The 135047-nt window shown below is 43.3% G+C and overlaps 1 protein-coding gene and 1 long non-coding RNA gene across 3 annotated transcripts; one reads left to right on the forward strand and one right to left on the reverse strand.

The window, feature by feature from the left end:
- The first annotated feature begins 24443 nt into the window (after positions 1–24443).
- LOC115398722 (NMDA receptor synaptonuclear signaling and neuronal migration factor-like) lies at positions 24444–82786 on the forward strand. Its single transcript, XM_030105646.1, is given in 18 exon segments — positions 24444–24544; positions 44022–44083; positions 46325–47098; positions 47954–48026; positions 49372–49377; positions 52347–52415; positions 57922–57952; positions 57955–57979; positions 59584–59673; positions 60670–60797; positions 60886–60969; positions 63449–63482; positions 63742–63812; positions 64581–64660; positions 65621–65723; positions 79977–80014; positions 80016–80050; positions 82631–82786. Coding segments are annotated over 18 exon segments (1872 nt in total). The 5' UTR covers positions 24444–24473; the 3' UTR covers positions 82729–82786.
- A 31508-nt stretch (positions 82787–114294) lies between these two features.
- Positions 114295–115021, reverse strand: LOC115398526 (uncharacterized). Of its 2 annotated transcripts, none has more exons than XR_003932581.1 (3): positions 114722–115021; positions 114482–114615; positions 114295–114388 (listed from the first exon to the last, which is right to left on the reverse strand). It is a non-coding gene; the product is annotated as an uncharacterized LOC115398526 (long non-coding RNA). The 2 variants fall into 2 exon arrangements; XR_003932580.1 differs by having other exon boundaries at positions 114304–114388; positions 114461–114615; positions 114722–115020.
- Positions 115022–135047: the final 20026 nt, after the last annotated feature.

The following is a 135047-nucleotide window of genomic DNA, read 5'->3' on the forward strand; positions in this document are numbered from 1 at the left end:
CCAAGGTCAGCGATAACCAGTGGTTTCTTAATGAAAAAGGTCGGGTGTTGGAGGGTAAACTCATCAGAGACTCATCGTTAGAGGCGACTTGTCGTGTTCGTGTCTTGATTCTCTTGATCCTGTAAAACCTGAGAAGAAATCAAAGACGTGAGCATTGAAGTGATTGAGTCCCAGCAGCAGAAGTCCTCCAGGAGAGGCGGTAGGAGTTCACTGCAGGAATAATGAAATGAACAGGAAGAACTGCAGGGAAGTCTCTGCTTTTGTTGAATTTCCCTCTGATTTCTGATGATCAGCCGGCTTCACGCAGAGAGGAAACATTAGTATGACAGCTCCAATCTTTCTAATTCTAATCTGCAGCTCACTGTACAGACGTGCAGACATTGTACAGTGATTTTCTGTTCTTCTTTGGTTTCCCACCTGGGGTTGAGGGAGCTCCAGATCACAGGTTCAACCCAAAGAGTCTCCTTTTGTCACAACTGGATTTGCACATATCAAGGACATCACAAGAAGACACAGTGTTTCAGAGGTGACAGTCGCCATAGTAACGATCCAGCTTGGTGGTCCGGCCATACGAATGTCTGTGTTCTCCTGTTCCTAATGTTTACAGCGTGTTGTTCTTTGTACTCAAAGTTTACATCTAAATACGAGGCCTTGCAGAGTCCACCTCCCCTTTGGGAAAAAGAAATTGATTAATCTGTGTTAGTGGCCTGATTTCCTGTTTTCCCACTCCATCATACCCCCTCTACTCCGCCTGTTTCTCTGGGCTTCTGCATCATCCATTTTTAACGTAAAACAAAGCGGGTCACGCAGGTAAGTAGGTCAGCGCAGCTGAAGTTGTGAACCTCCCCCCGACTCCGGCACATGGCCGCCGTACTGTTCTCGCCGCCACTCTGCCAAGATCTCCCCTGAGACATCCGACATGTGGAGACGAGGCACGTTTCTCGGCTGGAGACTGGATCGATGTGCCAAGTGACCCGCTCCTCCTCCCACACCCTCAGCTCTCTGCTTCATTGGATTGATGCTTAGAAAACATAATTCATACTTATTCACCTTTTTTTCCTTAAAATCTCAAAATTTGTCTCAGTGAGGTTTAATAATCTCATGACACGGCCTGCATCGCTTCACCCTGTCATTTACCCTCACGGCCATGATGGATTCATCACTTTAGCAGTGTGTGGACGTGCATATATAAACCTGACAGTTATCAAGACTGTGAGAGAATCTAGGCCAGTTTGCTTCAAAGGGTGAATGATTCCACTTCCAGATGGAAGAAACCCACAGGTCTGTCCCTCAGAATGATGATCTTTGTACTTCTCTTGATTGTACACAGGCATGTTTAAAGTTTTCCACCTCACTGTGACACTCTCTAAGCCCTCCATCATGATCAGCAGCTCAGGCCTTCAGACTGTCCCAGATGTTGCACTTATCTAGAATTCCAGGTAAATTGGTCCGAGAGCTGTCCCTTTGGTCAACTTGGATTTGTTGGCCAGTAAAGAGAGTTTTGTACAAAAAACTTGTGGGGTTGATCAACTCATCTGAGATGCTGTTTCATAATGGGGCGTTGAGGAACCTTGGGAGTGATTTATGGTGAATCCTTTACTAAATGAAATCTGATGAGAAAAAAGAGGTCAATTCATCAGCTTGACCTACTTTGTTGCCATCCATGTGATCTTCTGGGATAAATAAACTAGACAGTGACAAGTTTGGAGTCAAGACGGTTTGTTTTGTACCTGGAAAAGTGTCACTTCTTCATAATGTATCGAGGATGAGGATGTATGTTTGTATTTCAGATCCTCAGCCACTGGATACAGACTGATGCTCTTGTTACAGTTTTCATGTTGCTGTCAGGGAGAATTGAGGCTTTCAAGTGAAAACAACAAACTGTCAATTGATGGTGCTCGGACCTGCTGACAGCACCACTTTCTGAAAATGGTTCCCAGGATGGAATTTTTTGGAAAACTCGAGAGCACCATCTCTGTAGAAATGTTGGAAAAAAGCACATTTTGAGAAGACTCCAACTCCAGTGAATGGAAGTTTAGTTATATAGTTACTACTTTGACTCATACTCTGTTTTGAGGAGCGAGACAGCAGCTCTGCAGCTCTTCAGCAGAAATAAGTCAGTAACTCCGAATGGCAGAAAACTTATGGTTTTATAAAATGAGATTTCCAACAATAGTCGAGACAAATCCAGATGGCACCAATGGTCAGCGTGGTTCAGTTCATGTAACATGATGACGCAGACACATAATGCCACCAAATGTAACTTACTTCTAATTAACAGAGGTGTGAAAGGTCAAACTGGACTCTATTTCAAATACACAGTATGCAAGAAAGCCAGAAAGAGTCATTTCTTTGCATGCAGCGAACACGCAGAAGCAGATAACACAGTGCAGAGGCAGCAGTGGAGCATCATGGTCCGTCATTGGTGCGGCGGAGGGTTCCAGCTGGTCAGCCCTGATGGAAAAGGATGCTAATTTGGCAGGATTTACATAGTAATAGACCGACACGCTCTCCAGACTGCTGGCCAACTTATCTTTTGATTGACAGCTGGGTCGAGAAGACGTAAACAGACCCCAAGTTTTCTGTGTGTGTGTGTGTGTGTGTGTGTGTGTGTGTGCGTGCGTGTGTGTGTGTGTGTGTGTGTGTGTGTGTGTGTGTGTGTGTGTGTGTGTGTGTGTGTGTGTGTGTGTGTGTGTGTGTGTGTGTGTGTGTGATCGCCCCCACCCCCCAAGTGAGCAGCCAAATCAGATCAAATGCGGAGATGCTTTGAAATCCGACAATATTTGGAACAGAGCTCAAGTTTCTTTATTCTCATCTGGGGAAATACGAGTTGGTTTTACATAACGAAGCCCGGAGCTAATTACAGATAAACTTTGGTTCATTAATGTGCAGGGCTCTGCAAATCGACATCTGTCTGTGAAGTCGACCCAAATGCTGTCACTTTAACCACCACCTGAAGTTTTGTCTGGTTGTTTCCACCAGCAGATTCATCCACCTCCAGTCAAAGTGCATTTCTATGTTTACAAACCCCTCCGGTGTCTGTTTCTCGCAGCGAGGGAAATAGCTTCACCTGCGAGCAGCCATGGAGCCGGGGTGGAGCAGGCCAGAAGGAAATCACAACCTCACCTGCTTTAGAAGGAATGTTCGGTGCTCAGCACGAAGCGAGAATGAATCAGGCTCTTCTCTGGGCACCAGAGCAGCTCCTGGACAGTTTCTCCCCGGTGGGTTTTTCCTGGAGTGGGTCTTTCTTCTGGTTTATGATCTGGAAGAGTTCAACTTTTTCTCTCTTTTTCTGTCCTCGGCTCTGCTGATGAACAAAAACAAACACCGAAACCTTGAAATGTCACTTTTTGAGCTTTAAACTCTGTTTACACAAGGTCTCAAGTGTATTTTTGCCTTTTTTACTGACATCGTCTAAATGGGACCTTAGTCGAAATTAAAAGGACATCATGTAAAATATCAATAAATATATTGTAATAAATAATATCAGTAGAAAAGCTGTTAATTTCTTAGTTACCACATTTATTGAAAATAAATGTATCATGACTAATAACACTTTTCTTTCACGTTGTCTTTTTCAGTCTCTGTTAATAATCAAAGGGAACCACTCCCAGTGTGGGTCAACAGAGTCCAAATGAAAGTAGCTTTCGTTAAGTTATCTAAAGAGTGTTTCACTCCGGAGGAAAATGTTTTGACAACAGCAAACAAGTGTTTATTTTAGTCGATTTAAATGTGATCAAATGGTTGGTTGATAACCTTTAGCTTGCTAATTTACACAAGTTCCAAACTGTATGTGACCTGTCCGCTGAGTCAATATCAATGTTAAAAATACATTGAATCTGCATTTGTGTTGTGAAACTGGTCGACTTGGTTTGTTTATGAAATGTTTCAGCCTGTCACACATCATATTTCCTACCTATACCTGACCATCCATTTCATTTTCTCGATGACTGGTTAATTTATTTCCCGTCTCCAGTCACGTTTCCGTGGATGAATCTCATCTGGTTCAAATTCTCACTTAGACACACATGATTACATGTGCACGTTACAAATGTGATTAACTGTCTCACACGCTACACCCTTTAACCCTTTAATAATTCATACCAGCGGATTTTGATTACACTACTGCAAATTTGGTAAAGAAAGGAAAAAACTGATTTTAGTAGATAAATGGTTCTTCATCCATAATACTGAGAAGCTCATGTTGAAGATGTGACAGTGTGGTGAATCTAAAGAAATCCACCCTAATGACAAGTCTATGTAAGGAAAGCTCATTTTCTTCGCTTTCTGTGAGTTTTAGATTTGTAGAAATATCACAAAAAATCAATCCAAGTCAATTAAAAACACCTGTAAAATGAGCTCTGTTTGCAAAGAAAAGTAGGCCGTCTGCTGCCAACTGGAAGCTTCCAAAAAGCAAGAAAAAAAAAATAGAACAAAATCAGAGTCATTGGTATAAAAAAAGGAGGCACTCAGATGTGTGTGTGTGTCTATTTCAGTGCTCACAGGCTGATTTTGGAAGTGGGGGCGGGGGAGAATCACTTCGTGTGCATCAGCCACTCGTCAGACGTCTAAAAACAGCAACGCAAACACGTGTGACACCCTCATGACGACGGACGCCCAGTTTTCTCACCTAGCAGACCGTGAAGGCAGGAAAAAAACCCAACCTGAAGCCAGCAGTGGAGATAATTATGACTTTATCTGACAGGGAGAAGTGAGGAAGAAAGACCGAGAGACAGATGACAGGAAGCAGCTGCTGTTTTGGACCAGGATGTTCAAAAACAGTACATGACACTTGGATTAGATCAGAGATCAGATCACAAAGAACTTTATTGGTCCATCACTGATTTATCAGCTTTACACTCTGTCACATTCACCAACAAACACACACGCTCACCAGTGATGATGGTTGTCCTTTGTGGTTTAGTGTCTTGCTCATAGGCACTTTGACAGACGTCCGATGTTGGATTGAAGCTGTAACCTTCCAACTGAGAAACAGCTCGTTCTACCAACTGAACTCCATCCTGAAAATAAAGCGTTTCATTGATTTTCTGTAATTTTCACTCTGGTTCACCAAGACATCCTGCTCTGAGCTGTAATTGAAATGCAACCAGTTTCATTAGTGTCAGGTAGCGAGAACCAATTAAAAGACATTTGCCTGAAGAACTCTGAATTTGTTTATAAGATTTATCTGAATGCTTAAAAGTTTCTCATGTAGAACCACCAGACTTGTTTGGTGCAATAAAACCATTGAAAATGTGCTTTTCACAGACTTACAAGACGACTGGAGAAGGCCTTTACATGGTGATGTTGATGGTTGTTCAGGTCTTCTGACGTCTAATCAGCATCTAGTCCGATGGATGGATGGATGGATGGATGGATGGATGATGACAGATGGATTGATGTATGGAGGATGGAGGATGGTGGATGGATGGATGGATGGATGGATGATGATGATGATAATGGATAGACGGATGGATGGATGATGATAATGATGAATAGATGGATGGATGGACGGATGGGCGGATGGATTGATGATGAATGAATGGTTGATGGATGGATGGGTGGATGTATGCGTATGTCTTCCGACAATGAAGGTAAAAGTACTTTGTAAGAGTCCGAGGTAAACTAATACATGGTTCTTTTCTTAACTTTAATTAAATGTTTTTCCCTTTTTTCTCAACATTTCTCTTGTTCACTGTGTTCATGGTTCTCCGCTGGTGAAATTCACAGTTTATCTCCCATAACCAAAATGGAATGGCCTTCAACGTTTTTTTACTTGAGTAGAAATGCAGAAACTCATGTAAACGAAGAAAGAAACTGACTTTAGTAAAAGAGCTGATTCAACTTCCTCGCTGAAATGCTCTCCAGAAAAAAATCTTTTTAACCAAACTGATGTCCGATCAAGGCATTCTGTGTCATGGTTCAAATGTAGTTTCCTGTGCTGCTTTGAGATCTGGGCTCTGTCTCTGGTTTTAGGCTTCTTCATGATACTGGACGATACCGTATCTTTCTTGTGTGTCTTGTTTTCCAGCTCGTCTGTGTTTCAGTGTTTGTTACTTGTGGTTTCTTGGTTCCTTGAGCTCTGGGCTTTTCTCTCTGTTTGGATTTTTATCTCCACAGCATGGCTTTGTTGGCTGATTGCTTATCCTCCACTTTTCCCCAGGGCTTCTAGTAAATGAAGCTCCTGGAACTTAAATGGCAGCGTCTGGTTTAATGAGTCCCTAATCAGTGATCCCTGACTCAAACTTTTTTCAAGTCGTGGTGATATGCAATATATATGTTATAACAATTCTTATTATATACAATGTGAAGGAGTCAGTTCTAATCATAGCCTTTGTAAAATTTAGCAATGAAGTACAAATGCTTTGTTACTCTCCATTTCTGACCATAGCTTACAGATGGATCTCAGATCTTTCATCAGATTTACCAAATGAAGCACTGAGTAAAATAATTCCTCACATTTTGAGATGACTGTTTATTTCAGTTGTCAGTCTGCTCTCATGTGGAACCAGCTCGCAATTTTTCATTTAGAACTGGCTTAAGGCTTATTTATGATCAACATATGCACAAAACATATCTCACAATAAATGTCACTGTGTTTTATTTCCAGGTGTCCAATTTGTTGGAATGAGAGTCTGGCATATAATCTACCAGACAGCGCTGCTCTAAATCAAACATACTGGCCAAATACCAAGAATACAAGTAGAGATAATCTTAGAGAGGAAGAGAGAAGTCAATAATAACTGCGATTTGCAGATGTTGATATTGAGAATGAAATCGCAGCACTGCGTGTGATGTGGTCTGAGAGGCTGTAAAACCCTGGGAGGTGTCTCACAGCTGGACGGAAGGCTTTGTGTTTATCGGTATGTGTGTCTAACAGTGAGCATGAATGAAGATTGTGCTGCAGACTACAGAGAAGTCAAGGACAAGTTAACCACAAACATGATTGAAGTTTGGGAGAAACTTTTTTTTCGTGAAGACGATCATCCTTCACCTTCATAGTTGGTTGGACTTTCCAAGAAGTCTGACGGGTATGACTTCTGAGAGGCGCAAACAAGCCAACACTTCCACTGACCCTCGAGTTTCCCAGACTGTGAGCACTGCCAGAAAGCGGAAGGCAGGAGGAGGCAGAAATCTGCAGAGCTTCAGTGGATAGTGTCCCAACAACCATAAATCACAACGCCAAGGGCATTCAAAGGCGTTCAGAAAGTAGTGAGAACTGAGGATGAGGAGTTTTTTGTAAACCAGACTGGATGCTGCAGAAGCAAGATACATGAAGTCGATGGGAACGAGTGACTTGGAGCTGTGGAGGGGAACCTTCCAGTATCACGATCCTCATCTAATCAGAGTACGATGATCTACCTGATCCATCTAACAGGAACAGCTGTGCCAAACTCTTGGAGACGTACTGTAGATGTATGTTTGTTGAGTTTTGGGGACAAGGCTTTGCTGCGAAGCCCCTCCTTCAGGTTTAACAGTCTCCTGGGAATCACAGGGTCACAGAAAAGTCAAACCGTCAACAGAGTTTCCAAAACTGCTGAATGAACTTCTCAGTGACTGAGCATCACAAGGGACGAGCAGTGAATTAACGCTGCTGGGACGGAGATTCGTTCATCGAGTCATCCAGGGCAAGATGGGGTGAAGCTGAGCAACCCAAACTGTCCTTTGACGCCCTATTGATGTGTCCAGGTGGAACCCTTTAGGCTCAAAAGACCAACAGCATAAAACATGACTCATGTAAAAATACAGTGATGTTTCAGTACAAAAGCCATTTTTATATGATATAAACACAACTCTAACACCAACCAAGTGAATGGCTGACTGATTACAAAAACATTGGATGAGCGTCACATTGGTCATATTTCAGAAGCTAGCACTTTAATTAAAACAGACTCCTCAGATTGTCCGAATATATATATTTATATTTTCAAGCAGGAGTCAAAAAAACAGGCTTTAAAAGATTTAAGTCCTTATCATTTTAAAGCTCTTAAGCCCTTAATTCTGTCTCTATTTCTGCTCTCTACAATAGCAACATGTCATTCCACTAATAAAGTGTTTATTGCAGTCAAAAAAGTCAACTTTCACGCAAGCACAACTCCCCTGTTCTCTCCCCGAACCTCTCCTCCACCAGACATGCTGCATGCTGAGCAGCAGAGGCCGAGGCCCATCACCTTGTAATCACTTTCTACCCTCTTTGCAGCAGGTCTGGGTCAGATCACTGTGAGCGGGCATAAGTGCAAATGGAAATGGAAATTATTCCTCCGCTCGGCTGTTATTTGCTGTAAAATGATGATATTCTCCAGGCCAGCTTGTTCTAAAGTACAAAGCTTTTCCATTTCCCGACCTGCTATCTCTGATGAAAATGTGGCAGCGCTGATGACTGAAGAAGTTCATGTGCTTGTTATTCCATGATACGTATGATCAGACCTGGAAGCATCACATCAGCGGTTAAAAAAAACAGTCAGAACTTTGGACCTCTTCGGGAGAATGGGAAGCTTCAGGCACTATATTTAATGCATAGAATATAGAGGGGGTTTGATTAAAGTGCTGGGATTTCTGGTTTCACAACGCGTCTGTCATTGTGTGGTGGTGTTGAAGGGATGAGAGAGAAGCTGTTGAACTGAATGTGTCATCGACAGTTGTTGATCTAGCATTAAAATCCACTGACAATGATTACAAAGAAAAACTGACAAGAAAACCGCCTACGAGCCATCAAGGAATATATAGACTCTTTGCATTTCTCCATACAATAAAAAAAAGCTGTGGGTGCGCATAGACATGTAAACACACCTATAACATGACTTTAGGGTTATATTTTTGGTTTAATTATGAATGTCTTACCAGTTTCCAGGCAGATAATTGTGGGTAAAATGTAAGAAAAACCAGCCCTAACCACTGAATTGGAAAGACCTCACCATGGAGTCATGAAAAGACACTATCAAAAGTTGAGATTTTATCACAAATTAAAGACCTATTAGCCTCCATGTCTTGCCCAATAACCTGATTAAACTATGTACAATCATAATGTGGAAAACTGTCTTCAAAAAGGAAGTGAATATGTTTTTAAAAAACGGCATTACTGACAGGGATATTTAATTTCACCTGCCTTCAGGCTTTAATAATGCTATTCCCAATGATTTAGGTACTCAAACCTATTTGCCTCTCTTTGATTTAAAAGGGAAATTGTAACCTTCTATCCTTCTGTGCTAATGCATTTATATATCATCAATCTAATGCTGAAAGCTTGCCAGGAACGACTCCGAGCTCAAGCTTTAGTAATTTATGCTTTGAAGGTGTATCCTTGAACTGGCGCTCAGATTTTCCACTTTCCTCTGAGTGAATTTAAACAACCTCGGCAGAGCAGGCGTAAAGATGTTCACTTCTGTTTAGAAGGACAGTCTGTATGTTTGAAGTAATTCCACTCCGGTGCACCGAGAGGCAGTAGTGAGTAGCTGGGAATTCTGGCTCTTTGAAGGGAGCCGGTTCCTGAGGAGCCCTTCATTTGAAAGAGCCATTCAAAAGACTGGCTCCCTGATGAACATCACGTGACTCTATTAGAGACATCAGCCTCATTAATGTAGAGTCAATCCGTTATTTTCTGACAACTGGCACAGTTACTGTCAGTTATGAGTTGTTATCTGGTGCTTTAATGACACAGATTTAAGATTTAGGATAAACTAAACTAGATTCACAGATAAGCGCAATGGTAAAGTCCAGCTTCTTCCACCTCAGGAAGTTGGCCAGAGTGAAAAGTATTCTTTCACGTGAGCACCTTGAAACAGTAATCCATGCCTTTATTACATCTCGGCTGGATTACTGTAATGCACTTTATGTTGGAGTCAGCCAGTCGTCCCTCGCACGTCTCCAGTTGGTCCAAAATGCTGCAGCGTGACTCCTAACTGGAGGATGTAAGAGGGACACATCACTCCCATCCTGGCCTCCCTCCACTGGCTACCTGTGCATTTTAGAGTCCATTTTAAGGTTCTTTTATTTGTTTTTAAATCTCTGAATGGTCTCGCCCCGCCTTACCTCTCTGAAATGCTTCACCTCTACACTCCTGCTCTGAGCCTCAGATCAGCTGATCAGCTGCTCCTGGAGGTGCCGAGGTCCAAGCGTAGGCTCAGAGGGGACAGAGCTTTCTCTGTTGTGGCCCCCAGCTGTGGAACGAGCTGCCACTGCGCATCAGGCGGGCCCCTCACTGTCCATTTTTAAGAAAGATCTTAAAACACATTTTTATTCACTGGCTTTTAACTCAGCCTGAGACTCCGCCCTTGGTTTGTTTAATGTTTATTTAAGTGTCTCTTTTTTGTTGTTGTTTTGTTTTCTTTGTTCTTAATGTGTTTTACTCTTGCACTTGCACTTATACATATTTGTGTCTCTGTACAGCACTTTGTGCTAGCTTTAGTTGTTTTTAAAGTGCTATATAAATAAAGTTGAGCAGAGTTGAGTTGAGTTGAGTTGAGTATGTTCTTCTGATACACATTACATTGGCTTACCTTGTATGTTGTCCCCAGAAAAGAGCTTCAAAATGCTGCTACATGTCCTTTAACCGAACATTTTATGGTGTGTGTGTGTGTGTGTGTGTGTGTGTGTGTGTGTGTGTGTGTTCCATTGCTAAAACCTCTGGTAAAGCGATCCATACGGTGTTTCAAATTAACTGGTTTCCTTGTTAACTGGTGACTGACTTCCTTTAGCATTTCCTGCTGCTGCTACTAGCAGCAAATGTTGAAATTACACTCATAAAAGGTCGGACACGGCTTTTTGTCTGGTTGTTAACATCGATCAGCAACAAGGCACGTGAAGAAACCCAGTCACCAATTAAGGAAAACTAGTTATTCCAAAACACCGGCTCCGCTCCGGGTTCTACACACTTCTCCTCTGCTAGTTAGCTGCTGCGTTCAGGTGACTGGAGCGAGCGGTGGAAAACTGATACTCGGTCGTTCACATGAAGGCAGCTGGACTCAGGAGTCATTCAGGAGACACATGAAGGAAGCGTGGACAATTTGCACAAAGGAACGGCTCTCAGACAGCTGTGAACCGGCTCTCGTTGTTCACTTAAAAGAGCCGTTCAAACGAACGACTCGTTCATTGAACGTCACAGTGCGAGTAGTGAGTCGCCATTCCCCAGAGAATGGGAGACACGGCCAAACAACCCCAAATACTTATGCTTTGTTTTTGGTCTACAGCTAAAGGAAAAGCCACTGAATAAATAACTTTTTGGGCTCTTGTTCGGAGTGTAAAACAAGACAGGACGACCACTAAACATAGCTGATTAACGTAAAACTTTTTACAAATAAATGCATGAATGATGTGTTTTCATTTCAAGAGTCTAACCCAGGCCTTAGCCTTTACAGAAAAGGTGAAAAAGTCAAATGTCCTCAGGAAAATCAAATCTCAAATAGATCACAAACTGTTTTTTACTTGCCACCAAGTGGCTGAACACATTCAAATATAAATCTCATCTGCTGTGGTGGAGAACACACAAACACTCCAGCCTTTGTGTTCTGGCAGTGTTGGCGGGATATTTAGGTGGAGACGATACGGCATTCGCCTCTCGAGACGAGCGGCAGGAGTGTCAGCACTCGCCGACGGGAAATCTGCCCAATCCTCCTGGCAAACGTCAGTCCTGGGGGAACATTGGCTCTCAAACTGCAGGAACACGACCAGAAATAGCCAGAGAAAGTCAGAAAGTTCACAGCAAAATTGAAATCACCCAATCCAGAGCAAAAAAGCATCGGTAATGACACAGCTTGAAAGTTAGATTTGAGTCCTGAGAAGGACCTGATGGCAAGAAGTTGCTCAGATAGGCTGTTTTAAGAGGGAGATTACTTTTTGTGCCAAAGAGTACTCTCAGTCTGTATGAATGGCTGCAATAGTTGGCGAGAAGAACGTTACTGTTATAAATCCACAGGTGGAGTCTTCAGGGTGGGACAGAGTTGTGGTTGGATGTAAAAAATATCAACAGTTTTAAACCCCAATTTGAAAGTAATTTACACATAATATGTTGGACTTTAGTTCAATATCTACCACTGCAGGTGTCTAGTTTGGGGTTCTCATTAAAAAAAAAAAAAATCATATAAATGGTAAATTAATTCGGACAATGTATTGTCCTTTTTTTAACAGCTCATTTAATACAGTTACAGAGCAGATGTTCAGGAGGAAAATGAAACCAAGGAACTCTTGGTCTGAATTCATTTTAGAGTTGTCAGTCAAACCGGAATAGCAATGCGACTTGGCGGTCTGTCCATACAGAGGCTGTTAGTGTGGTTTGATCCTCCATCTCTGCCCTTCATGCAGTGTAATCCACTGAATCCTAACTTGCTCCCACCTTTGCTTTCAGCGTGTGAATGTGTGAATGTGACTCCAAGTGTAAAGTGCTCTGAGGCTGCTGCAGCCGGAGATGTGCTCCATGCATGAGCTCCGTTTACCTTGACCGGGTTGTGCTCATGTCAGATTGGAAAAACGTCCTCTACCATCCAGTGCCAGATCTCTTCATCTGATGTTGACTCTTGGTGGACGGACGACTGGATGACGGATGAACACGGTTAATTTGAGCCAATCAATAGGAAGATCCTAATGGTCTATATGTAAGATTCAACAGAGATAACGTCACTGCTGAACAGCATTTCTGGATTCAAATGTCTCCAATTTGCCTGATACAGCCTGAGGCATGAGTGTGTGTGTGTGTGTGTGTGTGTGGGTGTGTGTGTGTGTGTGTGTGTGTGTGTGTGTGTATGTGTGTATTGGCTTGAAAGTATAGAGTGAGGAAGAGGAGAAAAATGCAAGGGGAGCAGGAGCCCGGGAGGAGATAGTGTTGGGGTCTGAGTGAGCGGGACGCTCCGACTCGCTGGGCGACTGGTGCTTTGACAGTGATTGCTCGCCGGCCCCCGGGCCCGCCATGAGGTTTATCCAATTATCCAAACTACGCTAAGCATGATCAGGTAGAGTCCTGCGTCCCTGCTCTGTCAGTCCGTGCACGTGCCACGCTTGCCGTTCCTCCCCCGCCGTCTGTCCCCCGATGATCCCGCCCCCTCCCCTTCCCCATCTCGCCATCCCGTCCTCCAATCCCGTCGCTCGCCTCGACTATTAAATGGCAACAAACTGTCAGGGCGTCGGGTGCGTCGTGGAAGTCAGCGGGGCCCAATCCATCACCTGGAGATGGGCCTCCACTCGGGGAGGGGGGACTGGAGAGGTTCCACCAGTGAAGGGGGGAGGGGATGGAGGGGAGATGGAGGTAGGGGTAAGATGGAGGTTGGGGGTATTTAAATGGCTGCTCACAACGTTCACCTGCGAGCGGCTGACTTATGGAGATTGAATTGGACGGTGTATCCTTGAGCAAGGTCAGAATCATGGAGTCCCTTTTTCACAGGCAGACGGAAACTAAGCAAGGCAGTGGAAGAATGACGCTTAGGCATGAGCCACTGACACATTTTCTTCTCACAATAAATAGTCTGGCCTTGAGGAAACACTGTGTGAATCTAATGTGGAGCTCTTATTTGTGAACGTCCAAATCGAATCGGATCCAGCAGCTTGTTGGCGATGAATCCAAATGGAGGACAGAGACTGCTTTTTAATGATGAGGTTAGCATGTTCTGGGACAGGAAACAACTCAAAGTCGAAAGTATTTCTTCCAAAAGTTTAAATTATTATTCTGGAAAAACCACGAGTTGAATGCATTTGAATAAATGAGACTTTTCACACAGTGGCATTAAAATTTATGACTGGTATTTAGCAGAATTTGAAACAGGTTTTGTTTTTCTCCAGCTAGAGATACAGTATTGGTGTGGTTAGACCTCCCCACTCACAAAAGGGATAACTGTGTCCGATTCTGTAGCTTCTCTACAGTTTAAATCCCCGTTTATGACATTTCAAATGAAAAATCATCATTTTTTTGTGTTTTCGTTTTTGAAAAGTCTCACCTTTGCACAACAACATTCTAGAAAAGATGTCTGTTTACACAGAAAAATCAGAAACGCTGACAATGTTAAAGCATGCCAGGCCATAACTTGCTTTACAGTATGCAATAAACAATAACAAAGGGAGTACATGAGCATTAGAATGGACTGACAACCAAGTTGGATTAGACTGGGAGTCACACTCCACCTCATTGTTGATGAGTGGATCAGTCAAACTATGATGGTGTGTAGCATGTAGCATCACTGGTGTGTGAGCCTCAAGCGATTTAGCATGTAGCATGTAGCACTACTGTTACTGATACTGGTATTGGTATTGGAATCGGTACATCGATACTATCCAACTATGTGAAGTGACAAATGCAAATGTGGAGCCAATAGATCTGCTCATCTCCTCACGGCTCATGTGACAAATCTGCCTCAATTGACAAAACACACAGTGTGTTTGTACCTCAGTGTTAAGCTGCTTTCTGTGGGAGATGCCGGATTACTCGGGGTCATTTACCCCGTCACCTTCACTCATTCTCACACAAACGGCGTTTCTGTCTTTTATCCTTCGCGACGCACCTATCTGCGTGTTGCGGACGTGCAGCTCTTCCCCTGAGCCCTCCTTCTGAATCCCTGTCCAGCCGACATGATATCAGGTTGACAGAAAGTCCGTCTCCCTCGACTCTTGCTGCGCTCTCACCCCCACCTGACAAGGATGTGGCTGCCAGGCAGCAGGCGGTGCTACGTCAGGACATCGGGTCAGTCGGTACACCTTACAGGAATGGCTGGAGACTATTAAAAACACATGTTTGAGACACTTGGGGAACTGGACAGGTTGCTTATGAATCACTGCTCATGCTAACTGAAGGTCAGAGCAGGTTTGGATATTTACAGCTCCGCTTCATGAATAGAAATTCCATGTTGCGATGCTGCAGTAATGGAACTTTGTGCATTTATTCATGTGAAAGACTTCAGCAGTGGGTGGTAATTACCCCACTGCTTACTGAAGGTTGCAAAGAGTGCAGAACAGGCATGAGGGCCTGGTTTTCAAGTGAAAACAGAAAACTTTGGCAGGAGTCTGTTTACACGACAACAGTGTTCAGAGACACTGAAAACACAACTTTTGGAAAACGCTTCCTGAATTAGAATCAGAGCGTTTTCCCAAAGTTCCCGCGAGAGTGCAATTTTCAAAGAGCTGCAGTGGCTCTGTGCACTGTTGTCATGTAAACAGACGCCCAAACCACAGTGAAAGTTTTCCATTTTCTCTAGAAATCGTCCCGTGAACTGAGCCTATCATGACTAAAGGGCTGTTATTGAAACTCTTGCACATTTGTTCTGTTTTTGGGGACAGAATGTCCGCTTGCTGCCTAATAAACTCCACCTACTAACAGGTGCATTGATGAGATTAAACTTATGTGCCTCTCATTGGTCACACTGTTATAGCTGATCGGTGGAAGTTTACTGTTCCTTTGAATAATTTCTATTTCCAGAGACAATGCTTCACTGATTTTACTCCTGCACATTGTGCTCTCATTACCCGTGCACACAGCCTACACATCCACTCCCATTACCGCCCTCCACCCTGAGAGCGCGGCTCTTTACAGCCCTGGACCCCCCTCCGCAGCCTGCAGCAGCCGCTATATCACTGCTATAAACTTGTCTTGTCACAGGAGGTAGAGGTTCATGATTACACAGCACAGGCATGTTATTGCTGGCTCCCCCGTGTTGCACACACACTCCCATTTGTATGTATATTGTTGTTCTGCCTGGGTTAATCTGCACCCTTATGGCCTCTCCGGGGTCTCAGACTGCAGATGAAAGGAGATGAAAAAGGAAAGGTTCCATCAGTTTCTTGGGATTATGGTGTGAATTGTGTGGTGGTGAAGTGGTATATCATCAGACTACAGTCTGATCCAGAGGGTGCAAAACGCAGCAAGTTGACATCAGGACACACAGATCTCCTTTTAAATAAGACACCAGGTGAAACAGAAAGTGTCTGTAAAGCATTCCCAGTTTACATGGAAATGGCAGATACTCTGAAAACAATGTAGTTACCATGCCAGGCCACCAGGTGACTCTGGGTGTTTTTGTAACCAAGACCAGGAGAATCTGGACCAAGACTAGACTCTAAAGGAAATGATATTATCTTTCCACTGAGGATGGGCAGCAGAATTATTTACTCCGACTGTAGTGTGTGTGTGTGTGTGTGTGCGTGTGTGTGTGTGTGTGTGTGTGTGTGTGTGTGTGTGTGTGTGTGTGTGTTTGTGTGTGCATGCAGTACTGGTTTCAGAAAAGTTCCCCTTTGAGAGGTTTTTTCAAAAAGTTACATTGCCAGTTGGCCCGAGCACAATTGTCGTGTAAACAGACCCCCAAAATACAAGAAAAGTCTTCTGCTTTCATTTGAAAAAGTTACCCTTAATGCTGTCAATTCATTAAATTTTTAAAAACAAATTAATCACAACTCTGATCACAATTAATTGCGATTAATCACATCATTTGTAAACTTACAATAAACACACAAAATCACCAATTTAATGCACAAAATTGTCTTTATCTAAATCTTTTAACTTACAGGGCAACTCCGGTTTTTTGACACCTGGACCTTATTTCTAGGTGTGTGCATGCTCATATACTCACTCAGACAAACATCGTGCAGCTCGGAGTCCTTCAGAAGTTATTTAGATCCAACAGATTGAGCGGGGGCCGCGGCAAGGGAGCTTCAGCGTGGGACATAATCTCTGCAAAATCGCTCATTTCAGCTATATTTTTTCATCCATCGCCAGTGTTATCATAAAGTCAGCTCGTCTACCGTCTTCAGGTGGGTCAGCTGACAGTTTTCGCTAACTTAGCCACAATTAGCTCGGATGGGAACGTTGCGGAGCTCCTCTCCCCAGCAGAGAGGCACTTTGGCTCAGCCTCGGCTGTCACGGTGCCTGGGTGCCTGACTTCCAGGGGCCGAGTTGGGGCCGATTGGGTAAACGGCATGGAGCTGCTCCACGGAGGCGAAGAGAGAGCTCCAGCAGGTACGTCGCGGCCTGCTCCGCGCGTCTCCATGGAGCAGCTCCGGGCCGTTTACCCAATCAGACCCAACTCGGCCCCTGGAAGTCAGGCACCCAGGCGCCGTGACAGCTGAGGCTGAGCCAAAGTGCCTCTCTGCTGGTGAGAGGAGCTCCGCAACGTTCCCATCCGAGCTAATTGTGGCTAAGTTAGCGAAGTGTCAGAGAAGAATGAAGCGGAGCAGATCCCATCAGAGCAGAGCAGAGCAGAGCTTTGAGCATCCAACCCCGGACCGAAAGGCAACCCGGGGCCGCCATGGGGGCCCCCCGTCCGGCACGGCGCCCAGCGCCGCCGCTGACGCGGACAGTTCCCCCGACCCAGCGGCCCAGCCTCCAGGCCCGGTCGGGCTCCACAGGCGGGCGACCGGACCCACGTGCTGGCCACACCTGTCTGTCTGACCGTCTTCAGACAGTAGACTTGTGACGGCAGACTTGTGACTTTATGCAGCCTCCCGGCGAGTCAGACGCCCGGGCGCCGTGACGGCCGAGGCCGACTCAAAGTGCCTTTCTGCTGGGGAGAGGAGCTCCGCAACGTTCCCATCCAAGCTAATTGTGGTTTAGTTAACAAAAACTGTCAGCTGACCCACCTGAAGACGGTAGATGAGCTGACTTTATGATAACACTGGCGATGGATGAAAAAATATAGTCGAAATGAGCGATTTTGCAGAGATTATGTCCCTTAAGCTCCCTTGCCTTGGCCCCCGCTAAATTGGTTGGATCTAAATAACTTCTGAAGGACTCCGAGCTGCACAATGTTTGTCTGAGTGAGTATATGAGCATGCACACACCTATAAATAAGGTCCAGGTATCAAAAAACCGGAGTTGCCCTTTAAGTGGAGCAGAAAGCGCACACTCACGTGGAATGTGAACCTCCATCTTGAGGTGTTGAACAGTCCAGAACACTGACGGTCACAGGAGGATGTTTGTAACATTTTCAAGCTTCCAATGAAGAATCTAATCCTCATAATGCACCTGGACTGAACAGGGATGAAAAACAAAAGCATTTCCCACTGACAGTAAAATGAGTTTTCTCTCCTCTTTCTTTTCTTTGAGCCAATGGCTAACACACCCTAATTCTACATTTATTGTTTGCAGCCCTCCGTTAATTAATCACGATTAATGTGATTAAAACGGACAGCCCTAGTTACCTAAACGAGGAATGACGTCTGTTTTGTTGCCATCTTTCATTGAACTATAAGTTCTAATATGGTTTTATGATAGTTTTCAGAGAAGTGTTTCATTTTCTTAAATACCCATGAGAGCCTCCTCCTGGGGAGAGGCCACCTGAAGGAACTGTTTGAACCGAGAGTCTGTAGAATCAACCGTCCACGAGGCTGCAGACTGCAATGATTCCTGCGATGAGGAGAAGCGCGGCCTCTTGCTTTCTGCTGCGTTGGACAAAGGTTCCACCTGAGATATTGCAGCTGCATCGTCTGAAACCTGTCAGGCTGATTAGCTTCCCGTCTCACTGCCCCTCTGCAGGGCATCAGCCTCAACCCTCTGCTGAACAGTCTCCATCACAGTGGCTGGATTAAAGCAACTTTCTATATTTCTTTTTTTTTTTTTTTCTTAATTTGATTAAGATTCACAAAATGTATGAATTTGTGAAAACTAAAGCAAAGAAAAGGCTTTTAGGGACTGTCTTACAGAACAACTGCTTTTATCTACTTGGGTTTGGCAGCGAGGAAATGATATGACGTTGGCTGAATTGCTGTCAGCAGGCTCCCGCTGAGCGCTGGATACTTGTAATAAAGAGACGTATCAGGTATGCACACACACCACTGCCTCAGACATAGAAGCCCCCTCCTGCTGCTCACCGCTGAGAAGAAAAGGCTATCAGGTGAGTTCGGTGCATCTCTGATGGAACAAATAGAGAAATGGTCTCTTAACTGTTGAACATGCAAAATGGAAAGCAGAAGAACAACTTGTTCTCTTCCCTGTCCGATTCAGTGAGGATATCTGGTCGATTAAATGGAAACTTTAATCCTCTAATGGGTGGAAAATTGAATTGCTGACATCACTAAAGACGCCAACCTGATCCCAGGTGTGTAACCTGAACCGCAGCCTGCGGTCCTGATGTTAGCATCACACCTGTATGAAGCTATTCTGGTCTCTCCCTGCTGACAGATGCTAAGTTAATTCTTATTTTATTATTGAGTCTGCTCAAAGAGTAGCAGCCAGATGAGAACGGAGGCTGAACGACGTGAAGGGAGTGTTTGACCGCTCAGTAACTCCATAATCTAGTGGGAGGAAGACGCTGGACAGTCTAGATAATCTGTAATCTGGATGTCTCTGCTTTTATGTTTGTATGTGCATCAAATAGATAATTGTTGGACTGACAGATCTGGACTATTGACACTGGACTGGACTGTTCTGGTCATTTGGGAGTTGCTGTCCGTTTATCCGTCTTATCATGGTGGTTGGATGTTTATTGGTCGTCTTCTGGTTGCGTGTTCCTCCTCTACGGTGGGCTCATGTCCAGAATGTACAGTACATGGATGGACACACACACACACACACACACACACACACACACACACACACACACACACACACAGCAGAGGAGTCATTTCCTTTATAGATCAAAGAAGTGGAAACCAAGATCAGCCGTATTGATATCAGAACATTAGATCCAGTTTTAGATTGTTTTTTAATTCACTCTCCTCTTTGTACACATTTTATTTGCGTTTTGCTACAGCTGAACATTTTACATCCTTAGTTTGACCTTTTCTACATGTGAATAAATCACATGTCGCGTTAATACATATTGATCCACATTACGCTTCTCAGACGTTCACTGCAGAGCTCCTGTCTGAACCCATCAGGGACCAAACAGAGTTGCTCTCAAATTCCATCTAAAATGTTTAATTAGTGAAATAATTGATGTTGATGATTGGTGCTTGCGTCAAAAAGAGAATCAGACTAAAGGTTGGAAGAAAAAAAATGCCTTAGCTCAATAATCTCTCCAGATAAACAGACATTTGAAGAAAGAATGGATTGAATGATGAATTCAGGAGACGGTGTGATTTATTTATTTGCGTGAGAGGAACTTGTATGACTTGCATGGCTCAAGGGAGAGGAGGCACATGAAGACATCAGTGTCTCTGATGAAAGATTTCCCCTGAGCTGTTTACTGCCCCGGACACACTTCAGAGTGAAGGAGGATCCACTGAGGTCCATGAGCTGGAGTGAAGGTATGAGGTTCAACCTGAGGCCAGTCCGCCCCTCCGCCCATCAGGACCCTCTTCCCTCCACCAGTCACAGCTGATCAGCAGCACCACGCCGTCGTCCATCACACTGGAAGTGCTCTGCTGCTGAATTGGCATCATGTCTCGTTAGCATCGTCCCCAACGAGGAGCGGCGTCCACCTTCAGATGGAGACTTTGAAAGGACGAGCTGCTTACTGCTGTGGATGACACACACCAGCCACACATCATCCAGCTGTTTCTGCATCTACAGTATGTGTCTGTGGCACGCACACACACACACACACACACACACACACACACACACACACACACACACACACACACACACACACACACACACACAGAACCTTCATCCACAAATGTCTCGCTGTGTGATTGTTCCTCAGCCAGTGAAGATCTGTCGCTGAGTAAATAAATAAATAAATAAATGCCCGCTCAAATATTCATACAGTCGATTTGTTAACGTGCTCCATGATCATCCTCACGTGCTGCAGCAGGAGGACGATGAGGAGGAGGAGGAGGAGGGGGAGGAGGAAGATGGGGGAGGAGTGATGGATGAGGCAAGGCAAGGCAAGTTTATTTGTGTCACACCGTTCATACACAGGGCTTCACAAAGGCAAAGAAATACACAAGACCACATTTAAATCATAGGATATTAAGAAAATAAAAGTACATTTAAAATACACAAGGCAATTAAAACAGGGCGATCAATAAAGGAAGTTAAGATGATGTTAATAAAAATGCTTTTAGAATAATAGACTTTGAGATTTTGCCATATTGTTATTTAGTGTCCCAAAACACCAACGGACATTATGTCTGGTCAGAGAATCCACACGTCACACTGTTCACAGACAGTAGACTCGCTCTGCTCAGCCAACAGATGATAATCCATGTCTACATGAGAAGAGATGGGCGGAATGAGGGGATATGAGGATGAGGAGGATTCAGGGTCTGCTGCGTCCCTCCTCCTCCTCCTCCTCCTCCTCCTCCTGGACTGCTCCCACTGGCCTCATGAGGAAGCAAAGCTCTCATATTTCTGTTTTCACTCCTAAAGCAGCTCTGCTGACTTCGTGCAGCGTTTCATCTCTGACATACAGCCTCGTACAGGCGCTGACTTCCTGCATCCTTCAGCCACTGTTATTTATACAGAGGTGCAGACTCCGGTGCAGCGATTTCTCCACTTGAATGTACCCTCAGGTGTAAATGTGTGTGTGTGAGTGATCGTCTGTCTCTGTGTGTTGTGAGTCATCAGCAGCGGTCTTCTACATCTGGACCCTGAATCGAGTCAAACGGAATTGATAAAGGATGGATGGAGTTTGAATTTGGTAGACGTTTACATTAGAACCTTTCCAGTGAAACGACATCATTTATGAGTGTTTCCTTGGCGCTCCATCTTCTCGTGAGGGACTGAAGAGTCGCAGGTCACAGAAACCTGAGTTCCAGCTGTGGCTTCTTCATTTTCTCACTGTCAACATCGACCTTTCTAGAGGTTTGGTCGCATTGTTTTCTTCAGCGTGGCGAGTAAAGCGTTCAGCCGAGTCCTCGGCAGCTTCGGTGGTGCAGAACATCCATCCATCTTCTTCTGCTTCGGGGAGCTGATCCCAGACGGCTGAGGACACACTCCAGTCCAACACAGAGGCAGAGGACCGTGCACGATCGCACCGACGCTCAGTTTTTCCTCACATGCATGTTTCTGGCCTGTGGAAGGAAAATGGAACGTATGGAGGAAACTCATGCATGCACAGGTAAACTCTATGTGGATCTGAAATGTTTCCGTTTTGCTGGAGCAGGAACCGGATCCATGAAAGTGTTGCTGCGTCTCTGCAGCTCCAGTTTCCCTGAACCACATCAGAAGAACCGAACCATCTGCTGTGCAGCAATGAAGCTCTAAATCATTGTCATTCTTCATCTTGTTCCTGCAATAAGGCCGAACTGGAAAGTCACAGGCTACATTTCATGTTGCATATAGAATAAATTTGAATGCATGAGGCCATTTGGAGGCCTTTTATTGCATTCAGGGTTTTTTTTTTCCCTCTCCCTCCTCATGTCACGGCGCCCTGGGTGACCCTGCCATTGTGTGCTGAGTCCCTGCAGGAGCAGCGCAATCACACGGTGGATTTTTCACACTGCCAGTCTGGCCCCGGCCCGCCGTGCCCACGCTCTTTATTAGCACTGGCACTCTGCGCTCTGCCTTCATATTGAAGTTGGGGACGGTGGACTGGGAAGTGTCGACGCTGGGCCGGGTGTCGTGGCGGAGCTCCTCGCTGTCCGTCAGCGCTCTGACGGGCTGTCGGATGCTCCTGAAATGAGCACTTTGAATCCGTGCAGTACATAACGGCCCCTCCACCATGCTCCAGCAGCTCTCTGAACCATAACGAGGCAATGAGCTGCGCTTCCCGCCCATTCAGCCTGATTGACTATTGATGTGGAATTGATTTAGTTCCTCCAGAGGGGTAAAAAAAAACAGTCTTCATACATTTCTAGTCAATACGCATCTTTATGGAAGAGAGAATGGAAGTGAAATGAGTTGCTATTGTTTAGCACTCTCTGCTTGGAGGAAATCACCGAGGAAGACCTGAAGCTCTCACAGTTCAAACTAATCCCGCTCTAATGCCCCGTTTACACGTTTTCATGTGAAAAAGGAAGATTGCTGTTAAGGTTTGGGAGTCCATTTACACCAAAACAGCGCCCAAAGCCACTGAAAACGTAAGTTTTAAAAATACTGCAAATTTATTTCCATGGAAACCAGGAAACATGCAACGATTTGAAAACAATCCGAAACAATTCTGAAACGCTGCTGCGCATAAAGGAAACAGACGTCCTGCACCTGTTGAGGGTTTTTCACTTTGTTAGAGCCGTGATAAAAAAAACCCTGAATCATGTCAGGTGCTTTCAGGTGATGGACGCAATTAATAGATCCTTAATTAGTGCACGTATTGGCGGATCGTGCAAGCGCTGGCCGATAGCGCTGCGATTTTGGGTGATGGATATAAGCTACCGATTGCAATGCGCATAATGGATCAACTTCAATGTCAACACAACATGCCAGAGGTGTCTGATGATTTCAAATGTGTTTCCAGTCTTTAGAATGTTTCAACATTTGCATTCCATCCATGTAAATGTAAGAAAATGCCCCTGATTGCTCGATTCTGAGGTATTGTGAGGCTAGAAATTGAAACAAATTTGGATCGAATTGAATCGGTGGAATGAAAAATACATAGCGATGCAAACAGCAGAGGGTGAAGTGTAGTTTTTGAAGCTTCTCTTCACTGATGAACATCTCAACTATCTACATGTTCACACCACTGTAGAGTGGAGCCAGACTATCAGTGCAGAGCTTCGTACATTTTCCCTTCATTCTCAGCTCCAGCATGGCTGTTGTTGAACTTGAGGTACTTCTAATCGTGTAACTAAAGTAATGCAGAGGAAGTTCTGGCTGTGGCCTCAGGAGATTTCAGAGTGATGCTGTGGCGACATTTTGAACTTCTGAAGCCAGAAAATAAAAATGGTGAGAAAATTAAGATCCAAACAATCTGCAAATATTGCAATTAGCCTTTGATTGTTCATGAAGAGATTTTCCTTAAAATATAAAATGATGTACCTATTCAATTTTTTTTAAAAAGACAATAGATGTCTGAAGTGATTCTTTTACAAATAAAAGTAAATATGCCATATTGGTGCCTTGCACTTACCTCAAGAACAAAAAATAACAAAAAGGTAAGACAGCATATAACCAGATTTGGCACGAATGATCAAAAGATTTTTAGCTACTATAATTTGTAAATTTTTGTTGTAAAATATTGTATCGTGGACAAATTGATGATAGTGAGCTCAGTGAATGATTATATTTGCGTTGGTAAAATGCGCAGCGCGATAATCAGATCTATTATTTGCGCCAATAGTAATTATGACAGTGATGATGATGAGGAGGAGGAGGAGGAGGAGGAACCTGGGTGTTTTCTCTCCTCGTGCTGTCACCTGTCCGGCTCGCGCTCCTCTCCCTTTTATGGTCAGACTTCCTTCCTGCGCGGCTCCAGTCGGGCGAGGAGCGCAGAGCGCAGCGCAGCGCGCCTCACTTCTCCTCCTGCATCTCCTCCTCTTCATCCTCCTCCAGCTGCTGAACCGAGCCGGCACTTCTCCCTGGATCATCCGACCCTCCACCGTGTGAATCATGAGCTAACCAAAGCGCAGAGTCGCCCGATGCGGATGATTTCCAGCACTCCGCCGTTTCTCTCCTGCCCGCCGCCGCCGCCGATCACTGTGTGGGATGATCCGCGCTGCCTCCCGTGGGTCGTTTCCACTCCAGCATGGGAACTGCGGTGTCCAAAAGGAAGAATCTGAGGAGTGATGCGATATCTTCCGTGGCCGCAAAAGTTAGGTGAGTGTCCCGGGGACACGGGGGCGCAGCCGGCGGGGAGGTACGGCGGTGGTCCGTGCGCAGCGGAGCGCGCGGCGGAGCCGGTTGAAGAACGATTTCAAACCCGCTGATCGGATCCAAACACAGCCTCAAACCCGAAAAACTGCATCTACTACGCATCTGGATCGTGTTTCACGTGTTATCCAACTTCTTTTAAACGCGATAACAAAAAATACACCAATCTTCTCGGTATATGAACGTTGCAAACCCACATTTCCATGGAATATGAAATAGTTTGAAGGATGAAAATACCTCCTGGTATTCTTACATTATGGATATTGGCACGTATTTTCTCGGGCTGAATACATCATCAGCTTCATAATCACACATTTAAATAACATTATTGGCAAAAAAACAAAACAAAAAAACAACAGTTTTCTGTCTCACTAGATTATTGTAAAGCTTGAGTAAAACTTTAATAAGTGATAATAACTTCCAGATTTGCTTGGTAATTGTGAGCACACTGTAACATATTCACTGTGCAGTGCACTTTATGAAACTCACAGGCATCTGTGGTTCCTTTTCTTTTCTTTATTAACAGAATCCTAGTTTTAGCGCATGGTTTCCTAGAATAGAGCAATTTCTACTGGAAGTTTTATGGTAAAATGTTGAATACATGAGTTTTGGACCTATTTTACAACAATACCCGTAGAGCTATCAGGCAGGAACACACTGTACAAGAACCTTAATCCTCTTTGACAGTTCAGCTCTTTGTCTGTAACCACATATATTTGATTTGACCAACTTACAGGAACACAGAGATGGAAACCTTCATGTTATCTAAAGATTTGCACAATGTTTAACTTTTTTATAAGGCTGATAATTTCATGATTAATGTATAAGTTACAATATGCTAATAACACCATGAAAGATTAGCATGAAAAACTGATTTAAAGCCCAATATCTTCATCATATATTTAGCCTGATTTGACCAGTTAACCTCAAACGCATATTTTTCAACTGTATTAGTACTTGGAGTGAACCCACACACACACACACACACACACACACACACACACACACACACACACACACATGCACACACACATGCACACACACATGCACACACAAGGAGAACCTGCAAACCTAGTCAACGCCCGCTGTGAGGCGAGAGTGCAAACCACTGCACCACAGACTGTCAGTCAGAGCAGACAGACGCATTGAAGAGGCCACCTGGGACTTTATTAAACTGTGAGGGAAATTTTAATGTCGAGCCAGACCTGCTAAAAAATAAAAAAATTTAAAAAAATAAAAAAATCCAATAAGTGAATAAACAGAGAGAATAAATGGTGACTTAATTGACGTGGAATACTCCGGGGTTTCTGCTCCAGGAAAGCTTTTTCCATTTGTTGAAGATTAAGTGCTTCTGAAAAGCTGTTTTTTCTTGTAGAGATGCATCGATACCGATACCAGTATTGAGTATCGGCTCTGATACCGAAGAGTAGCCACACTCAGAACAACCCGGCGAGGGTTATGTCACGTGTCAGCAGCGTTGCAGCAGGTAGACAAGAGAGGACGAGCGACGTCCGTAATTCTCTAATATTTAGAGAAAAACAAAAGAGAGTTGGTTCAATACCAGCAGCTTGATCAGCAGAGACATTTGGAGCAGCAGACCTGGCCTGATGTCGCTCAGTAGTTCAGCTGCTCCACTGATCCAGGAGGGTTTCACTCCGATGCTACATGCTACATGCTACATGCTAAGGAGTTTCAGGGCTCACACACCGAGGATGCTACAAGCTAAAAGATGACGAGCAGCGAGCTCGGTCCCTCGGTCTGCAGTCTGCAGGATGGAAAGCTACCAGATCGTGAGGCTGGTGGAGCTGTAGGTGATATAAAGTTAGGCGATAACTCCATCAGTTATGCTATGAGGGCAACGATACGGAGTATGGATCAGGCTGAAAGCCATTGAATAAGTCGTTAACGATACCCGGCACTTCGATAAAGCGGTCAGTGTCTCGCTGCTTCATTCTGAACACGTTTCTTTGAACCACAGTGTTTTGCTTCGTCTTCTGTTGCTCGCTGTAAATAAAATGTTCAACCTTTTGGCTCTAATGATGCATGAACCTCCAGCTGGAGTCGCCGTACTTGTGAGTCTAATGACATTTAACTTTTCGATGTGTGAGTCATGCGATGAAAGGTCTCGGGTGTCACGGGTGTCAGATCACTGTGTTCTTGATCCGAAGGCTGCAGGATGACTAATGTACATTATACGGTGGGAGATCCGCTCCGTGTCGCCCACTTTCTGAACTCCCGGGAGGAACGGAGCGGCGGCTGCTGCTGCTGGTCAGGCCTGCGCTGGGCTTGCAGCTCTATCCGTCTCTGTCTTGCTCCGGCCGTTTATCGGCTTACGGCGTCCCGCTCTGCCTCGCCTGCTCTCACTTCGCTCCCCATAAATCACGCCGTTCGCAGCCAAAGTCTCCGGCGCACGTGTGGAGCGCGGCCAAAGCGCTCCGTGCGCCGCACTCCAGTTGACGAGGAGATTAATGGCTCTTCGGTGAACAATAGCACCCACCACCACCTTCATCATCATCCTCATCATCATCTTCCTCATCCTCACCACCCGCTGAAGCCAGACTGGGATCTGTGGCGTCTCCAGTCTGTCTCACCCTTTTTTTTTGCCTCCTTGAGAAATCCAAGCCAGTTCTTTGTGTGTGAACAGCAGTGCAGCGGAGGGATCAGTGAAAATAGCATCTTCTTCTCTCCAGCGACCGGCCATAACATTAAAACCACCCACAGCTCCAGTGAGCAACGCTGGTCTCTTTGTTCCTGCGAGTGAACATTTTGTCCTCGAAGTTGAGGACAGTGGGTGAAACATGTTGTGTAAGGAAAAGAGGTGAACGATGACAGGGTCATGCACATGTAAGGCCCCTTTGCACAGTGTTTGCATTTTTGTTTGAGAGAAATGTTGTGTTTCCACGGCAACATGGAAGTCCGAGGAATCGGATGCAATGACAGGTGACACTAAACTATGAAACTGGTGTACGGGTATCGATAAATCCAGTTGTCCACTGAACTCTTGGTGAATATCCGGAAACGATAAAATATCAGCAGAAACAAACCAGTGGCTGACATGAAGTACAGTTCCACCTGAGTTTTCTACAGCATGTGATAACCATTTGTGGCCAGGTGGACCCAGACGTGGTTCCAGATGTTAGCCTGGAGGTGTTACCGAGCAGAGCTCCACAACCTTTTCTGCACCGCTGACCAGTTTTAAAGTTCCCCACAGAGTGGCAGGACGCTGTGTGGAAAAACCTGAACGGTGTTTGAAGCGCAGAAAAGAAGTGCTGAGAGAAGAGAGGTTTTTCAAATAACACTCAATACAGACTAATGGAAATTAAGATTTACATTTTGAATGCCGGTTAATGTGCGATCCAACAGCTGCCGTCCCTCAGACTGCTGCAGAACTTCTTTTTGGGTCTAATAGAGAACTGTGAGTAAAGAAACAAAACAAAACACTGCAATACAGTTTAGGTTTGAGGCTGCAGAGCTGTCCACTGCACACAGCTCCCACTGGCAGTGGAAGATCTGATGGATCCTGTTTTCTTTTGACATTGCTGGTCTGGGAATACACGGCAGCAGGATGCATTCTGGGAAGAGGTTGATCCTGTGGAGGCATGCTGCTGAAACTCCTCTGTGTTTAATGCATTCTTCCTGCTTCTGCACGACTCCACAAACACGAAGCTCCTGAGAAACCCCAACAGTTTTGCGGTGTGTTGGAGCAGGCAGATATCTGAAACAGGACAGGAGATGCTGAAATTACAATCAGATTTACACAAGCCTTTTTCAGAGTATTTGGCACATAAGTGGTAGATTTTCAGAGATTACTCATCTCACTCTCTTCAACCAGCAAACCGATCAGTGATAGCTTTAAAAAGTCCTGTTAATATGCGCCGTGGGTGTTCTGGCTCAAAATACCAGAAAAACAAGCAGTTTACCAAGAAAACCAGCCAAGAAGTGACGGGTCAAGCCTCATCGTCAGGTGTGTTGCTGCAACCTGCCAGAAACGACTCCTGGCGCTGCTTTAAGCGGCTCGTCGTCTTTGAGTTCCAGCCAGCGCGGCTTGTTAACCCCTCAGCATTTATTCACTTTCTCACTCGGGAACTTGAAGAGTTTTGTTTTCTGGCTCTTGGAGGGACAGAAGTTCACCGAACATGGAATCAACGGGCACATGTGACCATAGGAGGCACATCCCAGAGTCTTTATCGTTAAGTTAAGGTGATTCTATTTGGTAGCTGGAGATACATCTCTTTGGATTAGCCGTTGACCCATCATGATGAATCCAGATTGGATTTCTTCTGCAGCGAGCTCTCCGCCATTAGAAAGTCGGGATGGTATTTGTGTTTGCTTCAGGTGTCTGAGCTGTTTTTCTCTTCACGCTGAGTCAGACACCGGCCAGCGTTTGCAAACACCAGAGTGCCGTGAAGAGTTTCACAAATAACACCTTGCAGGATTACTGTGGGGAGGAGATATTCCTCCAGATATTTGGTTTTGGAGCTTTCAGATAATACCTGTGGGCCGGCGACAATCTGTGATGGGAGCAGGTGGAGAGCAGCCCGCTGCCTCGCTGCCCTCGGGCTGAGCGTTAACCTAGAATTAAACCGCTATTCCACTTCTATTAGGCGTGATGCTTTGACTGCGAGTGGCGTCTCGCTGGCAGAGCCCAGTTCATCAGGGGGGGTGGAAAGCAAGGAGCACGGGAGCCAAAGAAGGACCACGCCAGAATGAATCTGCATTTGAGAATTGGCTGATCTGAAACTCTGGTTTGCATTTCACGCCTGTGCACGACTTTGCAGAAAGGGCGAGGCTGAAAAAGTGGAGTAAAAACAATTCTGAAATCAGCTGTGATTCAGTCGGTTTCTGCACCGTGACTCATATTTCACATTTACTATCAAGTTAACCAAAGTTTTAATGGAACATTTAAAATGATAGCTTCACTAATGTGAGTAACACGGAAAGAAATCACATAAAATCTCACTGAAAATAACGTTTTGTGTTTGAATTGAAATATAAACAAAATCAAAAAGACTTTGAAAAGTCACCATACTGTTAAAAAAAAACACTAAAGATCATGACACCCCTAAAAAATGCTGCACACGTTCTTAAGCCAACTCTTAAAACCACACAGTGTAGAAAAAATGGATCAAATCTCTCTAACAGTGTAATTATGGTACGGTGCAAAATTACAGCAAAAAGACAATTAATGATACATTATACTGTAGAAAATATGTCACTCTTAAAATTTCTCAAGAATTCACAATATTAAGTCTTCCACTGTAAAAAAAAAAAACATCACTGTAAAATTTAGAGAAAACTAAGAAGTCACTGTTGAAATCACAAAATACTTATTTGTCATGAAATTTGTTATTGAAAAATTCAAGATATCATAAGTACTATAGAAACAATAATTTAAAAATAACTACATACAGAAAAATACAATTACAACAAAAATTCATTCTTCCATTTAAAGAAATCGGAAAATTTGAAACTACTGGATATAAAAAAAACCATCAAAATGTAAATAAATATATGGTGATAAAACAAAAACTGATTAAATATAACAAAATTGTGGGAGGTCACAGAATTTATTTCACTCTCAAAAAAACAAGTTAAATCATGAAATATTGTAAAATACAGATGCAAGCATCCAATGCAGATAACAAAAAAACATTCTATGCCACTGCAAAATTAATCCTAGTTTTTTGAAGATGACTGATGTAAAACATCCTACTGTTGTGTTTAAATGTATTTCCCTCTCCGGACTCTACAGGAACAGTGTTTTACAGTACATCACAGTGAAACAGTTGTGTTTTTCTTAATTGTGTGTTTACTGTCTGTTTGCGGTGGAATGAGTTTTGCTTGCTTTGTTTTTCGATGCCCGAGGCGTTCGGAGACGGGCCGCCTCGCCTCCCCGGTCCCGTCCATGACAGATCTTTGGAGAACGGCACGCCGGAAGCGGGCCGTCTGCTCCGATCAGCTGCTCGATGGGGAAGATTACGAGCACTTTGGAGCTAATGTCGCTTTTAATATTTCAGCAGCGTCGGAGTCGCTCCTGAAAGGAATCGCAGAGCACAACAGTTTTCAGGCTTTAATAGTTTTCACTTTGGAGGGGGGGAAATGTGATTTCACGGCCACGTTCCCTCGAGGCCGAGTGACCAGCAGCCGCCACCTCCTCCTCCTCGCTTCAGCGATTAGCTCCAGCAGTGCAGTGTGGATATTGGTGATAACACATCTGGTGCCCCTCATTGGAGAAGAAAAGCACAAGACTTTCATACCACACTGAAAATTAAAAAACAGACGTGAGCGGACCGTTTTAAAACACTGAAACCTGCAAAAGACAGTCTGAATATCGCAGTGACGGTCATACAATCCACATAAATGCTCAAGAACTGCACTCAGCTCGCATCTGATTTAATCAGGATGTGGACACTCTTGTTGGAATCAGCGTTAGGACATTTCCTCAGTCATTCCAGGAACAATTAGAAAACATGAAAAACATTGTCTCCATTTCAGCATCAACATTCGGTTCGGGCTGTTCGGGGCGTTTCCAGGAAGCATTGGGCACATCTGTGAAAAAGCATGAAAACTGACACACTGGTAGTTTTCGATATGCCGAAATCAAATATCCTGTGTGCCAAATCCTAATTTGAATGTGGTCGCCATATTTGGCAAAACAAAATATTTGCCACCGAGAAGTTGATTTTTTTCATTTTTAGTGAACAGAAAGATATTCCTATGGGTTTTCACACCACAAAGTTTAAAACTGATTTCAAATTGACTGAAAAATTGACAAAAATCATCATATTTGAAATATCCAAGATGGCTGCCAAGCCAAAAATGTAAGTTTAATAGAGAAAAAAAAATCATAAGGGTTTGATATGAAGAATTTCATGTATTTTGTATGTAGCTTACAATTAGAGTATAAGTGTGCCTGTTTTCATGCTTTTGCACAAATTTGCAGATTCCTCCTCAAAAAGACCGGACTAAAGGAACAGAGCCCAACAATGAACCCAGGAAAATCAAATGTTTGGTCCTGTTTGCACAAAGTCTTCAAGTGAAAACGGAAAACCTTGTTGCTGTTTTCGGTAGGGATTCCCAGATACCGATACTGGTATCGGGTACCAAGCAAAAATGCAACTTTTCCGAAACGATGAGGCAGGACTGAGAAAACTGAGACGTTTCAGTCACATTTTGGGAGAGTTCCTCGAACAGCTTCAGGTTTACATTAATCCAATCACCTGGAATGCCTCGGTTCAGTAATCTCTGGGAGATTTCAGTGTTTACTGAAGAAGCTGGAGGTGCTTTGTCTCTCAGCCCATCCAGCTGCTGCTCTGCACCACCTTTAACAGTGACATTAAAGAGATGGTCGGACATTTCGGTAGAGACAGAGAAAGGGAACAGTTTGTAAACTCATTGCATGGGCCACCGGGTCGTTGTAGTCTGATGGAGACGGTTTGAAGCCCTCAGGCTACCTCCTCCTCCTCCTCCTCCTATATTTGGTATTACTCAGACGGGTGACGACAGTTTGTCTCCCTTCAGCTCCTCGGGAGCCGAGCGCTTGACAGGACTGTTGTTTTTTTAAAGACCCAGATGGTTCGGCACAAAGCAGAGTTACCATTAGCTCTGACAAGCTGCAGAAAGCTCTCAAGAAATCCCAGTGAGGGAGTTCGCTTTTGGCGGATCGACATGCGACCCGTCTCTTTTCTGAAGCAAGTCTCGGAGAAAAGAAGTTCTTCGCATTGTTTCAAAAACAATGAGAAATATTTCAGTCGCTTCAGTTCCTGTGCAATAATAATAATAATAATGATAATCAACAACATAGAACCATTTTTTTATGTTCAAATAAAGGAGAAGGAGGTTTAAACTTTCTATTTGGTCCCTTAACTTATTGTTTTGCATTATCGTTTTTAGAAAAGTAGTTTTCATGCCAGGCCACAAGTTGGCTCTGTTGGTTGTTTTTGTGATGAAACCACACACACACACACACACACACACACACACACACACACACACACACACACACACACACACACACACACCAGCAGTGGTGAGCTGAGCAGCGGACTCAGAGAAAGTTGCCATTAGCCTCCCAGCCTCATCATGAAGCCGTTTACGTTCTCACATATTGCGTTGTAACATATTCCTTTAACGGCCGCGGCGTCCCGCCATAAATTACATGCAGGTACTGAATTCTCCAAAAGATTTATGTGTTTGCTGAAGTACAGAAAGCTTTCCAATTACATCTGTACCGCTGGAACAGGAGGACTGAGTCTCCTGGGTTTTCACACTTCAATTCAGTTTATTTCTTTTCTTTCTTTAGTTCATGTAGAGTCAATAATAACTCTGTCAAGAGGCTTCACTGAGCTCCCAGCCGGGATCATGATTGAATTCTTTTGACTTTCTGTATGGTTTAGCTCATTTTGCTTTGAGTCCGTTCTGAAGTATTTTCTTTTCTTCTTCTTTTAGCGTGTCAACAAAGCAGGTTTTTGAAACTTGGCAAAAATTTGAAAATACATTGACAAAGTTTTATAGCTTCAAATCTGTGAAAAAGACGACATTCTCTCAAATCAGACTTATTCATAGCAGACCCTGGAGTCAGTAGAAGCCCTACCCCACCTAATTTGGCACTTTTATAGGTACCGACTGAATTCCATCGGTACTCCCAAGTACCGATTAACATAAAATCAAATGGAACCATATTTTGGTACTGGAACGCATCCTTGTGACTGAGGAAGTGGAAGAGGAGGGAATTTTCCATGCCGGACCTGAGCGCAGCATTGCAGCATAAGAGCATCATGACGTCAGTAGCTAGCGTGTCAACAAAGCAAGCGTGACTAGAAAACACTGGAAAGTACAGCTCCACTTTTTAAAACACGATGCAAATTACGCTCACTGGTGGGAATAATTCTAATCTTAGGAAGCTCCTGGTTAAGAACAAGATGTTTCTCAAGGCTGAGGAGTGACCAGCCTCAGATCTACAGCTACAACTCCTGCATTTGGCACCGTCAGCACGCTAGCATCCATTAGTGACTCGTCGTTTGCAGCCAGCAACAAATGAACATTCATTACCACATAAAAACACACACAAGTACTGTAAACTGGTACCGTTGAGTACCGGTACCGATTTCCAGTGACGTCAACTCACAGCTATGAAATTACTGAATCAAAGATATCAGAACCGTGACTGAACTAGAACTTGTTTTTGCACATTTCTCAACTTAAATCAACTGTAACACACACACGACGGTAACTAAGTGAAATTAAATACCAACTGTCAATATAAAACCAGTTTTACTTATCCGAGACAGAAATGTTACAAAAATGACAGATATCGGCTGTTACCAACATCAACGCGGATATATTGTGCATCTCGCACCAGAAAGACTGATGTAACGGAGATAAATAACCATCATAGAGTCAGTTCTATTGCAGTATATCAGGAGATCCGGTACAGACACTCATGCCTCGTCTGCAACTTTAAAGCGACAGTGTCGTCCGTTTGCCGAGCAGTGAAGCAGATAAGTGTGTCAGTGATATTGTTTGCTGGAGCTCCGGTGAAATCGGCCGGCACACTGTGTGCACATGAGCCGGATCACAAACAGAACAGGTATTGTTCACAGCGGGCTGGTGGGAATCGGCAGCTGTGAGGCGGCAGACGGCCCAGAGTACGAGGAGACTCATGTAATTACAGGTTCTACTGATGACGAGCAGCAGTGTTATCGCAGACATCACAGGTTCCAGGCAAAGATTCCACTGCCACCGAAAGAACACAGACCTGATAGTAAACAGAGAGTCAGTCGCCGTTGTGAACAATGCCTTGCTTAATCACTCAAAACATTGACGTCATTACACTGTTGAAAAAGGCGGCTGTAATGGTCACTGTGCTTCTCTGACAGCTGGATGTCAGTAAATAGGAAGTACAAGCCTAAATTTAACTGAATTTACTTCAGTTAGTGGGGGGGAAGATGCTCTATCTATAGTGTAGATGTTTGCAACTGGCACTCACATAGACCCTAAACACCTCAGTCATGCTCTTATGAAGACGATTATAACTGTGAGACTGATTTTCACTATCAGTTCTTTGCTGATCTCGCAGCTGTTACCTGTTATTTTGTAGCCTGTTATTCTCAACAGGATGAATAATGAGGATAATGAGCTGTTCTGCAGGATAGAGACGTCACAGACGGACGCCAGTCATCGTCCACTTTGTAAGAAAGGTCATGAAATCATCATTACCATTTGCTGACCTTCAGCAGACTGAAGGAGCTGTAACATCAGTGAAGGCCCCACCCCCCCACCAGACGCCACCTATGTTCCAGAGACGCCGTCTGACCTGTAATTGACAGCGAGCTTCTGGTTACTTTTAATGAGAGCCTAATTAAATATGGCGAAGGTCACACAGAAGCCTACAACCAAGTCTGGGACTGTCGTGTGTGCAGTCGTACTGTACGGCGTGCGTTCCGCTGAGGCGTTTTGGGAACGTCTCTGAAATTGCGTTGCTGACGAGGCCGGGGACAACGGGACGGAAAGTGGCAAAACTCATAACCCGACCACCCTCCGGAGGAACATGTTACCATCATTTAAATGCTTACGGGCAATAAAGCTCAAGCTTTAATGAACTCTACCAACAGGAGGGCCTGGTTACGTCCCAATCTGCTGTCTGCGCCGCCTCCTTTAGGTGCTTCACATTCTGTGATTTTTTTTTTTTTTTTTCCCCCTCCTCCTGCTTCAGGACCTACTGATGAACCTGCCGCAGCCTCTGGGGACCTGTGGGTAATTGCTTGACTCATGGCCTTTGTTATCAGTGGAGTGTAGTCAAGCAAGTGTCTCATAATGAAGTCATCAGCCATTTACAGGCGGTGTGTGTTGGGGCAGATAGACGGGCGGGGTAACAGAATACAAGCCTGAGAGGTGCTGCGTTAAACTGAAAGGAGGGGGTGAGCAATGAATCTCTGCTGCTGCGCTGGTTTTTACTTTGCTTCTCTTTTCTCTGGATTGACCGATTAAACAGTCGTCTGTGAGGCTGCTGCATGGCAGTCAAAGCTTAAAACGCACATCATATTCTGGGTGTCTGTTTGCACGACAACCACCGATAATGCAGCTTTGTGAAAACGGCTCCCGAGGTGGAGATTTTTGAAAATGCTCCGACTCCATGTAAATAGTCGAAAACGCAGCTTCTCTGAAACTTTGTGCACCGCTGTAGTAAAAATTTTTCTACACATGCATGACTCCCAGTCCACAGCCTCTGTTCCTAGAGATGTCCACGTTCTCCCATTGTTGATGTTTGCAGTGTATTGTTCTCTCATGTGTTTGTGGTTTCATTACAAAAACAAACAGCACCCACTAGAGGCACATCCTGAGAACTACTTTGCTTTCAGTGTTTCCTTCATGGTCATGTCGGATCGTTTTCAGAGCGTTACCAATGTGATAAATGTGATACTGTAAACAGTGTGCTTCCACTTCACATAACGTTCCTCTTTCTGTTTGCATGTGTTCCCTGAACCTTCTTGGGTTGTTCTTTCCTCACAGGAGCCATTGTCTTCTTCTTCTTTTATGTTGAGATGTCTGTAGCTGATGTAAATTTATGTAAATATGTTTAATGTGTTATAGTAGGTCTGGCTTGCAAACTTCAACATGTGTCTCAAGGGGATTGCTGTTATGAACAGATGTTGTGATAGACGTTGTTGAGGTTGTTTCACCTGAACTGACTGTAAACAACTCGAGACAAAATGCTTCATGCTGGAAAACTTACCAAGCTAAATATCAAGAAGACGAGCTGAGGTCTTTTCTAGATAATCTGTATTTTGTGAGACTGTTAAAGACCCCAAGGTTTCACACAGCTGCTTTCTGAAAATGTACATATTTGTGTTTCTTAATCCAACACTGCCCCTGGCGGCTCCCTGTGGTATTGCAGCTTTTGGTTCAAGAGCGCTTCCATTAGAATGAGAAAGCTATGAATATAGAGTTTGGATGGATTGTATGCAGCCGTCTACATGTCTTATGAAGAGACTAAATGAGCCTTAAAGACTTCTTATAACTACATACTAACTAAAAAATGTGCAGTTTCAGCTTTTGCCACCTTCATATCTAATTATAAAACACAGTCAGAACTCTTGGATACTTTACATGTTTGAGGGAGATGCAATATTACCATAAACCCAGTGAAAAACATTATATACAGTATTTTCTACATAAAAAAAGATAATGAAGATAAATAAATAACAAAAAACGGGCCAGAGGCATCCATCAATGTTTGTTGAAAAACAGTCAAAACTTTAAAAAATACGTAAAACCCAGCTTTCATTGTTTTGGAGGATCTTCTGCTGACATTTTGACCCAAACTCCAAAGACTTCCTTCAGTTATTTTGAATCATGGTGAGGGATCGATATGTGTGGATCATCAATATCAAATTCAGTGTAGTTCAGTCGTCATTTACAACTGAGAATGGCAACAATATCAATGTCTGTCATTATTTTTAGTGTAAAGTCTTCAAGAAAACTGGAAAACATTACTGAGCTCGCTTTTGCGTCCAAACGCAGACGAACACTACGTCGCAAATCGCCGACGATGCTTGGACGACTTTGATTGGGAAAGTGATAAATGAAGGCTGAAGGTCATGTTGCGAGCCAGACCGGCTCCACTTGAGGGCCATGATGCATGCTGGCGTCGATGTTTCGTAACCGACTGGCCCTGTGATGCTAATTTCTCTTTTCATCTGTACACTACTGTTCATTAATCAGGAGTCTTGAAGGCACACTCTTGTTTCCTAAAATAACGAGGACATAATGATGGCCTTCTAATGACAGGAGCCGGCAGGTGAACAGTAAGATGGCCGGCAGTCCTCTCATTGATCTGACTCATTATGATCTGATCGCCTCCCAGCGAGCGGATGGAACATGGAGGGCACAGCAGGGTCACAACTTACACAAACGCCCTCCGTCACATCGAGCTGGCCTCCATAGCGACACCGCTCTTTCTTCCTGCCACGTACAGGCGCTCACTATATGATGACGAAAGCTCACTTCCAAGAAGAATAGCTGCAGCGGCGGTGATGGCGGTGTACTCCTTCGGTTGACGCATTGTGGCTGATATTGTCTTTTTATTGAATATCAGTCTATCGATGTCAACTGCTCCAGAAAATGATTAATGTTTGTGCCTGAATGCAGCCACAAAAACAGTGGAGGAAACCTATAATCGAGTTCTCGCTGTGCATCTCAGCTGCTTGTTCACCTGCTGAATAATGGTTTTTTTCTTTGGAGCAATCATTTACCACAAAATGGAAGCGTGAGCTCTGGTCCTTGTCCTTTGAAATGCACGAATCTCGGCGCATCACAAGTTTAGTTTCAGTGCACCATTTAATACAAGCTCAAGGGAGAGCCGGGGAGCAGCATTAATGATGCGAAATGCAAATGGACATGCATTGTGTGCGCGCTGTGCGGCCTCAATAGCTCCATTACGCGCAAACAAACAGCCCAGTATGCATAATTTTATTACCAAGAGGTCAAATGAGTTCATGCAGCGTGGAGGAGGGTTTCTGTCAGCCAGGAGCCCACAGAGTGGCAGTTCTGCACAGCTCGGCATTAACTGCTGTTTCAGTTCATTTCCACTGCTATGGGGGGGGGGATGTAAGAACTGCAGACATAACCCTGCTATTCCTTCATCCTCTGTACCAAATTCGATACACAAACAGAGTTTAATTTTTTCATGTTTTGGGAATGGTCTGGTTAGATATCTTCCACGCAAGGCAGAGTGGACTGGATGGAGTTGAGTATCAGGTGTGACTGATATGGATCATTCACTGTCGACTGGGTGGATATTTTAGTCATGGATAGAAGAGTGTTTGGTCTCATTGTATTTACAACCACTGGTCCAAGTGGACTAATCTTTATTTGCTGGAATATTAGTTACACCTGAACATAGTGGGTCACATCTGTGAAAAAATGCATCACGAAGAGAGCTTTTGTTCTAGAACCATCTGTTTGTTACTCAGCTGTGGGCACGGTTAACCTTCTTACTTTTCTTTGTCACAATAGCAGTTCTTCAAAGTAGAACCTGTGTGTAGTTATATTCGAAGTACATTGGATACAGACTTGGTAATATATCTTAAACGAACATCAGTTTTCCTGTAGAGGTTTTGATTCTGGAGAAATCCACCAGGTGTTGAGTTGCTGTATTTATAACTGAAAAAATACCCAAATAAAAGTGAGCGTTTGAATGAGACACGCGACCATTAAGTGGCTCTGCTGCTGGACTTGTTGCCCTGCCATCAGATTACTTAATGAGGCTTCCTGCCGCCTTATCGGTATCAAAGAGGCATTAAATCAGCTTGTGAATGAGGGATTGTGTGGTTGTGGAACTGAGGCACGCCGCCAAACCCAAATCTTTTTCCTGTTATGACTCCCCTGATGAGTCCACTGAAAGAAGAGACAATGGCTGGATGTTTATAATACTGAAAAACCAGAAGGAGCAAAAAAGGAAAAGTTACTGAAAATTAATCCATGATCACTATTATTCAGGGACGCATCAATACTAGCAACAACATGAGGAACAAAGAAAAAAGCAGCAGTGGTTAATTGTTGTGTTTTCCCCTTTGACAACATTCTTTTCACTTGAAAAGTTAAGTAATTGAAAGATCCATTCATTGATCCACTCTTGGTCTGTTGTAGCAAAGGGTTTCGGGGCCTGGAGCTGATCCCAGGTGGAAGTTAGGATGCATTGTGGGGAAGGTCACCACTCCATTACAGGGCAAACAGAATGAAACTGAGACACGTGAAGCCCACCTTGGGCAATTTAGAGTCACCAGTGACCCTCATAGGTTTGTTTTTGTGGGTGTATTCAGAGAAAACCCACATACATACAGGTAGAACGAGATTCATCAACATCTTCTTCTTCAAACTGTAACAGTGTGACTAATTTCATGAGCGTTAACTGTTCCGTCACAGTCTGGATAATTGCTACCAGGACGAACGAGCAGTAGGAACAGAGAAGTGAAGGAGAAGTAAGAGGATCGCCATGCGAGGGTCCGTTACCAGAGGAAAAGCAAAGCTACAGCTTCTTTTTGTCTTCACTCCTGCCGTTATTTACCGTGGCACACACCTTTTTCAGCGGTGGGAACACACTCCATCACACGAGCACAAAGCCAAAGCTCTTAGACCAGCAGATTTTATTCATGTACCCGGACTCTCTGAGGCTCTCAGGCTTTCACCTCTGTGCCCTCGCATGTAAATGCTGCCTGCGGCATCTATAAGCGTTACCATCCCTCACATTTCCATACAGCCATACATCCTCTTTGTCTGCCATGCGACCAGCTCCTGACAGCATCATATCTCAGTTCTGCATCAGATGTCCTCTCCCTTCTTTACCTACTACACCTCCATTCTTCATCCTGCTGCTTATTCCATCCTGAATTTCTATTTTGGGCTCATAAACACGTCTCTCTCTTGTCGCTGCCCCCCCTCCCCCCTTCCTCCCCCCTTCCCTCATGTCACATGGCTGAAAACATGAGTAGGAGAAAGAAGAAAAAAAAAAAAACTCCGAAAGCACGAAGTAAAGCTGCTTGTGCAGCGGCAGCAGAGTCGGAGTCCGACTGCTTTCTATAATTCATGTTCTAAAACTCCCTGACACGCCGGTCTGTGTTTCAGAGACCTTTCAGACAAATGTATAAATGAATGCATGTAAAAAGCGGCGTTAAACAAAGCTTATTGGCCCGAGGAGTACATCGAGTCTTCACTGCTGCGGTGAGGAAACAGTAAAGCCGCAGGAAGAACGAACACATTTCTGTGTTTTAGTCTTGTGAGGGCTGAATGTCATCTCACTGAGTTTGTGCAATTCTTTGCCCTGAAGAGGTGCAGAAAAAGTGAGATATAACACGAATACAGTGGAGGTTCTCTGCTCTGACCCGACCGTGTGCAGCGGTGTCTAGAACTGAGATATGAGCAGCAGATCCTTTATGTAGTTTGGGGGTTTTTAATGGGAGTACATACATCAGTTCATCTTAGACATGGCACTGCCTTCTCACCCTTCCTCCACTACTTTTGAAAATGTTGACCATTAGAGTGGGAACAGAAAGATGAGATAGTTTTATCATCGACAAACTCACTTGACCATTACACCCATCTGTTTTTTTTTTGGTTTTTTTCTGCTTCTAGCTCATCACTTTCAGAGGGTAAAGTGTTCACTTGCTGTAATATATTCCAATAACTAAAAAGTGCCTTAAAAAAATAAACCCATGTATCCATCTATACAGCTTCATCCAGCGTAAGGCCACAGAGCACTAAGATGACTCCAGCAGGGTTTGGACTGGTCTCCAGTCCATCACAGGACAAACACCTTATTCCTTTAGCGTTGCTCTCCATCAGATGTGTTTACTCCATGAGAGGAAACTGAAGCAGGTGGAAAAGAACATAACCATAAACATAAAGGCCACCAAGAGGTCTTAAGTGTTCTGTCCGTGGCTATAATCTTCTGGCTGATTGGTGTCTGTCAGTAAAATTTACAAACTAAACATAAAAGTAGTAAAAACACCCTTAAATGCATCCTAACTCCCAGAAAATATAAGAGAACTTACAGCTGCTTACAGTATGAGAAAGAGATGCACGAGTTTACTCAGTGGAAACAAAGCACAAGTTTGACTGTTGACTCGACTTGAAGCTTAAATACAATTTATATCAGGCCACTTATGTAGTTTTACCATTCATGCATTAATAATGACATGAGGCTGCTAATAAGTTCGACTGATACGACTTCAGTCTGATAGTTGGTGATGCTGCAGTGGTTTTCTTCCCGCTAAGCTGAAGTGCATTGTCACATTGTTCTTCCCTCAGTGTAGCATGTGCAGTTTTTAACAGGGGTGCACGGAGTCAAGCAGATAGATCACAGATGATTGCATTTTCTTCTTGGTGCCCTCCTCCTCCTCCTCCTCTTTTACTCATCATCCCGACTGGGAGGGGGGAGTTTTTTTCACGAGGCGCGACACCGCTGCACGTGCCGCCTCATATTTAATTACTTAGAGTGTCGTAGCAGGAAGGCATGCAGGCTGCAGCAAGAACACAGCAATTCCATCTCACGGCAACCCCCAAGAGGTTTTTGCTCAAAACATGCTGTGTGTGTGTGTGTGTGTGTGTGTGTGTGTGTGTGTGTGTGTTGCCTGTTTGCTTTCATGCATGCTGTTGCACACACACAGTCTGCGGATGTGGGAGAGTGAGTGAGTGCATGCAGATGGCAGGAGTGCCCGGTCGGAGTGAGTGGGAGGAGAGTGATTATAGGTTGAACTGCTTCACTGCGAGGTGTGTTTGTGTGTGGCCTATATCTTTTAGAACCGGCGTGTTGTGAGTGTGTGGGTGTTTCAGCAGGAGAGATGTGTATCTGACACAATAGTACAAACTGTCTCTGCACTACAAACTGCTGATTTTACTTATCCGGGGCCACTTACGCCGAACAATGGGCAGTGTTTGTCGGCTACTTGTGACAGGCTATCAGTAATATTTTTTCCAGTCCAGTTAAAATTGCAGCACGCGCTTTGTTTGCCCTGCAATGTTTCAAAAGAATTAGGTCCTGCTCATGTTTGCTGTTCCTGTTTCATGGGTTCAGTTGTAGTGATTTTAGAAAATGCATAAATAAATGCTGTTTGTTGTTCTTTGTTGTATATTCTCTGTTTTTGTAATTGTCTTACTGTCTTACTTGTGGTGTATGTGATGGTGTCCATAACATCTTGAACTGACATGAAAGGCTGTTGAAACACATTTCCCTTCACGGATAATAAAGACCTATCTATCTATCTATCTATCTATTCATCTATCTATCTATCTATCTATCTATCTATAGCATAGCATTGTATGATCTGTTTTTGTCAGAAAACAGGATTTCACTCTTGAATTAAAAAAAAGACATCATCAGCGTAGAGATTAACCATTCAGTGCTGAACCTCTGTTGAATATTATCACTATTAAATCCATGTTTCATCCCAGTATTTTACACAAAATGATACAAGTATTTGTAGTTTTATCTTACAGTAACTTTAGTAGGTTTTTAACCTTTCAATGTGGTCTCATTTCAGTAGTCAATTTTCATATATCCTTTACGATTGCTGGTGAAAGACTTAAAGAAGAGATTTGTATGTTATGTATATTGCGGTGCATATTCAGAATTAATGCTTCCACAAAAGTTTACTGAGTCTTCTTGTTTGTGTTTCCGGGTGCTGCTAAAAATGTAAACATCATAATCCCAAAAATAACCTTACAAAATTAATTACTGTAAGTTTGGCAATCCAGGGCTGAAACCCAGGTGCAACAGAAAAAAATATCTGGCATAGAAATTAGTCTTAGTAGCAAATCCTGGTAAAAAACAAAAGAAAAAAAGCAGCAGCCAAATATACATCTGAATTAAATATACAGTAATGTGTGTACAGAGCAAATGCTGACACCAGCGTTTAATAGAACAACTGAACCAATGCGACAGATTGTTTAATTCCTGATGCTTTAATTTGTTATCCAAGTCGATAATTACAGTGTATAAAACTTTGGATGCTATTGCTTTAATCCTAATATGCAAAGGTCCTATTGAAAGACCTCATGTTAAATAAAGTATGAATGATGCATCAGTGTTGACTGACCCCGATACGACCCCGTTACGCTCTGTAAAGACCCCGCAATGCCTTCATTGAACTACTGTTCCTTTTTATTCGGGCATCACTCTGGACTAGATTTGTATCCTGTAATGCTGCAGATTGTGGGGCACGACATTTTGTGTCCACTTATGCTGCAAATGAATACACAGTTGTGTAACGTGCTTTGGACCAAAAAAAAAAAAAAAAACACCATTAAGTCTCTTCTGTTTTAATGGGAAAAAAAAATGAATATTTTTTTTGTTCCAGAATTGTGAAGAAATGGCTGATTAAAAGCCAGAGCTTTCAGAAGAAGTGCTTGGAGAATTGTCCTGAAGAGAACCCGATGTAAGAGAGGACACTTTGTTTTATAAACTACAGGCAGGCTGCCACCTCCATGCTGCACACACTCTGCCAGTTCCTTTGCTGATTCCTGCCAGTATGTGTACATTTATAACATGTGTACGTGACTGCATAAATCTCCTGCCTTCTATTCTGGCACATGCAGTGTCACAGTCCCCTATGGGACTTATCAGCTGTGCAGCCGAGGCAAGCTGTGGCTTCCAAGCTGTTTCCCAGTCCTCCTGCCACTGTATAAGATCAGACTCTTACACGGAGTGTAAATGCTCTCTGAGCAGCATGAATCTCGCCTCGCAGACCGCTACGGTGCTGTAATCCATGATGAGTGTAGAGGTCTTGCAGAGGAAAGGCTGAGACAGGCTGTTGATGTGGTGAAAATCCCGTGAAGCCCTTTTTGTGAGTCACTTCTCTGTGGTTGATAGCAGCTGTTGCGCGATAGGGCTGTGGGTTAACTGTTGCATTTGTTGTGTCTCTTACAGAGCAGCCCGAGCTTTTGGAGAATACCTGTCCAACGCCAACCCAGAGAACCGCAACGGAGCAGGTAGGTGGTAAACAAACACCGGGGAGCGCCGCTCGTTCAGTCACACATTATTAGAAAGATCAAACTGCCCCCCTCTGAGGACGGTCTGAACCCAGCTCACTTATTAGTAGATGAACAATCCAACTGCTTCATAATGATCAGATGAACTGGCATCAAAGAAGACTCATGTATGACTAAAACACTATTAATTCATTTTGAGAGACCTTTGTTGATTCCGATCAGTCCCATACATATAAGGCTATGATTTTCACTTGAAATACTGGACAGTGAACAGTTACGCTGACTCCTTGTGGCTTTAGTAGGAAACTGCAGTAGCAATGTAGCTGCGTAGTTATATTAATTATGTGTAGTTCTGTTCTGGCTCGGTTGGTGGAATTGTTGACTCCACCAATCCATGTGTCGAAGTGCTCTTGAGCAAAACACTGAAGCCCAAATTGCTCCCATTGGATGAATTCAGTGCCTTGCATGGCAGCTGCCTCCACTGGTGTGTTTATGTGTGTGTGAATGGGCGAATATGATTAACACTGTAAATCACTTTGAGGACAGCTCAAGCGGTGGAAAACTGCTATTTAAGTGAAAGCCATTAACCATTCAGCTTTGTTTTGTGGTTCTTGTCAATTCTCATCAGTACTATACATGTGGGATCATATATGATCCATCTTTGCCATCTGGTCAGGTCAGTCATGGAAGAGACAAAGAAAGAGAGAAAAATAACAGTGACATGTGACGAGACTGACCAAATCAAAGTGAAGAGTTTCAGTGGGAGTTTTAGATTCTGTAATTGTGTAAGGGCATTTCTGACTGCTACAATGTACAGTCCATATCGATTTAGAGTGAGGACAAGTAAATGAACATGATCCACCCTTATCCAACTTCTGGTGATGGGATGATCCTGGCTGACTGCCTAGAGTCAGGATACACATCAGCAAATCATCAGACCATCACAAAAGAATTTACACCGAAATTTCACCAAGTTTTCCCAACACATGTTCTGCACGGCAACAGTTTGACTATTCCCACAGTCCTTTTTATATGGTGCTTAGATGGGGAAGACTGGAACAGAATAACCTCGAAGTTGGACTAAAATCGGGTATTTACACTGTGAGGCAAGTATGCCAACCACCAGGATGCATTAAAAAGAAAAAGAAAAAAAAATAGATCCTATATGATAACATTTAGAAATACCACCCTGCGCCGGTAACTATGGTAACTCTCTTGATTTCCCGTTCTGTGACTTTACACCCATGCAGACATACCATTTGGTTTTATGTTGAACTTGAATACAATCCTCCTGGGTGTGAGTCTTTGCTTCACTCCCCATAAAAATGAAATAACATGGACTTTCTCCTTTTAATGTCTTGGGCGCACTTGAGAATGCAAGGCTTCCTCTCGAGCAGCTGCTATTAATAACCTTCATCTTTAACTGTGTGACTACCTACGCAGCTGCTGTTGTCATTAATATGACCACTAGCGGTCCTCACGAAACCCGCCTTGCGACTCTCATCGGAACAGTCAAGTCAGGCTAACCTACTTCTAAATGATTGATGACGAGTAACTATTGGATATCAGTGGGTCTGACAACATTTTAATTTGTTCATCAAATCTCTAATTCAGAAAATGTCTACATCTGAAAAGATATGAATAGATGTTAGCTATTGCTACTTGTCACAGAGGTGACATGTCAAACAAGCAATGAAACCTCACCCTACCAAAGCAAAATGCAGCCGGTAAAGGTTGGTAAATCACACTTTCTACTCAATTTTTATCTCTCTGCACCAAGCATGTCCCTGACTTGTTTATCCACAGCACACACAATATGATAAAAAACAGAGATTCCCACGAGCTAACACTTATTTACAAGCCTGGAGCGATGCAGCTGCTTTCTCTGAGAAGGAGTAACCATTCTCCTCGACCCTCAAGGATGACTGGGCCTTTGTATCTGCCAGAGTACTTTCTGTACTTCCAAATCTTCCATCATTCCTCCATTTGCTCTTTTCCATCACTCAGTCACATCTTGCTGTTCTCCTCATCCTCCCAAAAGCTTTGCTGGCTTGTAAATGTTTACTGCTCCAATGCCAGAGAACAAATCCCAGTGAGGGACAGACGTCGATCTGCATTTCAATTTCAGACATTTATTCCTTGCTCATTTGGAGAACTTGTTTTAAACACAGAAAATATTATGTCAACCTCCACTTGCTGCTGTCCTGAACTCTTTCTCCTTCTCTTTCTGTTTCTCTCCAGATCATCTTTTGTCTGACACTTTCCCCGGCCAAGACTGTGACTCTCCAGACGTCAGCCGCTTGCATAACAACAATCTGCCGGCACAGAGCCGCTGTTTGCCTGTAGCTAAACCCGACCAGCCCCCTCAGCCCAGTCGCAGTGCCCTCTCTCAGTCTCAGCCTCAGGTTAAGCCCCTCCAGGCACAGGCATCGCTCGGACCCTCCAAACGGCGACTCTCCGGTGAACGCAGCCTCTCCGCAGAGGACCCGCGAGGCGTCAGGGGCCACGAAGGAGGCATTGGTCTGAAGCCATCCAGAGTGTACACCATCACCAGAGAGGGGGGCATGACCCTGGGGGGCCGCAGCAGTGAGGAGAGCCTGGAGCTGGAGGTGCTGAAGGGCTCCAGGGAGCACCCCATGGCCCAGACCTCCGCCGGGGCCAACAGCAGCCTGTCCTGCACCAGCCAGCCATCCGCCACCGCCAATCGCGGCAGCCACCACCGCAGCGGCCACCACCGCAGCAACCACCACCACACCAGCACACATCACGGCGGTCCGTCGTCGTCATCGTCGCAGCCGCTGCAGAGCTCAGGGAGCGCCAGCAACATCCGGGACTGGGGGATGAGGAGAGGGGGGTCGCGGGACGACTACACCCCCGACTGCGTGGCCTGCATACGAGCTCCCTGTCAAAGCCAGCGCTCCCTGGACCTGGACACCTCGCCACGGGACGGAGGGAAACCTCGCAAGAAGCTGGAGAGGATGTACAGCGAGGACCGAACCTCTACCGACGACCGGGGTAAAGAGAGAATGGGTGGGATGAATGGTGGGAGGATCCAACTACACTGTATATTTATTTTTAATGTCACACTGAAATAAATGAATATCGCATTGATAAATGTCATTTTCCCCACTTTAATTGAAATTACGATCCTTCCTGCACCCACAAGGGGGCGTATATATGGCATCAATTTTAAGCCACAAATATTTAGCAGTTTTCCTGCCCTATATTAAAGGGAGAATCACCCATGGCTAAAACCGCTCCTGGGGTTCAGGGTAGACCTGATAGAGCAGGTCGACCTTCACGTCCCTAAGTTGACAGTATATTAAACTGAGGAGACAATGAGATCCAAGTTTGAGTATGTTGGAATACCTTGCATTTCTCGCCATCTGTGTGTGTGTGAATGCAATTTGTCATGTAAAGTGCATTCATAATGCTGAATTGGTATCATGAAGCGTATTCACCATTTACCAATAACAAATAATTAACATTTTATTTTGATAGATGCATACAGTTATCGAGAAATGTTCAGAAAGATCTTTTAAATAGGAAAATCAATGATTAACTATAAATGAGTTTATGTGATGTGACGTCTATGGCCAAAGCAGTATGTGGTGATTTGCTATTTCTAGACCATGCTTCCTGAATCCTGAACCCACACGTTCAAATAGGCACAACTCTACCAAGTTGCCTGATTAAAGCGCCTCAGATTAGTCATAATGTAAATTCTACGTGGGGAAGTTGATGCATTTAACCAGAGATGACTCCGCTCTGTGCTGGTGCGTTCTCCAGCTTCCTCCGCTAATTGTTAGTGCTGCGAGTGAATCTTCTTCTGGCTGACGCCACGCCATCCTTCTCTTCCTGTGTTTACAGAGGACAATCCTAATAGCTGGTTCCCCAAAGAGAATATGTTCAGCTTTCAGACAGCCACCACCACCATGCAGGCGTGAGTATGTCACGGAGGTTCGCCTCCGACTCTTCTTCTGTGGATCGCTGTGTCGTACTGCACCTCCGCCGTGTTGGCAGGACGTCGCCAGAGCTGTTCCGTCCAAGACTTACACATATCACACTTTAATCAGCACACTCAGACTCTTTTAGGATTTTATAAAGTGTCTGTCATCATATTGGCTTCATACCATAAGAATCCCAGTTGCTACTTTGAGTGGACTTAGTATTGTTGCTAATATATGTACATTAGTATTATTAGACACAACAGACCTTCATTACAATCCCATATTAGTTAAGGCACCAAAACACCTGGTGAGGGTATAAAAAGAGTTAAGATACATGAATGTCTTCAATTTCACACAATTGTTGGTGTTCAGCAATATGATTTAAAATTGTATGAAATAATGCAAGGTGTGATGAAATACATCATATATGTGATATCAAATGCTGTGGCAAGTAAAGGTCCAGTACATCATGGTTCATTGATGGTGAGACAGAAACTCTATGAAGCATTCAAATGAAACTTTCTTGCTTGATATATTTTCAAAGATGATTCCAGATTGAGAGTACTGATAGAATACCTTTTGTTCCTCCTTATACAGAAATGAACTATTGCTGTGGCCATAATCATAATATTACCGTCAACCTGAGCACCACAGCCTAACCCTTAAAATTTGAGAGACTACGCAGTTGTGTACAAATCTACACACAGGCACACACACACACGCACACACACACACACACACACACACACACACACACACACACACACACACACATGCTTTGTGAGCAGTTAATCAGCACCTATCAGCGGGATGTTATAATTACAACTCTCAAACAGACAAAGCCCACCCACCATGATCTTTGCCTCCCACGCTCCCTCTTCTTCCTCCATATGTCTCCTCTTCCTCCTTCCATCTGTTTCCATCTGCTTGTGTCCCGATCCGGGTCAGACTGATGTATGGGTCTGACGCTGGTCTCGGATCTCCATCTTTCCCCTCTGGCATGATGAGTGTGTTGCAGTTTGATGGACTGCTCATTCAACGCCGGATCGATCAAACTGTGTGTGAATATGATGAAGAGCATGCTGTTTGTGGATGATCATCATGTAATATTTAGTGGTCAGTCCTTATTTGCATTAAGATTTTAGATCAGATTCAGTAATTTTACGTGAGATTTTTTGCTCCCTTCAAAGTAAAAAACTGTAATATAAATCTGTGTGCGTGCGTGCGTGCGTGGTGGTGTGTGTGTGTAGTAGTTGGCTGACCCTGTTGCTAACTTCTCTTTCATTTTTGTCTTCTCTTCTTCCCTCTGCGTGGCGGCTTTCCAAACCACGACTGTAGAATATCGTGAGTAACTCTTTCAAACGCCCCCACTTGTTCCTCCTCGTTGCTCTTACTTTTTTATTATTATTATTATTTTCTTGGCTCTGTCAGGTAACGTGTCTTGAACCCTTTTCCTTGTGGCTTTGTGTAATCCAGTCTGCTGTGTCCTTAACAATCCCGCTGAACGACAAACCCCCCTCGACCTCAGCGCCTGAGTGTTGAAGTTACAGAGACGCTCATACCAGCTACTGAAGTGTTTTCTAGGGATGCACCGATTACCACTTTCTTAAAGGACGAGTACAAGTACGAGTGCTAACCTTTAGCTGCTTGACAATACAGAGTACGGATCAGCCACACTTTAATCACGTGAGCCCTGAAACTCTTCAGCATGTAGCATGTAGCACAGCTCGGAGTGAAATCGTCCATGGACCCACTGTGTAGTTAAGCTAATGAGGCTAACTCTGCACTTCCAAACGTCTTGGGTCTTGCTGGTGTTGGAGGAAATAGCTTTGTCTCCTTTTGATAATTTGGTGGAACATAATTTAAAGTCTGTCTTACGTTAGTCGTTCTCAATATTAAAAGAAACTCTGAAGTATCAGTGCAGTATTGGATTGGATGCACAGTACTGGTATAATTCCAAAAATTTATAATTGTTTAATTCAGCCTTAGAAATACGTAGTTTTGGAGGTCATCCAGTCTGTTGCTGCTGTCAGGAAAATAACCAATTAGTAGGTAGGGTGCCCATAAGTCTCCCAACTTTCATTCCCATGGGTTTTTTCTTCCTTTTATACTCCCATAAGATGATTGAATTTAGAGGGAAATGTGGTGGATCTTGTCTGACGAGGTGTGCTGGTGATGATAGAGCCTCTTCCCACATGATGCAAACATGATGCACACAGGCAGAGCTACAACCGCCATTTCAGATAATAAGCCATGTGCAGAGCGATGGTGACTTCAGCCCGTCAGCCGTCCGTCAGTCATAGCCAGACCGCAGGACAGGACTCCATTTCTGACATACGCTGTCGCAGATGATTCTCATTATGTCTGACATCCTGTCAGAGGCATTAACATCCCTTCTGGGAAAGACACGCCCAATGTCAATCAACGTACACACTCTGAGGATGGGAAACAATGGAAGTGAAGACAGACACGGGGGGGGGGACATAATGACTCAAAATGGCTTTTTAAATAAAATTAGGTAGCAGTCTTTACTGTCAGCACCTGTGGCTTTTTCTGTACGATACTACTCAGTTTCCCTCAGTGTCTCTACATGTAGACCTACCCTGCATTGTATGTGTGTGTGTGTGTGTGTGTGTGTGTTTGTGTGTGTGTTTGTGTGTGTGTGTGGATCGGTTGTGTCCGTGCTAACCAAGCTAATAAAGCACTTACCAAAACTAACCAACCCCTCACTAACCCGTATGGATATAAACATTCTCCCCTCGAAATCACGTTTACTGTTGCCCCATCCCACCCTGATTATTAATGCCCAAACCCAACTCGACCCAAAGGCCTTCTGTCTGATGTTTAGCTGAAGTTACTTCAATTAGTGGGAGGAAGATGCTCTAATCTAGATGTTCTGTTAAAAATAAGACAAAACATTCACTAAAGACAACAACAAGGAGAAACCAAACAGCTGAGATTAAATACCAACGAGCTGATAGAGAAGCTAACGTTTACTTGAGGCTGGGAAAGCAAGTCACAGCTTCTGTGGATATAGGCTAATGCTACTTTGGAAGAAAGTTCGCTTAAAGCGATACTTCAACATTTGGCAAATTGGCCCATTTAGCGCAATTCCTTAGTCATTTCAGAGAGCATACTTACTTTTTTGTGCAGGGGGAGCTGTTGTTTATTCAGAGGTGAGTCGGGGAAGGTTTTCGGGATGGACACAATGGAAGTGGGTGGTATTTTTGCTTCCCCTCGTCAAACTCATCAAATACACAATCTAACAACCCCAAAACACTTTGGTGGACACGTTATAATCCGCACATTCACTACGCTGCAGAGGTGGGAGATTAGAGCCTGATCAAGTCATCTCCATGCCATGTTTTTGCTCTGACCATGTATCACACCAGGTGAAACTCATCAACCCTGCTCCTCAGCTTGTCTGTGGTACACAGTGAGGGCAAAAACATGGCATGGAGATGACTTGATCAGGCTCCAATTTCCCACCTCTGCTACGCTGTGAAATATTAATGCAAAATTACGAGATTGAGTTGTTTATGCGAAATTGCTAAGACGGAACTACTTACTAAATATGGCGTCTGGGCGTAGTGATTTCAAAAGAAAAAGTAGTTCCCAGTATTTGCTTCAGCGTCATAACGCTACAATATTATTTGTTGGTGTTCCACAGCGTAGTGAATGTGCGGATTATAATGTGTCCACCAAAGTGTTTTGCGGTTGTTGGATTGTGTATTTGATGAGTTTGACGAGGGGAAGCAAAAATACCGCCCACTTCCATTATGTCCGCCGCGAAGCCCTCCTCGACTCACCACAGAATAAACAATAACTCGCCCTCACAAAAAACAGTACGTATGCTGTTCGAAATGACTAAGGAATTGCGCGAAATGGGCCAATTTACCAAAATGTTGAAGTATCCCTTTAAGGTTAATTAACCTAAAAAAAAAAACTGCAGTTTACTTTTAAGAGACAAACTTTGCTTAAAGCTTAAGCTAACAATGGGCTCAATTAGCTGAGCAGAGAGAGGCTACATATCTGCAGGCGTATTGTACTTCAGCTCATGCTCAAGCTAACAGTCAGCTATGAACAGAGCGGTGACAGACAGCACACGGAAACGGTGGTGCCTGCCGTTACAACTTTTAGCCTTTTCTGTGCTAAACTAGCGTAAACCTTACAAAGGTTGTTTTCCCTGTTGGGTCAAGTTGGGTTCAGACAGATTCCTCCCCGAAAAACGATGAAATGTTCAGTGAGGCGTCGCTAAAGCATCAACGTTCTTCCTAGAAATCAAACCACTTAATGCTTTGACGTCCCGGCAGGGCTTTCCGAGGCATTGCTGAAAGAAAGAGACGGAAAAGAGAGCAGGAAGCAGCCACCCTGATGGAGAGGTACGGTGTCCTGGCTGTCCTGTCCTGTCCTGTGTGGTTCTCCAGCGTCCCTGTCACAGCCCTCCCCTAAAGAAACACCTTTTCTCACACATCTTCAGCTCCTAATCAGATTATAACACCTCTTTGCCTTTTTTTTTTTTTTTTTTTTTTTTTGCTTTTTTCTGTCTGTGACCTGATTTCTGTTTATAGTCACAAACTTCCAGATGATCACATAACTTCAACAGAATTCAGCTGAAGCTCCCAAAACTGCTGGTATCGCTTTGATTAAAATGTCTTTTCTTAATACATATTAACAATTTGTTGGAAAGAGACCCATCTAATTTGACAAACTGAGCCTCTCCATTGGCTTTATATCACTTTGATAAAGCAGCGAGTCGTTCTCAGATCAAGTTTATTAAAGACACGACTTCTAACAATCTCTCGTTTTGCTCATTGGCATGGCAACAACTTCAAGTGAAAACGTAAAACTTCAGTTACGTTTCGGGTGTCCGTTTATACCGTTACAAATACACCTTTTTGAAAATGGGCTCCCAAGGTGGAACTTCTGAGAAACACTCAGGCTGCGTCTGTTGCCATGTGGATGGGCGAAAACGATCCTTTCTGGAAACGTGCTGAGCAGACGGTGCTCCACGACTGTAGTAAATACTTCTTTTACTTTATATGATCAATAAGAACAATGCTTTCCTCCAGAATGTCATGACTCGAAATCCGTATTCTCCTGGATTTGGTAGGTTGAGTTAAGAGATGAAGAAGTTGTTGCTGTGGCCGAGGGCGGAGAGAGCTTCCACAATCACTCAATTAATCGCTGAAATAATCAGCAGAAAACTCAAATTCAAAAAGAATTGAAAGCTGCAGCCCTATTTACAGTGTATTGTTCTGCACTGACGTGTGTGAGGTTTCATTCCAAAGAAACCAAAAGCACCAATTCGTGGCCTGGTATGCTAACTATATCGTTTCTGCGTTTCTGCAGTTGCTGTGTGAACAGACATCTTTTTCAAAATGTTGTCATCTAAGAGCGAGACTTTTGCTTAATGTTGCGATTGTAGTTATTTTCAGTAGTAATTATTTGTTTTTGTGAAAACACTGACATTTCCATCAAGTATAGTGTGTGCCACAACAAGACAAACTTTGAAAGTCAAAATCTAAATGTTATTATGACACTGTATTTCCGTCTCAGTCCAGGTGAAATTGTGCTGTCTGTTTGAAACCCCTGCACTGCAGTGTGAGTGTAAATGCTTTAACATGAGGATCAATGCTGATAAACTGTCACAAACATCTGGTTTGGTATTGATCTTGGTATTGAGCACACAGCAACACAGTAGAAGCTGTATTGTAGCATCGGTGGCAGACCTGTGTGATGGAGTTGTGTTTTGGGCCTTTTCTCTCTGTCTCCACGCTGGAGGATGAAATTTAGCAAAAAATCTTATTTTTTTTCCCCATGTGAGTAGGAAACCTTGTGTATCACGGAGGAATTAGTTTGACCGTCTTTAACCTTTCTTTCTTAATGTGCTTCACTGCTGGTGTAAATATGTTTTGCTCCAAACTGTTTCCGTCATTTCTAACCGGGGCGTATAAAGTTCCCTTACTCTGCACATTTTTTCTACACGGGAATCGAACCTGGCCTTGCACTTCTTGTCCTCAGCTGCTTTTACAAGAGGATCACAAATCTCCTGACTGTATCCTGTGGTGTGGGTGTGTGGTGTGTGTGTGTGTGTGTGTGTGTGTGTGTGTGTGTGTGAGAGAGAGAGAGAGAGAGTGTGGAGGCTGTGGGTGGCAGGTTTAATCAGTGTTCCTCACACTGAAGTGTAAAAGCAGGGTCTATCAGTACAGAGCTGTAGCTCTGCACTCAAACGATCGATATCTGGCAGCAGAGCTGAGACATGACATAACACTGTGTGTGTGTGTGTGTGTGTTGTGTGTGCCTGTGTGTGTGTAATGCAGTTTAAATCTCACTCGAAATAGGCAAGACTACCTTTATATTCAGAATTAGTATGTGTAAATGTTATTAAGCGTAAATGCACGATTCAACTCAAGAATCAATGTGAAGGTACTGAAATTGTGTGAAATGTGTCAATATCTGACCATCGATTTTGCGCATGACAACACAACAGAAGATTTATTTAGAACAGTGGCAGATCGGTGCGATTTGTTTGGTGTCAGACTCCAGCTAGCATTTCCAGAACGTGGCAGCTGTTCAGCGGTGGAGGAGCGCGATCATGTCTTTTTCCAATTCACGAGATGAACTGTGTCCAAAATCACCTCTATTTTTTTTTTTCAACGGAACTTTTTCATTTGGAAGACGTTTTCCATGATCTTTTGGCACTGATCCGTTCTTTGTGGTGTTTCCTTGATTTCTCACAGTTTTTCTTGCTCATGACGAGCAAAACCAAGATATCTGCCATTGTGTGGCATAATTCCCTTCAGTGATTTTAAAAAGCTATAGGACTAGGACATCCTGAGGAGTTCATATTGAATATTAACCTTGGTTTTTCACTTAAACCGAAGCGAAACAACTTTTGTTCCAGCCAATGAGGGCTCCATTGTTTTCTTTATGTCACGAGTCTGATTCGTTAAAACATCCTGAACTTCAGGCTGAGGTGGAAACAGACAAGAATGGACACAATAACCTTTTCTTTTCTTGTTAATTTAAGTACTCATCATAGTAACTAAAAGTCTCAGGTACTTTTGGTGAAATTGTTTCTGTAAATAGTATCTGGTCGCAAATCATTCCTGATGAGCCACTGAGACTCATCTGGATACTTTGTTCAATTCAGGCTAAAGAATCTAGGAAAGTATTTAAAATGAGGGCCTTGTCCTTCCTGAATGTGTAATTTTTTTGGCGGTACAGAGTCCTGCCAGGTCATTTCAGGACGCAACACTTTTAATAGAAATGTACATCTCGGCTATTTTCACAAATCCAATTATGCATGTTTGAATGAGCAAGTACCAAAGTGTTTCTGTAAAGGTCACGGGCAGATAGAGAGGTGAGGAGGTGAGGGCTGCATTCGGGTGCCAGGAACTGGAGTCGGTCGTTGTGGTGTTTCTAGTGAAAAAGGCGTTGCTAGTTGAGCTGACAGCGACTGACTGACAGATCCTCCTCTCTGAGTCATGCCTCCGTTCAGGCGACTCCACACTGCAATCAACACCGACATGTCAGCAGCGTTCCTGCAAAACCGCCTCAAACCGCTCTGAGATCCAGACAATGCACGGGGGAGGTCTGCGGCTTCCCAGCTTATCTTGACACTGTACACCAGGGGTTCCAAACATGAGGTCTGCGGGCCAAAACTGGTTCATCACCTCACTGATTAACGCCGAGGTTCATTTCTAATTTACTTAAGGGGAGATTGCATCAACAGTAATGCCCATAAAAGAGACCCGAGAGATCAGTGTTGTTGGTTAAAGCCAGGTACTATTTACTGTGACCATGGTTCGTATGCACAGTAGCAGTATTTTGTTACATTCTTAGCCATCTACGCAGAGATAGAGTGTTTCAAAAAGATGCATTTTCACCTGTTTACATGGAGACAGAGTCGGAGCATTTTTGAAATGTTCCACCTTGGAAGCCATTTCCAAAAATGAGCATCTTCAGTGTCTTCCAGCACCGTCAACGTGTGAACAGACGCCCAAAAAGCAGCAAAAACTTTTCTGTTGTCACTTCGAAAAAATGTCGTCTAAATAGAATCTTAAAAAATGCAACAAAAAAACAAAAAACAATGAATTAAATAAAAGCTTAAATACTCAAAAAGCAGGAGGAAGCATGACCTCAGTGAAGCCTTGTTTGATGTCAATTTTTTCTTCTCTATCTTTATTCTTTCATGTGAAAAAGGTATATGCACATTTCTATAATAAACATCTTTCAGCTGTAAGATATTTAATCAAATACAAACTTTTAATGATCAATAAATCAATACAAAAAAAGGGAATTGCATTTAAAGGTGATAAAGCTCCTGTTTTATTGGTCCACTCTGGGCCATTTGTGACCTGTTCAGGGTGTTCGTCAGCTCCAGCACGTTGCAGCCATAAGCTGAAGAAAGCAATGTGTCTCTTCGGGTGAATCTCAGTTGCTTTACAATAGAATATGTTGTTGTACTTTTTAATGAAATAATCATTTCAGTGGGGAAGTCCCTCTTCATGACGGAGCAGCTTCACCAGCTGCGGAGGAAGAGACGGTGATAATTGGCTGCAGAGGTGGAGTTCATTAAAAATAATGAGCTGGGGGTGTCGGCCCACCCGTGTCACATTAATAGATGCTTCAGAAAAAGAAAAAAAAAGCAGCAGGTTCAGTTTGAATAGTCAGAAATGGGGAAAAATGTTTTGTGTTTTCTAACTTCATATTGTCAGACAGACTCATTAACTACAACTTTACCTCTATGATCCTTTGAAAACACGCTTATTTTTGGCTTCAAGTTAATTATGATTCTCTCATAATCAATAGAGTCTGCTGCCATCGACCGCAGTTTGTTTGTGGTTTTAAGTACAGAGTGTGAAATGGGCTGACCAAACACCCCTCCATTGATGCTGGTATTTGATCATTTATTTGTTTTTTTGGACGAATCTTCACAGTTCAGACTGCTTCAGGGCGGTCTGTACCGTTCAACCAGTACGCCTTAATCTTAAATAATGTCTCCGTGTGGCATTTCTATACACAGAGATTTGTAAAGATTAAAACAATCTTTTATATGTGAACAACTTTAGATAGAAACCGGGCATTTTAACTTTCAACCATTAATAATGAAATGTGACCTTTCTCACAAATGCATTTCCTGATGGGACCACAAATCGTGAGGACTGAGCCTTAGACTTCCTCCCAGTTGCTCTCAGTCTGAGTTTATTTTAGGGATGCACAGGTATCACTTTTCTCTTGTCTCTGATGATTAAGTTGCGGGTGTTTCGCCTCCTCTGATATTTTGGCAGAATGTCATTTACAGTCTGACTTACATTTATCTTGCAGGCGACCGTGGTGATGGAGGATGAGCATGCTGTGCAGTATCAGTTATCAGTATCGGTGCATCTCTAGAGCATTTATCTTACTTAAAAACAGGACATTGTAGGAATTTGTTGTGTCAGGCTCCTGGATCAGTCACATCTCTGCATATCTGCGCATGTTTGGTCTGATCATGCTGATTCAGGTCTGTTGGTGAAGAAGGCTGACGGGTCGTCCATATGTTAACTATGCACATTGGAAATAAATGGAGCACCAACCTTGAGAAGCGGAGCAGAACAGTTGTATGCTAATTTCTATCTCAATAGTCATTTGTCATTGATCCCTTGAGGACCGGTCAGCCTCCACCGGAGGGCTCCATGTGGTCTGCGAGTCACACGTTGCCCATTTGTTATCGAGATTAAAGTTAACGGACATCTTATTGCAAGAGTGAGGAGACAAAACATTTTTCTTTGGATTTGGAGGATCAGGAAGTTGTCATCTTTGTCCTTTATTCATGTTTCTCTTCATGTCTGAAACGGTCTGATTCTTCTTCTTTTCTCCTTCTCTCTCACTTCATGGCAGAAATTTCCGGAAGCACCTTCGGATGGTGGGCAGAGCCGCATGATGAAAGCCCGAGTAAGTTTCCCTGGGAGTCCACCTGCATGTGTGTTGGTGTTGGTGTGTTTTCATGCGCTCACGCTCTTCGGTGTGTCCCGCCATAAACATCCCACCTGAGGCTCGTCAGGGCGGATTCCTGCTTCACGCATGGAGCTGCAGGTCTGCATGTTCACACCAAGTCGTGTTGTTGGTGACTTATTGGTCTTTATTAGTTTGTGCCTGTGATGGTACGGCTGTTTTTGGTTACGGCTCCTTTTCATTTGATTTCAACACGATAAGTGGCCTCTGCTTTGTCTGTGCTGTTTATTTTTTCTCAGTGAAATTCTTATTGGATGATTCTTCCTGTTGTGATCACAGTTTTGCCTAATTCCAGTAAAAAGTTGCAGAAATTATTACTGGATAAAATGAATGAGTGTGTGATGAAGGAAGTTCCTGGGAAAAGTTGTGTGTTAAAGGTACGCACATAGGATTTAACTGTTCCACTTCTGAACAGCGCGTGGCAGTAGTAGGAGTCACTATGAGTCTGCAGCCTCTTCTCAGTGACTCCATGCACCATCTGGAGGCATTAAGGTGTTACAGTGAGAATCAGACAGAAGTTTGCTAGATTTAGCAGTGGCTTACCTTTGAATTATTGAAATGATTCGAGATTTGAACCTCTTTCAACACTTTTGGGACTTTTGAGAACTTAATCAATATGTTTATATACCATGTATTTATCCCAAATAAAGTGTTGGACTCTTGCATTATACAGATGTATGAGTGGACATTCAGCCAGTTGTATTAAAAAGACTAAATTTACTAAAATCATTACCTCAAAAATGTTGAATGATACAAACAGTATGAATACAGAGATATATAAACCAGCCGTTGAGTATATGGTGACTGATATGAGTAATATGAGAAGCATCAATGTCATTCTGTATGCAGCATTTTCCAAACATAGCAAAATGTTAAAAGAGTATCAGGAAATATGGGATAGAAATCAAGCTGAAGTGAAAAAAATACAAGCAGGTAATGAAAGTAAGACATTACAATTAGAAATTTGTCAAATTGGAAATTATAATAAAAACTTGTATGGAAAGGTGTTAATGAGAAAAATTTGAAGCTGTAATGAAAAAGGCTCTTTTTAAAAAGACACTATCATCATCAATCTCATTTAAGTCAAAAAAGAAAAGCATCTGATCAAGTCTCATCCCGAGTGTGATTGACCTGGTGTAGAAGTCCGTGATATCAGAGGCAATGAGTTTCTGTGTATTCTTTCTCTGCTGAAAGGTTTATCTTGAATAAATCCGCCTGTAGACTTGATGGTACTGAGTTAAGAACATTTATTCAATCATGCCACTAGTTTTGTAGTATAATAACCTTGGAAACCTTGACTTTCTCCATTCCTCACATTATGAATTTCATGGATTGACCAAACGGTTAGAAGGGACTGAATTTCTCCTGTGTATCAGTGTTTCACCGACCAGAGTGGCTATCGAACACAGACACGTGCATCAGCTGTTCCTCTCATGCTGGGGTCAACAAGTGCGGGCCCTCCATTATCCAGGGTTAATTATCCCTGGGAGGGTGTGGAAGTGTGCGAGTGTGTGTGAGTGACTTTCTCCCCTCCGTCGACTCCATCAGCCTTCGCCGACCGCCGAGCCAAGAGCTTCAGCCGCTCGTGGAGTGACCCCACCCCCGTCAAGCCCGAGTCACTGCATGACTCCAGAGACAGTGAGTCCCACATTTCACATACACCCTGACAAAGACACACTGTCTCACACACACTTCATCAGAACTGTTGTTTTAATCAGAAACCTTTGGCTATTTGTTTCACTTCTTTTAAAAATCAATACTTCGGGATATTCGGTGGGATTTCCCTGCAACACCTTGCAAAACCACATCGTCATAAGTTGCAGATTGCAATTTCTTGAAGATAACATACTTCAGGGAGCCAAACTTTAGGTATCTAAAGATTAAAGCATCAGTGAGGAAAAAACAACAAGCTCCAATACCCAACCCTGTGGAACACCGCAACACAATTTAAAGTGATGATTACATGAATGTTAAATGTTTCTCTACATTTGCAAAAAAGAAAAGAAAAATCAACCTTTTTGCCATACTGTTGTGGAGTTTTGTTGAAATTATCTTAGTACCATGAATGCAACATCTCAGTCGGGTTCAGTGATTATTCATATAATTGGAAGATTGCAGTGTTCTGGAGGGATCAGTCAGCCACACACACTTCAGAAAGAAACATAGCATCGAAGCAAATAACACATCAAAGCAACAGGTGCACTAAAACATTTAACCCAGAGACTCACTGACTGCACTCTGACACACACACAACACTCCCTGTTCCTGTCGACTGTGGCCGTCACTGTGTGTCCACGGTCTCTGTGTTTACAGTCCATGCTCCTGTGTGTGCGACTACCCGGCTGTCCTCACCCATCCACACAGCCGTCCTCATCTCCAGCTCGTCGTCCATCTGCCTGTTGCTTTTGTGTGTCGTATCTGTTTTCTGTGTGTGTCCGGGCCGAGCGCCTGAGCAGGCCGTTATTGTGTCGTTTTGTTTTGTCTGATTTGAACTTCCCCGTCCCTTCCTGTACGGGATGAATAAAATAACAGGTGCAACGGAAAAAAAATAAAAGAATGGAACGCCCACCTCTTCTGTAATCTCATTTGTGCGACTTCCTTTCATCTGGGCCTTTGTTCCCACGTGTGAGCCAGGTGGTGAGCTTCAGACCTCCTCAGGGACGCTGGATGAAGGGGTGGACGAGGACGCCGACTGGGAGGAGGAGAGGGAGGCGGAGAGAGTGGCCTGCGAAGGAGAAGACTTCATCCCCCCTAAAATCATGGTGAGGATGCAGGAGATGGAGTTTCAGATTAACATCTTAACCGCTCAGTCTTTCATGTTAGTGAGTGTCTGATTCCTCGTCTCTGCAGCTGATATCCTCAAAGGTTCCGAAGGCCGAATATGTTCCGAACATCATCCGCAGGGACGATCCCTCTATCATTCCCATCCTCTACGTAAGTAACAGGATGTATTGGCAAGTTTTCAAACAACAATGGAAGAAAAAAATTCAGATAAAACTTTATCAAAATACAAACATTTTACGAAAAGCTCATCAAATAAAATGTAATGATAGCTTTCAAAGCTTCCTGTGAATTTCTCAATCCATGGAGGAATGAACAGATGGAGAGACACATCTGCAATGATTTTTGGGGAATTGATACCTTTCCACCCAAAACTGTGTACATGGCCATATTTAACCCCAGTCAGTATTTTCTCTTCGCCCCGTCTCCTGGGAAGGTTTGGTCTGATTGGTGTTTTCTCAGTTTCAATGGCAAAATTAATTTATTTAAAACCTTGTTCAGTAGATTTGTGAGTTATTAAACTGTAACTTCAGGTGAAGTCTGCCATGTTCTTCCACACAAACCCTCGTTTGAAGAATAACATTAACTGTTTGCGATGATGTTATTCTGATCGCTGGCTTAAAGGTATAGTGGACGATGTTTTAGCCAATGAATTGCGTGATGCAAATCTCAACTATTGGTCTTCCAACGTGTCAATCACGCTGGAGAAATGCTTGCGACAATTAATAGGCCTTTCCCTCGGAGGAGCAGTAGAGCATGATAGGATGGTGCGCTTTTCCAAAAGGAAGTAACAGACGTTTGGTTTCGACTTTTGAGAAAATCGTCCACTATACCTTTAATGCAGACCAACCGAAAGCCCAATCTTTTGCTTGAACATGTGATTTAACATGTTCATACATGATCTTAGTAAATCAGATTGAAGTAGTCCTGATTTAGTTTCTTTTCTTATAGCAGAAGACTGACTGAAAAGTTGCGAAGAAAGTGCTTTTTTTTTTTTTGTTTTTTTTTTTTTTTTTGCCTCTCTGGCATTTATCTAACTCAAGCCAGCCAGAAGTCTGCAGAAATGAGGCTGAAGCACAAATTTAAAGTGTTGACTTCTATGCTCCATCTGTGCAGAAAGTGAGCTCATCGCTTTTTCAAGCATCTGGTAATAAAGACTCTGAAAAAAAATCTAGGCATGTATAAAAGACACAATGCCATCTGTTGGTTTCATCACATGAAGGCAGGTGATGTTTGGGTCTGAACTGAATCTCACACAACAGCCCATTGGCCACTTTCCTGGTTTTTTTTTTTTTTTTCCAGATGGCCCTGACATGTACAATGAAAAAGGGAAAAAAAGCTCTGAAGTTAGTGCACTCATCAATTCATTGTCTGAATTGAACTGAAACTGAGCTCAGTGGTTGGAGGACGGCCAGCATCCTCCTCCGTCTGACAGTCGCAGCTCAGAGCAGTGAAACGGTCAACCATTCATCCACTGGAAGCCACCGTTCACCGCAGTGACGTCCATGCTCTCCCAGCCTGACTCTGAGGGGACTCTCAGTGTCTCTTTCGTGTTTTTCTTTTGTTTGTTTTTTCTCACACAAGGGCAGAAAACCTAATCAGCAAGTTGGTGATTAGTTTTTTGGAGGGAGAACAAACTGAGGCTGTGAGCACTGCCAAGGTTTAATCATTCCTGTTTGGACCCTGAAGCTGTTGTAGGTTCACCAAATTACTGGACTTGTGAGTGATTGTACAATGGAGGGCATCTGACTCTATAAAGAGCTGGTCTTCACTATTCTTTGTAAAACTGGGATCCATTCCCTGCGTAAACTATGCTAATTGCCGTGATTTTGCTCTTGCACTGTGATTTCAGTTGTCGTGTCTTCTGTGGGTGATCAGTGGAGACATCATGCACAAACAGGCTTATTTACACTAGAACAATCGACTGGAAACACATCGTTTCCATGTGTGTTTGCTTGTGTGTACCAAGGAATGATTGATTGGAAAACTGAGCTCAAACAAGCACAAACATGGGAAGTTGGACTCATTGGTGGAGAAATCTATCAAACATATTGAAGCAATGCAACAAATATCTGAATATGGGAGAAATTGTTGAACAAAATTGTTCAGAAATTCAAAAGTCAGGTGATCATCTGTATATATATCACATCTGCATCTGTGTTTTTATGTACAAACCTTTTGATTGGGCCCATAATGTACATCAGGCCCACTTTATACTGCAATATTTTCAAGTGAAAAGAGAATACCTTCTCGCAGCCTGGCATGCTAAAAACATTGTATTTAGTGTTTCTGCTGTTTCTATGTAAACGGACATTGTTTAAAAAATGTTGCCGTGTAAATACAAACCTTTTCTTAAACGGAGATACAAAAACAGTGATTTTTCACTTGAAACGTCACGTCGAAATCAGCTCATAGTCAGAACACATCGGATTCCTGAACAACAGCAGCCGAAAAAACCTTTCCCTCATTAACTGACATCTTTATTCCATGCAAACATTTTAAAATCCTCAAGCATAAAACCGACACACATCATGTAACAGAATCTGTCGAGGTCCGGGTCTCTCTGAGAGGTCCAAAGCTGAACCTGAAGTCTAATTAAAGCCATTAACGACCTGAATTTTTCCGTCGACAGGACCACGAACACGCCACATTTGATGACATCCTGGGTGAGTAAAGAAAAGTTATCTTTATGCGAACATCAGTCGATGTGAAAATGACTCTGTGGCCTGTAAATGTGGAAAAGATGAGGGTGGAATAAGTTTGAGCTTGCTGGAGTGAAGGATGACTCATTGTTTTTCTGCCCGCGTGCGTCTCTCCAGGGACGGCCAATTTATATGTCTCACCATTATGGCTGAGTGGGAAAAGTGACACCTCTCCCTCTCTCTCTCCTCTCTCTCCTCTCCCCTGTGACTCTCTCCCACCCAGAGGAGATCGAGAAGAAGCTGACGGCCTACAGGAAGGGCTGCAAAATCTGGAACATGCTCATTTTCTGCCAGGTGAGCCCCAGTTGAAAAACATTTTGACATTTTGGGGTCACGCTTTCCTCCAAATCAAGTGTTATTGTGAGTCTGATAAATTACCAAGCATCAGCTTATAAGTTCCAAAAGAGATTTGTTCTCTGTCTCCCAACAAAAAAAATATTTTTTCCTGCATTATTTGTTGACAGTGTGGCTGTTCGTATCATCAATCTTTGGAAATGCATTAGATTGCAGCTTTGCAGAAAAGGTCACAAAGAAATCATGTGGGGATATTTTGTTGGCCTAAAAGACTTTTTTAAAAGTAAATATTTTTTTTGCTGAGGTAAAAGTAGAAGGTGAGGTGCATCAGCCACACAGATAAGATCTGTGGAGAACTGTAGGTATAAACGCGATGTTGGGATGAGCGATTGCTGCTGTCTTTCTTTCTTCTGCTTCTTCACCTTGATAATGATGGTAATGATGATAGTTGATCGTCTCTTCCAGCTGCTCTCATTTGCACTCCTGTTGAATAATGTAACACGCCTCCCGCTGCCTCAATGCGATGCTCAGCACAATAATAAATGGAATCATTTATCTTTAAAGAGGTTTTTTTTGGGAGGCATCTCACTTGATTGCTATAACTTTTGAGATTAAATTATCGTTATGTATACATAGAATTGTAGTTCTTTTTCTTGAGATTTGTAAATGTTTTCTACATTATGTGTTGATGTGTGCGGTCTGAAAACATCATTGAAACCAAGAGCTCTTCTAATATTGTGACTCAGTATGACCCTGATGTTTCCTCAGGGAGGCCCCGGACATCTGTACCTGCTGAAGAATAAAGTGGCAACCTTTGCAAAGGTGGAGAAAGAAGAGGGCATGAGCCAGTAAGTTTTGGGGTGTCTGAATGATTGATAACCTTTAGAGCTGAACCAACTCATCGGTTGTTAGATAAAAGTGCCAGACAGAGCAAACCTTGTCCATCACCCTCATTACAAATATGGCCGTTATATGCTGCGTTAGTGAGTGTCAGTGAAGTGCTGCAGCTTGAAAACAGTCCATAGTAAATGAAGTAAAAATGCTCATTAACTGTGGATTCAGAAGTCCTGTTTCTCAGTTTATTCCAACAGTGACGCATGTGAAAGATGGAGTTACTGTGTTGAGAGACGTTCTTTATCATGAGAAATATTCTGTGTTCTCTTATCTAATTTCTTCTCTTGGACTTGTCTGATTTCTTTATGTCTTTAAATTTTGAAATGCTTCTCCTCTAGAAAGTCTGACAGAATGAGTGTGAGCATGAGTGCTTCTTAGAACTCTGACTCCGAGATCATTCAAAAACTACCAGAGAACAGACAAATGAGGCTTTTCGCCCATGTTCCAGGCAGCAGAGGATCCCAGGGTCATCAGGAATAACGAAGAACTGCCAGATATTTAAAGTTGAAGTTATTTCCAAAAAAAAAAAAATTCAACTTCTTCACAGTTCTCTACACCCAATAAATTAAAATAAATCCAGTCGTGAGAGAGTTGAAGTTAAGATTCAACAGCAGTGTGAGTGATGTTTGAATTAATGGGAAAACAAGCTCTGAGAAAATACTTTGACGTGTGTGGGTTTGGATGATAGAGTGACAAACAAATCAGTCTGTGCTGCTCAAGCTGTGAAGCAACACCTCTTTTTACTGTTTCACACACAAATCTGTGGCCTCCGCCAGAGTGTCTGCAGGCGACATGAAAGCTATTTACTACAAACCGTCCCAGAAATGCCTCCGGTCACAGCGTTGTTCAAACATTGACCTTTACCTTGCTCTCTTGCTCGTTGGTGTCTGATCGCCCTCACTTCTCGCTACCAGGTTCTGGCGGCGGCTCGGCAGGCTGATGAGCAAGCTCAACCCGGCGCCAAACCTGATCCACATCATGGGCTGCTACGTGCTGGGGAGCGCTAACGGAGAGAAGGTACCCGGTTTCCCGTGTAGCCTGGAGGACAAATACGACCTCTGCATTTCGTAGTCCGGGTCACGCACACAATGCTCACTCATGACTCCAGATTTACACGCCGACCGCTCAGAGGTGTGCTGCTGACTCATTTAGAGCAGACGCTGGAAACCGACTGCCTGAGGCTACGGTCAAGTCTCAAGCACAGCAACATTTTCAAGTGAAAACAGAAAACGTCAGTTGCGTTTTGGGGGAATATTGTGCGGTAGCCTGGCATGCCAGACTGACTTCATGTGTTCACACGTATAAAGACAGTCTGGTACCGCGCCATTGGCAGCATTTCAAACAGGGTGACGAGAGGCGAGAGTATTGACTGGAGAGAACCAATCCAAGAAACAAGGCTGTGACGCAACGGCAATGCGACGTACACAGCGCTCCGTTGTAGTGTTTTATAGTCCAAAACATGGGATCATGGCATGGAGTTTTCCGTCCGTTTTACCCCCAAATTCCACCGGACGCTTAAGCATGCGCTGCGCCGGCATCTTGTTCATGAAATCAACGCACACCGGGAGCGCGGTGCAGCGCCGCCCCGTTTAGAAGCGGCGACCTGAAGCGAATCACCAGCGCCGTGGCGCGCGCCTCCGTTCTGGTGATCTGTCGTAACACGGCGCTTCTGCGTCCGGTGGAATTTGGGTTAAAGAAAAGCCTTCAGAGCAGATTCTTGCTGTGGTTTCAGCGCCAAATTCAGTTGTTCAAAACTTCAGACAAGCCGTGATAAAACCTCGCTGTGTTGTGGCCGCCACCATGATTGTTTTGAGGGGGGATAATATGACGCATCGCTAACTCCCGCCTCTCGTGGGCTGTGATTGGCCTGGCAGAAGTTTGCCGGCAGAAGTCAGATTCAATTGGCGTGGTACCAGACTGTTTCCCCATGAATCCCTGAGCATGGAGAGACAGTCTGGCGTGCCAGGCTAAGTGTTCGGAGCCACTGGAAATGAGAGTTTCTTGGAGAAGCTTCCAAGGTGCAGGTTTTTGAAAATGATCTGACTACGTTTGGTAGGAAAATGCAGCTTTTCTGAAACATGGGAGACAGAGTCAGAGCATCCTAATAGTGTGGGGTCAATAAAGGCCGACGCCCACAGGGCGGCGCCAAAGAGTCAGCTGGTGACTGACATGTTGGCTGCATCGCGTGCGGTTTAGAGGCCACAGAGACCACAGCCAGTGGAGGCCTCGTCAGAGGGGGCGAGGCTCAGTACGACAACAACATTTGAGACGAGCAGCAACTTCAACCTGAGTCTCCGCCTGCAGCTCCGTCTTCTTCCTCTGGGCTTCTCTGTCTGCTGCTTCCACACTTTCTGCTCCGCCTGCAGCTCCGACACTTCTCTGTGAGCTGCTCCACCACCTGACGAAGAAAACTTTCTATTTAATCGATCAAATTTTGAAAAAATTCAGATTTTTTTTTTCCCGATCACCTTCTGCAGCTGGTTCGAGTCGTCTCATTGAGCATCTGCTCCAGAACCTCCAGGTCCACGCTGAGCCGGCTCCTCCTGTCCCGCAGGGCGGCGTTCTCCTCCATCAGGACCCGCATGTGCTGAGACAGCTGGCCGAAGCTCTCCTTCACCTCCAGGTTCTCCTGCAGGGCCAGCCTGGTGCTTTCCGGAACCTTCTGCTCCACCTGTTGCTGCACCTCTGCAGCCATGGCTGCCATGTGGAGCTCCAGCTGTCTCTCCAGTCTCCATGACGACGAAGGAGATGAGACTCGTCTTCCAGCTGTCCGCTCCACACACCATGCACATTAACACTGCACATCTGGATTTCTGCACATCTGGACCAACGTCGACAAACAGGACAGCCAAGGAAGACCAAGACCAAGTTTTCCTCTGGAGCCTGGAACCAGGATCCAGGATACCATCTGGATCTCAACTATACTTAACCAAATGATCAGCAGATAAATCAATCAACCAACTAACCAGTCACCAACTAGAGTAAATGACTGACTGATCAATGATCCAACTAACCAAAGTAAGCAAACGAGCAACCGACGAACCATCAACCAACTAAAGCAAGCGACGGACCAACCAGCCAACCATCGACCAACTGAATGACCAGAAGATTGATCAACCAACCTGCTAACCAACCAACAAACTGATGGAGCAACCAACCAACCCACCAACCAACCAACCAACCAACCAACCAATCAACCAATCAAAGCAAGTTACTGACCATTCCAACAAAACAGCAATGACAACGTATCCCTCGTGGGGGAAGGAGATGAGTTCTTGATAATCTATGTTCTATAGTTGTAACACCTGAATGAAACATTTTATACTTCCAACATCAGGGATGGCTTCGAACTACTTCCTGTGCCAAGCTGAGGGTCTTCAACCTGCCTCTGGAGCCAAGTCAGTTCAATAGTCTCATTCCTGACCGATTCTGAAGAAGCCATGGATTCAGTGAAGACTGTACTGGGATCCTCTGTTCTGGTTTTTAACTCCATCAGTGGAACAGAAACAGCAGCCACACTGTCAAGTTTCAACAGGTCACAGCCCTCCACATACTGACGGAGACTCTACCTCCGCTTCTCCATCAGTGCTTTCATCTCCACACTGTCAACGTCATCTCTGTGCTCCACCTTCTGACTGGCCAGCTGCCTCTCCATCGACTCTACCCGACCCATCAACTCCTCCCTCTGCTCCTGGAACTGCTGCAGACCGGCCAGCATCTCCACTGCAAGAGAAGGAGGAGGGCCCGATATCTGATCTAGTACCGATACCTGGTCTAGTACTGATACCTAGTCTAGTACCGATCCGTTGTTTACCGTCAAGATGCCACAGTGTTGTGTCCCTCAGTGTTTTAATAGATCGGAGACTAAAGGAATCACTCAAGTCTCATTCTATCGTTTCCCTGCTGATGATCAAAGAAGAAGAGATGGCTGAAATTAATCAGGTAAATTGCAATTTGAAGTATCCCTCACGTTAGCACATGCTAGCTAAAGTGCTAAAAATACAGATGTTGCATACTAGACAAAGATGTAACTTTTTAGTTCAGTCATCCGGATGCAAACGTGCCATTTAACTACTCCTCAAGGATCGATGTATTGTGTTTTTATATTATTACTCATTCTGGTCTTGATGAAGAGATGAGATGATGAGTGTCTGTCTTAGTTAGCTTCTGAGTTGGCTTCATGTCAGCTACAGAAGCAGACAATTGACATTATCTTGTGCCTGCCATGATCGCAAAGAGCCCTTGGGTCTCCAAGCAAAATCATCCTCTACGAGAATCCGAAGCTAGTCTTAATATTCTAAGAGCCTTTTATTAGAAATGCATCTCCTTGTACTAAAACGTGCTACAAACGATCCCTACTGTGTTTTTTCTTACCACTGTATGTTGTTGAAATACTGGAACTGCAACCCTGTAAATTTATTGGAGTATTTATGTTTTCCATCAGTTGTTCTTTCCATACATATGATAGAAATTACTTATCTCACAAAAAGTTATATAGTCTGAGGAAGTCTGAAATTGAAGTCTTTCATTGCCAGTTATTTCCATGTATTTTTGTACAAATAACTAATACCAATTTTACAATTTGTAATGATCTGTCCTCCTTCACAGGAATGGCAACTTCACTCCAAACCACAATGCAAGAGTGTGCAGTTGGCATTTCCCTCAGGGCAAAGCTGCTGGGCCATCACGGTTTGCGTGGATACTGAATAAGATACTGAAAGTGTGTCTGTCTTACGAATCTGCAAACACCAGTTCTGCATGAAATGGCTTTATGGGAATGATTCAGATGTGAAAAAGAAATAAATGCAAGGTCATGAATGTATGAACCTTTATTATAATAAAGTGTCATTTGCTTAAAGTGCGGCTCTTCTTATGGCATGCATTCTGTAGGCTGGTGGTGCAAATTCACATCTCCTGCAACATCTTCAGCAAGAAATGATCTTTGTAGAACTGTTCCAGAGCGTCTATGTTTCAAGCCCATGTTTGCTCTTTAACTACGGGCAAGATTACTAGGTCGCACGGTGTCCAAACCACCAGGTGACATGTTGTGGCTCCACAGAGGTGAAGGTTCCCCTTCAGTGTCAGAGAACCAGTTGCTGCATCCAATTGCAGAAAGAAGCCCTTTCTGTCTGCTGCCTGAAGGACAGTCATTGTTGCAGCTGTCCAGGGACATTTGACCTGCAGATGGGAGAAGCAGTTATGCCACATAATAGCCACCGCGTGAAAATGTGAAAAATACGAGGGGGGACCCAAAAGAAACCGGACTTTGGTTATAACATTTTGCCCGGGGCCAGGTCAGGTGAATATGGCGGTGGGGAGGCTGGCTGGTCACGGTTTTAGTCAAAAAATATGCTTTACACAACATTTCGTGCTATTTCTGTGCGTAACGGGGTGTCCTGTGGTCTGCTGTCTGCTATGATGCGGCCATTTCCGGGTGCCTTCGTCTCCCTGCTTCTAATAACCGCCTGAGGATTATCTGTCTGGATCTCTACAATACTCCCATCAGATCTGCAATGTCATCAAAAGTCCTGCGTGGCTCTACCATGACGTCTTCCTCAGTTTTTGTGACGTTTTCCTCTGTTCTGGAAGTGGATTGTTGTCCTCTGCGTGCCTGGTCTTCGTGATGTAATCTGATTACTCTTAAAGGGCCCAAACCACCCAGACACCTAAGAATCCTTCTTAAAGAATGTCTGCAACATGGTGAGTGTTTCTGCCGCTGTTTTTCCCAATAAAAACCAAAATGTTTTGACAGAGCATATCAGTGGGTATCCGCCATCTTGAAAAATCAAAGAGGGGGGTGTAACTCTGTCAACATACACAATGACTGTCAGCTGACGCATTACTGGGGAAGACCAAACCTGGCACAGTTATGAGGTTATCCTGTAGCGACATCTAGCGGCCAAAGTCGGAACTTCATTGTATGTTTTTATTAATAGAATTAGTCCGATTTCTTTTGGGTCCCCCCCTCGAAGAAGATCTGTAAGCTGTTTTCCACTGTTTTACCACCATTTTAGAATGAGGTGAGTAGGTGAGCGTAAGCATTTCTCTCACCTCGATGATGCGGTCAGCAGACACTGCCCCATCTGGAGATCCACCGAGAAGGCCACTGTTAGACAGGAACAATCCCTTCTCCTGGGTAACATGACCAGTTTGCTCTGTGTATTCCTGCTCTGCAGTTCCTTCATGGGTGATTCCCCAATCACATGCCTTAGGAAGGGTGAAAAACATACAACTGACTCTTAATAAGTTATTTGTTATAGACAATGACAGCTTGATTTCAAGTCATTACAACCACCTGTTAGCATTTAGCTAACAAGAGACACAACGCTTGATATATCTATTTGAACAAGTGAAATGTTACATAACACAAATATATCCATAATATAAATCTATCCCAGTCTTAACTAAGGCTACTTAAAAGCTAAGGGAGTGGTATATACAGCATTAAAAGACAGAAAGCACTGGTTCACTCACCTCAACATCGTAGAGCTTCTTCTAAAGACGTCTGGACTTTACCATTAATTACACCCTGTGTAATGCTTACATTTGCCACCCGACCGGAGGTAAAGGAATTCAGACCCTTTCGAATCCTCTCTGAGGTTTCTCTGGAAAAAAAGATGCAATTGTAAAGAGATTTGCAGGTTCTGACATGTTTGTTTTGAACTGTTTTACACTTTGTGCCAACGGAGCACAGACGCGTTTGGCCCCGGAAGTGAGCGTATCCTTGTTGGGTGACGTCGGACATTCCTAGCGGATACCAGCATTAGTACCGATACTTGAATACCGATACAAGAGTACCGATACCAGCGTCTAGTACCGATATAAGTACCGATACCAGAATACAGATACCTAAGTACCGATACCGGATTACCGATACCAGTATCTGATATTGGTAATCTGGTATCGGTACTAGGCTCTGGTATCGGTATCAAGTATCGGTACTAGATGCTGATATCGGTACTCTGGTATCGGTACCAGACGCCGGTATTGGTACTCTGATATCGGTACTAGACGCTGGTATCGGTACTATACTAGGTATCGGTACCAGATGCTAGTATCATTACAGTTGCCACGGCCCCAATCCAAGTCGTCCCTGACCTCGCCAGCGCCAAGCCAAGTCGGCCCCAGTTCCCAATCAACTCAGCCCCGACTCCCGATCAACTCGGCCCCAACTAACTGAAAAAAAATTACTGGTAAATTTGTCTGGTGCGCCGCTGCTATGGATCCGGGAGGAATCACACACGGGCCTGTCACATACCTGTCAATCAAAAACGGGAAGGGGCGGGCTAAAATAGCGCAACAACCAATGAAAACAAGCATTGTTGTAACGTGAATCTGCTAGAGGGTGAGCAGACGTCATATACGCTATGGGCAGACGCAGTTCGCCAAACGCCGTCACGTGACCAGGCGGCTATGGTGGCCGTTTGTGCCATACATCGCATTATAATTTTATTCTAATATTCTCCACCCCTGAAGTTTGGGCAGCCAGTAAAATTAATTTATTTTTACCCAATCAGTGGAAACCTGGGGAGACTGAAGAAGCTGCAGGACGAGTTTGATTTCTGGCTGTGGCTCAGGACAGGAAGGAATATGGACATCACAACCACAACATAATATTTGTGTTGCATTATACTTATGCTGCTTTGTTCATTTCTGATCAACATTGCTGTTCATCATCATTATTTTAACAATCAATTTAATTTGTCGACAAAGCATGTATTTTTGTAAGATCAATTATGTAAGATCAGTTTTGTAATCCAAATGATTACATTTTGAAACTGTAATTTAAAAAGTATTTAAAAATATTTTATTATAGTACTTAAAGAAGAACACATATGATAATTGCAAATCCAAAAGTAGTGAGATAAAAGACAAAATACATGTTTTTTCGAATCCAGAGATGGAGCTCGTCCTGCAGCTGCTTCAGTCTCCCCAGGTTTCCACTGATTGGGTAAAAATAAATTAATTTTAGCGGCTGACCAAACTTCAGGGATGGAGAAAATTAGAATAAAATTATAATGCAGGCATCTGGTCAAACCAGACGCCGTTCCGCGAACTCGCCTGGTCACGTGACGGCGTTCAGCGAACGCGTCTGCTCATATTTACGCTGCTTTGTCTCTGACGCCGTATTTTTGATCATATCGGCCGCCCATATCACGCTGCTGTTTGCCGCATAGAAGTGACCATAAATCGATCAGTTTTCAACTTCTGATGGAGTTTATTATAAACATCATACATGGACACAGACATAAACAGAATGAACTGAAGTCATAAACTCTTCAGACAGATTTTATTGAGAGAATTGATTTAAGGATGTATATTGTACTTGATTACTATTGATATTATGGTTGTATGATTCTGATCAGCATTATTGTGATATTGTACTGTTATATCTGTTATTATCACATGTGATTATCACAATTAATATAATTAATATTTTTATTATATTTAAATTTTATAATTGCTATTATGACTATTATTGCCATTGTTATCTTTAAATCATCACAGTATTGCTGTTTCCATATTAATTATATATTGTATTTTATTTTGATTCATACTAAGTTTCAACATGATAAATACCATAAACAGTAAAGCCTCGGTTGCAACATCTGTCTCACTCAAACCATCTGCATATCTACAAACTACTATAAAATACGTGTTTATTGATGTTTTGTTCGGGCCATGGTGTCCAGCATCAGTGTCTCTCATCAGATTTAGTCTGATCTTCCTCCAATCTTCTCCCACAAATAAAATTCAGTCAAACACTAATGGTAATTTTCTGCAAGAGTACCACAGATTTCATAATTTTCCCATAATTAATATGAGCCAAGTTCATCGGGGGCTGGGGTCGAGTTGGTCGGGGGCCGACTTGGCTTGGGGCCAGTGAGGTCAGGGACGACTTGGATTGGGGCCGTGGCGACTGGTTACCCTAGTATCGGTACGAGACCAGGTATCGGTACCAGACGCTGGAATCGGTACCAGATCCTGGATGATACTGACGATCTTATACTGAACAGAGTACTCATGTCATAAAAGCGTTCCGATGCAGTCTTCCATCCTGTTAGCCGTTATGCTTTTAGTGACTCCAAGCACTGTTGTAAAAACTGTCCTTTAAACTGGGCCTCTGAGTGCTGTCATAGCTGTTGTTCATCGACTTTAAGTCGGATACATTGTAGTTTGCTTGTTTTGCAGCCACAACCACTTCTGCTGTTCTGCTTCAAATGTTGCACCAACTGGACTAATCTGATACCGACCAGTTTTACCCCCAAGTACTCTGTACAGCTCATTAAATCATTGGAATTTTTCCTTTTCAGCACCATTAATTTCCATTTTATTAGTATTTCAGTGAGATGCGTTTTGTTCCTATTGAAGCCTCTTTCCATGAGGTGATTATTACAAAAAGCTATTCTCAGTAGGTATGTTCAGATGTGACACGCTGGTGGAATCACCCACAATGCACCGGTCACTGGCCAACCGGAGCCTCTTTCTCCTCAAACTTCTGAGCATAGTGTCAGTTGGTGCACAGAGTGGTGCAGACGGTGCTTGTTTTGGTGTCATGTTCACACCTCCCTCAATCCCAGCGCTCAGCTCAGTCCACCTACAAACATGTGAAAGAGCCCTCCGAGCTGCGAGGGGAGCGGAAAGTTAGAAACCACGGGGAAAAACGAAATGAGGCACAGCAAAGAGTTTTCACAAAGATAGATCTCACGGGCATGAGAGGCATGAGCGGAGACTTCATCCTCTGCAGCTCTGATTCTGCTGTCTGGCTGCTGCAGAGCTCAGACGAGGCTGGGGAGGAGGGGAGGGGAGGGGAGGGGGGACGTGTGACACGACACACAACAAGACACACACATTATAACGCTTTTGAACGACAGGTAAATCGACTCCTCGACACCCACCCAATTAATCCGCACACCGTCTCCACGTCCGTTTGCTCTCGCCGCAATGACACACTCACACTCCCGCCGTGCCCACCCCCACCCCCACCCCCACCCGGGCTGACACAAACGCTTACATATGTACGTGCAGACAGACTCTCGTCCAGCATATGCACTTGAAACATGCCCACACACTGAAATATTCATGCCCATGTAAACAGTGTGGCCTGCGCTGCTGCTGCTGCTGCTGCTGCTGCCTGCCACCTCGCTGTCATCCTCTGGTTGTAAACTCTGCATAAAACTTCAACCTGCACCCGATCGAGGGTTTGACGGGAGGATAAATCTCTGTAATTTAAAAGGAGGTGGCTGGTGAGGGTTTTTTTTTAATGTATGTGGCATGTTTGTGTGCCTCTCGCAAGTTATTGCTTGTCTCTGCCGTGCTGCCGCACGGTGTGCCGACTAGAAGAGGGTCGACGCTACAACCAAGACAGAAACTCAGCCTCATCACTTCTGTTTTACTTTTCCTTATTACTAAAATTAAAATCTATTTAATCTTCTACAACAGCGTGTTCTATTATGCATTTTGTGTTGCAGAATAAAAAGAGTGCAAACACAAGAAAAGACTTAAAATGGCTTCAAAATATGAACCAACGATAAAAAATGTCCATATAGGATGTGTCGACATGCGAGAAGCACCAGAAACCAGTTTCACTGCTAAAGACAACAAACAGCTCCAGCTGGTTTCCCAGCATACGTTGTTTTCAAAACGTTTCAGCGGAAATGTGAAAATTTCCTCAAATAAAAATGAAAAAATGATCCATTTTCACCTGAGACTCGGTTGTGTAAACAGGGAGTCAATGCAGTCCCTCAGTTGGTTAAACCTGCACAGAATATGGACCGATGGTGGATGGACTTTCTTTTGTATTGTAGTCGTGTTATGAATTACAACAGTTTTCTTCATTAGCTGTGCCATTTGTCGTGGCAGCAAGCTTAAATGAAAGTCTTTCATAACTGAATAATGACTGAGGCTATAAAAGAAAGCTTTGAGGGGAGCATTCTCATAGATTTCAGTAATTAATCTTTTATTTGTTTCAGAATAATGACAAACAGCTCTGAGGTTAATTGGAAAGTGATTTATATGACTGTTTCCATGACTGTTTTCTCGTCTCCTCTGAGTTGCACGTGGAGACAGAGGGACGAGCAGAGGGGAAAAAAAACCTTGTTTGCTGCGTTTAACAATTTTCCCCTGCTGCTGCCTGCGTGCGCTCCTGCAGGCTCAGCTGGAAAGCCTCTATTAATAGCCCCTGGCTGAGATACCTCCACCAACGGCTCCGCCGCTCCCCTCAAACCCCGCGGCTCAGCCATCACCTGCCTTCTTCAGAGGTCTGAAAGGTCGGCGCCTCGAGGTCACGCTCCATTTCAGAATGATGACAGTCCTCCGAGCGAATGGACACAACCGGGATCAGGTTATTAAAACTTAAAACACAATGTCAGAACCGACTGGGCGATGAGGGAACACAGCTTTCATGTTCACAAGGTGTTTTTAGCTTAACTCTTTTAAATGAAATCTTTTGGCCATTAGATCTGGCTAAAGTTCACAACACAATTTACTTTTTTTTAAAGTTTGTACATTTTCAAGTCAACAAATTCCATTTATTTTGCCAAGAAAATCTTTTAAAAGTACAAAATTAACGAATAGATATGTTGAGATGGGAGGTTTCTCATGCATCATCCACTCTAAGACAGGACTAGCTTCATCTACATGTTTTATAATCAGATTTTTTTTCAGTTTTATTTGATTAATCTGAAAACATTCACTGAGTACCAACCTTAATAACAAATGTTGGTGCTACAGAAGCTACTAAGCTTGTTCTGACTTTCTAACACATTTTCATTGTCTCTTCAAATTTGTTGGTTCTTTCATCAAGATTAAACCAAAGCAGAAGTTCCTCTTTGTCATAGTGTGCCACATAAATGACTCTGTTCTCGCTTGCATGTCCATAATTACCACTGTATGTATGTACTTTGGGTTTTATGTGGTTGCTTCTTAGTTCTTGGATTATTTCTACAGTGAGGATACAGCGCCTCCGCAGACTTGGCAGACATACTACGATGTAGACAGGCTCGTTTGTTAGTGCAGCTTTGTGTAAACGGAACTGTTTTAATCTCCCAATGGGCCCTGAGAAACTTTGTTTCAGTTCCCAACATACTGATGTGGCAGACACATTCAACATCAAATGCAGACAGAAATCTTGCAGCCATATTGGGTGAGGACGAGGGATGCGCGAGTACCGATACTGGCCTTATTTTAAAGTATCGAGTACTCTCGAAGGCTACCGATGCCAGCCGCCGATACTCAAGGCAAGAAAATCTCACGCGTAGTAAGCCCTCCTCACCAGCAGATGGCGGCAGTGCAACCGAATGGGATGCTAGCTGGAAAGAGAACATGAACGAGGAAGAAGCTCCTCTCTGGGAGGTGGCGCTGAGCTGCACTGCAGCGGTTTGACTTCTCAGTGTGAGTCACATCCAGAGCAGAGACAACAGGAATGAATCCAGAACAGCTGCTCGTCTCACCAAACTTCGCCGGCGTGGAAATTCATTTATATTAGCGAAAACGAGCCGAGCTTTGCAGAATGCAAACTCTGCGATGCTAAAATTGCTAGAGGAGGTGCGCGATGTTGTTCATTTACCACTAGGAATCTGTTGAAACACCTCAGGGAAGCTTGTGGACAGAGTCTGACGCTGTTGAGCTGGAAGAAAAACTCCTGCAGCCAAGTCGACTGCAAACTCTGCAGAAGACCGAGAAACTGAAGAGCAGCGATCCGAGAGCAGCACAGAGAACACCAGCAACTCTTAAAACTCAGGGGTTGTTCTATCTTTGACTTTAGTTCTTAAAAAAATTATTAAAATGAGTACATTTAAAAACTTTAGCTCATGTAAAGTTTAAAACTCAGAGAAAACTGTTTTATCTTGCACTTTAGTTCATTTTTAAACGTTAAAATAAGTTCATTTAAAAAAGTGTATAATTTAGAGTTGTTTGTTTACATCTTGTACTTCAGTTCATTAAAAAAACTTAAAACTCAGAGAAATTGTTTTATTTTGCACTTAATTTCATTTAAAAAAGTGTAAAACTCAGAGTTGTTTTATTTTTCAGACTATTATTTTGACTTAAACATAGTTGCTGTGCTGCCTTTTTTTAGAAATGTCATTTTTCAAAAAGATTTGTCATTGCATTATTTTAAATTTTACGTATCAAAAGTATCGGTATGAGTACTCGGTATTGGTGAGTGCTGAAGATGAAGTACTCGTATTGGTATCGGTCTGAAAAAAAGTGGTATCGAACATCCCTACTGAGGACCCATTTCTCCTTGAGGAAGGAGGTCTAAATACTCATAAATCACTGGCCTTTCAATCCATTGTCAGTTTGGTAACCACCAGGTGTGGCAGTAACACCATCTCTCTTCATGAACTCAGGAACACCTAACGTATCCCGACTACATGAACATATCTTGTGATTACTTTATTTTCTCAATCATTTGCACAGTTACACACCAGAATACTGTCAGAAACCAGAGGAATTTTGTGCAACAACCCAACATAGTCCATCAAGCTCTGCAGCTGCTTACTCAGTGAACCATTTTACCCATTTTCGTTCCCAGTAAAGCCTCCCGGCGGCCGTCGCCGTCGTTTATCTTACTGTCACCTTCAGATTTGGCAGCCCTGCAGCAGCCATATGGAGCTCCTGTATGGAGAGTCTGCTGTGAACCAGGTGAAGTCAGGCGATAAAAATCTCCTGAGAGGTTGTATTTAGTAGATATATTCATGGTGAAGTGAATGTTAAATACATCAGAGATTAGTCATTATGTCGATCTGAATGTGTTAAATTCATCATATTAAAGCAACTACATGATAATATTCTTAAATCCACCTAAATCCACCTTTCTACTCGGATGAACACGGGGTTCATCCAGCCCCTTTCTAGCAGCTTCCCTGCATTAATAGTGGTGTTGACCCCAGCTGAGAAAAGTCGTGGTCGGTGTATGGTCACCACAGAGCCTCTGGGAACTGTCGGGGTCGAGCAGAGGAGCAGGCTGCATTAGCATAGCACGCACTGTCCAGCGTTTGACCTTTTTTCCCTGTTTCTGACCTCTAGCCTCATTACAGTCTGTAACCCCAGGGTTACATGGTCAGGGGTATTCTGAGGAAGAGACAGGAAAAGATGGAAAGTTAGTCAAAGAATTTTTATAGTTCGTTATTAACAAAGTATTTCAAATGTATTTCACTTCTTATTTATGTAGGCTACTTAAATTATGAATGCACACTTGAAACAGTTGATCTCAAACAATGAATACATGACGAGTTAGCCGATGAAAGTGTTCAAAAAAAGCATCCATTACTAGTTAAGGCATTTACAGATACATGCGCTTCAAATGATGGAAAGTCAACGTTTTCAGACTTTCGAATCTGTTGGAATGAGCGCTTGACGTTCAGTCCACCAGAGGGCGCTGCTCTAATTCAACATGTGGTTGAATGTCAATAAGAACACTGGAAAAAAAGGGTAGACCAATACAATATATCAACACTAAATTAAAGAAAACTATTCAGAAATTATCTGTAAATGCAGCAAATACATTTTCTTAAAAAGAGATCTTTTATAAGAATTTTAAATTAAGGAATAAGTGTATCTTAAATGTATCTTAAATCAAGTGGGATGACACATTTTGACTGAAAACAAGGCTAATAAACTTGATAATTTGAGTTTTTGCAGTTTTGAAGCGTAAAGTTTTTTAAAGCCAACATTGTGATCGGCATCGGACATTTACTCAACTGGCCCACCACAGCTTTTCTTTGTGGACTTATTTTCTCAAACTTGTACTTTGTGCCTGATCATTTCCTATATTGCTTTGTTCTTTCATTTTTTTTCCCCCCAAATTTGATTTTTTTTTTTTTGCTCTGACGCTCCAATATGTTTAAAAACTCAACTTTGCTTACAAAGACATGGATCACGGTTTCAAAGTTCTCACCCTCAAGATCTTTCTACCTTCTCAATGTTATCAGATAGACGGCATCACTTTATATTAATAGGATGAATTATTGCTCATTTAACGAGTTGCGCAATTTCAAAGCTGCAGCAGTGACTGCAGACACCAGCATAGATTCACTGTATATGGACAGAAACCATCGCCACGAGTGCTTTTCATTTTTATTCCGCTCTTGAAGTCTAAGTGGCATATTGACCTTTCTCCCGTGCTGCCTGAGCAGAGTGGGAGCCGCTGCTGCGGGGCATCCTGGAGCTGCATCGCCGCCGCGCACATGGTTTTGCACTTCATAACGCCTGCTGCTGTGGAACAAAGCGTTCCCCCTCCTTTAACCCCTTCCCTCTCTCCCGCAGCTCATCCAGACCCTGAAGCGGCTGATGAGACCCCCTCGGTCGAGTTCAAGTCCCGCTGGAGCTGTCGGCACAAGGTGGGTACGACGATGCTCCGCTCCTCCCGCCGTGCCATGGATGAACCGTCGTGCGCTAACACTCAGAAGTTTAAGTCTATACTGTGTGTGTATGGACTCGGCGCTACCGGCCTCGGCTGCACGCCGGCTGAATGTTAATAGTGACCATTAATCAATGCCAGCTCGGCGGTGAAGCCAGCGCTTTACGGAGTGTGAGCAAACACACAGGTGTGAACTGAGCTGAGCCCCTCGCACATCCCTCATCAGTCATTTCACAACCTGCATCGATGCCACGATAATTATTTTTCTATTACAACGTCATTACCGCCTTTGTGTGTTTTCCTGACTACACACACTCACCCAGGCGATCTGCGATCTGCATAACACGTTACACAATCCCGAGATCTGAAGTACTTTAGCAAGTTTTGCAAAGCGAGGTGGTTTTTGTGTCTCGAATAGCTGAATGAACCTCACTTTACACAGAGGTGGCAAACATAAGGCCTGTGTTCCAAAAGCAGCCCACAAGAGACCCAATCCGGCCGCCAAATCACCACCACTGTAAACATTTCAAAGCAAAAATAAATAAAAAGCGGTGAACACAACACAAAACTGAGACCTGAGCTGAGAGATCAGTGATGCTGCCATTAAAGGTAACTGACCTGGTTGCCATCAAACAAGTCTCAAAGCCGTGCTGTCGTCAGGGTTTGGAAAAGTGCAAGATGCAGCAGCTAAAATGCATTTCACTGTGTTTTGCACCAGGAGGTTTCATTAAAATTGGCTTTATGTTTAGATTATAGTGATTTTACTATAAATAGTTTAGATTGGTGAGAACGTTGATATTTTCATGACATATAAACTGCACCACAACAAGGACAACCTTTAAAAGTTTAGATTTAAAGGTTATTATGGCACTATTTTATCAGTCCAGCCACCTCGAGATGAAACTGGGCTGTTTGAAAAAACTGAACTAAAATGCGTTTGACACTCCTGCTGTAAAGCATGGTGGTGGCAGCATCATGTTTTTGGGTTGCGTCGTTACAAGATCAGCAGTTGTCCTGCCCAGAATTCACTATAAAATGCATTTAGCTTCCACTCAGGTCATCCGTTCACAGACCTTCAGTTAGATGGATCTGAGTGCGTCTTGGGGCTGAAACAGATTTGTATGGAAAGTCTCACTTACACTTCCTGATGTTATTGATTTATTGGCAAGGCCACCGGACCAGAGTGGAAGAGAAAGGAATAGAAAGCACACAGCAACAACACAGTTAAAAACAGAGGAGGAGGGTCAACAACTGATTTTCAATAGCCAGATGATGGAGGGAAGTAACCGAGTATGGTTCTGCTGTATCGGTGATCAGCCAAATTCTGTTTGAACAGAAATAGTTAGCATGATGTTTTTCACTCACTCTGGTTCTCCCGTGGCTGCGGTATCCGGTGCACACCCAAGTGGTCGGGACCGCAGGTTGGGAACCACGGCTCATTTTCCTCTTCCCGCTGTCCTCCTTACAAGAAGCCAGTGACTGATGACACAGTGACACAAAGTCAATGAGCCCAGCTCCGTGTTTCCCCGCCATCCCAGCACTGTCAGCACATCCCACCACACGTCGATGTCCCATCAATACTCTGACGCTCATCGGGTCTGTTTCCATCAGACTGATTTAATGCACAAGACTCCATATCGGACAACCTCACTTAAAATGACCTCATCTCCATTTGAGTTAAAATCTTCTTCTTGTTTTCAAGAGTTCCAAAAAGATGCAGTCAAATTAACGGACAGGGTGTAGGTACACATGTCCAACTGCTCGTTAATGGCTGATGAAGCAACCGCATAACACCAGAGTGGATGTCCATCCCTTTGTGACCACAGTGGCCTATCTTCTGATGGAGACTTCCTGATCAGATCGATCATCTCAGCCTGCTGTGGTGTAAGTGGTTAGCACTCTCTTCAGATCCAGAATGTCTGGGTTGGGTTGGGGGATCTTCTGTGTAGAATTACCTTATTTTCTCGGGGTGCTTCAATTCTCTCTGTCCAAATACGTGAATATTTTGTGAACTGGCAGCAGAAGGTTTACCCAGCCAGTCAGCTAGAGTTGGGTTCGGCTTCAACACCCATCGATTACAAGTTGGATAAAGTGTTAGAGGAGATCAATCTTTCTTTCTCATCAAGTAAAGCTGTTCATTACTGCATAAACTTGTTTCAAAATCTGTTTTGTTTCATTTTTCTTGTCAAGATAACTGAATTTGGGAGTCATCTTGAAGGAATCAATCAATGACTATCATACAAAATTCTTCAGCAGCTCCAGAGTTGGTGGAATACTGCAATAAATTCCACCATTATACATTTCAGTATACATTATAACTTTGCATTCATCCTTCTATGTATTTTAATGCCTTGTTGAACTGAATTGAGTGACTCTGCTGTCCATGAGGTCAACCTGAAGGATCTTTGCTCGCTGGAGGTCATGAGTCGTGCTCCTACACTGAAACCATCCTGAAAGAAACCAGCAGTCCTCCAGTGTGACGTGAACCTGATGTAGGAGGTGTGCTGGAAGATTCCTCATCTTACTCCTGACCTTATCTTCTGTTTCCTCCTGGCTGCAGGCAAAGAGATGATCGAGATGTACTTCGACTTCCGCCTCTTCCGCCTGTGGAAAAGCCGGCAGCACTCCAAGCTGCTGGACTACGACGACCTGTTGTGACGCCGCCCGGCATGGTGGCGGCTCGTCGAGCCGGTTACAGCCAGCCTGAGCCTGCTTTTGTGCAGTTTGGAGGGTTGAAGATGGAGTCCTGCTCTTTCTCTCTCTGTTCCTGAGCCGATCCTGGACCGGCGGCGTTGGCCGGAGAGTTGGATCGCCGTTGACAGCAGTAGTCGGATCTCTTTTGGGTTTTTTTTTTTTTTTTTTTTTTTAGATGGACGCCCGTTCAGCCGGCGGCGTCCGTTCTCCTCCCTCAGCCATTTTGACTTTCTGCCTATCTCGTTGAGAAAAGAGCAAGAGGAGGAGCGGCTCGTCGTCCTAGCATTAACGTATCAGAGAAGCTAACTAGAGTTAGGTTTCCGAGTGCGGACGCGGCGGTAGATGTCTGAGTGGCGGGCGGGAACACTTTGCTGTCGTTGTTTTGAATTGCCTTGAGCCAAGCTGTCTGCTCTTTAAAGATGGAGGCTCACAGGGATGGGGGTGTTCCCTTTTTTTCAGGTGTGGAAGTAGAGCTCATATGTAAATAAACAAGTGCTTAACTGGGAGTATTAGAGACTAGATTTCCAGCGACTCTCTCCCCACGCTTTCATGTGAAGATTTAGACATGTGACTTAGTCTTATTTAAAATTAGAGTTGTCTATTTAACGCAGCTTTTTTCTTTTTTTTAAAAAAAAAAGAAGAATTTCAGATAAATGTAATAGTATTTCGTACAGACTGTTGTATTAACTCAGGTTAAATCTCTTGTTTTTCTACTGAGAATCGTCCTACAACATACTGTAGAGCCGAATGGAAGGCCTTCCCCCTCTTCAGCGAACCCTTCTGACCGTCAGGGATGTGGTGTCGTCTTCGCCCGTGTGTGTCGGGCAGCGCTTTTCCCCGTAGCCAAACGCGCCGACGTACCCGTGCATGTTTCATGACATTACAGCGTTACGTTCTGAGCCAACGCTCGGCTATTATTCCTCCGAGCCGGCGGCTTCCTTCCTTTATTTCCCCCCTCGGCGTGTTCGTGTTGCATGTGAGTGTCCATAGCTTAGCTAACCGCATAGCCGCCCTGCAGACCAGGCGCACACGCTTTGTAGTGACTTTTAAAGCAGAAATACATACTGCATATTTATTTTATTGAAAAGATTTACTCACATTGTTCGACTCTTACTCGAAGCTCGACTTGAATCACTCGCAGTAGCAACAGAGTGAGAAACTTGACTCTCTCTCTGATGATATACTAAACCAGTGCTGTTTACAGTGAACTTCATTATACTCTGTCGTACACGCTTATGGCATTTATAGTCTTTTTTTGAAAAATATTTTGCTTAGAATTACTTGTGTTTAGTTAAAATAATGGAGTAAATTGTGGAGATGTTTGATTTACATCAGATACATTGAAAAATGGAGGTAATATGTTGTAAGTTTTACACTTTTTAAAGGTTTGGAGAAAGGTTTCCCACAATGCAACTGGATTGCATTTAATTCTTTTTCTATTTTCCAATAATCGGGTATTCTCACGAAGATGTGAGCAGCCACCATGACACCATCACATGCCGTTTTTCCCCCTCCATTTATTGGCGGGAAAAAAAGTAAAGATCATTAAACAGTTTCTAAAGTGGGAATCAAACAAACTCCAGCTGGAAACACTTTTTGATGCAAAATTTAATAAAATCCCAAGAGTGCCCCTTTAAAATGTTACCTGACAGGTGTTCATTCTGGGCTTTTCTAACCTGTTTCGCCGCGTTGTCCGAACCTGCATTTAACGAACGGTGACTTTATTTTTCTAAAAGCAAGGGCTGAACCCGGCAGAGCGGCGAGCTGCAGGATACTCAACTTAAACAGAGAGGAGGAAGCTCATATCAAATTTAAAAGGGTAGAAGTGCTGAGTCGGACAGGATGAGTGACATTTCCATCGCTTTGTCTCACGCTTGTGCTGAGGTGGCCGTGTCCTCCATTATTCTCCCTCCTCTTCCTCCTCTCAGCAGAGCCGACGTCCTCACGGTGATACGAAAAGACAGGGGGAGGTGATTCGGGGGAAGGGTTTGTATTTTCTATATGGTAACACAGAAGATGTGTCATATGCTTCCTAACTTTCTATCCAGGCTTCCCAGCACATGTCCAGTGGGTGACGGCGTCCCTGTTAGTCGTGTCGCGTCACGTGTTTCCGTAGCTGCTGCTTCCTGATCCGTCGGGCCCGCCGAGCTCGAAAAAACAAAGTGTAGCTCTGTGAAGTGTGCGGGATTCCAGACGGAGGACTCGCTCGCCGCTGCTGTGCGTGTTAATGCGTCCGCCGTGACAGGAGAGCTTCACCCCGAAACGAAGTATCTCCGTTTAATGGCGGCGAGGATGTAAGACATTAAATATTAGTGAGCTCTATCTGTTTTATAGTCGAACTGCTTTTTCTCGAGGGCAATAATGACTGCTGCCACAGGCTTTTTGGACTGAAGCCCTTCGGGAGGACGAAGGACATCGGGGCTGATTTTGATTTTCCTCAGTGACATTGACGCCGTCTTTTTGCCTCACCTGCTCTCCATTATGCGACTGCTGAAGACTTTCTGCTCCGGTGTTTGAGTAACTGTTTTATTGCGTTCACAGAAGAAAGAGAAACTCAGATTTATGTCTCATTATCTGGTAATTACAACACCCAGCGGTCCTAGAAAAAACAAGTGGTTGTGGAAGCTGTCACTACCTCAAGTGTTCCCCACGAATTTACAAATTGAAAATCTTCGTTTTGAGCAGAGCGCAGATGCTTGAGCACGTTCGTTATACGAATGGTGACCACCCATAAACAGTGCTGTTGCACTGAGCAGTTGCAATTACCAGACGTGAAGCCTAAATCTTTTTGTTTTTTAAGGTTTCTCCCCTCTTCATGTTATTGCGTTGAATCACGTCTGTGGTAGAAACGTGCACACTGTTGTCGACCGATGGTAATGCCACAAAGTAGCACGTTTCATGAGATCGCTGTAAGAAACCGGCGGGCTTTTTACTTCCTGTGCCATCAACATGTGTGTCCCACTGTAAGCTCTCCAATAGTGTTTGAGTCCCTCAGTTACCTCTGCAGACTTGACTTAAGAGAGTGTTTTATCATGTTTTCTTTGGATCTGTTGTTCCATTTGAAGCTTTGCTGGATGTGACTGATGCAGACTTCCTGCTGCTTTACTTACTGAGTCATAATGTACATTTTCATGTTACATGTTGTCAAAAACATGGTCACTTCCTTGAACTACTTGCTTTTTTTCATGAAACTGACCCAAGTATATAATATCTGATGTCTAAAATGCTAAAAAAAAAAAAAAAAAAAAAAAAATCATGGAGCAAAACAATGTAATTTATTCAGTTGAGGCTATTTTTGACAAAGGAAACATTAATCCATCACTTCCTGAAGGTTGTGATATGTATCTCTTCAAAATATCATGAAATGAAATCTTGAGGTCTCTCACTATTTCAATCCATTTTGGTCACTGCACATTTAATTTCAAAGACTTAATTTGTCTCTAATGGGAAATTAAAAAGTATTTAGAGCCCATTCACACAACTTCTTCAGGGAAATCTGCAAACTTTGGTTTTGTTTTGGGTTTTCTTTGCGCTGCTCTCATGTTTGAATTCATTCTCCAACAAGGTGCACATTAAAAACTCCGTCATGTGAATAAGTGGAGACAGACTTTTTGCACACAGCGGAGACCGATTGGGCCGACACAGTGAAGAATCACAGCTCTGAATGGTTCTCTGCATGGACAGGCGGTCGACATTAACACCGCGCTGAACCGAAAATCACGCATTCCAGTGAAAATGTACATTATGCTGAATATACCATGTGGTCAGTTCATTCATTTAGGATTCAGACACAATTTCTAAACTGTGTAAAGTCTGGCTGCATGTGCTTGTTCAGAGGTTTGGTTTTGTAGATTATTTTATTGGCACTTTCCCATTGAAAGCCTGACGGAGAAGATTTGGCTTTTTTTTTTTCCACAACCTCAACTGCTCTGATAAATACATGTTCCTAACATGTGACACTGCTAAAGAAGGAAATGATCAGTTTGCAGCCATTTTGTTCCAGTGGAGAAACAATCTACCAAAGCTGGTATCATACTTGTAGGTATTTGTCATTTGTTTTGTAATATTTTTAATCAGACGTCTTCAGGCTGTGTGGCAGTGTTCGCCGTCTCTCACACTCACTTCGCTAAATGTGGATCTGACCTTAATAAGTGTTGTTTAGACTTCACCTCTTTCTCCTGTAGCAATATCTGCTGTGTGAGAGTACTGCTGTGTGCAGCTCATACGTCTGCGATCATGAGGGACCGCGGCGGCCGCTAACACCTCTGAACACGCGCTGCTCTGCGGCTCTGCGGCTCACGGACTAGAACCAAGCTCTCCACTCTTCTCCTTTGTGTCCTGCTGCAGTGTGGCGGAGCCTCAACGCCGCTCCGAACAGATGCTCCTGCTTCCGGCCAGTGGAGTTCAGCTGGATTCATTCAAATGCAGCACAGTCATTCAACGCACTCTTAGAGGGAAAAACCAAACAGTGTCACACGTACAAGTGGAACAGTACCAAGATAAAACCTGAAAACTTTCTTTGGAATTAAATTTAAATCCGAATAAACAGTTTATTCTAATTCAGGAGCGGAATTACATGTGAACTCGATGTGACTTTATTGTGGTCAGTCTGCGCGCCCGTCGCCATGACGGAATATTCCAAAATGGTCTGTGGTTCAGACGATTTATTTAAAGGTGCATTAAGGAGTTTTTCAACTTTAAAAATATTTATTTTCCACCATAAATATGTTACAAATATTTAATTGTGTGTACAATGTACCCTGTCATATTCATTGTAAGTACCTCTAACAGCGCTAAATTGTCACTTGAAAGTTGCAGTGCCGGTCCGGCACCAGCATTTTTTTGGGGGAGAATTTGAGATGATGTGAGGTAGTGCGCGCTCCCGCTGGCCTGATTCCCTTAGGTTTCGTTTTACTCTGCCAGATGCTTAGCAGCAGCAACTTAGTAGTATTGAGGAAGGATCTTCCAGAAAGTAAGAAAAGACCGGCTTCTAGCACTGCCACAACTCCAGCACAGACCCCACCAGGTAAAAGAAACCTAAATTTTACTCGAGTGCTACTTAAAGAGCGAGGAAGGAGATCCCCTCTTCTGTGCACGTGACACAAGCCACAGGCATGAGTGTTTCACTAAGCTGCAGGCCTGCAGGGGTCGTTGTTTCTCATGAAACTTGCAAACTCCTTAATGCACCTTTAACAGTGGCTTTAAAAGAAATAGATCTAATGAAAGGAGTTGATAGATGGGCGCAAAATAATGAGGACATTTTCAAAGCTGTTGCATCAAAGTTAATTGAGAAAGAGAGAGAGAAAAAATGGCCGCCAACATGCTTGATTTACTTCCTGGATACTACGTCCCGGGCGCCCCCTGTCCAATCAGAACGCTCTACAGGCCCAGCGTTAAAGAGGATTTCGTCCTTCATTTTTCCAATATAAACATGAAGCTCACCAATATAATTTGGAATTACTTAATTCAGAATAAACCAATTGTGAATGAAAACACCATGTAACCACACTGAGTTTGGAGTCGTTATCCAGCAGTTTCCGTGTCTGATCTGAGTGAGCTGTAGGAAATCCGCTCAGGAATTCACTGAAGACAGTTCTCCATCAGGTACCGCCACTAAATGCAAAAATAAATAAATAAAAACCAAATAACACCAGTCCTGTTTACCTGGAGAGAAGTTTCTCTTCACATAAATTCAGAAATCAAGACATTTGATCACATTTATCAACAAAAGTCAAATAAAGTGTCATTAGATATAACATATCCAAAAGCTGCAGTGAGCGCTGGAGGAAGCAGGACATCTGGTCCGTTTAAAGGCGAGGGGAGGAGAGTTTGCTTTGGAGAGGCTCTCATGTTGGATGTTCCTTGTCTTTGGGCCGCTGGCTGGGCGAACGCAGACATCAGATGTCAGGAGGCGTTTTAATGAGCGGCTCAGCCAAGCAGCCATTTCTATTTCCTGAGAACATAATCACACAAATCACCATCTTTCCAAATGAAGCCGCGTGTCCCATTGAGAGCGAGACGTCGTTAATAAGCGCTGCTGTTGTCGTGCTGTCCCCGCCGCGTCGTGACGGCTCGGTCGGAAGCGTGACCACGAAGACGAGGGAGAGACGCCGCTTTGATTGCCCCGACGCCTCCGGCTGGGCTGTGATTAGATTTCCAGAAAGGTGGAGAAAACAAAAAAAGGTGTTGATTGTCACATGTGTTTGGATTTACATGAACTCTGAAGTCATCGAACTGAGCGTTACGTTTTGTTTTTTTTTTTGTTTTTGTTTTTGTTACTAACAGTAAATGAGTGATAGATGTTAAGCGAGGCTTCTTCATCCCTGTGTCTTGATAGAATAAAATAAAACTTATGAAAGGTATAATAGCAATTAACATAGCTGTATATTTGTTGATTTTTGATACTAGTAGAATCTATATATGGGTAGCGTTCCTGAGCTTTTGGGATCTTCCTCATTAGAATAAACATTACAGAGAATTTAATCCGAGGTGGAAAATTATCGTATCTGAACTAATAGCAGAGAAGTGTTGTTGCATTGCACAATGTTGGTAATAACCTGTGAGAACATTTGTTTTTAAAGGTTTTTTTTTTTTTCCAGTAAACTGTAGTTCTACACAGCTCCTCTGAATCGTGTCATTATTGCAGTGGGAAAAAGTAAAAAGTGCTTGTTCTCAGATATTCTCTGCTGAAAACGAACAAACTTTCAGAGCATCTGCAATACATCACCAGCTTCATTTACGCTGCGCAGGCTGCATTAGACCCGTTTCCTCTGGCCACTCATGCAGTAGATTGCAATAAAAGCAGAATCCTGTGGAGAATTATCGCAGCAACATGTAAGGAATAAAGCTAATAGTGAATTATTTCAGTGACGCTCAGGGCCTGGAGTGCAGCACAAAGGGTCAGAGAGCAAACTGACGAGGCAGTCAGGGACGATGAAAAGACTCAAAACCACAACAATCAGCTGAAAGACAACTTCTGAAATTGCCAAATACATCAGTGTGATGATCCAAGAGACACACCTGCAAAGAGCCAAAACGCCCACTGAAAGCTGCAAAATCACTATAAAAGAAGCACAAAGTCAACAGGAACGCATGAAAGATAGCAACTAAAAGTTAAACTACAATAATTCTACAGCTGGAGTGAATCCTGAAACTTCAGACACACAACAACTACAAAAACACTTTAAGGAGGTGAAAATGAACCCCAGAAAGACACAAAGTACAAAACAACAAACATACAAAGACAGAACAGACAAAATGATATAAAACCACTTGATAACACAAAATTATAAAAAAAAAAGTCAAATAACAACAGGCAAACAACAATGATGAAAAGATTTGACTGTGAAGAGACACACAATGCAGAAAGGCTTCAAACCACTTTGTGGCCCTTCAGAATGGTTTTGTTTGTTACTAAAACAACTACAGAATGGCAGAAAAACCACTTCAGCAGTTACAGTACCAGGTCAGAGACATGTGATACAACTGTGAGGCACGCACACAAAAAAGTGCATTGTGAAGACAAAACAATGGCAATGACACACAAAACACTTTGAAGAATAAACAATGATACATAAAATTGAAAAAAATAACACCAATGTTGGAAATGGTCAAATTGGTAAAGAACTTAAAGACAAGCCATCAAAGAAGAAGCAAACTGCGAACTGGACAGTGAAAAGACTGCAGAGATACAAGATGAGCCCAAAGAAACACAGAGTCTTTAAAGAGCCGCTGCAAAGCAACAAAAGTACATTTGTGGGAAGTTTTTTGCCTTGGTGATTTATCACTTTCTTGCGTTGCTTTCACTTCTTATTTGTGGCATCAGGAGCTTCTGTTCCACCTCCAGCCTTTCTAATGTGATTTAACGTCATTTCAACTTGTTTCCTGTATAAATCAAAAGTTGCTGAGCAACATTTCCCATCATCTTTCTCATCGCACAGACCTGATCCTTATGATTTGATACACTAGAACACTTTTTATGTTTTTTTTAAGTAATGTGGACATCCAGTGTTTGGACAGAGGGTGTTTTAAGATCTGTGCATATTTAATGTAAATGTGTCGCCTTGCGCTAAATTCATTTGTGGCTCCAGTGAGAGAAACACTTCTAATTATCAGCTCCACAGATGGCGGCGACATATGTGCAGAGGCTGCAGATGTACATTGTTAGCTTCAGATACAAAGCGCATCCAGATGGAGCTGTCAGAAGCCAGTGGGACTGGGTGACGGAGCGGACGAGTCGAGGAACGCTCAGGACCAGGAACACGGTGGCCAGGCGCACCGGGCGCACCGGGACACGAGTCAGCAGCGTGTGATGAATAATAGAGGAGAGGATGAAGAGAAGAGGACCACACCTGCATAGAGCCCCGAGTGTGTGTCGAACTCCAGATGGAAAACTGGAACCCAACAGAGAGAGGAACGGAAAAAATACATTTTATTGCTTCGCTTCATCAAACCTTTGCACACGCATCAATAAACACTAATAAAAACTAACTACTAAATGACTGCCTGTTTTCATCAGCGTTGATCAAATGGGCTAAAAATAGGAACAATCTGTTCTCTACACAGCTTTCTAATCATGAACGATGCATTAAGGAGTGATGGACCCCAGATAGAAACACCTGTATGGTCGAGGAAACGTCTCTGTGATGCCTGTTCATTCTGCACCCCCTCACCTCGAGGGGGGGTTTACTGTACCCTCTGCAGATCTGTAATGTGGATGATGGTTCACCGTGTCCCTGCAGCGTCGTGTCGGATCAGATCTCAAGCGCGCGGCAGAGCAAACACCGAGGGGTTAAAACAACACAGGACTGCCAGTAGGGAGGTGTGGGAGCCGATCTGCCGACGGAGCGAGCTCAACATGTCGTCTGACAGATTTACTGAGTCTAATAACGTTTCCATTGCTGGTGTTTGCGTCTGTTCTCATGCCTCAGCAGAGTTGCTGCTGGTATCATGGTGAGAGTTCATCGGGTTTTGGGGTCCGTTGATATGACAACAGAGCTTGAAGCCAAAGAAAATGAAGCTTTCTGAAAACGCGTCTTTATGTTAATGGAGTAAAATTACTTTTCTGAAAGTTTGCTACTGGCCATGCGCACGATGGCTGTACTAACTAGTTCCTCTGCTCATGCTCAGTAAATGGACAATAAGAACAATGTTTTCCTCCAGTGTCATGACTCCCAGTTCAGACTCTCCTGGTCCCGGTACTTTCAGAGTTGACAGTCACCATAATAACAATCCAATCTGGTGTTCTGTCCGTATGAATGTGTGTGCTTCCTATTGTCCTGCTCTCTGTGCTGGTGTGTGTTCTCGTTACAAACCAAACATCAGCACCAAGTCGTGGCCCAACTTGAAGACTGCATTGATTTAAACATTTCTGCCTTTTGCATGTAATCGGACATTGTTGTCAAAACGTAAACACGAACTTTTCTGAAACAAAAATGATGCGTTTTCACTTGCGACATTCATGCTTAAGCGTGGCCTAAATTAAGACTTTCCTTGAAGTTAGGTTCCCATTGGGTCTGAATGGACACGAGACTTCAACAAAACTCTGGAACATAGATTATATCCCCAGTGTAAATGATACCAATCATATTATTGATCAATTATATACCCAGACCACATCATGGTTTCCCTTAAAACATTTACAAGCTAATTCTTTCTATTTCAGTCATTATTACTATTCTGAATGATCCTCCTTCCCCTCAGTCTCATTTTGATCAGATTGTGGTTTTAACCATTGGCTGGGCTCAAGAAGATTTCAAGATCTTCAAATGTTCTGAGGCTTTCTGGGGTTTGTGTATAGATGCTCCAGTGGATGAAGTCTGAAAGCAAACCACTCGATTTAGCTATCAACATTTCAATCCGCTGATAAACACAAAAGCTCCAACTGCTTCCATAAACATCACCGGTCAGTGACCACTGTGCTCAACCTGTTTCAAAAGCAGGTCAAAGGAAGCATCTGAAGCTCCATCACCACCTAATTTCACACAGAGACCATCTTATGGGACACATGTATATCGCAGTCTAATCCCGGGATTAGTGAGACCTGCACTCTGTGACCGCCGGCACGCCGGGCTCCACTACTTGATGCTGATTGAAACTGGAGGCCGGCTCGTTCGTCCCGCTGGCTGTTGCCGTAGATTGGTGTCAGCGGGTGCAGTAAAGTGCAACATGTTTTACTGCAGCCTTGACCTTCGCAGCCCCCTCTTCTTCCTCCTCCTCCTCCTCCTCATCACTGACAGCTCTGCTACCTGGAAGCTGGTCTCAAAGCAGATTTTATGGATTCTGTAAAAGGCATTTACAATAGCATGAGCCTTAAATCCTGCTGCTGTTTGAGCCTCGGAGCCTCTCCAATAGAATTTCCACGGTGCTGGTCGGCTTGGCGGTGCATCACCGGCTCCTGTTCAGAATATGGATGGTCTGAGGAAGCGTTATATGTTACTAATTCACTTTAATTGAAGATTCAGCACTGATGTCCTGTCTTAATGAGATACAGCTTGTATTTGCAAGGGCTCCATTGTGATCGTGTGATAAAGGAATCCCGAATCAGCCTGGAGATGTTGGTGTTTTCTAGTATCAATCTTGATTTATGTGAAGACAAAGAAAATCAATGCAGCCACTGAATTCCATCATGAATATCTCGTTCAGGTAGCCGGCCATTGATTTCACAGAAGGACAAAGAAAAACAGTCGATAGCATACTGGATTGGTCAGGTGTTAAAAAAAACAAAACATCTGTGACGGTGTTAAAGGCGTCCAGAGGAAGGCGGTGGGTTTGCTCAGAGGTGACCGTGGTGCTCCGGTGTTTTCTTAGAATTTAAAATCCGAACGATTTAAAGCACTCAGTCGCAAACTGGCTGTCTCACATAAAGTCTCCTTTCATCCGGAAAGCTCATTCATATTTAGAAAAAACTGAAGAAAATGACAGGTTTAATTGGAAGATCTTCTGATTGGTGGGCCCTTAAAAACACACCAATCCCCTTCTGCTACCAGTTTGAACAGCTTTAAAGGGGCACAGCGCAGTTTTAAATATTAAATTTTCAATTATTCAAACCCACACACGTTTTCGTTTGCCTGACGGGCAGCAAGAGCTATTTTTGCAAGATCGGAGTCGCTCCTATTTTCCTGTGCAGCGCACTGAAGACACAGCAATATGAGTGATTCGGGTACGAATCACTCTGAGCATGACGTAATGCGTGCTCCCGCTGGCCTGGTAATACTTAAGTTTCGCTTTGTCCGCCATTACTCCGCCAGATGCTTAGCAGCAACAACTGAGCAGTACTGAGGATGGAGCTTCCAGAAAGTAAGAAAAGACCGGCTTCTAGCACTGCCACAACTCCAGCACAGACCCCACCAGGAAAAAGAAACTTACATTTTACTCGAGCGCTGCTAAAAGAGCGAGGAAGGAGTTCCCCTCTTCTGTGCACGTACATGGGCGCATGCCACAGTCACGAGCTTTTCACTAAGCTACAGTTACGCCTAAGGCCTGCAGGGCTCGGTGTTTCGCATAAAACGTGCAAACTGCGCTGTGCTCCTTTAATTATATACTTGAAACTGGATCTGTGTTCAGAGATGATGATATGAGCTCTGCCTTCACTCTGAAACAATGTTATTAGCAGGGCCAGGTCTACACAGGGGCAAGTAAATGTCAAATAAATGTTGTGCCCCCTAAAACTAAATCCCCCCAAATATATTAGCACGAGCACGCACCGCAGCATCTTTGCTCCGACGCTACATTTGCCCCCCCCCCACTGAACGCACATTTATGCTCCCCCATACACTTGATATGCCCCCCATGAGACGAATATCTGGCAACGGGTCTGTGACCAACTGCTACTCTGCACGTCAATGGTGGATTGGCTATTTCAGCACCATCGCCTTGGATTTATTGGTAAACAGCAACCCACTGTTAAACTTCACCACAATAGTCAATTGGCTATATCAGCGGCATGGACAGCAATTGGAATTCATCAATGAACAGAGACCCACTGTTAATCTTGACCAAAATGGTGTGTTTGGGTATTTCAGCACCATCGACAGTGCCTTGGAATCATCATGAAAGAGCAGCCCACTGATTTTCTGCACCACAATGGTGGATTATTTCAGCACCATGAACAGCATCTTGGATTTTTACCGAAACAGTGACCAACTGATATTCTGCACCACAATGGTGGGTTGGCTATTTCAGCACCATGGAGAGCGCCTTGGATTTATCTGTAAACAGAGGCTGTGTTCGAAACCGCATACTGCCTACTACATCCGTCCATACTCATACTATCCATCTTGCATCCTGCTTACTCAGTCCATCAGACAGTATGCAAAGCGTTTACACTACAGCATACTACATAATAACCCACAATGCATTGCACTCCTCCCTGAGCAGAAATCGACCTGCTACGGCTGATTTCACTTCAGCTCTAAACTCTTCAAATGTACAACTTCATCGAGATGTTTTTGTAAATTAGGCGACAAAGTGGTGGTTTAGAGTCCGAGTGTGTCGTTTATTTGTCCGAATATCAGCCGTTTATGATTTTGTTTGGACGGATTCAGCGAAATTCAAGCCAGCCGCAGTGAGTAACACACTTCCGGTTATTTTCACCAAAATGAACCACCCCTTTCTCTTTCTCGTGCAAAAAAACCCTCAGTGATAAATCTGTGGTTTTACTTTGAAAACAAGAAGCCAATCTTTCAGCAATATATCTCGCTTAACATTTGGACCGTTTGGACCGGTGTCCTGTTAACGGACCAGTTATGATGCCAATTATGATGCTTTACCGACGGAGAGTTTTTTTGGCTCTTCAACAAAGATCGCCTCGCCATCTTCAGTACATCATGGTCGCTTTCAACATGGACTTGTTGTCAGATGTGTTTTTTTTTAAATATATTTTTAATCAATGTAAATCCAATCAGAAATCTCGTAACATAACATACCTACGAGCACAAAAATTGGAGGGAAAAATATATCTAGAACCATACTCAGCTTGCTAAATGTACATCATTAAGAAACAATCATTGTGAACTGAATAAAGTTTATTCAAATGTCTGTCGCATTGCATCTTGGGTAGTTTCAGTATGAGTAGTGAACACACGATGTCTACTCAACATTTCTAGCGAATGCAGTATGCATCCGGGAACTTCTCGCCTACTCAAAATCGCATACTGCCAGTGTAAACACACTGCATCCTCAATAATTTAGTATGAGTAGTAGGTAAGTATGCGGTTTCGAACACAACCAGAGACTTAATATTAAAGGGGACGTTGATCAGTGGACCTCTTTTTTAAACCTGTAAACACTATTAAATAGTCTGATACCAATGTGAAACAACACCAAAGTGTCAAGTAATGCGGTTCATGTCTTTGCCTGCAAGCCCTGAAAAATGTTCTGCCTGGCTGTGAACGCTCGGTTTCACTGAGTTTTTTTCAAGCCGGGACCGTTGTGACGTAGATGTGATCTGGACTTCCTTATATGGTCATGCTCAGACTCGGCCCTGGCTTCTCTGTGCCTGGTGTGCCTGTGTTGGTGTTAGATCCAGAGAACATGGCTCCCAGAAAATATTTATTTGGATATCCTGGAAAGGCAGTTTTATTTGGCTTTCCTGAAGACGAAATCGGCCAGGCAGCAGTGGAAAGCATTTCTTTTTCCGGGTCAAAAGAAGACAAATACTCCAGTCTTTGTCTGCCAACGGCATTTTGCACGGCACTGTTTTGCAAGGGGTAAGTTAGAACTTTTCAGTGTCCTGTGTTTATTCTGTGTTAGCTATAAAAGTTATTTTAGATGGTAAGGTTGGGTGCTCGACGAAATCATCAGCTGATAGGGGAATAGCGCAAAAAAGTTACCCACTTTGCCTTACCGGCAAAGTGGGTGTGACCAATCACAGCGAGTGGAATGCACACATGGATGAGACTGGGATGGGGTCAACTGAACAGAGCGTTTTCGGAGGAAGGAGGAAAAGCAAGGAAGCGGCTCAGTAAAAGACACAGATCTAAGAAGCTTTCAGTGCCGGTTATCCTGTATAGGCCCTCTAGAGGGGGCTAGAAATTAAATAAGAAAAAGCAAAACCGGCCGATCAGCATCCCCTATAATCTTTACCACAACACTCAATTGGCTATATCAGGACCATGGACAGCGAATTGGATTTCCTCAATGAATAGAGACCCACTTTTGATCTTAACTAAAACGGTGGATTGGCTATTTCAGCACCATGGACAGTGCCTTGGATTTATCTGTACACAGTGACTTAATATTAATCTCTACCACAACAGTCAGTAGGCTATATCAGCACCATAGACAGAAAATTGGAATTCATCAGTGAATCGAGACTGACAATTAATCTTTACCAAATCCGTGGTTTGGCTATTTCAGCACCATGAACAGCGCCTTGAAAACATTTTGAAAGAGTGAACTACTGATATTCTGCACCACAACGGTCGATCAGCCATTTCAACAGCATGGACAGCGCCTTTGATTTTTAATAATACAGTGACCCAGGGCCGGGTCTACGCAGGGGCAAGAGGGGGCCTGGCCCCCTCAAATAAATGTTGTGCCCCTTCAAACTAAATCCCTCAAAATATATTAGCACGAGCACCCACCGCACCATCCTCGCTCCGACGCTACATGCGGACATCCCCCCACCCCTGCCCCCACGAACGCACATGATATGCCCCCCCTGAGACGAATGTCTGGTGACGGGTCTGGTTATTAGCCCAGCTGAGGTGTCGTTGTCCCAGTTCTCAGTCTGAGCTGGTCTGGCTGTAAAAAACAAGGAGAGTAATGGAGGCTGTCAGTATGATTAACCTTTGCCTTGTTTATTCCCTTCTCCCCGTGTGTCGGCCATCCAATCGCGGCCATGTCGGCCATCTATCTCCTCCTTGCCCTCTTGGTTGCTCCTGAACCCCCCTCCTCACCGCCCCCCTTTGTTTGAAGGTTAATTGGGTTTAACCCAGGGCATAGATCATAGCACGGAGATCAATCAGTGGCCTTTTACATCGTTCTGTGTGTGTGTGTGTGTGTGTGTGTGTGTGTGTGTGTGTGTGTGTGTGTGTGTGTGTGTGCAGAGGTGGGTTAATAATCTGGACATAAACACTGGTTTCACAAAGAGATAGATAAAGTATGATGAGTTTAGTTTTAGTTTAAACTCAGCCTTACAGATTCACCTGACATTCATTTTACTGGCAGTAATTCAGATTTATTGGATTCTAATACACTGAACACACTTCCATATTCAACCCCTGGAAGCTGAGACTATTTTAGGTTTCTGCTGAAACTACTATACTATATACTATACTATATTTCCAGCATCCGTGGACTTTCTGCTTTGTGTTGCTTTTGAGTTCATATTGTGGACAAAACCAAAGAACCCTGAGACTTAATCAAGACCAAGACCAGAGCATTCCAAAACCGAGGTCAGACCAAATTCTTAAGAGGTCAAGACTGAGTCAAGACCAGTGCCTTGAAAATGTGGTCGAGATACCAAGTCCGGTCTTGAGTTCTACAACACTTGCTTGCTGGTCTTGCATGTAACTAATATTGTGACTGAAGGATGATCTATGAATTTTTACGATCAACAATGGGCCATTTTCACAGCTTCACTACTTCCTGAAATTAACTGTGCACATTCATTTCCTGTCTTGCATTATTGGCCAAAATGATTAATCCAGGTGTGTTTTGTTGCAGCAGTCTAAACCAGACACACCTGGATTAATCAGTTTGGCCAATAATGCAAGACAGGAAATGAATATGCACAGTTATTTTCAGGAAGTAGTGAAGCTGTGAAAATACTCCATTCATTTCTTTTCACTTGAAATTGTGTTTGAAGCATGTAAACATGTTTTGGAATGTTTATGTTGATGTTTGTTTGCTTATTCTTGTACCTGAGGTCTTCCTCTTTATTTATTCATCTATCCTGTGCAATATCAACATTTCTATATCATTACTGCAGTGTTTCAGGCTGTCTGGAGCAGGGATTTCTGTGTTACCTCCACAGAGAGGCTCTTGTTGTAAAAAGGCTGAAGGTCTCACGTCTCACGCTGTCTGTCAGGAAGTGAAGGCGTCCAGGAGAGTGTGTTTTGTGTACCTTTGGGGTGAAACATCTGTAAACTGAGATCAGGGTGAGGATGCATATCATCGCGGAGGCCTTCCAGCAGTCCTTCCCTTTATCCACACGTCACTCGGACCTCGTCGGTCAGTCCATCCTTCACTTCAACTCGACCTTGCTCTCATTCATCAACATTCCAGTCAGTCAGACTGGAGGTGGTCATAATGTGTACAAACACACACAAACTACACACACGCTTCACAAAGCCAGCAGGACTCCTGTTAATTGGCTTGGTTCAGTCATTTCACTGAAATATTCTGCAGTATGTTCTTTCCAGGTGTTTGATTATTCTCAGGTAAATCTTTTTTCTACTTGCTAAATATGAAACAGAAACCTAAAACAAATAGAAATAGCATCTCTTTTACTGGTCCTGAACCAGATTTTTTGGACAACAGCTTTTCACATTTATTCTACAAACTGCCAAAATATTTTTCTCGAGATGAAAACAGTGGAACGACGGAGCGAAGCCACCGTGTTACCAGCTGTGTGTCGACTCTTCAGGCTGTTGATGGGAGAAAACCTATTTTTCTTTTAGCCATATCTGCGACTGGCTTGATCCATTTTCAGGTTTTTGGCATTTATATTGTTTTTCCTCTTTTGTTACTGTGACAGTAAAGGTGTGAAAAACAGATTTCTCCAATTGGTACAGCATAACCTTCTGGCTTACGGCAAGCGCGGGAGAGACGTTTAACATAACATCATAGCTGATCGAGTGAATAAGTCTTGAGCCTCATTAACTGGTCAGTTTGATTGATCTACCAATCATCATTCGTGGAGGAAAAACACGTCGATCACTTGAGCTTAGAGAAGAATGAGGAAGAAATAAAGCAAATGGCCATTTGTTGATTAACAGATAAAAACTTTATTCCTTCATGGATTATACTGTGTTTCTTTTTTTACGAGCTAGCATAAAGACTGCCATAAAAGCAGTGTAGCCACGGGTGTCTGTGTGTGTTCTGCTTCTATAACCTCTTCCCATTACTCTCTGAATGAGACCTGCGGCGATGACTGACGCTCTCGTTTCAAGTTTAAACCCTCCGAGTGTCTGAACTTGGCAGATAAGCAGGTATCTGGGTGACTTCTTTAAGCTTTTGGGGTAAAACTGTTCAGATGTTTTCCCGTAAAGGGACAGATATGTGACTCTAACTTAAGAGAACGGCTTCAAGACGCTTCTTCGTAATGTAGCGCTGGATTTATGGGGGAATGGTGACAATAATGTGGAAGCACAGGGCTTCTCATGGTGAGGAGACAAAGTTTCATTTCCTGGCTCGATGGTTTCTGTGAGGAGTTTGCTTGTTCTCAGGTGGTAGAGAAGGTTGTAGGTTTGATTTTTCCCCTGCCCATGTATTGAAGTGCCCTTGGGCAAGATATTTGAACTCTAATTTCTTCCAAATGGCTCTAGTACCCACAGCTCAGCCACCAAAACTGTGATGGAGATAATTCCGAGGTGGTCTGATGTTTTTATCTTTATCTACAAAGCAACAGCACAACAGGAAAAATGAGAACAGTGATTCAATCTGAGGCTCAGATGTTATATACTGGATACTCCGAGGACTGGTACAAAAGGTGGGTCAGGTTGGGTCGGGTGTGTTCAAGCGCCAGATTCACTCTTGTCCTCCACCCTGCTGGTTTCCTGGCGGCAAAACAAACCAGGCGAGCGCAGCATCAATCGAGTGAGCCTGCTGCTGCTGAACCATGGTGGCATTTAGGATCTCCGCTGGGAAAAAGCATCACGTTGCTCCAGAATGGAGCTTCAAGCACATGCCCTTGATTTGGAGACAACTGGCAGAGGATGTTAAGGATGTGTGTTTCAATCTGATCTTTCACTGTCCAGCAGCAGAAACATCCCAGCTCCCTCTTCATGACCTGCCTTTGTAAGAACATCCTGAATGATTTAACGTCTCCTCAGAGCTGCAAGTTCCCGTTTATCAGCTCCACTTTGTTTGCAGTCTCCCAGAATTGTAAAGCCTTTCAAATGTGACAAGTTTACAATAGACTGAAGCTCCCAAGTGGCACAAAATGTAATGTTGATTCGCTACCAGCAAGCTCACGGTCCAGGAAAGTCTTACTTAACACAGACACAGTTCTGTGCATTTTCTCAGGTTTCTGGCCGTAATAAAGCCGGTTTTGCACGGGGATTGAACACAGGACTCTGAGCATTTCTAAAGATGAGGCATGCTTTTTTTGTTGGGGTGCTTCAGCAGTGCTCAGCTCCTCTGCACAGTCAGCTGGCAGCGAAAGCTGCCTCGGTAACACTCCACCTCGCTCGACCCCAGGGAGAAGGTGGAAAATGAAAATCAGCTGAACTGGAGCACCTGCTGGTCCGTTGCTGCTCTGCTCGCTGCAAGGTGATCCTCTGCCCCCACTCCGCTGTGTGTCTTATCTCCTCTCGTGACAGTCCAAAAGGTTTCCGGCCCTGACTCATCCTCCTTCCTGCTTTTTTCCTCAAGTGGTTTGCATTGTACACTTGCAGCGGATGTAGGAAGTGGGCTCAGAGAGAAATGAACTCAGGATAGTTTTGCTCTCTATTTATAATGAGGAAAACATTTTGTTTCTTGTGCACCAAATTCGCATTATAACTTAGACCACATTTAATGTGTGCTCATAAGTCTTATGCTAAACCAGAAGTGTCAAACATAAGGCCTGTGGACCAAAGTTGGCCCCGCAAGCGACTCCAACCCGGCCTGTCAAACCAACAGTCTCTCAACACCACAGTGGGACAGAAAACTGTTTAGATTTCCTTTCTGTGATGCAGAAATCCTAAAATGTTCTAAATTCAAATAGACTGCAAAACCTTGGATAAGACCTTTCTAGTTCTCTAGCAATGCGTTACATTGAGAATAATGCTGGATAAACTGATAACTTACTGTCATACCACAAATGACATTACGTCATTCAGTTTTGAAGCGACTGAGTATTCAGGCTCCTTCAGTGGAGTTAGCCTGGCATCCCTAAAGTTTTTCAACTGTAAATATAAATAAGAATAACAGGAACTGGATCCCTAAACATGTTGTTCCCCAGAGAGAATGAATCCCTTCATCAAACCTCTGCCGCTGTCAGCCAGTCGTAATTGAACGCTTGTCAATCAGCCTGTCCTCATTACTGAGGAGATAATCTAGCCTCTCCACACTCAGCGTCTGGCTGTGAGTGATGTTTCGTAACAATGAGCCTGGAACTATTTTCCAAGTTGGATAACCGTCACCTGGAGGGTTTCAGAGAGCTTCTTGATGTAGCTCCATATCCACAGGTCAGCTGGGGGCGTTTTCCCAGTGGGTGGACCTTTGTAACTGTAATCAGGACACATTCTGATGAATTTTTGGCTGCTTCTTCAGACACAGTTTACCCCAGTAAGCCACTGAAACTTCATATAGCAAACCTGGATTTAAACTCCAGGTCTCCAACACTCAAGTTCAAGACTTAACCCATCATTTCACCAGCCTGAGGTCGACTAAAGCAGGAACATGCTCTGCTTTCAAGGCATCTAACCAGAGGGCAGCTGGAGATCAGTTAGGAGAGAAGATTGTCTTTAAATTTTGCAGGTTCAATTCCCCACCTTCCCTTATCTATATGTCAATATGTCTTTGAGGAAGACACTGAACCCCCAAAACTTGTCCAACCTATCTGAGCACCTCAAACGACTAAAAACCAACAGAGCCAGAACCGTCAGATCTATAACAATCTGGCCCAGAACCAACAGACTCACAGGGCTTTGGGACTTCCCAAAAACCACAATGCAAACAAAATCAATTACCTGATCTGGGAAGAGTTATACTTTTAAAGAACTATAACAATTGATCCCTAAACACTGTTAACATACATGAACAGACTTTATTTTCACGTTGAAGATGTGTGAGGGGGGGCTTCTCCTGAAAACAAGTTGAGTTTACATGAAGTCACCTGTTTCTGTTTTTGGTCTTTGAGCCTGTTTCAGCGGGTTGATGTGGGTGGCCCTCTGATGAGAATAAACAATGAAAAGTGGTCAAACTACACCCACAGGAGCCTCGTCTCTGATGATGAGATCCTTCATAAATTATACATGCAGCGTTTTATTAACACTTGTTTGTTCGTTCTGTATTTTCTAAATACTCCAAATGTGAAACTGTACTCGTGAGATTTGCAAACTGAGGAGAATAAATACTGTGAGACAAGCTCTTAATGCTTGTAAGTCACCAATTATCCTGAAGTATATGGAGCTCACAAACTGTGCGCAGAGATAAAGGCCTCCTCCTCGGGAGGCGTAATTGAAGCAACCTCTCCGACTCTCCTCAAGCTGAGTCCAGGCACTCCTTCACGCTCCTGATTGCGTTGCTCATTTGCCTAATCAGGGTGTGTTGGATTTCGACAGGGCAGGCGGGAGGGCACTGAAAGAGGGAGGGAGGGGCGGGCTGTTGACGTTGGTGACAGGAAGGAGGACTCCCGGGGGTCGACCCAGTTCAAGCCAACAGCAGCGGGATCGGGACGGGACTTTATCTTTTCACACTCAAAGCATTGACAGGACCGGCATCGACCAGCGGAGGCTTCATGGCCTCTGAGGGAAAGATGCTCCACCATGACAGGAAGTGTTTTTATGCACTAATACCACTTTCTATACCAGAGGATGAGTTCGAGTACTAACCTTTAGCTAGTTACCGATACAGTGAACTGAGATCAAAGCAAATGCGTGCTTTATATGTAAAAGATGTGTTGTCAAGGAACCACCTCTGCACAGTCTCTGCACTACATAACCAGTTTTCATATCAACGTAGACACACTAACTGATCTGTGCATCCACACAGAATGGCTTCTTTGCTTCTTTTTTAACCGTCCGCTGTCTCATTTGTACAAACTCCAGAATCAGTGAGTAAACTGGAGCATCTGCAGCTCGGGATTCGGCCCTGCTGTCACTCTCAAACTGACTGTTTTTAACACGGGAGTCTTAGAAAGACTTGGTGCTAAAACAAATAAAAACAAAGGCATTGTTGCGTCACACACTCGTGAGGAAGATGCACCTGCTGTGGCTTCAATCTGTGGGCTCAGATTTGAATTTCAACCTTCATCTTCCATCCTGTTTCATCCACATCGGGGTTGTGGGATCGAGGAACGGATCCCAGCTGATGGATGAGAGCAGAGAGCACAGAGAATCGGGTACCAGTCCACGACACAACGGGATAGTAGCATTAATAAAAACCACAGTGTTTTCAGTTTTTCTGCCTTTTGCATGGAAACAGAAAACAGTTTCAATACAAACCTTTTCAGATCAAATGATGCATTTTGACTTGACGTGTTGTGTAAACTGGGCCTCACTAGACACCGATGAGCTGAAGGGACTGAACCGAACCATAAATAAATGCACGTGTAGTAGATTAATTCAAATGTCAAGAATATCGATTGTGAATTTATAAAGATTTTCTCTTGTCTTTAACTTCTTCTTGAAGATTTTTCAGCTGAAGCTGCATTGATTGTCACGTCATATCGGTTTACTGTAAAACTTCACACTTCTTTTGTATCATCTTAACAAAAACAGGAGCTACATTTAGTTCCCCTCTTTCAATCTCAAAGTTCAAATCAAATGTTATTTTTATCAGTTATTAAGCTGAGGACAGAAATGTTCGTTTCTTATAACATTCTCATGTGTAAATGTAGCAGAAGACCGTGATGGCATGTTAAGTCCAATGAGTGCATTAAGCCAATACCTGGGGAACCATTCAGAGGCTAATGCACACCCAAAACACCGAGACCCAGACATCTAGAACACTAAAAACCACAACATTTAGAGAGAAATACTCAGGTTAGAGGCATTAAAGGTGTTGTAGGCAGGATTCCGCATCTCTGCCATCTTGCTTAGGGTTACCTAAGCAAGATGGCGATTTGAAACCCAGCACAGCCAATCCTGTCCTGTTTTCTCTGACATCACGCCCTTACGCAAGTTAAGACCCTCCCACATTAATGTGCGATGAACGCCCCTCGACCAATCACGGTTAGAGCCTCAGGGGCTCTTCTGATTGGTCAAAGATACCTGGAGCTGTCGAGATTCCTTTTCAGCTCAGAACAGAGACAGACGGAAACGCTGTGCCCTCGCGGTAGTGCAATTATGCTACACTCCTAAAGGATTATCAATGGATACTCTAACATTTAATCCAAAGAAAACACAGAAAAATTAGCATTGACTAGCAAAATCCTGCCTACAGCACCTTTAAGAAGTGAAGCAGCAGTGACATGTCTGTGTTTCTCACTTCAGAGTGAAATATAACTTAATCTCACATTCACTGCATGGAATTCTGTTCGGTTTACTGCATGACATTGGCCACATTTGGCCACATAAGAATTTAATGACACCACATCTGAAATGAAAACGTTTGTGCGTTTCGTTTCAGAAAAGTTCACGTTCAGGAAAACAAAGTCAGTTTTTACGGCAACGGTAGAAACACTGAAACAGATTTGGTAAGCTTGCCGGACAATCAGGAGAATCTGGACTGGGACCAGGACCAGGAGAATCTGAACTGACAGTCACAACACTTGAGAGGCGGCCATGTTTGTTACTATCTATCTACTCACATTTTGACCTTGTAAATGGAGTTTAAGTACAGCAAGAAAGCAAAATCATCAAATTGGCACAATTACCTCTAACTCACCTTGTACATTTTGCCAAGTTTGACCAATGTAGGCTTGTTTGTCATGTTCCTAAACTGTATCATTGCGTCTGAATGACAGAGTTCTGGATGTGAAGATGCCGCCAGCAGTCACAACTCGACACTTGTTATTTACAGTCTCCGTGTCCCGGCTTGGTGAATGGCAACGGGATACGGCCCGATGCCCGGCGACCATGTGAGCAGCGCTGCAGAAAGGTTATGTGTTGCTCTGTTATGTAACGGGCCGCTGGGAGCTGAGGTGTGTGTGGTTTTCTCTCTGACAGAAGCAGGTTAGGCCTTTGACGTGAACTCTCCCAGCAGACCTCAGCTCCACGAGCACAAACCGCAGGAGGTTTGAGGCCGAGCCACTGCTCCTGGCTTCCATCGCAGGGCACATCTGTCATGAAGAGGAAGGATTTCCACAATGAATTGAATGAATTCTGAGAATGTGTGACTCTACTCAGCAATGGAATGAATTCAGGCCTTTTTCACTTGACATTTCAAGTTAAAAAAACATAGTTTTGCTTTTGTCAAACTAAATCCAAATCAGTGAAAGGTGAACACATGTAAGGACATCTGCTTGTTTATTTGCCTTCAGCATCGTCTTCATCAGTGCCCGAAGAAGATGGTGTTCGCCTGGTCAAGGACCCAATTAATATTTCACAAGCAGATTACATAACATCATCTTCTGTGAAGAGCGCCTGACCTTTTAACCACACCGACAATCAATCCAGGACCGTCTCCCCGGCACAGTGTGAGCCGCGGGGATAATTACAACAAACAGGTCCGCGCAGGTCAGCGGCGCCTGGATCCTGAGTCGCCGTTTATCACCATCTCATCTCAACTCTGCCCTCTTAATTGTTTTAAGCGAGTTTAAATTTCAACTGTTCAGAGGAGAGAAGTTCGGAAGAGCTTTCTTTTCCACAAACTGCAGCTGGAAACATCAAATGGACACAGAATAACAGTTTGGATCTTTTAATAGCTACATTACTTATACTTTTATATCATTGATTGTACTTTATCGATATGATTCCACCATTCCTGGTACTTTTTGATACATTTTTTTACTCTTATAGGTTCTGTATTGATACTTCTTGCTGGTACTTCACTGATACTTTAAGCCATTACTGGGATGTTATTGATACTTTTTAGCTGTCAGTCATACTTTATTGGTGCATTTTCACTGTTACTGGTACATTATCAATACTTTTTCCTTTTATTGCTACTTTTTGACAGTTATCCGTACTTTATTGATACCTTTAAATTTGTCCAAATGGTTCACTGAAACACACCAAACTGGCATTTCACTTAGCACTTTTGCTACATTTAAATATCAGACAAAGCTCAACATAAATGGACAAATCTTTGAGAACTCTGGATTCATGTTTTTCCAGGAGACTTCTCAGTCAAATTATGCTGCAAACAGTATCGCGTGGAAGATGTGTCACTGTCTCCATCACAGAACCCGGGTCTAATTGCCTGCAGGCCAGTTGCGTGGTTGCATTTTCCCGCTGATGGTGTCCCACGTTGATGACATCATCAGTGTGACGGAGCACAGCAAGGTAAACAATGCAGAGGAGCACAGTTCCCATTACCTGTCCATGAATCTCCTCTTCAATCAAGAGAAGCTCTCTTGATTCTCTCTCTCTCTCTCTCTCTCTCTCTCTCTCTCTCTCTCTCTCTCTCTCTAGGCACGCTATGTCGACATCATCACGTAAATCACTGCGTCAATCGAAGCCGATCAGAGGCGAGTCGTTTAAAACCCGAGTCACTTGCAGGGTCCATCGACCCGGGTCAAAATGCCAATGACACCCTTTCCCAACTGCCATGAGGAGCCGGTTATTAGCAGGGTTAAACTTTTTCTTTTTTTTTTTTTTTTTTGGGGCCAGTGGGAAAGGGGTATTAGTGTCATACACACACACACACACACACACACGCACAGTCTTGTATTTCTATCCTTGTGGGGACCATCCATTGACTCCCATTCATGTCTAGCCCCTAACCCTGACCCTTACCCTAACCCTAACCCACACCACAATAAAGCCTAACCCTAAAGAAATGTTTTTGCACTTTTACTTTTTTCAGTAACAACAACATGGTCAAGAAAACACTGTTTCTCCTACTTAGGACCGGAAAAAGGTCCCCACAAGGCACGTCGTTCCACGTTTTGCTATCCTTGTGGGGACATTTGGCCCCGACAAGGATAGAAATACAAGAACGCACACGCACACACACACACACACACACACACACACACACACACACACGCGCAGTCTTGTATTTCTATCCTTGTGGGGACCGTCCATTGACTCCCATTCATGTCTAGCCCCTAACCCTAACCCTTACCCTAACCCTAACCCACACCACAACAAAGCCTAACCCTAAAGAAATGTTTCTGCACTTTTACTTTTTTCAGTAACAACAACATGGTCAAGAAAACACTGTTTCTCCTACTTAGGACCGGAAAAAGGTCCCCACAAGGCACGTCGTTCCACGTTTTGCTATCCTTGTGGGGACATTTGGCCCCGACAAGGATAGAAATACAAGAACGCACACGCACACACACACACACACACACACACACACACACACACACACACACACACACACACTCCTGGGTCTTGGCAGTCGAACCAGATGCCAGTTGGTAAATCTGATTAAACCAAACAAATCCTCACCAAAGCATAAAAAAGTGTCTCAACCTGTGCTGACTCTCTAAATAACTGAGTGACAAATAGATCTTCATCACATCAGTAACTGGGACAAACCCAGTTACATGGTAAATATGATCACAGTTTGCTGTTGCAAATGAGCAGTCCTTAAAAATATGTTAAGAGACAGGGCTAATGTTTCTGTGAAATGAGCTGTGGCTGCTCTGTGTCTTGGTTTCTGAGTTCCTGCACAGATTTCTATGTAGATTTACGTCCCAGGGGACTGATTTAGCTCATATGTCCTCTCCATGACATTCCTCGGGGCTGATCTGACACATTTTCTCAGTAATTAATCCTATTTTCTTCTCCTCCTGCTGCTGCTGCAAAGATTAGCTTCATTCTCCAGTAATTACAGTTAAACACGTCGGTAAAGTGTTGTTATAGAGATTTAAAGGGCAGCTATCAAGGTTTCCCAGATAAATCCACCACGGCAGAGAGGACGGTGTGAGAGTGTTGTAGGGAGTTTTACTGGTTTAAATACAAATTATAAGTTCATGACCATAAAGCTTTAATTTCAACTAAGTTCAGTTCAATTTTATCTATATAAAGCCAAATTTTACACAATCATTTCAATGCACTTTTACAAAGAAAAACCCACCAATCCCACATGTGCAAGCCTAGAGAGGAAAAGCACCTTAACAGCAAGAAAGCTGCAGAGCCAGACTCAGAGGAGACTTTCTGTGGTCCAGACAGAAGTTCGGTGACTGACAGAGAGAAGGGAACAGGGCAGACAAACAAGCCTGTTCCCTTATTTCCTTCTGGAGAGGGAGGGATTCAAACCATCGATCAGTTAGAAGTGTTGGGATTTAAGAGGTGTGTTACTTGAGAAAATGTTCTTTTCACTTCCCAGTCAACCGACAGTGCAGCAACCTGATATCGTTTAATGTGCTTGGTGTTATTCCCTGTTATCAGATAATTCTGAGTCAGTAAATTGTAGAAACTTTGTTGGTTCAGTAGGAGGTCCTCTCTAACTCCCCACTGCACTTCCTTTAAAGCTTATTAAGATGGATAAAATGGTGATGGAGTTAAATGAAGGGATATGGAGGTTCTCTCACCATCATGGAGAAGCTGATTCCAACTCATTCAGACAAGTCACATCTGATCACAGACACGTGTTTGGACTGATGGGGGAAAAACAAGCACCTGCAACCTTCTCGCTATGATTCAAGAATGCTGACCACTACGTCAAGAACAGTTGTTTGTGCCCGTCCCAGCTGGAGAGACTCTGCAGAGTCTCCTCAGCTGGGCGGAGTCATTTGATCGGAGTGAGTTTATTATGATGGTGGCTGATGGAGCGACCCTGAGCTCAGCGTCCTCATCGCCTGGAAAATGGCTTCTGTCCCAGGAGTCCGGCCGTTATTCACCGTCTGTGGAACGACTCCAAGATTTGTGACCGGGTGAGATCACCGCTGCAGCCGGGACGCACCGTCAAGTTCGAGAAGAAGCTATTAGCCAAACCTGAGCTGAACCGTGAGTCAAAGCTGTACATGAATATCTGTCTTCTCTTTTATGCTACTCTACCGAATCCAAAAAATATTTAAACTGATGATCAACCTTCTCAGAACCAGGTGGTTCAGTGAGTCTCTCCATGGCTGTCGTGCTGCAGCCCTCCTCCTCCTCCTCGTCCTGCAGTCACTTTAAAGCGCCTCTCCGCTGCACTTCATCACCGTTTGCCCGGATCTCGCCGGAGTCCTCGTGCCGGCAGTGAGCCAGCTCTGACGAGTGGTCAGCGGATAACAAACGGCTCTGTCACCGAGGCCCAACAAACAATCTGCTGCCGCTCTGCCAGCTCTGATCTATCTTCAGTCGTCCTCCGCTGGCACGCCGGTAAATCCTCTGTGAGCGGGCGAACTCCAATTACAGAAAACAATGGAAGAGTACAACTGGCGTTCACACCTCCTGAGAGGAGGCCAGGAGCTCCTCCAGAATACTGATGAAGGTGGAGGCGGTGGCTAATTTGGGGGCGGGGCTGTCATCTGGACTGTGCGACCTCTGGGATGGACACATCCCCTCGCTGCCCTCCCTCCGTCACATTCTCCTGCATTTTATGGAGATCTCCTTCCAGCCATCCATTACCGGCTGCTCTGCCTTCCAGCTCTCAGCACTTCGAGGGTCAGTCGTTTGCGGGGACACTGACGGAAAGCCAGGGCCCTCACCGGGGCCCTGAACCATAAATTGAATGGGCGGAGTGCTGAGCTGCTCCACACACGGTGACTTTCAGTCTTCGTGCTGGTCAGTTCCCGGGAAAAGCATCGCTTAACAGCTTCATGCACGTCGGACGCTGCTCATTAACTCTGATCCAACCAAAAGCTGAAATTTACTGACATGAAGTGAGTAATACATGAAATCAGTCTGTTTATGTGACGCCTCCACATTTCATGAGTCTGGAAAACTTCTGGGATTTTTTTCACAATGTGTGACCTTCAAAAAATCCTTTATCCCCCAGAACCAAACGGCAAACAGTTGCTCCCTGTTTTCTCATTTTGTTGCTGTAATAAGTGTCATGATTGATATTTTGACTTTTATCATATGAAGTTAAAATTAACTCACTGAAATTAAAAGTAAGTAAAATCAATTATTGGAGGAAAAACAGCATCACTTAAAGTGATTTAAATTCAAATTTGATAAACTATGATTGATTTCATAATAAAATAACTAGAAGGACAAACATTACGGCCACTGCTACATTACAAATCCATGTTCACAACATCTGGTTTTATAGGCTGTTGGACTTTTATTAGGCTTTTAGGAAGATGTATCAAATAAAACCACAATAAATTCATCAGAAAGGTCATTTTCTGGTTTGTTCTTTATATATAAGACTGTGCTAACCTCCAGGCTCGTGACGTGATGTGGCTCAGTTCAGCCATCTTTTCCCTCCTTGAAGAGTTTTTCAGCTGCTCTTGTGGTCGCTTCCTAAACTGGATGTGATTAAAACCCAAAGAGGGGGTTATTGATTTCTAAAAAGGATCCTCCCAACTTGTGTGCCAAGAGACGCTGAAGTGCAGCCAGTGGAGGCAGCGCGCCTGCTCCAAGTATTTTCAGACTGTTCTCCACGAGCTGAGCTTTGATGCCAAATTGATGTGTAAAAAGTCAAATCAGAGGTTTATTTTTTTCAATAGTTGGGAAGTTTTGATGCTGGATGCCTCTCCATAGTCTTCTGCTCCTCTTTCTTTGTCCCTGTGTTCAGTCCTGCATTGACCTGGTGGTCTGGTGAAAGAACGGTTGGAAGGAACAGATGAGGAGATGGTTCAGTATAGTGAGAATAGGACGGAGAGACATGCATCCATTTTTAACCCTCATCTTCAATATTCATGGACTTGTATAATCACTTAAATCCATTAATGTTTCAATTCTTGTACAATGTAAAATTTTGAACTCATCAGCATCAACGGGTATATTCGCACATATTCATTTTTATCAGCTGTGCCATTCAGAGCTCAGACTTCTCCATCCTGTGAGCCCGGTGAACCCGTGGCTGATCCGTTCTCGCTTGGCTCTGACGGCAGATGTGTCCACCTGTATTGTTATTATAATGAGTCTGCGACAGATGTTCACCTACTGACCACCGCAGTGAGTCATTTGAGTTAAATAATACCTCAAATAAAAGAGTGTGGCATCTCAGAGGTGTTAAACGGATGATGTGGGACGGCGATGAGCTCAAACCTGGGAAAATAATCAACAGCAGACAAAATGGAACTACGTTTTGTTGCCAGGTCTTTTTCTCAGTTTGAAACCAACAGTAGCTGTCAACAACAATTTAAAAATAGGAGTTGAAGCTACCAAAAGGCAAGGCTGAATCTGAGAACTTCCAGTCCCAAGTCTGCTTCTTTACCCTTTAGACCACTACTTCATAAACCGTCGTCCAGGTCATAAGACCAATGAGTCCAGCTGGACTTGACTCAGTCATCTCTGAGATGCTTCTGCCCAAACAAATAAAAAAAAGCACAGATAAATGCTTTCTGAAACCAGGAAACAGGGACGTTTGGGCACGCATACTGAACTGTGTTGAGGAGTAGGACATACCAGTTAACCACATTTGGTAAGTTTCTAACTTTTTCACATTTCGACCAAAACTGGTTTATGGTTTACGTCCAATCTGGAGATCAGCAGTCATTTTGTTGAGTTACCTGAAGGCAGCGGGCTTGACCAGTCACTATTGCTGTCCAGCATCCTTACAGTGTGTCCAGATGGGTTTATCAGACACTGAAGTATTGGCTCATCAATCAGGATCAGGTGTTGTGAGATATTTGTGTTATAGCATGCAGTTTGTCCACCTCAACTGCAGAGGGCGTTACTGGTGTGTGTGTGTGGGTTGAGTTACACTGCTGTTGATTTCTGCAAATAAACTCTTTAGTGTGAAACTACTCCAGAACGTGGTCTGACGTCTGTTTCTCCACTCAGCATATTGATGCAGTAATTCTGTGTAGTAAGAGTACACAGACACGACAAAATTGGCGACGAGCTGCGTATCCCACGTATGCAGTCAGATGAGGACGGAGCAGCGGGGAGCGACTCTGTGGAGGGAACCGACGACGGGAGAAGGACTACGAGAATGGCGGCACTTATCGGACATATTGATGCCTTTGACGAGTCCGCGGAGCAGTGGTCAACATACGTCGAAAGGTTTGAGCATTTTGCAGTGGCAAATGACGTTCCAGCAGCAAAGAAAGTGGCTGTGTTTTTGAGTGTCATTGGAGCTTCAACATACGGGCTGCTGCGTAGTTTGATAGCCCCGGAGAAGCCAGGGAGTAAACAGTATGAAGAGCTGGTGAAGATTTTGAATGATCATTTCTCCCCAAAGCCCATTATAATTGCAGAGAGATTTCGTTTCCATAAAAGAAACCAAGAGGAGGGAGAGAATGTGGCTCAATATGTGGCTGTTCTAAAGAAGTTATCTGAGCACTGTGATTTTGGCACTCATCTACCAGACGCTTTGCGTGATAGATTTGTATGTGGCCTGAACAATGAAAGTATCCAGAGAAAACTGTTAACTGAGGAAGCATTAACATTTCAGCGTGCTGTGGATATTTCAATGTCAATGGAAGCCGTAGCGAGGGAATCTGAACACCTAAAAACTTCTCTGAGAGTGCATGCTGTATCCTTCTCACCACCCAAGGGGGGCGAAAAATGCTTCAGATGCGGCAAGAACAATCATAATGAGAAAGATTGTTATTACAGAGAGCAGCAATGCCACAACTGCAAGGGAAGAGGTCATATTGCTCGTTTGTGCAGAAATAAGAAGAGTGATGGAAAGCACAGTAAAGAAAAAGATGTATACAAGAAAAAAACAAGAAAACTGTTTGAAAGAGCAAAAAGAGGCACAATTCACAGAGTTGGAGCTGGAGATAAAGAAGATGAAAAGGAGTCTACATCAGATTCAGAATCTGAATTGACATTACATGTGGTGTCAGCAGTGATAGACAATACAGAATCAGTCATGTCAGTCAAAAAGGAAAATGCTGGTTCTCCTTTGATGATGATCAGACCTAAGATTGAAGGTCATCTGCTTGAGATGGAGCTTGACACTGGTGCAGCTGTGTCTTTAATCCCAATGGAGCTGTACAAGACCAAGTTTGCCCATGTACGTCTACGGAAGACCAATGTAGCTCTGAAGACCTACACAGGAGAAGTCGTGTTACCTGAGGGCATGATTAAAGTATGGGTGAAGATAAACAAACAGAAAGCCAGGCTGCCATTATATGTGGTTAAAGGAAGGTATCCCCCACTGTTTGGCCGTGAATGGCTGAGAAACATAAAGCTGAACTGGCATGAAATAAAAACAATGAGAGCTGGAAACAAGGACCGTACACTGGAGGATGTCTTGAGTAGACATACACATGTGTTCGGCGAAGACTTAGGAACATTAAAAGGGTTTGAAACATCCCTTACACTGAAACCAGGCCATCAACCAAAGTTTTGCAAGGCACGCGTTGTCCCATACGCTTTAAGACCTAAAGTGGAAGCAGAAATCGACCGATTACTCCAGCAAGGAGTGATTTCTCCAGTCCAGTTCAGTGAGTGGGCAACTCCAATCGTCCCTGTGAGTAAGAAGAAAGGTGGCATTAGAATCTGTGGAGATTTCAAAGTGACGGTGAACCTGGCTCTATGCATTGAGCATTACCCAATACCACGAATTGAAGATATGTTTGCATCTCTGTCTGGAGGCCAGCGGTTCAGCAAACTGGACCTGTCACAAGCGTACCTCCAAGTTCCTGTCAATGAGGAATCAAAAAAATATCTCACCATCACTACTCACAAGGGCATGTTTTGCTACAGCCGTTTACCCTTTGGGATAACTTCTGCACCCTCTGTTTTCCAGAAGATCATGGATCAGGTGTTGCAGGGCCTTCCCAACGTCCACTGTTTCCTGGATGATATCCTGGTGACTGGGAAAGATGATGCTCATCATCTGGAAAACTTGGATGCGGTACTCCACCGGCTGGAACAGTTCGGGTTGAGAGTAAAAAGGGAAAAGTGTGAGTTTTTCCAGCAGTCACTGGAATATCTCGGACATGTAATTGATGAAAAAGGACTCCACAAGTCACCTGACAAAATCCGCGCCATATTGGATGCTCCTGAGCCAACCAACACAACCCAGTTGCGCTCTTTCTTGGGACTTGTTAACTATTATGCACGTTTTGTCCCAAACCTGTCGGCTGTGCTCCATCCACTGAACGTTTTGCTGCGGAAAGAAGCGAAGTGGGAGTGGTCGAAAGAATGCAAAGAGTCTTTCCAAACAGCGAAAGAACAGCTCGCAAGTGAAAGGGTTCTGATACACTACGATCCAGCACTTCCAGTCATACTTGCATGCGATGCTTCTCCCTATGGAGTGGGAGCTGTCATTTCCCATAAACTACCGAGTGGCGAGGAGAAACCCATTGCATTCGCATCTAGAACGTTGAGCAAAGCTGAGCAAAACTATGCTCAAATTGAGCGAGAAGCACTGGGAATCATATTTGGAGTCAGGCGTTTTCACTCCTACCTGTACGGCCGCCATTTTACCTTGTTGACTGATCACCGCCCACTGACTACCATACTTAGCCCCAGTAAGGCTATCCCCTCAATGGCTGCAGCAAGATTACAACGGTGGGCACTTTTGTTGGCAGCACATGACTACACCATCCAATATCGGCGTGCTGTTGACCATGGCAACACGGATGGTTTGTCCCGCCTGCCAATCCCCGAGCAGCATAAGGACAAACTGGGAACCATTGACATGCTCCTTATCAAACACCTGGACTGTCTGCCTATACGTTGTGCTGATGTGAGACAAGAAACCAGATTGGACACAACTCTTATCTCAGGTCATGGAGATGGTATCCACCGGCCGTTTTCCACACATCAAGGTGGCAGACAGCAGCCTCTCACCGTATCTCGTAAGGAGGAATGAAATGTCATTATTGCAAGGCTGTATGATGTGGGGAAACAGGGTGATCGTTCCACCAAAACTGCGTCGGCAGGTGCTGGAAGAGTTGCATGCAGGGCACCTTGGCGTGGTCAAAATGAAGGCCATGGCACGAAGTTACGTGTGGTGGCCAGGTCTGGACGCTCAGATAGAGGAAAAATGTAAAACGTGTGTGTCCTGTCAACGCATCCAGAAAACGCCCAGCCTCACACCTCTGCACCCTTGGCCCTGGCCAACAGCCCCATGGCAGCGTATCCACATCGACTTCGCTGGCCCGTTTGAGGGACGCATGTTTTTTGTGGTGGTCGATGCTCACTCTAAGTGGCCGGAGGTGATTGTAATGAACTCAACAACATCAGAAAACACCATTCAGGTTATGAGAGGTCTGTTCAGTCGTTTTGGAGTCCCTGAAGTTGTTGTAAGTGATAATGGACCGCAGTTCACATCTGAGGTGTTTGCTGACTTTTTGTCATCGAATGGCATCAAACACGTACGTTCTGCTCCATTTCATCCAGCGACGAATGGTCTGGCTGAACGCTTTGTGCAGACTTTTAAACATTCCCTGAAATCATCGAGAGGGACCTCAGGTGTTCAAAAGCGTCTGGATGCCTTTTTGCTCCAATACAGAAACACGCCACATGCAACCACTCAGGAGACTCCAGCGATGTTGTTTCTGCACCGCAGGCTTCGCACTCGCCTTGATCTGCTGAAACCCAATGTTGCAACGGTGGTGGATCAAGCACAGGATGCCCAGTGCGCCTACAGAGCTGCACGATCCTCTGAGAGATCTTTCAATGTTGGTGATCCAGTGCTGGTTCGGGATTACCGGCAGGGGAAGGAAAAGTGGTGTCCAGCAACAGTTACATCACAGGATGGTCCAGTATCTTACCAAGTCGGAGTTGGATCAACACACAGATGGAATCGTCATGCTGACCAGATAATCACATGCCACCCGAGCATCATCCAAGCAACGGCTGATGTTCAACTGACACCCAACTTGGACAGTTCACCTGCTCCACCTGCAACTGGTGGAAACCCAGAGATACTCGTTCCGACGACTGAGTGTGTCACTACATCTGCAGGTCAGTCAGCCATCACTGACACTGACATTCCAGCAGCGCACCAAGAGACAGTAAACCGGTACCCAAAGCGGAACCGCAAGCCACCAGATAAACTTACTCTGTGAACTGTAGGAGATGGATGTTACGTTAGGGAGTGTTGTCTCAAGAAAAGGGCAGAATAAAACCCTTGACACACTCTAGGGTATGGGGCAGTCTACCCCCAACCCTAAGTTAGCCTGTTTAGTTCTTTGGATTATATGTATATGAATGTTAGGAAAAGTTATGTTTGGACATGGTTTACAGTAGTAATTATTTTGTTTTGATTGCTCTCGTACCGGGCTAGTGCTGTTAAGATGATGCGGTTATTGAATAGAGGGGAGGAGTTGTGAGATATTTGTGTTATAGCATGCAGTTTGTCCACCTCAACTGCAGAGGGCGTTACTGGTGTGTGTGTGTGGGTTGAGTTACACTGCTGTTGACTTCTGCAAATAAACTCTTTAGTGTGAAACTACTCCAGAACGTGGTCTGACGTCTGTTTCTCCACTCAGCATATTGATGCAGTAATTCTGTGTAGTAAGAGTACACAGACACGACAGGTGTGATGAATGAGTTTACGTTCTTGTCTTGATCTTGATGAGCTAAATCAACCCGAATCGTACAGAAACTCAAATGTTACTGCAAAGTTCAGAGAATAAGTCTTTCAATGTTTTTCTTCTCAGCACCGAAATCTCAAACAGAGCTTGTTGCTTTATTCATGAGCAGCCTGTTGCCATCTTTCCCAGAGTCCACGGTGTAGAAGCAGTCTGGGACAACTGAGACTGAAATGCTCGCAGCACTGATGCGCTCCGTTTCTGCAGCATCCAGTCTGCTGGGTGAACAAGCTCATTAGCATCGGAGTCCACTGACTCATCGTACCCGGCCCCATTCTCTGATTTGAATTTCTGATTAAGTGGAAGCAATCTGGAGCTGATCCATAGACAATAAAAAAAAGAGGTGCTAAAACAGGACGGGATTGAATTCATGAAGCTCGTCGGGGCTTTTTGGATGAATTCCAATCAGGTCTGAGAAGTCTGGCGGTTTGGGACCGTCTGTGTCTCCGCTTGGCTCCCTCAGATTTAGATGCGGAGTCAGCTGGTCCCTGTGGAGGACTGGATTCCCGTCCAGCGAGGCGCTGCTGGCACGTGAGCTGACACCAGTGTCCTTCCAAAATATCCGTCCGGCCAAATCAATTTGCTCTCATTCTTCTGATATTGGGTCACCTCTGCAGGCCCCCTCTCTGCAGACCTCTCTGCCTGGCCTACTTTGATCAGACGCAAACACACCAGCATACTCTGGCAATTTAACACTCTGACCTACAAATGAAAAACATAAAAAAACAACCTTTCAGTGCATAATAAACTCAGCCCTCTGGGGCTGTTTGGAAATCTTAAAATTCCACACAGCGAAAGACAGTTTCCATCGAAACGCTCCTTTCTCAGCTCTGGGTATTGATCTGGAGGCCCACCTCTTCACCCCCTGGCCACACACCTTCACGCACTAATTCCCAGACATCCGTCGGACTGACTCACGCAGGCCGTGCCGCGCGGCTCGGCGGGGAACGAAACCCGCCGCACTTCTTTCTTTCCTCGCCACAGTTCCCGCGGTTTGACATTTCCAGGCCGTTCCATCGATCAAAGGCTCCTCGACATGTGTCGGTCGGCGTGTTAAAAGAATCAAACGCACACTGACTAAAGGTGAAAAGACGAAATAAATGTGTCACTAGAGGGGTTTTACTTCTGTTAGCGCTGGATTTTATTGATAACACAAAGCAACAGTTGGGAGTGTATTTTTAGAGGCTGTAGCTGATCACAGATGGTTGTTTTTTTTCCTCTGCATGTTGACATTTGTTTTATGCTTATTGTCGGTTACCAACAGTAGACAGAAGACATTTACGAAGTGAAGAATTTAAAAATGTTGGATTGGTAAATTTAGGATCCTGTAGTGAGAAAATTTAATGAAGACAAATTAAAGTTGTAAAATAAGCTTCAGTACAAAGATCTGCTTGTGAGAATTATGGCAGACTTTGTATAAAGATGTACTGTAGCATCCAATCTGAAGGGAAAAGGGAAACTGTGTTTTGTGTATCTGTTTACACGACAGCAGTGATCACTAGAGTTGCCAACCGTTCCTTGAAAAATGGAATCGTTACGTATTTTGACGTAAAAGTGTGTGTTCCGTATTGAGGTGAAAAGGAACGCACTTTGTTCCGTATTTTTGTGAGAGTCAAAACGTGAGCAATGGAACATGCGCTTTTTTATGAAAACTTACGGTAAATTGTTCACCGGCTCTCTGACGTTCTGTGACCAATGAGCTGACAGAGATGGCTTGACAACACAGAATCACTCTTATCTCATTGGTCGAAAAAAGACCGTTCCTAGTAGGCTACGGCACTTCATTGGCCAATAGTCAGTCTCGTCACAGAGCCCATGGGAAGAAGTAAATCAAAACATTAAAGCAGAGCGCAGCATGGCTTCCAGAAACACGTAAGTTTGTGCCGTTTCCATATCGGATATATTATGTTTAGTTCATTGATTTGTGTCTGCTGTTGCAGACTGTGGTGTGTTTTCAGTTTAGAAACAGCACCTTGTTGGTTTTTTTTTTTTTTTGTGCAGGTTTTTCAGTTTTGATTTTGCACTTTTTTAGTTGAAAATAAAAAAAAGAACATGTTAAAATCCAGAAGAGACAGCAGCTATTTGATGTTATTTTGCACACTTAGCAATAAATATAGAATAGAATAGAATAGAATAGAATAGAATAGAAGACTTTATTTATCTCACAGTGGAGAAATTTACAGGTGTATAGGCTCATAGAACCCACAGCAGGGTGCAAAAGTAATGAATGGTGCAATAATTAACAAGTAATAGTGCAAATCATACTAGGATTGACAATAGAAGCCTAAAGACAATGAAGATCTAACTGTATGTCCAACCTGAATCTTAAAAATATAACAGGAAATATATAATATTTATATATAAATAGAATGAAATATACAATATATACAATACAATATGCAACATACGATGCAATATATAACTATACAGTATGATATATACAGGGGTCGGCAACCCTTGGCACCCCGTGCCACTAACACTGGGCACGTTTACATGCCACCCATATAATGGCTTATAAGGCAGAGCGGATGTGTCATGTAGACGTCCGAGTGGATCTGCTTCGCTCTGAGCGGATTGTATTTCGGAACCGATTGTACGAGGTGGTGTAGACCGATCGATAACCCGCTCCGTGTCTCATATAAAAGCTGCCTGACAGCGGAGCGAATAAAACGGGGGATTATTTGTTCCGCATGCGCGCCCCCGTACGTAGTGACGTGACGACGTGCGCAGTAAACGGGAAACAGGACTGTCAAAAACAAGCAGAAAAACATCTTTTTAATAAAAACCCAGAGAGAAAAAAAACACTGGAGAGAAGAAATGGAAGCAAATCGCGCTACAGCGAGTTGTTTAAAGAGCTCCATAGCAAAAAACGAGCGATCGCCCCGCCGGTGTTATGGATTAACTGGTTCCCGTGTTAACAAGTGACGGCGGACTTCTGTGTAAACACATGCTGATAACAGCAGCTGTTAAAGTAAGACTCATAAAAGACTTTAAACTTATACATTCACTGTAACTGCAGAAAACCGACGTTCACTAGATCGACTTCAAGTCTTATTCATCTATTGGTCACAAGTTAACACGGGCACCAGTTAATTCGAAACATGGGCATGCAGAGCACAAAACAAAGTTTATGAAAGCACTTTTTGGAGTAACAGAAAAATATCTTTAAAGATATGTTTGTATCTGCTTTATCTGAATGGAATACATTTCCAGGTATGTTGGAAATCTTTTTGTATTTTGTGTTAACTTGCGTTTTAGTTGATAATGGCACACACATTGATGAGAAAATTTTAAACTGGCACTCCATGACAAAAAGGTTGCCGACCCCTGATATATAATATGTACAATATGTTTTAGCGGAGTGAATGGATACAGCAGAGTGAATGGATGATAAAGTGTCGCTGAATTTCTTAAGGGGGCGGTGCAGGATATTATAATGTCCAGTATTATTGCACATATTCTACACAGTAGAATTGTACAGTCGGTGGGGATGAGAGACCTGTGGTAGCTCCTTCCTGCACTGAGGGTCTCAGTCTCCACTGAAGGAGCTGCTGAGCTCCTCTACCGTCCGGTGCAGTGGCTGAGAGCTGTTGTCCATGATGATGGATGATACTTGAATGATAACTGTCTCACTGTGTGCCTCAAATACAAACAGATCAAGCTGATCATGAGTTATTACAATCTTGCTACTGTAGGTGTAATGCAGTAGCCTAATGTGTTTTTATAGTCTGTAATAGATATAACTGTGGCAAAACGCTGTTATATATGCGTTTTTGACCCCCCCAAAACCCAGTTTTTTTTTCAGCTGCCCGCGAGAAGCGTCCCTTATTTTAATCTCTGGGAGTTGGCAACCCTAGTGATCACAGAAGCTGAAACTGGAGCTTTTTGAAAACACTCTGACTCTCTGCGGAAATGGTGAAATCAAAACATTTGAAAACACATGAGAATGGGGGAAAATGAAGCTTTTCTGAACCACTGCCTCTTCACAAGACGGCCGTGGTGAATCTGCAGATGTTCAGTAGATGGACAGTGACAGAGTGTCTTGAGTCTCAGTCCATATCCTCCTGGAACTTCATACTCTTAAATTTCTTTAATTTGCTCACGTCCAAAAATGCTCTTTCCGTTTCTTTTCAATAAATATGAACTTAATTCAAATCACATCCTGAGGGTTCTGATCGTGTTGAAGACATGTTGAGGTGAACGCGGCCTAAGACCAAGATACAGTCAAACAGGACAGAAGATGTTGAGCTGCAGATCTTTTGACTCGTCGGGGCTTCAGGTTATGAATCGACTCCGTTTGTTTCCATGACAGAGGAAGTGTTGAGCAAAGCGTTGAGTTGTTGAGGACGTCGGGCTACGCTGCTCCTCGCAGCCCACTGGGGTCGCCGTCATGTGAAAGATGAATGAACTTCCTGACTTTGAACAACTGTGAAGCAGCTCTTGTGATCAAACAGAGGAGATGCTGCAGGAGGTGGTCCTGCTGAGCTTCCCTTCAAACGACGGGCAGGAAACACTCCTCTTTCCTGTTCTGCCCCTTGAGAAACGCTCAGTTTTCATCCAGAGGCTGTTTTTCCAAAAACGTCCACCTCTCACAGCACTCCCAATTTCACTTAATACCAGCTCTGCACAGCTGAAAGTTCAGCTCAGAGAACCAGAAGAAGACTGGAAACATTTCAAATGGAAAATCTTAACATTATACAACACCCATTGTAATTCTGATCACTGTACAATGATGAAAATGATGAAAATGCTAAAAAAACAGTTATTGTGTGCTTTCAACTTAAACCTACATGAGTGCATGGCAAAGTTCTGCTAGTATTAGAAAAATAAGTTGTTTGTGTTGCTGGAGTCATGTGCAGATTGATCCAAAGAATCTATCGGTCGGTGAAAGAAAAAAAATTGTCAAACGTGGAATTTATCTGTTCTGAACAGAGTCTGGTGGAATTTTTAATGTCAGGACATTTTCAGTTGAGAAATGAAAACTTCCACAGCGCTTTGGGTGTCTGTTCTTTTTGTGTTAATAACAACTTTTTGAAAAGTTGGGTGCAAAACGTCTGTCTCATATCACTGAGAGGTTGTGCAAATCAAGTCAGTCGTGCCCGATATCATTAATGCAAGTTTCCCTGTTCAAGCAGCACATCTACCAATCAATGCGATTTTAACTGAGGATTTTAGATAGCTTAGGTAAATAGGATCCTATAAATTTACCATTTCAACTCCAGATCTGCAGAACACAACAAATGAAGTCATTATCAACAATGTAAGTCAACACAGGAACTGATTGTTATAAGGTCAATTATATTACATATTGATGCTAAAAAAATATCTTCATAAAGGTTGATAATCAATTTATAAGCAGCTGCCACTTAAGCAGTGAGACATCATTGAGGAGTTGTTATTGAAAAAGCTATTTAGAGGTCGGAAAAGTCCTCAGCGATGTCCGTCCTGGTTTAAACTGCACTGAATGGTGTTGTTGAGGGGTGAGGGGGCTCTAATGGCTGAGCAGCGGTGTACGAAGCAGGTCAGAGCACAGCGCGTAACCTCATTCCCTGATTTCCTGCTGTAACCTGATTTCTCCCGGTCAGCTGGCTCCTTGCTCCTCATCTGGCTCTCACAGATCCTCTCCAGAACGCCATCAGCGGCAAGCCGTCCTGGAGGTCTCAGGTTTGGGTGGGTGGATGTGAGCTGGAGGTCAGGAGCGCCGCGCTCCTTCCTCCCCTGCAGACTCTCGTTATCGTCTCCATTCTACACACTACATTAAACCTGGAAGATGTTCTGTCTGGCCTACAGTGATTACCGCTCTGATAATTTCCCCGAGCTGGAAGCATCATAAAGAACCTTAACGGTGCCTTTTATATGGCGATCTAACTTCACTTCCAGGCTCTTATGATACACATTAACACACACACACATGCATACTGGAAGCCTGGCAGCATGTATTAAATTGCTCCCATCCAGGCTGACATGTACTCCATTGCAGGGTTTCATGCAGTTTGCACAAACACACAGAACCTCGCATGCTGTGTGGTGTATGGTAAACGCTGGTCATGTGTTCAACGTTCTGCGTGTGAGACTGAGAAGACATTAATCTTTATAGTCTTGCCCACAAGTCCCGAAACTCATTAACTTGCAGGTGTGTGCTCATCGCATTTACATCCGAGTCTCATCGAGGCCGTGAATGCACATCTTTACATTCACACACACACACACACACACACACACACACACACACACACACACACACACACACACACACACACACACACACACACACAGACACACACACGTTTGTATCACAGGAAGCAGAAGCAGAGCCTGATGTTGGTAATAGTTCGTTTAGACTTCACAAACTCAACCTGAGCAGCAGCATTGTTTGCATCTCAAACGGAACACACACACACACACGTACACACACGTACAATGTCAACATATATCATTCTACAAAACTTTTCTGAAATGAAAATGCAAAAAACAAGTCCTAGTTTCCTATAAAATGTGAATATTAGAGTCAAAAACACAAAGAGGCACTGGCTAACTTCTATGACCTTTGAAAGTGTTTCTGGTTACCTGTTAAAACCATAAAACTCTGAAACAATGAGCTTCAAACTGCATCATGTGAAGAAAACCTTGACTGTAATACTGTAAAATCCATTTTCACATGCTTCAAACACAACTCCAACAACAGCCTGACGGCTGTTCACCCATGACCACAGTCTCTGCCACTTAATGCCACACACAAACACACACACGCACACACACACACACACACACACACACACACACACACACACACACACACACACACACACAAACCATAAATAACAGAAGATCTTGAAAATCCATTCATCTTGCATCACACTTTATTCAGCTGCAGGTCGTGGGGCTAAGAGCAGTAATCATCGCAGCATGAAGAAGTGTGATTACCAACCTGGTGTCTGGATGTACTTTGAAGATTCACGCGATCCGTCTGCTGACAGTTACCTGTGACCGCCGCGACCAAACCACTCCGTCCCTGCTTTGATCCATTTTATACACCACCTCATATCACCCAGGGTTAAGGCCACGGAGCCGCCGGTTCATCACAGGACAAACACAGAGACGGACAGACACGCTCAAACACACACCTGCAGGCGACTCACAGACGTGACCACATCAATAAGCCACCGGAAACAGTGAACACTGGAAACAATTGCAATGAAGATGCTGAAAGCGCTGTAGAATACATGTCTGGCCCAAAGTTGAAGATTTCTTTTATGCTTGTGTGTGTGTGTGTGTGTGTGCACACAGAGTGCAAACTCTGTTAATCTGCCATTCTTCATCATACTGGTCCAGTCACTGTATGTTTGCTTTTCGCAAACATACAGTTTGAGATACAGTCTTACCTGCACACCCTGTTTCTCTTTAACTTCAACTTCATTCTGGAGCGAGTTAAAATAATCTGCCAAAAGCTATTAATAGAAAAAAATGCCTCAACAACACTAAAATTGAGAATATTTTTTTAAAATGCTTCACAACAAGAGTAGTTAACTACAGCCTAGTACAATGTTCATTACATTAATTCTTGAAACATTTCTATCAACAAGCTCTGAATATCAAGTCTGTAAAATAAAATGACTCACAAGTCAATGCAGAAGCTAATAGTTTTTTTTTTCAGCTCTTTGGTTCCACTGATTAAAAAACTGAAGTATTTTGCAGGGAAGTTAGATTAGAGACTGTTAAACAGGAGATATTCTTATCAAATGCACATTTAAAACTGTTAAATTATTAATTAATAACTAGGTAATTTTGAGTGTGTGAATTACATGATGTACCAAACAACCCTCTGTTCGTCGCACTTTTTTTTTTTAATTTAAATACAAACGTGTTTTTCTTTCACTTCTTTGGATCTAAAAAAATATTCTCCTTCTTTAAAATTAATTTCCACTTTCGGAGGTCTAATAAAAACTGTGTAAAAAGGTCAAGATCAAGATCAAGAGGAGGGGGCCTCTTGATACCTTGGTAGAACATGTGGTCCTACTTCTGCCATTCACACATCACACATCAACGCACATCCAACAATAATATATTGTTTTTGTCCATCTACTTGAGTAGAAGAACCATTTCTGCCACTGTAGCGCTCATGTTCAGGACTCCATCAGAAGCTTTCATGGCTCTTTACGTCATTTTCATTTCAATGAAGAACTAAAAACTTGGCCTCACTTGAATTTGTTCTCCTATAAACCAGAACTTACAGTCATCAGATTATCTCAAGCAAGTGTTTTTGGACTGTAGACGAAAGCCACTTTGAAGTTCTAACATTACTGACTTTATCACATTTAAAATTGGCCAAAGGCTCACGTTATTGGCAGAGTTTTCATTAGTGGCTGCTACATGCCCGTTTATGAATTCAGAATTACATTTAGTGGAGTTTTCCTTCAGCGTTGGCCCGTTCTCGGTCACTCAAACCCACTCGGTCACAGAGATTTTTCTTGGAGAGCTTTAGATTCCATTTTAACCGGGAATGTGTGATTAGAGGGCAGAAACACTACAGGCAGTTTTATGGTCTGAACAAACTGTTCTACAAAGCTCCTTGAGAGCTAAAGCGCCCTTATAAAAAATAAAATTAAATTGAAAAAAAAAAAAAACTTTGTCCTCATTAAAGTCAAAGACAAAAAGTGTCCAGATGTATAAATATTATCTCCAAGGAGAAGTGGGCTGACGTAAAGTACCAGAGCAGCTGATTTTATCTCCTGTAGTGTTTTTCTCCTGCCGTTTGACAGCCGCTGGCTCAAACTCTGCTCAGGTGATGTTATGAGTTGAACGCAGCCGGTAATGCTCGTGATTCATCATGTTCAAGGGAAACAGCAGCGTTGACTGTGTTAATGCTGATATTTCTGCCTCAGACTGGAGTTGTTTAAGGAAACACTCCCACTCAGTGGACAGTCTGGGAAATGGCAGCTGAGCACTTCACTGGTTTACTTGGTCATGTATGACCTGAACCTGAAAGATTTTACATTTTAACCGAGCAAAGTCAAATGTGTACTTGATCATTTTAACTTTTCCAACTATCCCAGAAATGAAAACCCTTCATCCTGGGAAATGTTATTTGTCCTGTTGGTGTTCTAATTCTATTGACTTTCACATGATCTTCAAGGAACTCAAACCTCCCACTTTCTCAAAAACTGCCTGTACAACCTGCAGGTCAGGGCTAAAGCACACACCATATGAGCGAGCGAGCAGAGCATTTACTTTTGGGTATAAAATGTTGGCTTTAGGCTGCGATGCCTGGTGACCTGTGAGGACATTTTTACAGGAGAGGAAGAGACAGGCCCTTCAGGAGCTAATTTTCCAATCCACTGACCGCCCTCAGACCGTTTGTGACTCAGCAGAGACTGTTAATGTTATCTAAAAATGTAGAGATTTAAGGAAAAATAGTGTGAGGAGCAGCTTTTCCAGAGAGATTTACAGAAGAGTCTGTTGGAGGAATCAGAGATTTACGTGCTTACAGCTGTTCTGGAGAGATCAGGCTATATTTGTATATTTTGGTGTAATTTTCTACTTTGATCATTTCAAACTGAAGATGCTGTCAAAGTGTCATTCAAACACCATGCAGCAGCATTTCAAGATGCCACTTTGACAGTTCACTGCATATTCAGAGAAATTAATGCACCAAAGCCTTTTTTAAAGGACAAGACGAAGTACTAACCTTGAGCTCCTTGCTGATACTAAGAACCAAACCCGGTGTAGTATGGAATATGGACCCCCTGGAAAATGAACCCTCCCACCCCCCCACCCCTCCCAATTTGGGGAATTAATCTTTTTTTTTTTTTTTTAAGTTTTGAATTATACACACAACAAACAAAACAAAACAAAAAAAAACATTTTGAAAACAAAATTTCTTTATTGTGGTATATATTAGCTCTTGTATGAACTTTTAAAATATAACACACTGAATGACAACAGTTGAAGCTGCCCCAACATAAGTAATTCTTAATTTTAATGAGTTCAACAAGTTCAAAAAGAAGGTCAACAGGTATGTACTACTAGATGGCACTCTTCACTACATTCACCCTGAGAACCAGAAGCACCTTCGTGTCATCAGGGCTACGGAGAAGGAGGCCATCCTCCAGGTATGCCATGTTGCCCCTACAGCAGGTCACCAGGGTGTCAACAAGACCACTTCCTTCATCATGAGCCGCTACTTCTGGCATGGCCCTCAGTACAACAACATCGCAAACTTTGTCGGTAAGAGTTTTATACTTATCCATGGATCCACTTGTTAAATATGTCAACTTATGTAGTAATTGCAGATGGGTCCATTTTCTATGGCATAGGATATGTACCCCCCTGGAATTTTATAATATTTTAAAGTCCCCAGGTCCATTTTCTATGACATGGGATATGTACCCCCTAGTATTTTATAATGTTTTAAAGTCCCCGGGTCATTTTTCTATGGCATAGGATATGGACCCCCTCATTAAATATGTCAACTTATGTAGCAATTGCAGATGTGTCCATTTTCTATGTCAATTTATCTAGTTGTTGCTGTGTACTATAGCCATTCTTCTTTTTTTCATACAGCTTTGCGTGATGACTGTCAGTGCAGCAACCATCTTCGCAAGGTTCCCCCAGTCCTACACCCCATCGCTCCTCCAGACACCAATTTCACTCAGTTTCGGATGGACCTGGTTGGGCCACTCGCCCCATCAGCCAGCGGTAACCGGTATATATCGCTGTGATAACTGACTACCTCACCATGTGGCCTGAAGCGGAGGCCATACCCAACAAGGTCTTGGTGAAGTTGGTCTGCCGCTACTCCAACGTCAAAGTCCTCATCACAGACCAGGGCCGCGAGTTCTACAACTGTGTCAACGAAGAGCTCTGCAGACGTCTCAAGATCGACCACCGCAAGACGACCGCCTACAGCCCACAGTCGAATGGCCAGACTGAGCGATTCAACCAGAGATTTTGCAATGCAGCTGTAAAGTACATCAGCGAGCAGCAGGACGACTGGAATGAGGACATCGAGCCCTTTCTTGTTATTTTTTTTTTCTTTGTAATTTGCCATTCAGTGTGATATTTCTTCACTATAATCTCTCCGATATCGGTATATTTTATGTGTGTGTGTATGTACACACACACACATATATATATATATACTTCAGAGATAATAAAAAAAATAACCATTCCCCAAATTTGGAGGGGGTCCCTCGGGTCCATATTCTATGGGGGGTCCATTTACAATTTTACACTGGCACTAATGCAGACTAATGTTTAATTGATTGAGTTTATTTGAGTATTTGTATAAAAAAGAAACGGTACAAAAAGACAATACAAAGCAATATTTGACACTCAAAAGGAGTAGGTGGGAAGTTCAAAGAACTTACAGGAATCCTACCCCTCATTCTACAATGAATGATGCTTTAGTGTAACACCTTGTTGCAGGATTTTTCCTTGTAAACTTATGTACAGCATCATTTTATACATATCTCTACATATACATATATACACATATAAACATTTGCACATGTGCTCTTGTATATGTCTACTTAGATATACATACGAATACATGTATATACAAAGATGGGTACATTCGTTTATGGTCGAAAAAAATTAAATAATGGATAAAACAATTAGAAAGGTATATTGTACATTATTGTTTGTGTTTTACAATTTGTCATTTATGATTGTAGAAACTGAAAATAATAGCTAAAAGAAATGGAGAGTTAATGTTGTATGTTATCATTTATGTTCGTACACATTATCGTTTATGATCGTATAAACATAAAGTAATCGATAAAAAAAATGGAAAAGGAATGTCGTACGTGCGTTGCCGTAAAATTACATAATATGCACTGTGGTTTTGCAGTAAACAGCGACGTAGTAAACAGCATGAGCATCCGTGCTGCTGTGCTGTGAAGTCTGCATAGTGTTTGTGCCCGCTCCCGTGCCGCCTTGGCTGGTGGCTGCAGTTACCCACAGCACCTATCGCGGCAGCACTAAGGTAAATTTTGTAAAGTTGCCTTAAGTCCCTTTCAGAGGAGGATTTTGAATTCTATTCTCGATTTAACAGGAAGCCAGCAAAGGGAAGCTAATTTTGGAGTGATATGATCTCTCCCACTGGTTCTTGTGAGAACTCTTGCTGCAGCATTTTAGTTGGAGACTTTTTAGGCAGTTATTGGGGCCCCCTGATAACAAGGAATTACGGTAGTAGTAATTAATTTCTCAGCATCGCTTTGAGTCAGCATGTTCCTGATTTTAGAAATATTATTAATATTAATATTTACAAATATTAAAATTTATGTTTGTACAGATTATAGTTTATGATCGTTTAAACTTAAAGTAATGGATAAAGGAAAGAGAATCGTACAATGTACATTTTGTTTTGGTTTAGACACTGGGTGCTAACACACAGTTACTGTTTTTCTTCTTCAGCATACGTATTTATGCATGAAATAGTTTTTGTAAAGTGCTTTGAAATGTATTAAGTCTTTTGCCGCTTTGATATTGTCGTCCAGACTGTTCCACATTTTCACCCCACATCTAGTGATACACGTTCTTTTTCGAGTTGTTCGGGAGAACTGTATTTTCAGATCAGTTTCCCTTCTGAAGTTATATTTTCCTTCTCTTGTGAGGAACATTTTTGGAGTATTTGTTGAAAGTAGCCTCTGTTTCACTTTGAAAAGTAATTGTTTTGAATTGAACAAGGTCTCTAAATGTTAATGTTTTTAATTGAAGAAAGCGGGCATTTGTTTGGGCACAATATTCTGCTAAGTGTACAATTCTAATTGCCTTTTTTTGTACTCTACAAAGCAATTCAGAATTACTTTTGAAAGAGTTTCCACAAGTCTCTACACAGTAGGTTAGATGAGATAAAATGAGGGCACAATAGATACAGGGATTTCCTGTCAAGATAGTATTTGCCTTTGTTCATTAGAGCTACAATCTTTGCTGTTTTAATTTTTATTTTTATTATGTGTGGTTTCCAAGAAATTTTGTGATCCAGAGTTACACCCAGAAATGTGTGCTCATATACTCTTACTATACGCTAATAGTCCAGTTGTGACTTAATTTCTTTTCAGATTTATGCATTTTATTATACTGCTAAATAAGAGACAGTGCACTAATTTATTTTCAAGTTAAAGTCACCTTAATTTTTGTTCTATTTGTTTTGCTTCTAACAGACGGTGCACTTATTTATTTCATGTAAGTTACAGCATACAATATTTTCTTTAAATGCAGAAAGAGTTTCATTTATTTTCCTTCTGTAATTAGTTGTAAGTTTCCCTGTATATTTAGTTTTTGTTTTTAAATGATAAAGAACAAAAACTGGAAAGTGGTCACTGATGTCGGTTATCAAAATCCCACTTGGGATTTCTTCATTCAATACATTTCTGTATATGTTGTCAATGAGTGTTGAGCTTTCTGAAGTTATGCGTGTCGGTCGTACAATTTTCGGGTAAAATGAAAAGCTATACATTGTATTCACAAAATTCTGTGATGGTCTGTGTCTGTTTATTTTAAGCAAGTCAATGTTGAAGTCCCCACACAAAAACAACTCTTTTTGACCTACATTTCCAAATAATTTTACAATACTATCTACAAAAATCTCAATATTGGTCCCCAGGGTTCTGTAAATGCAGCTTATTAAAACATTTTTTCTCTTCTCAAAGATTAATTCCACTGTAAGGCATTCCATTATGCCATCAACAGATTCAGTCATATTTTTTACTTGTAAATTATTTTTAACAAAAAGTGCAACACCCCCTCTGATTTTATGGTTTCTATTTTGTTTAAACATTTCATAACCATCCAGTGCAAAGTCTAAAGGTTTCTCATTTTGGATCCATGTTTCTGTAATTGCTATAACATCAAAAGGCATAGTACTGAATTTACTGAGAAAGATTCTCATACTATCAAAACTGGTGCTCAAACTACGGCTATTTAAGTTAATTATCAACAAGGTATCAGACTGAAATGGAATTTGATAACTTTGATAATATCTGCACGTACTTTTAATATTAGGAAAAAAATTTTCAAGTAGCTTGAATTTTTTGCTGTTTTTTCAGGATGCGTGTTTGCCTGGCAATATCTGAGTTCTTTTCAGTCAGGTGCTCATTAATGTACACATTTGTTCCTTTAAGTTTTCTTCCCTGTCTGAGCACAGCGGTTTTCTATTTTCTGTTGGTAAATCTGAGTATTACAGCACTCGGACGTTTGTCCCTCTTTGGAAGTGGGTGGCAGGCTTCAGTGTCTTTCGTGTCTATGTATATGCCTTTGGTCGTGAGATAGTTGACCACCTGTTGCTTTGCCAATTCTTGGTCCATCTCAGTGGGTTCTCCGTTTAGTCCAGTCACTGCCTTGGCGTAGGATCTTAGCTTTACGGCTAGGCCGGTGACAATCATATCATTTATCCTGCTGTATTGTTCCAAGTCTGCAATGCAACATTCCAGTGCATTTATCCTTTGATCTTTCTCCTGGTTTTGAGTTTTTAAGTTCTTGATTTCATCCATAAGATTTAAAATAATTTGCAGTTGATTTGCAATTGTGTCCGTTTGCTCCAAAACTTTACCTAGCAATCTCTTTATCTCCTCCAATTCCTCCTCCATTCCCGTGGGCACCTTTTTTGGAGGCATCCTGAGATGCTAATCCAGACGAGGTTTCCTTCGTAGCACACCCAGGCATCCAGCGCCGTCCACCTGCCCGCTCTGCGCAGACAAACACTGCGGTGGTAGCCTGTTAGCTCCTTCGCTAAGGTCATGCAGTGTCCTGCTCTTCAGCAGTAACGGCAGTGATCCTGCTATTGCCTAGTCCCATCTTTAACGACCCCAAACTGTGAGCCGCTTGGGGTTTGTGATCCATTAAATCCTTGTTTGAGGCCACACGGTGTTGACAAGCCGGGGCAGGTAGCTACCCTCCGCGCTAACCGCTAGCAGTTCGGCACGCCGCAACTGCGTCAAGGCGTATAAACCACCCCAGTTCTTCTTAGGGCAAGGTTGTAGCCACCAGTTCAGATATAATGTACAGCACCAACAACACCGTGATGAATAAGTCCCAAAGTTTAATCCAATGATTTATGTAGAAAAGCTTTCTCTCGAGCGTGAGCAGCAACAGTGCGGTACTCTAATGCGAAGGCTATGTGCTACATGCACCTCTGAGAGCTTTGAAGGCTCCAATAAACTACTGCGTCTATCTACATACTGCCCAGAACACAATTCACAGTTTATCTCACTTTAACATTCTTACTAATATTTAAGATATTGAAGTATCTGTAAACTGCAGACATCGGTCGTGTTCTCTTCTCAGCCTGCTGATGGTGCAGGACATTTGGCCAGTTTGGCTGTGTAAATATATATATATATATATATATATATATATAGTCACCAGCTGCTTCTTCTAAATGGTGACTTTCAGATTTCCCAGCTTCATGAACATTCAATAGATGGTTTTAAATCAATACTGTGGAATTTTTTTGAATTTAGATAAAGTCAATATTGCTGCACTTTTGTAAAGAGTTTGCCTTTTCTTTTGCTCTCTTTAAGCTTAACATCATTAAATCAAACATATTATAAGAAAAAAAACAATTGGGGCTGAATAATTCACCTTCAGCAGACCCATTCTTGATATTCTGTTGTTGTCGGCCGGTGGAAAGCAGACAGAACGGAGGATCTTTCATGCTCTTTTGATGCCTTTATGTCAGTTTATTCGAAAACAGAGTGAGAGGCTGGATGGTCTGAAAAGAGAGCCGGGGAGCGACCGCTCAAAGGGACGCCACACTTTGCTCCATTAAATTGGAATTATTTGCATTTGCTTTTCACACCTATTATGCTAAAAAGGCTTTGCTTCAAAGACTGGTAATTAACCTGGTGGACAGCTGCCTGGAAGAAGTGACTGCTTCGGTCAGCACTCATTAAGGCAACAGATGTTTCTGGGTGAGAAACTTGGAGGAGTTAGATGCCGGTTTGTTCATGCTGAGTGTTTCGAAGTGAAAGTGGATCCTTCACCTATCAATAATCCAAATAAATAATAAACGATCCAGATAAATGATATAAAACTTGGGGACAATCTAAAAGCTCACACTCAAAAACGGGAGTATCGTTTAGATTTAGGGCCAGTTCATCCAGAAGGGTGTCGAACTGTGTGAGGATGGGTTTTCTTGGTTTTTCATTTACGTAACACTGATGATTCTAAATTAATACTGACTGCAACAAAGTAAAAGAAAGTTTGCTATAACTAACTAAACAGCTTCTTTCAGAGTTTGAAGACTGCACATAGTCAAGAATGTTTATATCAGGGCAAAAGTGACAAGGAGGCAGCTCAAAACACCACCTTATGGTATGAAGTGGTATTATATGACTGTAAAAGCATTTGCTTCAGTAGAAATACTCTAAAAATCTGAAATTAATATCTTTCAGTCATAGTAATAACATTTGTTGATTGTTTTTCATATTTTCTAATAGTTTCAAGACAAAATGTCACATGTGTGATTCAAACTGATAGCACTTGATTTCAAGCAAGCCAGACTCAATCACGTGGTCGTTCTTTATCAAAGTTTATTGGAGTAAATGAAAATAAAATGGAGGAATGTAAGGACTGAAAAGGTCTTCATTCAATGAGTTTGCAAAATGTGGAAATAAAGTTCTGATTACTTAAATTTTTTTCCACCGAAAACACAACAAAATGAGTTTGAATGAGAGCAAACCGATGCATTTTGTATTGTAGCTGCCTGAAAAATCTCTGTAAGAACACATAAAAAGCCAGAACATTGTGAATTTTGAACTTCAACAAGAAATAAGAAAAAGTTGTGAGCAAAAGAGAAAAAGAAAAGCTGAAATATTTACACGCTCAAACTCCATCAACTTAAAACAGCACAAAGCAAAAACATTTACCTGCATATTACACTGAAAACTATCACTTTTTAATCATTTTTACTGCACAGTCCAGTTAAGAACTACAACTGTTGTGCTAAAAAGACACTAAAAGGCCTGTATTTCTATTATTGTAAGCTGAGATCTTCAGTGTTATTCAAAGGAAACAGTCGCGTTGTGGAAACAAATGGTTCAGAAATTAATGAGTGAACGAACTGTTAACCTGATGCAAACTGAAGTCTCAAAGTGATTTATTAGTTGCTGCTCAGAGTTTTTGCTGTAGCGCCTGTAGGGCCCAATCTGCAGACTGAAGGACTTTGGGGGAAGAGCAGCAACAGAATGACTTTTGTATGAATCTAAAAGAAGCTGAAGTGTGTAACGTGTGTCTGTACATCTCTGTCTGGGTCTTCACCACCACCTCAGGTCATTCGTCACCCGGCTGGATTTTTACAAGTAGCATCATTCCCCTTTTCTAACACCAGGGGTTTTAATGCCCTCAGTCTAGACTCCCAGGCTCTCTCTTATCAATCCGGTTCCTGTAATGTTCAATACCTCCAGTCAATGAGCTCTAATGTCATGTTTCTTCAGCCTGGTCTATATGATGCTTTCCTTTACATCGTCAGCTTTTAGCTGCTGGTTTCCATGACGACGGTGCAAACAGGAAACGCTTCCTAAAGGCACAGAACTGCACATAAGAGGCAGGTCGCACCAAAATGGTTTTCTACACATCTGCTCGCAGAGTAATGCTTGTGCATGTCTGGCATACAAGCTGCAGCATTTTTAACAACCTCATTTTGTGTTCATGAGGAATCTGGATGAGTGGTGGCTTCTAGGTTCGAGAGCAGTATTCACAGGTTCAAATCCTCCAACCGACAGGTTACTACTGTGATTCAAAGGCAAGGCCTTCG

The sequence above is a fragment of the Salarias fasciatus genome, chromosome 12 (genome assembly GCF_902148845.1).
Source record: "Salarias fasciatus chromosome 12, fSalaFa1.1, whole genome shotgun sequence".
Lineage (NCBI taxonomy): Eukaryota > Metazoa > Chordata > Actinopteri > Blenniiformes > Blenniidae > Salarias > Salarias fasciatus.